Raw genomic sequence first — 143,871 nt, forward strand, 5'->3', positions numbered from 1 at the left:
CCCGACCAACATGGCCGATCGTCGATCACCGAATCAACGGCTCGATCACTGATCGCCGAACCGACGGCCTCGGCCTCTGAAGGCAAAAGGCCTCGACCAACATGGCTCGATTGCCAATCGCCGAATCTACGACTCCGTCATCGGCCTGATCGACGAATCACCGAACCAATGGCTCAATCTACGTCTCGATCGTCGAGGACACATCGGATTCTACAACGGAGATCGAAGGGGCGGAATATCTACGACGGCCCCCACCTCTGAAGGCAAAGGGCTTCGACTAATGCGGCTGGCTAACTTGCCGACTTAGCTTCGACTAAGAAGGGCAAAACGCCAAGACGACCGCAGTCGCATTCGCGACATACCGATCTGGTTACGACCGATCGAAGGATATTCGGCTTGCCACCGTTTATCATACATCCCGATGCATACGTCCGACCAAGGGCCGGACAATGGATATTCGACTTGCCATCGTTATCCTATCCGAATACGTCGGACGCTACTCGACTATCAGATTCTGCGGAATGATCGTATCGACGAGCAACATCGGAGGTTGGCCGACCTCCGACCCGACGTGCATGCTCGACCTACAGTCGGGACGATCGATATTGGATCATTCATTGATGTGATCGCCAGAGTCGGGGGGGCAAGACAAGACGGAAAACCACTCCTTTCGTCCGAAGCCGTCGCCCACATGTTCACGCGAGCCAACACGACATCAGACTCAAGAGTGGGGGGGGCAACTGTTGGGATATACCGACCGACGACCCCGATGGACGATCCCGACCGACGATCGACGGACGACTCCGATGGACGACCCCGACCGACGGCTGCCGACTGACCAATCAACGGCTGCCGACCGACCGACGGCCGTCGTGACCGACCAATCAACGGCTGCCGACCGACCAATCAACGGTTGCCGACCGACCGACGGCCGCCGTGACCGACCAATCAACGGCTGCCGACCGACGGCTGCCGACCGACCAATCAACAGCTGCCGACCGACCGACGGCCGTCGTGACCGACCAATCAACGGCTGTCGACCGACCAATCAACTGCTGCCGACCGACCGATGATACGTCGGTCGGGCGGGCCTTTTCTTCTCTCCCGACCGGCTGCACTATGGAGTCCGATGCCCGACTCCTGCGACGTGCCCGACTGACTATCGGAGGGGCCCCAAATTTTCATCCGACGCCCTTCAACTGGCCGCCGACCTATGGTCGGTCGGCTCCTCCAATCGTCGTACTACTGCAAGAGACTGTCAGTCCTGACAACGGCATGCGACACTGCCGCCTAGGGGCATTATCCCGCCTAAGGCATGGTCAACCCTAGCGATTTGATAGCCCCACGGTGATTTGACACCTTTACGGCGACTCTGACAGTCTACAGTGAGTTGACAATTCTTCAATTGTCCGCGCCATTAATGACGGTGCCATACCATGCTCCACTATATATATCGGGGAAGGCAACAGTGCTAGAGGTCCCTTCGAAACTCTTGGGCTTGCCCCCTCTCTCTCTTTCCCTTTCTCGTTGAGCTCCTTGTTTTCTTTTCACTGTTGCCTAGTCTCCTCTCTGATTTGACCGTCGGAGGGTCCCCGCCGGAGCCACCTCCGGTCAGTAAGGACTTTCTTTTGCAGGCGCTCGTTCCCAGCGACCAGGCGACGAGGGGATTGGCCGCAACACTAGTCATGCATAGAAGTACTTAGTTGGTTGAAATTATAATAATCTATATTGAATCTAATGATCAGAAATATAAAAATATTAAAAAAAATAAAATATTTTTTAGAGCATTGCAGTAAAATCCCTAACTAATAATGATATTGGAGTCTCCCTTGCCAACTATTTTTTTTACCCTGAAGCCAAAAATGATACAAGCAAGCCATTCTTGTACTCCTCTCAATTCAGGCAAAGGTACAAAGATACCGAACAGATGGAAATCACTTGCAGGAATCTATGCAGAGTTACTGTACTCTAATGACAAATCTACGCTCCCACTGGTACCACTGCTCACCCACGTTACCATCGAAGTTAATCTCGAGAAAAGAAAAAGGTGGGAGCTTCTAAGTAAATTGAATCACTCTAAAAGATGCTAAAGTTGCAAGGTAGAGCCCAACTTTTTCCCTTCTATCAAGTATCCTCCGGACATCTGGGCAAAGAGAATCCATCTGCCTGTGTAGTTTCTTTTATGAGGATCACCAATGAGCTAATCACATCATCTGATATTGCTGTTTATATGTAGCAACGGGTCCATGCACTCACAAGCAATCACATGGCTCACTGATAGCAATGAACGCATAATTACCACTCCAAAGTTCTATTTATTTGTGTACACTCTACACTAAACATATAAAAAAGAAAACAAATTTTTGCCAAAAAATAAAACGTATTGAAGAGAAATCGTGGTAAGTAATTTGATATGTTTATCAAAATTAAAAAAATCCTGCAAATATAAATATAAAATCTAACGCAATCGCACTGTCATGTGTCCAAGATATGCGTCGAATACTAATCGTCCCTGAATCACATATCCAAAAGCGTGTTCGGGTGAAGTGCGGTTTGCTGAAGTCTGTTCGTGAAAACTTTGAGTTTCGTGTACGTGATTAAAATGGTAGAACTTTTGCTCTCTGAAGGCGTCGTGACTCGAATTTTTGTGCTCTAAGACGCTTATTTCTGAAGCAAAAAAGGGCATGCACGGGTCAACTGCATTCCTTAACCTTGACATTTGTGAAGAAGTTTCACCGTCACTTTCCAATTCACCTCATGAGTCGCTAGAATTTATTACACAAGTTTGAGGAAAATCTCGTAGTGCACTGGAGCTTATGGTGGTGAATTGGAATTTATTGATGGCTTGGAATACAGTCGCCAAATAAACAGAGCTAGGCATTTCCACCTCCAAGCAAAATTGTCGTCTTTTTGGGTATTATTGACCAATGCAAACTAATATTTAATTTCAACATGTTGGTCAAGATAACGTCGTGATATCAATGAAAATTTTTTAATCAATATCTTATGATCTTAAAGAAAATTCTATCAAGATGAATATTATAAATATAATTAGCTCCAAATTTAGCGTGATAGCAAGCACTCTTCATATCTTAAGTACTCATACCAAGTGAGGTCTCGGAACTCTTTTATTTTTATTTTTTTAACCACATTTCATCATTGTCTAGGTAAATTGAGGTCTCATTTGATTTAAGAAAAAAAAATCAAAAAAAAATTTTTAAATTTTTTTTAAAAAATATAATTTTAATATATTTAATTGATAATGAGAAAGTGACTAATTACAAAATAATTTATGTTTAATTGAATACTTATTTTTCTGAAAAAATTATGTAACATACCTATTATATCCTTAGTAGTATAAGATTATACCTTTTTACTCATAAACTTTATATAAATATAAATATTATATTTATATTAATATAAATATAATATTATAATATAATATTTGATCATAATAATTTATTGTATTAATATAATACTAATATATATTAATATTATATTAATATAATAAATTTAATAATATAGATATAATTATAATATTAAATATAATATTATATAAATATTAAAATAATATAAATATAATATAATATTATTATTTAGTATTTCATCGTGATCATCCATTACTATTTTATAAAATTTTAATCATAAATTTTAAAAAAATATTTTAAAAAAATATTATCATTTTTTATCTCATGAAAAATACTAAAATTCACCGCCCTCAAAAATTTTTACTTCATATGAAATATAAAAAAAAAAAATTTATAAAATTTTTTATTTTATTTTTTTTATTTTTAAAATTTTAATTAAATAAAAAATCTCATACTACTTCTCAAGAGCTACCTCATTTCCTGCTACTCTTCGTCAACCAAATCATACCAAATAGGTATCAAAGAAAAATCAAAAGATGATGCATTTATTCTAGTCTTGGAGTGCCGCACGTGGTGGGTATAATTTCATTAATCATTTTAAGGAACAATATATTCATAGATAACTTATGATATATATTCATTTAAAAATTATTTTAAAATACAATTTAATATTTTTTAATTAATTTATTTTATATAACATATAATTTAAATATTATTCTCTTAGCTGGAGCGCAACTGAAAAGTTTCATCCAACAACAACTTCCAACAAGTTTATCAATTAAATCTTCTAAAACCTCGATACCAAGTTTGGGTGCCACCATCACTCACCCGATTTTCCATCTGATGTTTTTTTATCCAAATTATCAAAAATCAATTGAACCGAGGGTAATTTTATTATTTATTTATTCATCATTTTTTTGAGAGAAAGGAGCGCGAATCCTTTGGTGATAGTTTGGGAGGAATGGCCAAGGTGGGGCAAGAAAGGAAGATAAAGCGAGAAGGAGGGGGTAAAAATGGGATTTTGGTCGTTTGTGGGTTCTGACAATATTCCCTTTGAGACAAGACAGTACATCCCGCGCGGTTTCCCAGGCTTTGGTGTTTTGAACCCCCATTTCATATGACGCATCGATTTTCCGAAGAGAGAAAGAGCAAACAAACAAACAAACAAAAGTAATGAGTTTTTATTAATTTGGGTAACTCGATAATTTGCTCTTTCGATTACTTTGTCCGGCCGTCTAAGATGGAATAATTTCGTAGGCTCATGCCCTCCTCGTTCGTCGCCTCCTCCTCCACCTTCTTGGAGTTGTCGCTCCCTTTTACTCGCCTTCTTCTTCTTTAACCCTAACCCTAATCGTAAAATCTGCCAACCGTTCGACTGGATTTCTAGGGTTTTCGAGTTCCGTACCGGAGAGGCTGGATCAGGTACCAGAACTCTTCAGGCTGGCTTTTTCCGCCTTTTTTTTATGCATTATTTTTGTCTTTTTTTGCTTGAAGTGTCGGTGGAGTCTTGATGGGATCTCGGAGGGATATTATGAGGTTTTCGTGAGCTGCATTTGGGATATTTTTTATTTTTGGTTCGGATTTCTAGGGTTTTGAGGCGATTTATCCTTCCTGAGAAGGTGGCGTTTGTTTGGTTGCATGGGCTTCGTTTGGTTGGGTGTGCGGTGGTAAAGAGGCTCATATTGGGGAATGGGGGATCCTGGTGCCTTTGAGATTTTCCTAGGCTCCTTTGCGTCGATACTGTGATCTAGCTAGCCGCATTGGCGGAGATTTGGATGTTTTCTTTTGTTTCTTTGCGTCAATGCCGTGATTTATCTAATTCGTTTATTTTTCGAGGGATTTTTAATGTTTCTTCATCTTTTTTCCTTCTTGATTCTCTTTTATTGCCCAAGTTTTGATTTTGTTCTTATTTTATCTCTTCTCAAGCAGAAAGGCGCGATTTTACTTGTGTTTTAGCTTTCTAGGGCTTTAGAAGTTGAAGGAATCGAGAGAAATGAGAGGGGCTTTGGTGGATCGGCGTTAACTCTGGGGGTAAATCTTCCCTTTTGGAATCTTTGGAAGGAAAAGGAGGAATTTACTTGTTCTTGCTTCGCCAACAAGCTTGTTTGTGATTTGGGTTTCGGAACAAGGCTCAAATGGAGTTTTTTAAAGGGAAAAAGTTCAGAAGAACTCGCAAACCAAAAGCGGAGGATGATCTGTGCCCTGAAAGCGATCAAGTGGCCTTAGAGGAACCAAAGGTTGACACCATGGATTCGGCACCGAAGGCAGCTGCTGCTGACCCGGCTCTGGAGGAGGAGGATGATGACGATGATTTCATCACTAATGAAGTGAAGAGGCGGCTGAAGGAGCTGAGGAAGAACAGTTTCATGGTTCTGATTCCTGAAGAATCGTGCCCAGAAGAGGAGGAGTCAAGTTCAAGTGAGTGGAGGGAATCGGAGGTGGAAGATGGGTATCCATGGTGTGGATTCGATACCTTATACAATAAATATTGCGAGAGGATGCTTTTCTTCGACAAGATGATCACTCAGCAGTTGCAGGAAGCAGGTATATCACTGTCTGAAGATAAATCTGGTTCAACTTTTTTTTTTTTTTTGTTATTTTCCAGTTTATACGTCAAAATGGTCTTGACTCCCTTATAACAAAGTAGCTGCACTTTGAAGAAAATTTATCTATTAACCAATTAAGGTGATTTTCTATCTGGTTTATGTTTGTGGATTTATTAAAAAAATTCAAATGAATAGGTGATGGTTATATGTGCGCAGTCTCATTCTGGCATGCAACTATTGTTTGAGCTTCCTCTAGTTTATTTGAATATTTAGGATTTTTTTTTTATATTGAGTTCTGAGTTCTTGGCTTAGCTTCTCAGGTTATTTACTGCTTTGTAGACTTTCATTGTGTATTTAGTTTTATGCTAAAAAAATTGTGCTAATGTCTTTAATCTTTTATTTTAATAAACTTTTACTCAAGCTCTGCATCTCAAATGTCTCTGATGGGTCTGCAAGCAAGGTTGAACCTTTTTTAATGCCTTGGCTGAACTATACTAGGTGTTTAATGCATGACCACAATCTGGTGAAGGCCAGTAATGTTGGTGCAATCTTTTTTTGTCTTGAAATGTGTAGTTCCCTTTTTCTTAGTTCCCTTTTTCTTCAAAATGTGATTGCCTAAATCCAGAAGCAAACAAAATTCTTCAAGCTTTATCTAGTTACAGAACATTTGATTCCAGAGCAGATGTTCACTGAATATTCAGGATACTTGCAGGCAGGTGCTCTCTCATTCCACACATTTCATTCATATAATTTGTTTACAATTATTTATTATCTAAATTTCAAGTACAGCTGTTTTTGTTTCATTGATCACTGCATATACATTGACTTGGAGTTTAGGGCTGCTGAATGTATTACAATATACCTGCATCCATGTTGACTATAGCACATGAAGATGATGACTTCTGAAACATTTTCTTATTAGCTTGCATGTGCAAATACTTTGACGTGTATTTGTAATACCATATTGGATATAATCCCAATCCTGATATGCCTCTTTAATGTGGCAAATAAAGGTAGTTCTACTACCATTTTTGATGTCACAGTAAGAGTTTTGTGAAAATTTAGAATTTTTTCTCCTGTATTTTTGTTTATTTGCACCACTACTTTATCTCTGATTGGTCTACTACTGATCCTGTTTGTGACTCTGTTTTGTTTGGCAGTTGTCTAATGCTCCTTGTTTTTATATGATAAAACGCATCATGTCACAGGATCTTGGAATATTTCAAATAATTCACCAAGATCTGTATCGAAGAAGCTGTCCTTGACTCTAAGGAACCTTTCTTTCAAAAAGCGAGATGAACTTCAAGATGACTGTGAGCATCTACGACAATCTCGGGAGGAAGACCCTTACCATAATCTTGAAACTGCTTATGTAGCACAGATTTGCTTAACTTGGGAGGCTCTCCATTGTCAATACACCCAACTGAGTCAGAAAATATCATCCCAACCTGAAAATGCCACCACCTATTGCTTTGCTGCTCAGGCATTTCAGCAATTCCAGGTTCTGTTGCAGAGGTTTATTGAAAATGAGCCCTTTGAACAGGGTTCCAGGGTGGAAATTTTTGCCCGAACTCGAAGTTCTCTCTCCAAGTTGCTTCAAGTTCCTAGTTTTCAAGGTAAGTGCCAAGAGAGAGAGAAGTTCATGTAACTTAACTAATTCGCAAAAAAAAAAAAAGCATTCTAATGTTTGTTGGAGTGGGCAATTTTCTCGAATCACTTTGAAAATTTTAGTTTTAATATCACGGTCATGTTTTCTTGCTTTGCACTAGTGATCTTCATCTTTACAACCTTATATAATTCTTTCATGAAAGCTTGATTGAATGTTAATCTGCTCAATTACAATGAGATTGGTTGTTTGCACAAAATTAGTAGCTTGGTTGCATTGAAGCATTGATCAGCATGCTATTTGTAAAACCTACATCATTTGTCAGGTACGTTTAAAAGTAAAATGGTCATTACTGCCTAAACTTATGATCAAACATTAGTATGCTATTTATCAAACCTGCATCATTTGTCAGGTATGATTAAAAGTAAAATGTCATTAGTGCATGCCCTTATGGTGCCATCTGATTTGACAAATTTTGGAGGGTTTTTAACAGAGGCATTCATGTGATTCTGCGCCCTGTATATGATTAATGAATACATGGACATTAGAACATCATATGAAACTGTTGATATCATGTACAAGGTTGGCATTGTGAGCTGAAGTTGAATTACTTCTGGTTTTTGTTCTGAAAAGAACAGTCCTAAGAGAGTAATAGATGGGGTGGATCAACAACTGGTTAAACACTTTGAGTGCTTGCAAGTGAAATCCAATATGGCTTTTCTGGAAGTATTAAGCATTTGAGTTCAAGGGGGTCCCATTTCCCCCATGTGCAGGGAATTGTAAATTGATTTACAAAAAAAAGGGAACCTGGCTTAAAATTTGGAAACCTGTTCATTTTAATTAGTTGATAGTCAGGTGCATGCTGTTCTTCTCTATGATGTTCTAATGTTGACTCTGTAACTATGAACTAGAATTTAGGACTACTTTGATAAAACTGGTTCTAGATTTCATATAAATTTCATATATACAGTCATGTGACTTGCTTTATGCCTTCTTTCAGGTTTGGACCAGAAAGAAAATGAGGCAGATGAATTAGACCCACCAATCTTTTCCTCTGACCTTTTGAATATTATGGAGGAGTCAATTTTAACCTTCCTCCTTTTTGTAAAGACAGATAAGAAAAAATCAGTCAGTTCTCTGAATTTATTTAGGGGTCACAATCAGGATGAAAGCTCCCTTCAGCAGGTTAAAGCCTCTCTTGAGAAGGTATGCTCCATAAACTGGTCCATTTCTATCCTCCTTGAAAAATTTCCATGATCCATCTTTGAAGTGGCTAATTATGTGGTCCAGTTAAATGTACTCGAAAATACTCTTGAGGAAAACTGGCATTCTTTGTTTTGCAGTAATTGTCCTGCTTTCTTGTTTTATCGATCAATTATTTAGTGAATTCTCTTTAACCATGATTATCCCCTTCATTGGTATCTCATCTGAATTATTTACTTCTTCTATAGTTTTCTGTGGTTGTGTCATGGAAGAATGGCATTCTGTTAGCTATTAATTGTGATTTGTTATCCCCCTTCAGAGGCAAGTAATTGCAATTTGTTATTGCATAAGGTATTTTGCTAGCCTAAGAATCTGAGGTTGCTTTTATCGCAAGTATCAATTTCCCTTAGATATGTAGCATAGATGATTTTATTGTGTATATGTCCCCATGAAGTACATGCTTTAGAGAACTTTTCTTTGGAATTCTCCGACATCTCGTCTCCTGAGATAAGTACTCTCTAAAGATCCACTTATTTAACAACAGAAGGAGAGCAAAGTGAAGGAACTCTCCAAAAGCAAAAGTTGGAAAAAATCCTGGCCAGCCACCCCAGATAAAGTGGAGCTGCTACTTGGCCTTATCGACATCAAAGTCGTATCAAGGGTTTTGAGAATGGCAAGAATCAGCAAGGAGCAGTTGCTATGGTGCGAAGAGAAGATGAGCAAGCTTGATTTGTCTGAGAACAAGTTCCGCCGAGATGGGTCGCCAATCCTTTTCCCTTGTTGATGGTTGTTTTTCTGTAAGGTGGGTGGCATCTTTTAGAAACCTGGACCTATATATTTATCTTATGATTTGTAAGTTGGTCGCTTTGCTGCTAGCTTGTAGTAACCCGGAATGACCCATCATGAAAGTTGGCTCATTAGTGTGATGTCACAATTCATCAGCAGACAATGTCTATTACAGTAGGTTTTAGTTACTGAAAAGTAGATCTAATATTGTTCACTTGCATTATTAGTAAGGCATAAACTTGCACGAAGGTATTTGAAAGCACTGTTGCGAAATTGTACATGTTAGGAATGTATTGGATTCTCATATTGCATTGGCAATCTCAAGATGATTAAAAAGATTAAATTAATTATAGAGCTTGATCATCTTCTAAGTTGCAGGTTGATCTGAAGTGTAAACAAGAGTAGCAGCCATTTTGACTTGACTTGATCTGATAGCTTGGTATCGGCGCATGAAAGGGTGTAAGATGAGGAATGTAAACTGCGTGGGGTGGCCTCGGCTCTTTGTGACAATCTTGGCTGCGTTGAAACTATGGTAGTTCTGTAACCAAGAAAAACAATGGCAGTTCTGACAATTTAGGAGGCCCTACTCTTACGGATGCACAACGGCCCAGTTGGGATGGGCTATAGGTGGTCACGGTTTCAGCTCAGTTTATTGAATGCTTGAGTGAATTCAAACTCGGTTCACCATGTTAAAAATTAAGGTTGGGGGAAAATTGGGCCAACCTAAATCAATAGTTAATCAAAATTCAAAAAATTCTTGAACATTTCTCTTTCTGCAGTCCTATCACATTTATAATGTTAAATCTGTATCGATGATTTATGTACAATTCTTAATTAGAAAAATTCTTTAAATGATTAGTATCCTGATCTGTATGATGAATAACTGAATTTGTCATATTATATAAGTAAATAATTATATTTATAATTATATATATATATATATATATATATATATATATATATATATATATATATATGCGCGCGTGTTTGTGGAAACAGAATGTTAGGTCAGACTGGGTTGGGCTATTGGGTCATAAATCACTAGTTTCAGCTTGGTCTGCAAGTTCAACTCAAGTTGGGGTAGAGTTGGGCATCGGGGGTCGGGCTAACCCATGAGTTGGGCATTGGATGCGGTTGACATAAATTGGATTGACATAAATTGGACTCTGTATGGCATGGCCCGTCAAGTACTAACCCATGAGTTGGGCATTGGATGCGATTGACATAAATTGGACTCTGTATGGCATGGCCTGTATGGCATGGCCCGTCAAGCACTGTAGCAGATCGTGCTATGTCACGATCGAATTTTATGGGTCGAGTTGGGTTGGGGGTTTGGTGGCTTGTGGTTCAGATCCGGCATGGTCTTTCAAGGCCTAAGCTGGCACGGTTCGACGGTCAGGCACAACACAGCTCATTTTGCATGATATGTTTTTAAAATTTTTATTTTAAAAATAATTTTTATAAAATAAAATAAGTTTAGGAATAAAAAAAAAAAGAGATATTGAAATTTTATTTTGTAAAAGTAAAAATCATCTTGTAATGGTGGAGGATTTGGTATCGATCTCTATCAGTTTATTAATATAAATCAAAATTATACAAAAAAAAAAAGGGGAGTTAGGTCTGACCTTTAGAATGTGAGGGAGAAAGAAGAAAGCAGAGGTGATTCATCTCAACAAATAAAAAATAAAAATATATAATTTAAAAAAAAAATAAAAATTAAAAATTAATCTTACTAATTGTCTGTTGTGTTTGTATCATCTTCATCATCAAGTCCAGTATCATATCCTTCTTTGTTCTGAAGTCTTACCTTCGCATTCAGTCAATATTTGAGGCAAGCAGCATCTCAATTGTCTCGCTTGTCATTTTACTTTTTTTTTCATTCAGAACATGTTGACCTACATTAAAAGCTGATTTCGATGCTACTGTAGACAGCACAGCTAAAATATCATGTGCAATTATAGATATAATAGGATATTGATTTTTCGCATTCTTCTATCAAGCCAACATATCAAGATTTGCTTTTTTATTTTCATCTAATGCAGAAAAAAATTTATTTCGTAAATAAAATTTTAATTCATTGCTTAAAGATGAAGAAGATGTATGTAAATGTCTCTTATATGCAAGGAATGAGAAAATAGATAATGAATGAGAGGTACTAAAAGTGGATTGTGAAGATTACGTGGACTGTCTAGATCTACGAATCTTTTCATCATAATATAAAAATATCGTAAAGTAGCTGAGTTACCTCAGTTTTAGATGTTTCAGAATCATGATTCATATATTTATCAATTTCATCAAGTAAAATATGTACGTCATTTAATTTAATCCGTGGATCAAATATAGCAGTTAAGTTATGCATGGGACATACCATGTCTCAATATTGATTTCATTAATTTTTTATTTCATAAATAATAGATATTAAAATATCATCATTTCTATATTATGTAAATTGATCATAAATTATATATGCATGTTATAAAAATATACAAGGGGTTGGAAAATAAACATCAAAAAGAGTATTTGTAGTATTATAAAAATTAACTAAAAAATATTCTATAATTTTTTTTCAATCATTTTTTGTCAAAATAAAGGTTAATCTACGATCATTTATATATGCATTTAATAAATTTTTGTATGGATATGCATCATGAATCATTGTGTATATAGAATTCCAACGAGTAACTATATCAAATTTAAATTTTTTGAAATATTTATCATGGTTCAGATACAATTGTTTAAATACTTATATTCGTGCTCTTAAAGCATGAATAAAAGATATCGCATTCCTAGTTTTTGCAATTATATCTTGAATCATGTCCATTCCAGCTTGAACAGAAAGATTCAAAAAATAACATGTATATCTAATATGAAACAATTTTCTATTAAGAATGGGATGAAAATAGTCCTTCAATAATTAGATAGCTACATTATTATTAGATATATTATCAAATGTAACGGATATAATTTTGTTATTAATACCATATGTAGCTGCAGTTTGATAAATAACATTGAAAATTTGTCGATCAGAATGAGGATAATCAAAAGAATGAAAAGAAAGAATACGCTTATTTAATTATCAATTATTGTCTATATAACGAGCAATGACAGAAATAAAAGACATACTACCTACAGATGTAGTCCATATATCAAAAGTTAACGATACTTTTGCATTTAAGGTAGAAAGAATTCCAATCAAATTGTCCTTTATTGTTAAGTAATTAGTCATTGCTATTCTTCTAAATGTACATCTATTGGTTCTTCTATAAGCAGGTTATAAGGCTAATTGAATATACTTTTCAAAATTAAAAGATTCACATAAGCTAAAAAGTAATTCATCCCTAACTATCTATTTTACAAATATTTTTTTTTTTATTTTCATGATTATAAGCAAAAGTTTCTACAAAGACACTCCCTTGTGTATTAAGGGTGCTTTGAAGATGAGAATCACTTACCTTATGAGACTTTTGATATCTCTTCAAATGGCTAGTTCCTCTATTACTAGCATAATTATATAATTTGATATATTTTTTATATTTTGCCTTATAGACTCCATCAAAATCATTCCATACAGTGTTAGTCCTCTTATGAGAAGAGGATCCAGCTTCAACAGAAGGGGCTCTAGAGGGAGTAGAAAGAGTTTTTTCTTCTTCAAAAATAGAAAAAATACCGACATATATGGCGGCAATATTCTCATCATCATAAGTTGCCATCTAAATTGAGTAAATACAAAAAAATAAAAATTAATCCGTAACTAGCAAAAGAAAATTGAGTAGATCGAAGAGGAAGAAGGTATAGAGCAGAGAGTGGAGAGTTAGAAGAGGAGAGTCGGGCTGTCGGAGAGTCGAATAGTCGGAGAGCCAGATTTATAGAATCGAAGAGGTAGATCGGAATAGAGCCAAAGAAAGCAGAGTGGAGTAACCGAAGAGATACCTCTTGAACTCTGACCTCCAAAACGAAGATATTTTTTCTGTATAACTCTTGAATTGCTAAACTGTAATTGTTACTTGCTAAATATTAAATGGAAGAAAGAAGAATTGTTAGAAGAGAGAATAAATAGGAGTAGAGATATTAGAGAGGGAGAGAATTGGTTTGGTGAATTAGTACGGTGAGAAAATGAAAGAGAAGGATCTTATTTATAAAAGTTCTAAAACTTTCATTTTTCCAAAATATATTTCAATCTAGCCATTTTTTTTTTGTTGTTGGAGGGTCAAAATGATAAAAACAAAAAAATTAGCCATTAGGACCCTTTAAAAAATTAAAAAAAAATAAATTAATAGTTACGGGCCGTGCCTGGCCCGTTTGAACCTGTTACAAGCCATGCTAGGCACGACCGTTTGGGTTGAAAAAAAAAGGCCGGACTGGATGGAGGGTTTAGACCTTTCGTGCCTTGCTGGCATGGTCCACTTATCAGATGGGTTGTGCTTGACATGGTCTACGGTACTTGGCCCAATAGGCCTAGGCCGGGCTGGGCCAGGCACAGTCCGATGTCCAAGTCTAGGTCGAGGTTTGTGATCTGACGAAATTCTTTGCACACCGTCCGTGGTGTAGAAAATTCAATGTGGAGCGCATCGTCTCATCTGATTGGACCACGTAGCCATCATTTTTCAATGCACATTTAATGTCATTTTCTAATGTGTATTTAATATCTCCAGTGCTATTTTTTTCATTTGAAATTTTGAATGATGAAAATGCTTCTCCTTTTCTAAAAAATTATGATATTCTGTATTTATATTGTGACATCCTGCATTGAAATTAGGACTTTATGTATAGGATGTCATAATTTTTTCATAAAATATTATAAAAAAAAAAAATATTTTCATCATTGAAAAATTTATAAAATTTTTAAATATCAAAAATATCTTTATCAAATTATGATATCATGTGCAAAAAGTTATAATTTCAACGTAGGATGTCACAATATCGGCATAAGATATCATAATTATTTTAAAAGAAAAATGATATTTTTATTATTTCAAATTTAAATAAAAAAATAAAATTATAAATATTAAATAAATATTAGAAAATGATGATTACATGGCTCAATTGGGCAAAATGGTGCCCTCTGTGTCGGATATTCTATACGGTGGGCGGGCAATGTACAAAGAATTTCCCTTGTGACCTGAGCTCCTCCTTCCTGTAAAATATTGGCCCTTGTTTTTATAATTTGGGCCGGGTTAAGCAGGCAATGGACTGGCCTAGTCCAGTGTGCATCCATACCCAGTGTGGTGCGTTTGAGTAACTTCCATGATGACGAAGGGGTGTGGGTACCAGTTGATCTTTTAAAAATATTATTTTATTTAATTTTTTGAAAATATTTTGAGCTGGTTGATGTTAACTTAAAAAAGCAAATTTATCATTCGGGAGCAGCAGGTTCTAATAGAGTTAGAAAGCGATCGAGCTGGGCTCTGATCAAGTTCAGTTTAAAATTAGTTTTGATGGTTGAGATCTAATATAACTTTTTCTACCTCTATTTTAAGCTTGATTTGAGCTTAATTTTGATCCAAGCCCATACAAGCCTAATTGAATAGCTTGAAAGTCCTAAATCGGTCTAAAAATTAATTCATGCTTAAACCAAGATTTGATTCTAGCTTAAATTAAAGCTTGATTCAAGCTTGATTGAAATCTAATTAATATCTAAAAAATTTAAAATTAAATAAATATTCAAGCTTAAAATGATTTTAATATTATGGACCATCTGATCTAAAATCCAATAATTTCTACATATATATAGGGAGAGAGAGAGCTAGGCTAGAATCAGATCAATCGGATTTGAATTTAGAACCGATCAGATCAAAACTCTATAATAAGAGTTTCTACGTTAATAATCCAAGCTATTGAATATGGTCTATTGCCTCAAAATCGTTTGTACATGAAAAAATTATATGATTTGAAGATCCTTAATCTATACATCAAGTAATTAAAAATTAGATAATCTAAATAAAATTAAATTAAATATATTTTTTGATCATTTGATGCATAGATCAGGAGTTTTCAAATCATATAATTTTTGGTGTCTAAGCAGTTTTAAAGTAATAGATCATATCCAACAGTTTGGATTATTGATATAGGATTTCGATTATCTAATTTGATCTGATCGGATCTGAGCTCAAATTCAATCGATCTTATCCAAATCTACTCCTTGAAAGAAGAGGGTATCTACTCCTTTAAGGTTCATAATCAATAATTGCATATTCAAAGAATAGATTCATGCCATTGATCATGATTTATGTAATTAAAAATATTAAAAAACTAAAATTATATATTTTGGTGATCTCTAAGCTATGCATCAAATAGACATAAAATTGAACGATGAAAATAATATGAGACTATATTTTTGCTATGGTTTAAATATTAAAATTATTGCGGTCAAGAGCTCATGACTTAGTACATGAGGTATTATCCGTTCTGATCTATGAGCTTCATAGTTTTGTCCTTTAAAAGGTATCTCACGTGAGAAGAATAGTGATCCCTATATAAACCAGAGTCTCCTTTGACTCACAACCAATGTGAGACTAATGAAGCCTCTACTCTACACCGTAACATAGCCCTCCAGTTAAGGGGAGTTTGTATACGAATGGGAGTTGCCCTCCTCCTTATTTTTACCACAGTCTCTAGAGAGTTTGTGTACGGACGGGAGATGTCCTCCTCCTTATTTTTACCACAATCTCTGGAGGAGTCTGTATATGGATAGGAGGTACCCTTCTTTTTTTTTACCACAGACTAATGTGTGGGCAGGAGGAACCCCACCGTCCGAAGGAGGCGCATCGGCCCCATGGTGGGCACCAATGTTGCGGTCAGGGGCTTATGGCTCGGCACGTGAGGTATTGTCTATTTTGGCCTATAGACTTCATGGTTTTGTTCTTAAAAGGTGCCTCACGTGGGAAGGATAGTCTCTCCTATATAAATCAGAGTCCCCCTTGACTCACAATCAATGTGAAACTAATAAAACCCCCACTCTGCACCACAATATAGCCTTTCAGTTAAGGGGGAGTCTATGTACGGACGGGAGTTGCCCTTCTTATTTTTACCACAGCCCCTGGGAGGGTTTGTGTACGGATGGGAGATGTCCTCATTCTTATTTTTATCACAGTCTTTGGGGGGTTTGTGTACGAATGGGAAGTACCTTCCTCATTTTTATCACAAACTGATGTGTGGGCAGGAGGAGCCCCACCATCTGAAGGAGGTGCATTGGCCCCATGGTGGGTGCCAATATTGCGTTCAGGGGCTCATAATTCGGCATGTGAGGTATTATCTATTCTGGTCCATAGACCTCACGGTTTTGTCCTTTAAAAAGCACCTCACATGGGAAGGATGGTCCTCCCTATATAAATCAGAGTCCTTTTTAACTCACAACCAATGTGAGACTAATGAAGCCCCCACTCTACACCACAACATAACCACCCAGTTAAGGGAGAGTTTGTGTACGGACGGGAGTTGTCTTCCTCCTTATTTTTACTATAACCCCTTGGGGGGTCTATATACGGATGAGAGATATTCTCTTCTTTATTTTTACCACAGCCCCTGGGAGAGTCTGTATATGGATGGGAGGTACCCTCCTTATTTTTATCACAGACTGATGTGTGGGTGGAAGGAGCCCCACAGTCCAAGGAGGCACATCGATCCCACGGTGGCAATATTGCGATCAGGAGCTCATGGCTCAGCACGTGAGATATTGTCCGTTTTGGCCCATGGGCCTCACAATTTTATCTTTAAAAAGAGCCCTATGTGGGAAGGATGATTCTCCTATATAAATCAGAGTCTCCTTTGACTTACAACCAATGTGGGACTAATGAAGCCCCCACTCTACACCACAATATAATGTTGTGATCAGGGACTCATGACTCGACATGTGAGGTATTATCTGCTTTGGTCTATGGATCTTAATATTTTATTCTTAAAAGGCACCTCATGTGGGAAGGATGGTCTCACTTATGAACCAGAGTCTCTCTTGACTTACAACCAATGTGGGACTAATGAAGTCCCCAAGACTAATGAAGTCCCCACTCTACACTACAACATAGCCCCCCAGTCAAGGGGGAGTCTGTGTACGGACAAGAGTTGTCCTCCTCCTTATTTTTATTACAGCCCCTGGGGGGGTCTGTTTACTGATGGAAGATGTCCTCCTCCTTATTTTTACCACAGTCTTTGGAGGAGTCTGTGTACGGATGGGAGGTACTCTCTTCTTTATTTTTACCACAGACTGATATGTGGGTGGAAGGAGCCCCATAATCCGAAGGAGATGCATTGGCCCCATAGTGGGCGCCAATATTGCAATCAGGGGCTCATAGCTTGGTAAGTGAGGTATTGTTCGCTCTGACCCATGGACTTCCGCTTCTTAAAATATGTTTCACGCGGGAAGAATGGTCCCTCCTATATAAATCAAAATCCCTCTTAATTCACAATTAATGTGAGACTAATGAATCCCCCGCTCTACACCACATTATAATATATTGATTTTTTAAAAAGTAATTTCAATCTATAGATGCTTTAACATATGTACATCATAATCAATAGTATTAATTCTTAATTCAAAATGCTGTATGACATATTTAGCTTAGCATGGTGGAAACTGTCCCTTTTTTTTATTTATTTAATATTTTAGTTAAGAGATTGCTAAAACAAATAATTTTTTATTTCTATATATTTTTAATTATATAAAATATGATTATTTGATTTGAACAGTTATTTATTGATTTTCAACTTGAGAAGGGTAGATATCTTCTCTCAACAAAATTATAAACACGCACGGTACATGCGTGCAGGTGCATATATATATATATATATATATATATATATATATATATATATATATATGTTATTTATTGATTTTTAACTTGAAAAGGGTAGATATCTTCTATTAACTTTCAACTTGAGAGGAATAGACATCTTCTCTCAACAAAATTATAAACACACACGCACAAACATATACATATATATATATATATATATATATATATATATATATATATATATATATATATATATATATATATATATATATATATATTGATTTGAGTACCGTTATTTTTCTACATTGTTTAATAATGGCCTTGGGGGCAGTCCATTCCATTATTTGACACTCCCTTTGTCCAACTTCTAACAAAATAGAAAAGTGAGCCTCGGACCTGGGAAACGTGTCCATTCATCTAACAGTCAATATCTTTTGCTTGTCTCGATCTTCGGTTCATCAAACCGTCCGGAGTGCCTTATCAGGTGGAAGTACATCAACCTCTAAGGCTACACTAAAAATTATAAAATAATTTGGTTGGAGAGAATGACGGCAGTTTTGGAGAATCGACGTTGTTGCGAAGGCATCAAGAAACGGCTTTATAGCTTTCAGATAGACGCGAATCTTTTTCATCTCTTCACTTTCGGGCCGACAAGAATTTCACCTTTTTCTTAGCTTTTTAATGTTCCCTTGGTGGCAAACGTTACGAGAAGGAAATGATTCATTTGTCCAATGAAATCTTTAAAATTTTAAGGAAATGGTTGTCATCGGCAGTTATAACGTTGAATAATAAATAATATTGCTAAAGTAATGTTATTATATGACAAAAATATGTATAACGTAATATCATTCTCTTGATATATAAATATGTCTATAATCATATGTGTTAGTAATGGAAAAATAAAAATATACTCCTTTGTGAATTGAGAAAAGATTAAAAAAAACAAACTAATGATTTGTTTTCAAACATGTAATTGGTGATCTTATTATTCCTTTCCAACAAATCAACAGCCCTACATGGAATATGGAATACAGGAAAAAGAAAAGACCGAGTTTGTACAAACATTGGCTTTTTATAAGCCTTTATTTGGCGACCTTAGTTATGTAATCTAAATTGAGTACCAAAGCCATTGTTGAAGGCAAGCAGTATTTTGCCTCTTCCATGAACTTCCCCACTCTTCTGCAGAAATTTTCTTTCAATGGATCGTTGTAACCTTCTCTCTCTCTCTCTCTGAAACCCAGGTCTGTCTTGAATCGTCGTTATTTATTATGTTTACAATCTTTCATATTGGACTGTGTCAGTATCAGCCACGAATGACCTCAAGAAAAGCAGTCTCTTGAGACTTCTCTACCAGTGAATACTGTCTTTTTTTTTCCCCTAGTTTCCTTCAGAAATTAGCAGTTTATGTGCTTTAGTTTGTCTTGTGTTGATCATTTTTGTAATCTATGTACTTCAATTTATGAATACATACGCAGTAGACTTCAGTATGCCAACAGAAGTTGAATATGGGATGTATAACTCTCTATTGTGGTAGTTCGATCCTGTTTCCTTTTCCATCTCTGGAATTTCTATCCCCAATAGTAGTCACAAGAAACATAATTAGATTCATTTCTTTTATGTCAAAGCTAATAGATAGTTTCCTTCACAAAATTCATTGCAAGTACGCTCATGAAGCAGTCTCCTTTTGAGTATTTCTTCTCTTCAGATGTACTCCTCATCAATATTTCTTGCTTTCCTTCATCTATCCTCACCGAACTTTTTTTTTTTTTTTAAGAAATATTGATGAGGAGTGCATCCGAAGTGATCTGTGTTATTGCCATATAAATTCTTCTTCACCTTCTTTTTTTTTTTTAAATTTAAATTTGTAGTTCAGCATTCGAATCCCATCTTCTTTTGGTTTATGATAATTTACTACATCATGGGATGTCCATCAGTGCTAGGATGTTTCCTTGCTGCTTCATAGAAATAAACACAGCAGATTTTATGGATGTATATGTTTGATTTATTGTTTATGGTCACAATAATTTTACGAGAAAATTTCCCACTAGATTTGTTTATGAAAACAGAAGAACTTTTTTTTTTTAGCCAGTTAGCCTTTGCTCGGCCAATTGGAATCTCTCTCCTTTGTGCTTATGCTGGGAGATGTCTCGAGTTTGGCTGGGAATGGTGGCAACAGCCATTAATTTTCCTTAAAATAAGACTGCATTTTCCTTGTTTATGTGATCAACAGCTTCTTCAACTTCAGAGATACCGTCTGTAGATTTTCTTTTTCTTTTTTTGGGAATGAAGTAACATGACTCAACTTATCATCTTGCCCTGTTACTTTAATAATGTCATCCTGTAAATTATTAGAGGAAAAATTATGCTTTAACTTGGATTTCTTCGCAAATAGGATAAACTATTAAATTTTGTTTGTATAACAGCCGTAGATTTTCTTTTCTTTTGTCAGACTTGTGAAGTTATTTGTACATTTTCCCCAGTTTTTATCTTCCTGACCGAATTTCTACCCCTCTCTTTCCATCTTTTTCAGTCTCTGGAAGTTTCAGAATCTGGAAGGATTTATTGACCGAGGATTGGGTTGAGGTTTTAAAACATCATTATTTTAAGGAAGCAGTAAGGCTTATACAAAGAGCTCAGCCTATTTCTCTGCACAGTGTGTTTCATCTTTCCCTAAGTTTTGTTTGGAACAACTTGAAAACCAAGTATAGAATAATATGAAGTTTTTAGTCTGGTTTTGCCTGAGATTCTAGAGCTGTTATCTTCTATGGACAACCTTTCTGTTGCTTCTTCTTTCCAATGTGCTTTTCTTGCATCAATGTTCTGGTTCCAAATTTTCCTTCACAGTTCAGATATAAGGAATAGTACTACAAAATCCTATGAGTTTCGTAAAGCATCAAGAGTTTTTTTATACTGATTCTGGTTTCATCTCAAGCCTGAAGAATTCATAGGAAGGTACCAAGAGATGGGATGTTCGGCTTCAAAATTGGATGATGAGGAGGCTGTCCGGCTCTGCCGGGACAGAAAGAATTTTATCAAAGAGGCCTTCGAGCAGAGAAACCGGTTCGCCTCAGGTCACACTGCTTACATCCAGTCTCTGAGGCGTGTCTCCATTGCTCTTTGTAATTATGTTGATGTAGATGAACACCATGGCTTCTTCTTAGATGCCTACACAACATCACCATCGACACATGTCAAAAGGGTAAGCCCTGAAGTCATCTCAATTCCTTTAAAATCCTTCACACCAACACCAACCAAGCCAGGCGAAAGTACCTCTTTTGTTGTGAATTACTTTAGATCAGGTGAAAATCCATCAGTTTCTATTGAGGAAATGCCTGAGTCCCCAGAAGTTGTGAGAATTGAATCTTACCACCCTATGGATGATCATTACGGCATTGATAGTTCTTTCACCACAGATGCTCCACCAATGAACGCATCATTCTTCTCTTCACCTTATGACAGACCAAGCTATCCACCAGCATCACCTCAAACCTCAAAGTGGGACTTATTCTGGAACCCTTTCTTGTTGATGGATACATATGGATACCCTCCTATGTACAGTCTTGATCAGGTAGTAGATGATGATGAGATTACAGGTTTAAGGATGGTTCAGGATGAAGGGATTCCTGAATTGGAAGAAGAGGAAGACAAAAATAACAAAAAGAATGAAGAATCTATGAAGGTGGAAATGGTCAAGAAATTAGCAAAGGTAGTCCCAGAACATACTGGAGAAGCGGTTAGTGAAGATACGGATGAAGATGATAGCATAACTCGGAAGGTGAATGAAGTAAAGGAACTTCAGTCTCAAGGCACTGGGAGTAAGGAAGTATCAAAATCTAGGAATGCGGTAGAACTTGAGGTCAATAATGAAGGGGGAGTCGTGAGCAATAGAGAAAGTACACAAGAAACTCCTTGTTTTACAGTATATGTAGACAGAAGACCCACAAGTATGGCAGAGGTTATGAAGGATGTAGAGGGCCAGTTCTTGAGAATTTGTGATTTTGCTAATGAGGTTTCAGTGATGTTGGAAGCAGGCAGAGTTCAGAAATCGTCAAACTCTATAGCAGGTATTTTCCTCAAGCCACTAGCTACTTAAAGTTCATTGACGACAAGATGTTGAATCTGAGTTGAGCCTCTTGAACCCTTTTCCTTAAAAACAACATAGACAAGAAGATGTTACATGCAATTTTGCTGCAAAATTTTTGATTTTGGTAGAAATAAAGAACAGTGCTCTGCATGACTCAAATATAGCTCGATAGATTTTATTAATTCTTTTGCAGTATAGATAACAAGAAGTTGCTTGCCATGTTTGCATTGATATATTCAGGAAAATCAAATGATCTTTTGGTTTTTTTTATGACAGTTAGGATGTTGAACCCAACTTCTTTGTTCCATTCAACATCATTGCTTTCATCATCTTCTAGATTTTTTAAAGCTTCTTCCACTTCAAGGGATGATGGCAATGAAAATGGTGGTAATCACTTGAAGGAACCTTTTACAATATCTGGAAGCCACAAGTCAACCCTGGACAGATTATATGCATGGGAAAAGAAGCTATATGAAGAAGTCAAGGTATTTCTTTACTGCAATGTCTTGATTAGGTTGGTTGGTTAGAGATATTGTGGTAGGAAATATGAAATTTTCCAGTTTATAACTAAAAGTTCTTGTTAGCAGACTGAAGAACTTATACGTATAGCATATGAGAAGAAATGCATGCAGCTTAGGAGTCATGATCTGAACGGGGCAGAGCCTTCTGTTATTGATAAAACAAGAGCTGCAATAAGAGATCTCCAAACTCAGTTAAAAGTTTCTATAAATTCGATGGAGTATGTTTCAAGAAGGATCGAAACGTTACGTGATGAGGAATTATATCCACAGCTTGTGGAGTTGATACGGGGGTATGTTTGATTAACTGCCACCTAGTTAATTATGTTGGTTAAGTAGGCAACCAGAAGATATTCCTCTACACATGATAGATTTTTAAGATTTACCGCAACATTTAATCATTCTAAATACTCAAAAAGTTCTTTTTTCTTCCTTTTTAATTTTTTAAGTAAACTCAAAAGTGTTTGATCAGTTCAAGAAAATGAGGAGGCAAAAAGAGAACTTATGACAATACTTGCACTTTATCACTCAATTAAAAACTGTTTTTTTTTAAATGTTAGTACCTAGAATATATCCTGTTAACAAATGGTGTGACTACATACACTTCGAAATGTGCATAAGCTGATTGCTTAACTTGATGAACAATGCATAGATAGATTGTAGATTGGCTAAAACCCATGTGGATGTATGTTTAGTCCTACATCGACTATAAACTGACTTGATCTGGGATATTTGTACATAGCCAAGGAACTTGAAATAATATGTTTTAGTTTTTTTTTTTGAACAAAATCCTAAATTATTACAAATAATATTAGATTAGACTCAATTCATAGCCTATATGGACTAGAGGATATCAAAGCATAGGATATTTTGGACTGACCATAAGTTGATCATAGTGTTTATGATTCGATTTGATTAATTTTGGACCCTTAGCCTAGTCAGGATAACTAGATTTAAACAAGGAAAGTGTGTGAAGACCCGTGTAGGTGTGTATGGAGTCCCATATTGGTTATATATTTGGTAGATCTTAGGTACTTACATAAGGCTAAGAAACTCAAATAATACCTTTGAACTAACTTTTTTGAGTGGAGTAATTCTTTGTACACCGTATCCAATGCAGAAAAATTACATCGCCCCATCTGATTGGGCGATGTAGCCATCATTTTTCAATGCATATTTAATGCCCACACGTTCGTTTTTTGTTTAAAATTTTGAATGACGAAAATACTCCTTTTTTTTGAAAAAATTATGATATCTCATGGCTATATTATGACATCCTGTAATTTTCTGTACACATGATGTCATAAGGAAGGGAGGAGCATTTTTGTTACTTAAAAAATTTATAAATTTTCAATGATGAAAATGTTCTTTTATCTTTATAACTTTTAAAAGAAAAATTATGACATCGTACATGCAAAAAGTCATAATTTGACCACAGGATGTCATAATTTTTTCAGAAGAGGAGAGGCATTTTCGTCATTCAAAATTTCAAACGAAAAAGTGCAATTGCAGACATTAAATGCACGTTGAAAAGCGATGGCTACGTGTTCTAATATAGTTGGATGGTGCGTTCTACGTCAATTTTATTGCACCGCATGGGGTGCACAAAGACCTTCTCTTTTTGAGTGATACTACAAGGAAGAAGAGGTTCCCCACCATTACATATATGTTAAGTGCCGTCCAAAATATCCTGGACATACTATTTTATTGAGCAATTAATTTTTTTTGACATTGCGCATGCCTTCTTTCCAACAAAAATATTATGAGGAGTTACCTTTCTTTAGGCATCAAATACCATAATGTATGTATCTAGCCTGATGAAAGCCATAAACACACACAAGAAGGACAGTATCTTTACCTGGATAAGGAAGATTTTCTCAGCTATAGGAGATGGCTTTTTTGGAGTAGCATAGGGAGACTGTGTCGCACTTAAGACACTGCAGGATGCTTGCCTTCCAGGCACCTATCTCAATTAATGCAGTAGATTTTTCACTCTAATTATTCTCTCTTTATGATTTTACATTTTTTTTCATTTTTTAAAGTAGTGTTTTCAGTCAAAGAAATCTAAAGATTACTGGAAAAAGTTCATTTAGATATATCCAAATCATCTTGTGCGAGTCGGATGGTAGACTTTGAGAAAAAAAGTAGCTTGAGACGTCCATATATAAGAAATAATGAGGAAACTTGATGACCACCAATGAAAACAAAAGAAAGAAAGAAAGGAAGAAAGAAAAAAGGACAAATGAAAAAGTCTTTGATTCAAGAATGAAAAAAATGAGTAACATAGATGGCTTGAATATGAATGCAAGGAAGAATGAAAAGTCAACATGGGTGGATTTCGGCATATGATGAATTATACAACAAAATTAGGAGAAGTAAAGAGGTGTATCTGCCAATTTGTTATCATAATGGAAAGGAAAATCCATGTATCCACCAGATTAGCTACTTCAACACTATTTAAAAAAAAAAAAAAAAGAGAAGAGGGGAAAATGGAGTGGGATGTTTCAGAAAGCTGAAGATAAGGACTGTATTAGGAAAACATGAATGGAGAGATGCTAAACAGGAGGGGTTTTCAAAGCATGCAAATGGGTTAAATCGGATCGGATTCTGAGTGATCCCGATCTGATCCGATTTTTTTATCGGATCTTGATATTGGACCCATACCCATCCTGATAAAAAAGTAGATCAGATCGGATCGGATCCATGACCGAATTTATTGATCTATTAGATCATTCGGATTGGATCGGGTTCATATATAACCCGACCCTAATCCATGAAATGCTTGTCCGATTCGGATCCGGTTCGGATCACATCGGGTCATAGATTTAATTTATTTGAAACCTATCATCAATGAATACTAATGCTGGATGATAATTAAGAAAGGTCTCTTTTCTTTTTTTTCCTCCAATCCTCTAACTGTAATTTTTAATAATTAATTGTATTGGATAGCAGAGGGAAACAAGCAGTTTTTGAGAAGAGTCAAGATTCCAGAAGTCCACACAAAAGAAGAAAAGTAAAAAAAAAAAATAATATAAATTTTATATAGTGATATAATTGTCCTAATTCAAAATATCATATAAGAGAAATACTTATACATGATTAAAAATGAGACTGCATATACTGTGAATGACACAACATCTGTACACATTAGAGCATGCTCTGAAATTTTTTAAAGTCAACAAAATGAATTAGAATTCAAAAAGCTCTCTTGCTTTTGTACCTAATGGCACAATAAACATAAATCAGAAGGTTTAGAAAACCAAGCCCAGCACGAAGCCAAAAGAAGTAATCGAGATGCCCTTCATCTAAATTATTAAGAATTCATCCAATCTTTCCTCCTCGGGTTGTTATAGATATTACAACAGTCAGAATAAAAAAATTGAAGGGTTTGAAAAAATTTTAATTTTGAAGATTTTTAGTTTGAGAATCGGATGGGGAAGATTGAAAGGTTTGAAAAATTTTGATCCAAGCCCAAACTCTTATTTGGGTGAGTCACTCTAATTGGGTTCGGATCCTATATTTGGATCAGATCGGATCGAGTCGGATCATGTATCTTAAGATCCAAATTAACCCAAAAATCTTCACAGATCGGATCGGGTCGGGTCCAAATTCAAAAAATTCAGATCCGATCCGGAAAAGAGAACGGATCCCAATTTTGAACCCGACCCGACTTTATGAGTCTTTTAAATGGATCCGGGTCGGATCTAACCAGGTTGGGTCGGGTCGGATCATGGATCAACCCGACCCATTTGCAGCCTTAGGTTTTTCTGCTACTGATCAATTCCATACATGCCTTTAATAGGATTTTGAGCAGTTAAGCATAATGCCTACATATGAAACAATAAAGCTATGGATCGAGGGACTTGGTTAGATAAAGAAATCTCAAATCACATTAGAAGAACTGTCATCACAAATTTTCATTTATCTCCTCATTGTTGTATTAAGTTTATTTGGAACTAGGAAAACAAAAGGTCCTCGTGATTCAACACTCGAGGTTTATGGCTAAAAAAAATGAAGTTTGGAGGAGCATGATGGAATCATAATTATGAAAAACAAATTTCATATCTAAAGACTAATTTGTCAGTGTACCAAGATAACCTATTGGCTATTGGTAAGGCTTTCTTCTTGCCATGACAATGCCACCAAAAGCTTTCCTTTTGCTTTAGACAATAAATCTATTTTTAAAGCTTCCTCTTGCTTTAGGCACATGGACCAATTGCAAGGCTTTCTTGGTACTTGGGCTATACCTTATGCAAGGGGAAGTGATCAATAAACAAGAGAATTGATCTAAGAAAAGATACAATTTTGAAACTATCTATAGAAATATCAGCCATGGATTGTTCTAGAGGTGAGAAATAATATATGTACAAGCATTTTGGACTGGTTTCCTTTAATTTAGATCTTTTGTGGCTGATGGAAGAGAGAGAGATGTTTAGTTGTTGACAAAATGAGATCTGGGATATTTTGCAGATGTTAAGAACTGAAAATGAAAGGACTCTATTGGAAGCTTCAGGATTTTCTTTTTTGACAGAATAAACGTCTATATTGTGGGATTTATGGCGAGTAACAATAAGAGGTTATCCCTGCACAAATTTTATAGCACAAGGCCTTGTGATTAACACTTGACACCATCCATGACTTCTTTTTGGCCCCCACAGGTGGCATCATGCTTATTTGCACATAATATGATGCTAACTGTGTCCTTATGATTGCTGATTTATTAGTTTGCCTTTATTTATCTGAATTAAAGCATTCATACAAGAAGAAATAAAACTATCTCACATCTTTTAATCTTCTTGGGACAAACTTCCTCTCATCTATGATACAGTTTTTTTTCCGTTATATCTCGCGTCTGATGTCAACTGGATGGTCCAGCTCAACAGGATCATTTAGTTAGGTTGTACAGTGGTTTATGTTAGCGCGTATTACGTCACCGCCGTTGCTTTTGGCGCAGGTTGGCGAGGATGTGGAGGGGCATGGCGGAGTGTCACCGGATCCAGAAGCGCATAATAGACGAGGCCAAGCTCCTCCTCTTCTCCTCCTCCACCGCCGCCGTCGCCGCAGGACCTCCACCGCCAAGGCTTTCCCGCTCCGCCGCCCGCCTCGAGGCAGAGCTCCGGAACTGGCGGTCCTGCTTCGCCGCCTGGATCGAGGCCCAGCGGTCCTACGCACGCGCCCTCGCCGGCTGGATCCTCCGTTGCGCGCCACCCCGGAGGGACACCGACGACCAGTCGGCGGAGGCGTCGCCGCTCGCCGGAATCGGCGGAGCGCCCCCGCTCTACAGGGTCTGCGTGGGGTGGTCCCGGATGCTCGACGCGGTCAGCGAGGTGGGGGCGATCGACGGTGTGGATTTCTTCGTGGCGGGGGTAGCGTCGGTGACCGAGCAGCGGAGGGAGGGGCCGGCGGCGGCGGCGGAAGAGAGGCTGGGCATGATGACGGCGGAGGCCGGCGCGAGGGTGCTGTGCGCGGGGATGTCGGTTGCCGCCGGAGCGCTTGCCGAATTTGCCGGTGAGTCGGCGGAGGGGTACGAGGCAGTGGTGAGGACGTGGGTGGAAGGTGGAAGGGAAGGAAGGGTGGATTCGTAATCTGAGAATAATTTGGGTTAATAATTTATACGTGATTAATATATGAAATATTCGTGCCAAGAAACAGGCGTCTAGCCTGCGGGGCCCTCATGCATAGCTATTAATTTATGTGTCAATTTCGAGCTTGGTTCAAATTAAATCTGAATCAAACTAAATTAAATCTAATTGGTATAAATTTGAGCTCTATTATCATATTTGAAATTAATTTTAAATTTTTTTAAGAAAAATAATTTTAACTGCCTCTGGAATCAAGTTTGCTCAATCAAGCCTTGAAAATATTATGCGTGTAGCATATTGGATATATGGTACCATACATTCTATTTATACTTCCATACAAAAGTTTAAATTGATAATTTAGTTAAATTATTTTTATTAATTTTATCCTACTTGTCGCTGCTTGCATCCCATGCTGGTCAATCTCCATAACGAATCAAATAGCGTTAGGTTTTCGTGAAAGTCCCAAATCATTACAAAAAGAAGCAGCTCGTGTCAAAAGAGCTTAATCTTAAGCTCAATCAGACCTTTATTTCTCAACTTGCTCGTCCTAACATCACATCATATTATCATTCCAATTTGTATCCCGTGTCCAAATTTCTTTTGTCAGCGCTTGCTAAAGTCGAAGCGTTGCAAACATGCGATGGACTCAGGGCTAAAGTCCGTCTAAACGGAACAGGTTCAGATCCCTACTTTTAGCCAGGAGGCCTGCTCGAGAATTAGGAAGCCCGCTCGAGCAAAATGTGTTTTGGACGGGCCTAAATCTGGATTTTTCAGCCCAGCGGACTAGATTGAGGCCTCGGATTTGCATCCACCCAACCTGAGCTCATTATATATATATATATATATATATATATATATATATATAATATTTTTAGAGTTTTATAAAATTACATCCCCAGTCTATGACTCTTAAATCCCTAATCCCTCTGGCGGCTGCCGCATCGTCCACTCAATCGCTGCCACCACATCTTCCGTTCTCCCTCATGTCGTTGCCGCGTTGTTCGCTCTCACAGTCGCCCCCACCACATCGTCTGCTTCCCCTCTCGCCGCCGTCGCCATGTTGTCTCCTCCCCTTCTTATTGCTGCCATGTCGTCCTCTCCCTCTCTCACCACCGCTGCCAGTTGAAAAGCCCGCTTGGTGCAACATCAGGAGCTACCAGGCTTGGGTCTGAAAAGTAACCTACAAGCCCGTGTCAGGTCGAGCTCGGATCTAGCTAATTTTGATCTTGTATGGGGCTGAATCTGATCCGAACCGGGTCCGGCCCGTCCATAAACAGGCCCGGTCTGAACGTTGGCGGCAGACCCAGCCTTCGGAGGCAAAGCCCTTTCTATAACAACATTCTAATAAAGAGAGAGCGTTCTCTCCTCGCAACCAGCTTTCCGTTCTCACTCTTTTCCAAGAAACCCCAGACACAAAAGCCATTCAAGAATCCCTCCTTCGGCGCCGGTTCGATAGTCCAGAAGAGGAGGGAGGAGGGAGAGGGACGGCGGTCGAGATGGGCGACGAGAGGAGAGAAGAGAAAGGGAGCCTCGTTCTGGTGGCCAGAAAGAGCTGCTTCGGCCTCCCCACTGCCTGCCCTTCCTGCCTGCCCGTCTACATCTACCTCCGATTCGCCGATGCCTCCTTCGACATCCACTTCGATGTCTCCAATCCCGACTCTGGTCCGTTCTCAATCTCTTCTTTTGCCTTTTTTTTTTTTTTCTTTTTGTCAAGAAAAGCAATATGTTCTTTTATTATACCAAGGCAGAGAAACGCATCGCTCTGGCTACTCCGATCACTCTTCAAGAAGCCAGTGGGGTAAGTTCCAAGGGGAAACCATTAACTTCGATCTTTCCCCCTCCATTTACGTTGTTCCGCTAAAAAAATTCGGAACTTGTTTTCTTAGGGAAAAATGAAAAAAAAAAGAAGAAGAAGAAGAAACCTAGTTTGCCCGAAATGATTGAGAAGACAGGCTATCTGTGGGGAATGTAATATTTGGTCGTAGTAAGATAATATTACGTTTCTTCGCATCCGAAATGCTTATGGTCATTGTGATTCGAATCAAGAGCCTAGATGCACCATTGAATCTGTGGGATGAACTTAATTGGCCATTTTTCAGAGTTATCATCATATTAAAGAATTGGAGCAATTTTATGAATAAAGAAAACCATCGTTTGCTCATGTCTTCCTACTTTTCGTCCCTCTCCATCTGTTAATCTTTTGTTCTAACCAATCAGTTACCTTGTGGTCGTATTTCTATAAGCATTGCAGAATTGCAGCGGTAGAGTTCCAATAAGCCAAAGATGGTCAAGTTGATTAAGCTTTCAAAATATGAGTAGTAGCTACTTATGATCACTTCTGGCATCAGTAATTACTTTTTGCTCTCAAATCCAATAATCTTACTGGAAACGAGTCTAGCAGCAAACACTCATTGGTTGGGGGGATGCGGTGGTTCTTGCATCTATGCCTGATGCTTTATATAGGATGTATGGAGGTCTGTTTTAGGGTTTGTATTTTTATGTGAGATCAATTGGAGAATGTTCCTGTCTATATATGTCTGCCTGTTTATCAATTTTTAATCATATATTACATTGTAGACAAATGCAGATGTACTGCATGTGATATTGAGCGTCAGACCAAGACAACACTATAATATTTAGAGGCTACCGTATGGGAATTATAGGACAAAAAGGCAAAATGTTTTAAACTCACAAATGTTTATTATTCAGTTTCTTTTTTTTAGTCTTATGTTAGTCAGTGAAAAAATTTCAGAAGAGATACTGAGATGCTGAGATACTGAAATACTAGGATGGATTTGCTAACTGTTGTGAAGGAGCAAAGGCATGAAAAGGGTTATGTCAAGATTCTCTAGAATTATGCAAGGCTTCAGTGAGTGTGTGAGTAAGTTGATATAAGCATGTTTTTGTATCTGATCTGTCTATACCAAGGTTGGAGGTAAGCTGTTTTCTCTTTAAAATTGTTTAGGATGCAACTGATGCTTATCTTGATAATGCATTCCCTTATCATATATTATTTAGAAGATTATCGGTGGAAAGCCTGGGAGTTTAAGGGTTCAAACATTTGTTCAAGAAAATGGAGTATTTGGAATGCAGTTATAGAATCATGTTCATAGTAATGGCCATCAGATACTCAACAGCAACGGTTTCCACTATTATGACTTGTTATATGCAATAAACCAAGAGATGCATGAAACTAGGTGATGATGCAAGTTATTGATGATTGGAGGATAGCGTTGATCTGGGACTGACACCAAATCTTGAGAAAAAACAGCTACAATTGTAAGGGTGACTCCTTAAGCTTGGGAAAACAAATATGTTAGTCCATAATCATAGGCTGAAGTATCACCTTTTTTGTCTCATCGTCCATGTGTACAACTTCTATCCATCATATTTTTTACTGCATCATTTTTACTATTAAATGCTGCAAATGTCATATCTTTTGCTGCTATTTTTTACAGATCATGTACCATATGTTGAGTTTGGTGATTATGTTGCATTCAACAATGAGAAAGGAGGAGTTATTGATTGTTTGAAAGAAGATAGTATTGTTGATTTGGACTCAAAACTTCCAAGTCTTTCAGTTCCTGATTGGGTATCTACAAAAGCAATGATCAGCTCTTGGCTTGCAGAAGCGGTGCAATATGAACTTTGGGTGGCTTCTGATGGAAGTATTGCCGATAAGATATACTTCTCTGATCTTCCATGGCCAATTGGAAAGATCCTTCATTGGAAGCAAACTCGAGCTGTGAAGCAACAATGCGGGATAACCAGTCTTAATGCTGTGGAGAAAGAGGCAGAGGTCTCCTCCCCCCCCCCCCACACCACATACACACTTTAATTATATTTGCATTCTTGAATAGGTGGATTTAGTTGAACATTTGAAAAACATATCAAGGACACTTGAAGGAGGGCAGAGGACTCAATGAGTCTTGCTACACAGTTCTTTGTAGAATTGGATGGATCCATTAGTATTCTCTTGTATTTTTTATAGTTAAAATGCAATTTCACTTAGTTTATTGTTGTATGTTATTATTCTTTGCTTTGTTCCTTCAGATGCTGCCACTTGTGCATGCCTTTTCTTTTCTTTTGCCTTTTCTTTTTCCTTTCCTTTTTGTGGCACTTTGTTTGTTCTTATAAAGAGTCTGGAAGAATAAAGAAATATATTTTATCTTGGGTAGTAATTTGACTGAGAATTTTGCATGAACAGATATACAGAAAAGCAAATGTGGCATATGATGCTCTCTCTACAAGGTTAGGAGCACAGGACTTTCTGTTTGACAACAGGTACTAATTAGATCTTTGATCTATAAACTTCTTCATCCTATTTTTTGTTCCTATGACATGTACTGTTGCGTGCTTAGCATCCTTTTTAGAACTATATCTCCAATAATTTACTAGGAACCAGTAATTGATTTGGATGTTTATTTTGCTTGCATGCAGGCCTACAACTGTGGATGCAATTTTCCTTGGACATGCTCTTTTTGTCCTTCATGCATTGCCGGTAACTTGCTTCTGGATTGTTGCATATTTGATGGAACCTGATTGTTGATTGATATTTTAAATTTTTCTTTTATTTTTCAAACAGAACATATTGATGGCTTATTACAAAGAGGGTTTCAAATTTTCTCATTATCAGTTGCTCTGCAGCATTCTTGTAGCTCTTCTGGAAGCCTGTTAAAAGGATTTGGATTTTAAAATATTTTGTCTCACGTCATGAAGCAAAAACAGTCCTCTTTCTTTCTTTTCTCGATTTCAAGACAAACTACTGTTTTTTGGACATTGCTATTGACAGAAGGTAGTGGATGCATACACATGTCATCTGCTATTCACTTTTTGTCATTTCATTGCTGCTGCTCACTTGCGAGTGGTAACCTTGATGACATGAGGAGAAGGACAGGTGGAAGGGGCCTGCCTACTTCTAATAAAACAGAAATTCCTCTTTTTTTGGGACAGTAGCAAGGGGGAAAAAATCTAGGTTACAGTAACCAAGCAATGAAATGAAACACCAATAAAGACAGTGAAGAGTATGAGTTTTGTATCTTGTGTGAATATTTTGTTGTTCAATGAACAAACATAACTCTTGGACATATTTTTTGATGATGCAAACTTAGAGTAGGCTCTGCTTGCAATTTATAGGATATTTAGATGTGGTATATGTGTAGTTTAAAACTTCAAATACCTATTGCTGTGCCTGTCTCACATTTGAGGTTGCTTACTTGTGGTGATTATATTTATTGGGCTATTGTCTGCATAATGCCTTACATGTTACTTTTTTCATTAAGTTTACATTCAATAAATCCTTTTCCAATAGGTTTAATCTATTTATATAGAACAACCACCCGGCCTGCCATTTAAGTTGCTGATCTAGATTTTTGCTTAAGAAGAAGTGGAGACATGGTATCATGTGCGAGTTCTCGTTCATAGAACAACAATTTATTCCATCAGTTGCAAATAGGAGAGAGTTGGCAAGGTGATGGTGGTGGTCTGTTATTTCATCTCAATGAGCTTTATCCACTTCAAGAAAAAAAACCTGAACTCTTACAATCTGGACTAGTTGTGAGAACAGATGAGTTGCATTTGAAAATCTGTTGTCCCTGTGAGAAAGGAGGTGTGTGTGTTACAAAATCTTGAATTGCTCGATCTTGGGTGTTAATTTTGAATATCTTTTTCCTATTGTGTTGGATTTGGAACTTGCAAAAGAACCTGCATAAGCTGTTAGTTGAACATTGGTAAGTTTGGTTGGTCCTCATCACAAAATGACGAAAGTTTGCAAAACAAGAAGATGATGGCACTGGATAGAACAAAAATGCTGCTACAATGGTACCTATGAATACATGGTGAATCATTCAACTCTTGGCTCATAATATCTATAGCATGTATATATCACAGTATGAACTAGAAAGATCAGGCCTTTGGGGATTTGGCTTGCAACGTCAGATGTTAAAGAGCGATGCTTCGTTGGGACTAAGCTCCAGATCTGAGCTCAATGCAAATATATTAGTTCTGCAACTTGCTAGGAGCACCATTGAGAAGATTGAGTATCTAGTTCTGCTGCAACATTTACCATCAAGAAGAGAAGGCAATCGACGAGGTACAATATGCAGTAGGGAGTATTTAGACCCTTCTTGCTACATTTTAGGATTTTGCAAAGCAAGATAAGATATGTTAAAATGTTTTATTATAAACAGTAGGAGATTGTTGCCTTTTCATGCCTCCTCAGACTAAATCTATCCATTTTTCTTCCTCTTTTACGTCTAATATTCTAACTGGGTCAAGATTCAAGGCTTTTATTTACGGAGTACCTGATTATTCATATTCAATTCAAAGAGGATACTTGTATGATTGTCTCAGATGCTAGTTCGGAATACATAGCCATGGGGCTGGAGTGTTGGTATAGAGCAAAGAAGTAATTATGGTTTGTATAATCTGATTTTTTAGGGTGGTAAGGTTTTAGTGAGGCTTCACAATAGCCTTTTGGCATCATTTCACTGATCGAATGAACATCGCTGCTAATGGATCGGGCTCGGGCAGGCCTAGGCTCAGTCTGACATATCAGCTATCAGCTCAAGCCCACCCAATCATAAAAGATCATGCCTAGGCTTATCCTGGCACGTGGTCACTAGGCCTTGGCCCAATACAAAACAAGATCGCTTAGTTCTCATAGTATTTATTTGGGAAAAAAAAATCCCCAATTTTCTCCCAGTGCTGCTTGTTGCCACTGCATGATCCCCTCTATTGCACACCATCTCTGCATCCTCCTCTCAGCCACTGCACACTCCCCTTTGTTGCTTGCCGCCACTATGACATCCCTCCACTGCTTATCAATGCAGCAGCCACCCTTCCATCACTCACAGATGCGATAGCTTTCCATCTGCCACTTGCCACCTGTGATTCCTTCTGTTGCTCACCACTGTCATGGCCTCCTCTCCACCACTTGCTGCTGATGTTGCCTCCTTGCCACTGTGGCCTATCCTCCACGTTGCCTCCCTCTACTATGGTCTCCCTCCTCCCTTGCCACTGCTGTGGCCTCTTCTTCATTGTTTGTTGCCACTACCACCTCCCTTTCCTCTCTTGTCATTGTCGTGCCCTCCTGTTTGCTACTTGCCACCACAACATGCTCCCCCTCCACCTTCTGTTCATGATTGTTGAGCGGGGAAGAGAGGGGAGGGTAATCGAGAGACAGGGCTCATTTAGGGCAAATGGGCCCATGGGCTGGGCTGAGGCCAGGTTGGGCTCAAGCCCGTAATAAACATCGGCCTAAATTTTAAGGTATAGGCTTAGCCCCAAGCGAGACTGATAACAGCCCTAGGATTGAGTAATGAAGTAAGCTTCATTATAAGGGAAGTAATTCTTGAAAAGTAACTCAGTTTAATTTTGTAGCAGGATCATGGAAGGTGTGGAGAAATTAAGGCAATCAGTCATTGGTGTTTAATTCACCCATGGACACATTTTTGGGGTGCTAATAATTGATGGGCATTCAACTCTAGAATTATATATCTTATAATGTTAATATATATATATATATATATATATATATATATATATATATATATATATATTCTTACACCACTATCAAGGAGTTCAAAATTGGAAATGGCACAATGTGCAGTCTGTAGGTTTCGTAAGTCCTGGGTCTTGGCCCATGGCAAAGTGGTTTCCAAGAAAATTAGCCACTTTGGGTTTGAGGTTTAAATCTAGGTTATAGTAAGAAATAAAATCTGTAACTACAACGTTTTGGGCTCAAACACAACAATGTGGTCCCCTTCTCATGTTTTACCAATAGGAAATAAATTATTTCTAGTTCAGCAGACTGAAGCACATTTCTGCTTGATCAGTTGCTTGCGTGGTGATGCTTTTTTGAGATTGAGCTTGTAAGATGATCGTTCTTGGTCAACTGGTTGATACATCAAATAAGGATTTGACAAGAGCAAGTTATTCTTTATCCATATAGTGGCCAAATTGATCACTCACTAACTCTAGCTTATCCAATACTTCAGTTTGATTCATGGATTTTTGGATATGACCTTGGTTGTCTTTAATGTGATTAGCTGGATCTGTGATTGCATCACATATGTTCTTTAGCGGTATTAGTTGTAAATTAGCTTTTATTTTTTCGTACTTGTAGAAATATTTGTTTTATCTCTACAAATGTTCGGTGACTACTGCCTCTTTATGTTGCAGTTAATTCCTCATAATTTATTAGTTGCTAGAGTAATAAGAGGACCCTTGAAAAACGGGAAGAATAAATCTAATTCTCTTTGGCAGACTAACAAGCTAAAAGTCCTTCTTGTTACAAAAAAAAAGGAAGAAGAAAAGCCAGAGGTCCCATGTTTCTCCCAGCAGAAGATTATAAGAAGGTTGTGATTTTTGGTTGGGCTGATGTTGAACATTGATCAAAGCAGTGAAACTTATATATTGATGAACCTTTTTTAGGGCGACGAAGAGAGATTTCGATTGTTTTGAAATATATATTCTAAATAATGAGGACTTCTGCATCTCTTGCAAACATGGTACGTGGATCATGTAACTAATCAAGATTTGGAACTGCCAACAAATGACTGTCAGGATGATCTGTGAGGTTGTTAATTTTGATTGCAGAGGCTATGGAGTCTTTAACCATAAAACTTGGTATTTTCATGGTTTAAATGTAACGTAGTGTCAGTTTGTTTATGTTAGATTGCTATGCAAGATCAAGACACTATCTTTTTTCTTGTATTCTAATCTTATTATTCTTGAACAATCACTTCTCTGCTATAATTTATTTGTGGTGATTGCCATTTGTGTTAGTCTGCAGTTACTATAAAAGTAGTCTAGTTCCAAGCAGTTGAACTGGTCGCATCTTGGATGCATTTGATTCATTTCAACTCTTGATATTATCGTGTTTTTATTTGCTGCTGCACAGGATACTTCAGTGCTGCGGGACAGTCTCTTAAAGCATGCCAATCTAGTAAAATATGCTGAATGTCTTAAGACTGACTATCTGGAAGCCAGCTCATCATCGTCGTCGTCGATACCAAGATCTCCATTTGATGCATCATCATCATCATCATCAATGCCTAGAAAAAGTGCCTCCTCACGATGGAGTAAGATAAATGAGAACCAATGAGCTTGGTTTATTTTTATATTTCTTGTACATGATTTCTAAAAATTGACACTAATTATAGGATGTTTGGCACATTTATTATTATTATTCTTATCATTGTCGTTGTCATTATTATTGTTATTATTATTCTCTGTATGATCCATGTCTTTGCAGAACTAGAGTTTTCTTTTCTTTCTTTTTTTTTAAAAAAAAAAAGCATTTCTATCCCTTGCCATTCAGTTTCCTGATGGTTAGGTGTATTTTAGCCCTTGATTATAATGAAAAATGGAAGAATTCATAAAGCTGTCTCCAAATAGACAGGATAAGACTTGTTGATTAAGATCATAAAAACTTGTGACATCGGAATATTTGGAGCCAGGTTAGAACTTCAGTCGATGATTAAGTTAAGCTTAATTTGTTCCAGACTCTGCTTAATGGGGCATCTCAGATGTTATGAGACCGTGACACCACTACTAAGAATTCTGGGTAACTAAGGAAACTAAAATCTCCAGTCTTTTATTATATTGCTTTATCCTCATCATTATGGATATATTGGTCTACTTCTAGCTTTGGCAGGTTAAGTTGAAACAACAACACTTTTTACACATTCATCTATGGAACAGTTTCCTCCTGAATTGCATGAACCACAATGCAGCCAACAGACTTAAGCATTTGATAAAAATATTTGCAACAATCTGTAGCATCCATTATCTCATGGATAATATGTCAGAAACTTAATTTAGCATGAATTACTTAAGTGAACCATCAAAATACTCTATTAAGCATGCAAAACTTGTTGCCAGATGACCCACACAATCTTTTGATTTTTGCTGATCGTGATGCATACTTGAACATAATCTGAACAAATCATTGCTGTCATCTTAAAGTTGCTCATTAGATTCTAATTATTCTTTTATGTTATACATAATTTATCTTTTCTGCAAGCACCTTCATTGGACATCTTGAATTTTTTATAAATTTAGTTCTTGTCATGTTAGCATAACTGAAGTGTTCAACTATTTGCTGTGGTAAAATAGATCCTGCTTCTTTGACACTATGCCTTTTCAGGATCTGAGCCCAAGCCAAAAGCTAAAAGGGAGAGGACAGTGGAAGAGAAAATTTTCAGAAGAAGAGCCAAGTACTTCCTTGCAACACAGCTTGTTGCGGTTATTGTATTCTTGTCACTTTTTGGAGGGGCTGATGGTTCTGAAGATGGTTCTGAAGATGCCGGAGCATATGAAGAAGACTAAAAGCTTGCCAGTGTTGTACGGATAATTTGTCCATCCATACATCAGAAGTTGTAGCTTTTCAGAGGTTTCTTTACGGGGTTCTGTTTTTGCACATTGATTTTCTAATCAAATTTAATAAATTCCAGTCACTTGTATCATGCACTAGAATTTTGCCAGTCAGTTTTATGTAACAATTGATATTTTACTTTTCTGAACATCAATCTGGGGTTCCAGGTGCGGACATGGAGTAACTGCCATGAGATCTTGATTTGATGTCCATGGTTGGTATATCCATTCTTCAGTTAATCACAACAACACTTCTAGCATGCTGTGTTACTAAATTGTGGATTTTTTTATTCTTTCTTAAGCCTTTGAATATGTTTTTTTTTTTTTTTTTTTGTCTGTCAAGTTGCTCTTTGTTCTCATCCCCCATAGGCTTTTCACTATATCTCTGCATCATGATCTCCTTGCCACGGTATATATTCTTCCTAGTTCAATTAGATAAAGATTCCATAAATTTTACGTTTGAGTTTTCATTTTTCTTTTGGCTGCCTTTTCCTTCTTCACAGGCGTATGTCTTGTACTTGAAGTTTCTTTTTGGACCAACTTAATGTACAGCCAGCTAATTGACTTTTATCTGACTTCTTTTCTATTAGCGTCATTGTGTTCTTGTTGATCTTCAAGTGTTTTGTGATGGTCATTTATATAAATCATTAATTGCAGCAGCTAAGAATTATGATATCCGTTAATGGGTAACATGACTTGCAGTGATTCTTTGTACTTCTAGAGTCAAGTATTTGTTGCAATAGTGATATCATGTCAAATTTATAATAAATCAATCAAAAGTCGGAAATTGATGGGGATAGTGTGGATATCATCATGTAAATTGATGAAATATATGACAATCGATGAAATGCAAACGTTTTCATTGGTTTGTTATAAATTTGATGTGATATCATAAATATTTACGGTTGTTTCAGGTGAGCAGCACTGTTTACAAATGAACATGACTTCTTTTGTGCTAAATATAATCTAGTTGTTTGGATGGCTGTGGTTGGGCTAGATGCTATCTTTAATGTTTGGGGAGAGAGAAATCCAACATATGATGGTGTTAAGTTGATTTCTGGCATTCCAGCTGTTATACAAAATGGAAAGGCAGATCATGCTAGGTTCTGTTTATACATCCCTTTGTTATTGTGTCCCATCTGATAATGCTTTGAGGGCCTTGCTTCCAATTATGGTTCGAAACGTTGGCAAGTGCGATTGCTACATCTTGTACTAATTGGACATTTTTGTTGCGTCAAAGTCTGTTGGTAGATAAAAATTACATGACGGGCTCTGTCAAATGAAGGATGCAATATTTATTAAGTAATTTACTTCTGAGTTGAAATAATCGAGTTTTTTAAAAAAATAAAGGAAATACCACAGTTCGAAGTGCTCGTTTAGGGTTTTTTTCTTTTTGGTGTGAACCGGCTAAGCAATGAATGGTTTGCATAGTTAAATTACTTATCCTATACCAGCACTCAGTGGAGACGTTGAATTCTTCGTACTTTCTCGTTTGAGTTGAATGAAATTAGTACTCTTGAGCGGGAACGCTCAGTCCTTCCAGGCGTGTCAGTTCAATCTGACTTTATTTTATATTTAAAATTTAATTATTTTATTTTTTTTATTTTTTTTTGAAGATCTTCATTTTTATTTTGAACTTCTTGGAATCAAATCATTGAGTTTTAAAATATTATGATTCCTTTCTTGACTACTACTTCCATCTAAAGACAATGAAGAAAATGATCACATAATATTTAGTAAAAATTAATATTTTTAATTAGAGTTTAAATTTTTTTCTTTTTTTTCTCATCTTATAGTCAAGATTTATTCTTTTTTTTTTCTCTTTTCATCATCTTCTAGTTAAGATTTCTATTTTTCATTTTTATCCATCAATATCTTCTTCAAAATTTGTACCATTTATATCTATTCTAGATATTTCGGGAGGAGTTAAGCACATAGGCTTAGCATGATTAAAGGAGTCTCATAATTTCGATAGACTATTGTATAAGAAAAATTTATCTTTTGTAGTAAATATTTCATGAAAATGGTTTGCTTCTCAAAAGTCATAGGATGTGTAGTGATGAATTTGATGGTAGTGGTGGAGGTGGTTTTGATGGTGGTGGTGGTCATGATAGAGACTTTAGAGTTGATGATGGTAGAGGAACCAATGAGGATACAAGAAATGGTGAAATTGTGAAGAAAATAGTGGCAACGAGGAAAAGATAAAGTAAGAAATAGAAATTTTAATTATAAGAAAAGAAAAAAAAATTTATAAAAATTCTACATCAGTCATTTCATGTTATATCAATTTTCACTATACGTTACACGATGATTTCCAACACGATAAAAATAGTAGCTAGGAATAAATTATAATATTTTAAAATTTTGATGATCTAATTATAATAAATCAAAGTTTAAAATAAAAATAAAAATTTTCAAAAAATTTGAGATTTTTAAAATAATAAACCTATATTCAACAATGGAGAAGCATGTGAGAAATATTTAATGCTAGCACTATAATCGAAAACCCCACCTCCAAATTTATTTTTCAGCAGGAAGAGTTTTTCGATTTTATTTTCTCATATTCTTTGTGTAATTATTTATCATTTCCAATTATTCTTTATTTAATTCATTTTTCTTTCTATCAAAAAAAATTAACTCGTTTCTCCTTTGAAAGCCGAACCAATCTTTTCTTATCTCATCTCTCAAACTTCAATATGTTGGATATGGATCCGACACTGATACAGATCTTGTGTTACTTCGATCATGATCAAGCCGAGCAACACCTTGGTACGATACCAACCTTTTTCACCTTGGCTTAAGGCGAGGCAAAACTGCTATCACAGGAGATTGGGAGATGCAAGTAATCCTGCAATCATTGGGTCACAGCTCACTATGACTAGATATAAAAAGGGCGGTGTGATTTTTTCAACCACAGCTACCACCCTCTACAAAAACAATTAGGTGCCTCTCTGTATAAATAGAGGGCAATGGCGCTCTTTCCTTTTCACTGTTCTTTGATGCCTAATTAATTTGAGTATTAGAAGATCTCCACTGAAAACTACTCTGACAAGAGACTTGTGTTGTAGGTCTAGTGTTCCCGTCTACCCAGCTCGGAGACGACCTCATTCCACCTCAGGTCCAATCTCAGTATCATCCCAGGCGCCAGCAACAACAGAAGACATAAACACTAGTATATCCATATCCATAAATATTTTATTTAACAAACACAAATACAAAGACAATGATTAGTCATATGCAAAAAATTATATTCATATTTCATATTTATTTTAAATAGATACAGATATGAATTGAATACTAAAAGTATGAGAAATTATTGCATAGACTAGGGCAAATCTCAGAGCATATGCATAGGGATAACGTGCAATTGAGAATTGATAAAATACATGGGATAGTGTGGCGTGTTATCTATAGTGGGAGTTGGCATGGTCCATTGAACTTAGTCCAAATAATAATTAGATCCAGAAATATAGATATAAATATGGATACAACTCGGATGATTAAATTTTATGGTCGTTGCTGCAAGAATTTGGTCCAAAGTGTAAGGTCGGTGATCAAACTCCTTTTGACTTAGGTGATCAGTCTCAATCCGAGGACTATGACTCATTGAAAACCTACAAAACAAGTTTATTTTTACTGGAGATTCTCCGATAAAGGATCCTTCGATATTTAAGCCAGCCGTAGCTTGAGAATAGTAAAGAAAAAAAAAAGCAAGAGTGGTGGATGATTCTCTCAGGAGTAGAACTTATTTGAGGGTCCCCTCCACCCCCCTTTATATATGGAGAAGCAATTGACCATTACCCTCCAAATTTGATAACTCTAACGGCGAATCAATACCCACATTTATTAGAAATCTTAATGGTGGGTTATGGACATTAGTTGCGTAATATTAACTCATGTACCTATGTTTTATGGAAGCTTCCCAAGACTTTAGGGTGGTGATCTTCCTTTTATAGCCATTTATTGGTCATAGGATCTTGTTTTCTATTATTGATAAGATCCTAACCTTGAGGTTGGTAAGCGTTTCAAGCTGAGGGTCAGATAAAGATCAATGATATAAAATCATTTCACCTCCATTTTCTGATCTTCTCTTTCCGATGTCTAAAGAACTACGGTTAAGTAATCGATGAATACTCGGTCATAATCCAAGGAGAGAAGGTCGGATAGAATGGCGATTAATCTCCACGACAATGATCATAGAATTAAAAATATTAAATGGTTATGTTGCGGGGGGGAAGAATTCCGCATGGGCTTATAATGTGAAAAAGTCCAGAATCCAGAATGTCCAAACTTGATGAACCTATCTGTTGAAGCCTTTACGGACTCACGGCCGATCTAATCAATGCTTCGTACTCTGAGCAAACGAAAGTCTGCCGACAATCACTCAGCAATCTCTATGCACAACCGTCGATATCTCTCCATCGGTTGACTCTTGCAGTTCAGACTGACAAATCGACGATGCATCCGAATGGCCAGTTCAATCCTATCAGAAGATGGATGCTGACCGATTATGTTAGGCTAACTAACCACTCTCTTTCAAGCAAGCCTCTGGCCCTTGACTTCCTTGCCGAAAGGTGGCACAAGATGACCAACTCTTAGGTCATGTTCGAGATTGCTATTGGTGGTAGAACTTTTTAAGTTTTTGAAAATAGAGTTTTTGAGAAGTAAAACTTTCGGAAGTATAGCTTTTACAAAAAAATATTTACTGTTTGCTAACCATATTGATAAAGTGCCATGAGGAAAGTAAAATAGCTTGCTGACATTAGTCAGAAAGTATTTTTAGAAAAAAATTTAAAATATAGCTTTTTTCAAATAGATCTTTTTAGCTTTCTAGCAAAGTCAAAATAGCTTCTCGATAATTTTAGCAAACATTACTGTATCATTTCAAAATACTTTCTGAGAGCCAGAAAGTACTTCCTGACACTCTAAAAATTTAGCCAAATAGGACTTTAGTCGTTGCCGACCAATCCCCATCTCGACGACATCCAGTTGATGACTCAATTCAAAATTCAATATCTGTCAGATGACAACTATCATGAAATTGATAAGGCAACCACAACTACTATATCTCGAAAATCTCGAGCGATAATTCTGCCACATCGCATAAATTGCATCTTGATCAAACGAGATCATGCCTACCAACTTACCAACTGAAGCTCCAGTCCTTCATCTATAAAGGAGACTCGAAGAAGATCCCAAAAAAGATATGTCATTATTCTACCTCTCACGCTCTTCTATTTGTTAAAAAAGAGTTCTAACTGGAGCATTGGAGGATTCTTGCCGGAGCAATCTCTGATCAGAACTTTTGTGCAGATCACGCTCTCGAGAGGTCCACTTTACCGTACACTCCAGCATCCTGGCACCATACAGATTCTTGCACCAATAGTTACTTTATCGTTCATTTTATATTAAATTATATTTTTTTTTATATGTATATATTTACTTTCCAAAACTACTATTTATATATACTCATCTTGTCTATAACTCTACATTAAATTTTTTATTGATAATGTTAAAAATAAATGGCATTTGGCACTATTTTTTTTTATACTAATACTTTGAAAATTTTAATTTTCTATCAAAATATTAATGTAAAAGTGCTATAAAGTTATTTTATATTTAAACGATGGTTTATTGATGGATGATTAGAAAGGTATTTGTGTAATTGTCATTTTGAGTTAAATTTACAATAAATTATATTTGTAAGGATATAAATATAAAAAATATTAAATTATTAAAAGAGGAAATTAGTGACCATCATTCTTAATTTCTTACATGATTAGTCTAAAGAACTCTTTTTAACTATATTTATAGTAAAAAGAGTAATAATTTAATAAGTTAAAAATTCATGCAGGATACGGGCATATCATTTTAGAACTCGTTTGGTTGATAAGAAGTGGAGGAAAAAGAAGCAATTCTTAGAAAGTAGAGAGGGGACTCTTTTTTTGTTAGAATTTTAAGAGGAGAAAAAATTAATTTTTTTTTTTTTATGAGAAGTCACTTCTTATATTTTATGAAAAATAAAAATTCAGGAGAGAAATAGATTTTGACACTTTTCATAAGATGAAAAATGATAGTATTTTTTTTTTCAAAATATTTTTTTAATATCCATAACTAAGATTTTATAAAATATCAATGGATAGTTAGGATGAAATATTAAATAGTGATGTAATATTATATTAATATTATCATAATATTTACATAAATATAATATTAATATTATAATATTTATTATATTTTAATATTATTTTAATATTTACACTAGTATAATATTTTTATTAATATTGATATAATATTTATATTAATATACTAATATTTATATTAATATAGTATAATATTAATATCTATATTAATAAATTTATTATATTAAAATATTAATATATATTCGTATTATATTAATACAATAAATTATAATAGCCTAATATTATATAATAATATAATATTTATATTAATATAAATATAAAATTAATATATATAAAAATTTTAGGATGAGGATATAATAAATATTTTATATAATTTTTTAAAAAATAAATATTTAAGTAGATATAAACTATTCTGTAATAAATTATTTTTTTATAGTCAATTAAATATGTTAAAATTTTATTTAAAAAATATTTTTTTATTTAAAAAAATATATATTTTTTTGATTAACGAAACGGCTCCTCGGTGTACCAAGTACGGCTCCCTTTTTGGTTCGTCAAGCTTAGAATTTTGCCAAGCATCAAGTCTCGGTCTGAAGCCATCACCGCCTTCCATCTAGGGTACCTCCCAATTTTTACGTCAGCCGTCGCCGGCTCGTTCTCGCTGTTCCGCAGGAGCAGTATAACGCGCACGGCGTGGAACGGAGTTTGCTTAAAGGGCAATTCGGTCATTCGGCCGCTCTGCCGCAGAAATTTCCAAAAGCCCGGCAATCGAGGGTTTAGAAGAAGCGACATTTGGGTTTCAGAGCAGAGCGAGTAAGAGAGGGGAGAGACCGAGCGAGAAGACTTCCTTCTCTTTCTTCCCGTTTTGTTTTTCCTCTTTGATCCGCGGGAGGAAACTGAACGAGACCACTGTTCTTGGATTCGTCGACGGTCCCCGAGTGCTAGGGTTTGTCCTCGCCAGAAAAGCAGGTGAGAATCCTCCCTTCCTCTTCCCATTCGATACTTGAATACGGTATTAGGGTTCGGAAACCCGCTCTTGTTCCCGGGCTCTTTGCGGCTTCTTTGTTCTCGTAGCGTTTGTTCGATTCATGAGGGTTTTGATTGGTCTTGAGGCATTCGAGATGGTTCTCTCTTTCTTGGGTTGTTGCTTTGAGCGATTGGGAGTTGGGGAAAAGGTTTACTCTGTGGTTTTGTTTTGTTTGAATTGGGAGTAAGTTTCTGATTTTGGGTGCATGGAAGGTTGGCGAGGGATCAGGATTGGGAGATTTCCTTCAAGTTGCGGAATTGGTGCTGTAAAAGTTTTAGCTCTATATATTTTTTTCTATGTTTTGGTGTATCAAAAGGAATTTTGAATACGAAATTTAGGTATATTGCAAGATCAGTGACTTATTGATTGGTTCCAGGTCTTGGATATGTCATAGATTAGATTTGATGAAAGTATTTCCGGCTTGGTATGCTTGTTTTTTTTTCCTCCTTGGTTCTGTAATTGGATCCTTTGCCACTCTTCTGTTATGTTTCCCTGTAGTAGTTACAAGTTGCATTCTTAAATGGAGAACATCTCGGTAGCCTAATATTATGGATGATTTTCTTTTTGTAGTGGTTCGTGTAGATTCCTTACTTCTCGATATATGAGGGGGCTTTTGCTCTCGATTTCACTATTTCACTAAATATAATGTTGCCTAGCTAAGGTCCCTCACTCACTAGATAACTTAGTGCTTAGTGAGTAAGCTCAAACTGGTAAGTGCCCTGCTAAAAAAATTGCCACGTCTGTGCAGATAAATCATGATCAATTATTATGCTGAGAGGTTGCTTCTCTGTTGGCACTGAACATAAGCACCTAAGTGCACTCTCTGGTTACCAAGATTCCACACTTGTTTCTCCTTTGATGGAACCAGTCAATTTTTCTATTGGTATAATGAGCTGCAGCAAGTTCTTTAACTTTCTCTTCTAAAGTCTAATATGTTAGTGGTTAATGTAATTCTTGACTAGTTTAAGTGGATTACTTTTTTTTCCCAATTCTCCTTGGCCCATAGTTGTCTTGCCTGGAATTTGTTCCCCTATATGTGAATCAAATTCTTGTGGATTTTTAATCGCACATCTGCTGGTCTGATGGTACCCGTGACATTGAAATTGCAGACTGTTACAAAATTTAACCAGACTTGACAGGGATTGTAATAACAGCAGCCACTGATGACATGATTGATCTGCTTTCAAGGAAAATTTGATTTTAAAAAAATTGATGTTACAAAGATTTAGAGGCTGTTTTAACAAAAATAGCTTCTGGATATAAATGGCAACAGAGAATCCTTTGAGATTATTAGGTGGCAGTGGAGCTGGAAACTGGCCCATGAGCAAGGATGCTGCAACATTTTCTTCTTCTACGAGTTGTGTAGCTGAAGAAGATTTTGGGTTACTTTTAAAAGGGAACAGCTATCCTGGAGACAGGAGCACTGCTGGCCCTAGCCGTAGTGGAAGTGCACCTCCCAGCATGGAAGGTTCTCGTGCAGCATGTGATATCCTGAAAGGCCTCCAAGCCTCTGGTTTTGATGCTAGCTTGGAAAATTTAGGCGCATCTGGAAGTTGTGTGTTGGAAGAGAAACTCCGTGCCCATCCAGCTTATGTAGCATATTATTGCTCCAATGTGAATTTAAACCCAAGGCTTCCTCCACCTCTTATCTCAAGGGAGAACCGGCATCTTGTGCACCATATTGGTGGGTTCGGGAATGGTTGGAGAATGCCTTCTTTTGATGACAGCAGCAGTGCATCTTTGTTTATCTCTCGACCTACCCTCTCCACTCATAAGGAGGAACCTGAGGATGATCGGTCACCCAGACTGGAAACTAATGTTTGGCAGGAAAAAAATGCCGATACTATCCCAGGACAATCTACTTCTCCTTTGCAAGGGCGCCACAAAAGCCTTGTAGATTTGATACAGGTAATGCACTTACTATGGTCAGTGAATTCCCTGGTACAATTCTTCCATAAATGTTTAACTTTCTTTTGTTCATGAAGACATAATATTTATGCCTTTGATGAAATATGGTACTTTGTGCTCTTTTCAGCATCAGATATCTGGTTTATGCTTTGGAATTTTGATAGAAAATGGAACACATTTTTGCCCAACAAAGGTTAAAATCAAAGCTTCATTCATTTTAGATGATTGTAGCTGAGATAAGATTAAATGGAACATGTTACACTATATTGAAACAAGAAATAATCAGAATTCTTTTAATGATTTGATAAATCGTTGGACCATTTTTTAAGCAAATAAAAAACATATAGAATTTTTATTATTATCCATAGTAATTGCATATGTGGTGCCTAATTAAGCTTGTCTAAATCGGTTATATGAATTTTTATGGTACAATTATATTTTACTTGATAAATATATTAAAATATTTGTAATAGCATATTAATTAATTCTAATGAAGGTAGATTAGAATGAATTTTGATTTAATATAGAAGTCACTATTGTTATATAGTTATACAACATCTTGATTATTATATCTCTTTGAGGATTCTTGCTGATTCCACTTTATTTTTATTCACAACCATGTATTCTATATGAAACTGCACACTTTATGTTCGGAATGACCTAACTATGGGTTGAAATGTACATAAACCTTCTTGTTTTGGTAGGTATTTTGTGAAAATGTTCCTTTTCTAGCTGGATTTTTTGAAACCATGTTTTAAAATTATGAACCAATCTTTGTCTGCTTACCATATACTCATTCATTGTGGTGATTGCCGTAATTGCCATGTGATGTACAGTATGGTCAGACGCTATATCGAAAAAGGTCATTCTATACTTGAAGATAGAGAATTTTTCATACACTGTTTGTAACTTATTTTTGATGCATTTTGTGTATTTGATGCTTTGTCATTTTATCTTTTAGGAGGATTTCCCCCGGACTCCATCTCCTGTATATAATAATCAGACTCGCTCCTTAAATCAGAGTATGGTGGAACAAGCAGCCGATTCAGATGGCTATGTCAACCTTGTGCATGATTCTTCTAAGTCAGAGTTGAAAACACCCACCATGGGGAGCTTTGCTTGTGCACCTCTTCCAGGTGTACATTCAGTTAACTCAATGTCCAATGGCGATCTTGCTGCAGTCTCAGTTCCATGCTCAACATCCTCTAGCAGAATGGTAACCCCCGCCTCAGGCCTAAGAGGAGACTCAAGCGATGAAGACACCAGTTTGAACACTGGTATTTTACCTAGTGATCTGGCGAGTTCAAATGTTGGCAGTATTGAAAATGACATTAAGAGTTTAAAGATATCCAATGATGGCCACAGAAATCAGCATGCAAGGCAACATCATCAACAAAATGGCTTGCATGCACGAGACTCATCTCAGGCACAGATTTCTTGGTCTCAAATAATGCCTCAAGGAGTGCACCATTCTCCTGTGGATCATTTTTCTCAAGGACAGTCAAAGTCATCCTCGGTTGAAGTACAACCACTACTGCAATCCACGGGCATCACGCCACCTTTATATGCTTCTGCAGCTGCTTATGGAGCTTCATATTACCCTAATTTGCAACCTTCTAGCATATATCCTCCCCAGTTTGGCATTAGTGGATATGCTTTGACTACCTCAGTCATGCCACCATTAATAACTGGCTATCCTCCTCATAGTGCTGTTCATATGCCTTATGACAATCCTGTGAGTCCGAGTTTTAATGCTAGAGCTTCTGGTGTCACCACTGGGGGAAATGCTATTCCTGGAATTGATTTACAGCATATATATAAGATGTATGGACAGTTTGGCATAGCAGTTCAGCCTACTTTTCCTGATCCTTTATATGTGCCATACTTTCAGCAAGCTTCTGTAGACACATATGCTGGTGCAGGTTCATATGATCCAATGGGATCCAGGGGAAATGCCAATGGAAGCACACCAGTTAATTATGATGTGCAGAAAGGGCCATCTCCTTTGTCATATTCACCTGATCAGAGGCTCCAGATTGCTAGTACCAGTGGGTTCAATGCTTTGACTGGTAGAAAAGGGGGAACTGTAAGTCCTAGTTACTATGGTAGCCCTCCAAATCTTGGGGTGCTAATGCAGTATCCTACCTCTCCATTAGCCAGTCCAGCATATCAAGGATCACCTGTGGCTGGGACAAGCTTTTCAGGGAGGAGAAATGATAATATTGGGTTGCCATTTAACTCTGGAAGAGCTGCTGGTGCTAGTTCTGGGTGGCAGGGACAAAGAGGGCGTGAGAAGGTTGATGATGCAAAATCATATTCTTTCCTGGAAGAGTTAAAGTCCAGCAAAACTCGTAGATATGAGTTATCTGATATTGCTGGACGGATCGTTGAATACAGGTAAGTTATAATTTCCAGATTCTTTTGGTTTTAGCCTCATCTTGATTGAATGGTTGGAGATGTTATAAACCAGCAAAATAATTGGTTATCTAATTTTGCATCAGTGCTGATCAGCATGGGAGTCGATTTATTCAGCAAAAGTTAGAAACCTGTAGTATTGAAGAGAAGGCATCAGTCTTTAGAGAGGTTCTTCCACATGCTTCGACATTGATAACTGATGTTTTTGGGAATTATGTTATCCAAAAGGTATAATGTTCTGATGTATATATTTTTTTATTTTAAATGATAATTTTATTGTAAAAAGATATGCAGTTTCATTTTTCTGGAATGCTTAAAGTTTTGTTTCTGAATACGATAAGGTCTGTGGGTCATTCTTTTTGTCTTTACAGTTTTTTGAGCATGGAAGTGCTGAACAGAGGAAAGAACTTGCAAACAACCTTGCTGGCCATGTCTTGCCATTGAGTCTTCAGATGTATGGCTGCCGTGTAATTCAAAAGGTACTGTATGCTTCATTCTGTCTTCTATCTGTTGTGCAAATCTAATCCTTTTATTTGGTTCACTGGAATTTGGATTGATTTTAGATGCCATGACCAAGTAACATTGGGGAAAGCTTGAAACCTTCATTTGAATGTTGACAGATTTGCAATTTGCATTAAGTTAGAGATTTACACTGCTAGAAAATAAGGTTTTCTAGAACTGAAAATGGTTTTACCAATTCATAGTTAAGTAGGTTTTCAAACTAATCAAATCCCCTGTTTTGTATTGCCATAAGAGTAGCTCTGCCTCTGTAATTTAGGAACTTCTGTGTAGATAAAGTGGTGAAAGTTCAAATGTCGGATTATTGAACTAAAAATTACTGAATAGTATGGAACAGGTAGGTTCTGATACAAGTAGCAAATGACTGCCTCTTCTTTGTACCCAAATGTGACTTGGATTCACGCTCTCATTTTTGTAGATGCTTAAATATCAAATTGAAGAGGAGTCACATTTGTAGGGGTGGCGGTGGTCGAGTCAGCTACATCCATACTTAAGCTTCGATAAGATGTTTGAATTGGACCTCATTTAGGTTTATGTGCCTGCATCATACTGTATTGTGGATTTCATGGTCATGCAAATGAGAGCAAAGAAGAAAAAGGTGGTGGAGGGAAAGAGCATGTTGGGCGGGGGCCGGGGGGGAGGGCTTAAAGCAGAATAATGAGTATGGGTGGAGAGGGAATGGTGCAATATCTTCTGTATATAAAGAGACATATGTCATACACATAATGTATTTGTGAACTGATCTATGACATTTTGGCGGTCTCATTCAGGAACACAAATGTGATGCTGTAGCTAATTAGGCTGGCTTTTGAGGCCCAAGATTATGGGTCATTTCAGCGGCTCTTTTGTCCTTATAGCCGTTGGCATTGCATCCAGAATATAATCTGAGATGAAGTTGTATGACATGACCATGGATGAGGCATTTGGAGGTGCCAAAACCGTTTGATGAGAAAAGGTTGTAGGCTTGTAGCCTGATGCTGGTGACTAGATTATCACTTCTGATTTAAAAGTTCCTACCATTTAGCATTTCAAAGGCTTGAGATTTGTAATTTAATGGACTATAGGGGTTACTGGCCGAGGGACATTTGGCTGCAAAGGGAAAATTAGTGCTTTATGTTGAAAAAAAAAAGGGCATTTGGTACTTGTGTTCTTTAAGCATAAAGGAATATTTGCAAACTTTTGTTAGTTTAACCGTTTGAGTTAGGAAGGTTCGATTAAATGCAATAAATTATGACAGTAGAGAAAATCATGGAACTGTAACATTATTCTTAAGTCATCCGTTTAATGCATTCTCTGATTCTAGTTTCTGCCCATTTAGGCCCTTGAGGTTATTGAACTTGATCAGAAAACACAGATTGTCAAAGAACTTGATGGACATGTTATGCGATGTGTACGTGATCAAAATGGTAACCATGTAATACAAAAGTGCATCGAGTGTGTACCAACAGAGAGAATTGGATTTATCATATCTGCTTTTCGTGGTCAAGTTGCAACACTTTCTATGCATCCATATGGTTGCCGAGTAATTCAGGTAAGAAAAATCTAGAGAATTCGGCACTTCCTACCTGCCCTTGTTGTCTTTTGTTCTCTATCTTGTTCTGTCTTTGATTCCCTGAGGCAGATATTTTCATGTTATATGATGTAGAGAGTGTTGGAGCACCGTACAGATGATTTGCAAAATCAGAGCATTGTGGATGAGATTTTGCTGTCAGCCTGCCAACTTGCCCAAGACCAGTACGGCAATTATGTTACCCAGGTGATGTTCATTTCACCATTCCCCACCATATGATCTATTTCTGCTGTTATGTTACATATAATCTTTCTTTGATCTTTCCATTCCTTATTCTTAAAAAAAAAAAAAAGAAGAAGAAATGCTTTTTAAATGTCTCTGAAGTTCAAATTTGAAATGCTTATCCTTTTTTTTTTTCAACTACAATTCTGGCATTACAGAATGGTCCTGCAATGTATGCTAAGTTTGTAAATTTAACAATTCTTGTAAAGAAGCATAACAGAGTGATGTTTAGCCAATTGAAGATTCCACTGAAAGTCCAATTTATCAATTTTACTGTTGTTCTATTACACAACCAAGTAATTTCTGAATATTTCTTATGCTAAAAAACCTAAATTACTTTTCCTCTCTCAATTCTGCCTTTGACATTTCTTTTTGAGGTTTCTAATGCTTTACTTTGACTTTGGGGTTTTGTTTCGAGGAATTGTGGTTGAAGCAAATAGAGTACATCAGTCCTATCTAAACAATACGAGTGCATAGGGTTTTGTTTCGGATACTGATTAGCTATGTTGAAATGTTGAACTATATTTATCTGTACCGTTATTTACAGTATCATAGCGGTTCAATTTGATTTATTACGAGCCATGTCTTGTTTCATAACATTTTGGTTATGGTATGACATGGTAACTGCCAATACTTCAAGCCTTTTGACTTGGTGGCTACCTTCTGAAGGGGGAAAAAGCTTTCTTTTTTCTCATTCATTGCTAAAGGCATGTATTCTTCGAGAGAGTAGAGAATCAAGAATGTAACATATCAGAGCAAAAAAAGAATGATAATGTAAGCTTTATAGCTTAACTGTCTATCAATGTTCACCTTTGTGAAGCCACTAAATATGGAGTTCTTGAAATAAAGATGATGCTCCGGCTTTAGTTTTGTCCTTTTAAGAGGACCTCAAATGCATTCTCTTCACATTAACCTCATAGTTGTGTCAAAATTTACTAATGAGCAGTCCTATTGCAGGAACACTTGGTAGTTTCACATTGCTGCCCAGGCACCTCCCTTAATGCTTTGCCTCATTTTTAGCATGGTTGATGAGATCAATTTATGAATTTAATATGAATATTCCCAAACATGATTTTTTTCATCGATGTACTATATTTTATTTGAGATGTTTAGGACTGCAAAAGGGTTGGGTTTGACTTGGAGCATGCCTGACCCTGACTTGAGCTGGTTTTATATCTAGATTTTGATCTTGTACTTAGATCCAATATATTGGTTGATTTGGTCACGTTGGATGGGTGGGTCCATGGAAAAGATTTGACCCGATGGGCCAATTAGGTCGGGTCAGGGTCAACTATGACTTGGATTCAACTAAAAATGTTCAGGTTCATGTTGGGGCTGAGTTGGTCAAGTCTGCAGTTTAGGTCAAACATTTAGCTATTATTTTGTAACTAAAATATAATAACTGATAATTAAATATAATCATTAAGAATTTTTAATGAAATTATAAAGTCAACTTAAACATGAATTTCTGTTCTTTTTTTAAAAAAATGATCCAAGAAAGTAGTTATTCTCAAGGTGCATGTTTACAAACTATGCTTTTAAAAATAAATATTTATGTACTTGAGAATGTTATAAATAAGAATGTTATGATTAAACTAGAAGTAGGGGAGAGGCGATGGGATAGTTGAGACGAAGAAAGATATGAGTTTAAATAAGGTCCATTTATGAATTGAAAAGTCATTGAGGGCCCGTTTGGTTGGGGTATGTTAGATTATGACCATCTAACAATTTCTGGGAATCATCTATCTGAAAAAATGATTGCAGAGGAAAATAACTTTTTCTATGTTTGGTTGGTGGAAAAATAACTTTGAAAAATGACACTGAAAAAAGATTATTACGTTTGGTTGGAGGTAAATCTATATAGGAATATGACCAAATTTATAAATATATCCTTGAACATAAAATAATTTTTTAATAATAAAATAGCATTGTCATGTCCAATTAATTTTTATATAATGACTCTAATCACAGTCCTTCACATAATGCCATCTCCATCTTTTTTTTTTTTTTTTTTTTGCCAAAGCTCTTTATTAAATGCATTTGGAAAGACATTAGAACAAATTTAATGATTACATATGCACCTTTATTGGAGATATTTTTGTCAAGTATGGATTACCACCACTCAAAAATTTATCAAATACCAACCTTTCCATGGTATTTGTTTTACCTTCTCTCTCCGAAAAATAAACATGGGGTTCATCAAATTTTTTACTACCTCTCTCTTCTACTTTTCAGGTAATCTGACATGGGATTCATTTTCCCATGCCAGATTAGCTCCAACCATACGGACCTTTAGGATAAAGAAAAAGGGTTTTATATAATTCAGTTTTAGGTTGGGTTGGATTTGGTTGGGTCGTGTTGACCCAATCTTGACATAGATATTATATGGTCAGATTGAGTCAAGTCAAAAATTATAATATCTAGATCTAACCCTATTTCTCAGTCCAGTCCAATTTTAGACCTTGACCCATCCGTGTCCAAAAATGGAGGGGATTGAGTCTAATCGGGATGGTATTGGTCAGGTCATGAGTCATTCCTTGTATTTGTTACTTTTTTTTTTAATTCCTTATTTGTAGGTTCTCTCGACTCATGGGTACTTGTCGAGGCTGTCCGCCTAGTGTCATGGCACTCAGCTGGCCCCAACGATTCATTACTATCAATAGTCTTTCAATTCATATATATCCATCTTATAAGCAATCCCTGTGTATCCTTATTTCTCTTTTATATTATTAATATTCATATTTTGTTACTTTCTGTGAATTACTGTGGTCTACTATCATCTAAAATCAAGGTTCATCATCATACTATCAGATCCCATACTGATAGCATTTTATTAGTGTCAGTATGCGATTTAGTACGATACAAGATGATGTACCGAGTATCAATATGGTACGAGACCGCTATGTTACGGTATGGGGTGTACTGGATGGTTCGGTCTAGTATGGCATTCCAAGCCCAAAATCTTGTTTCTCAAAATGCTCTTGATGCCAACCATGACTATTGTGCATAAATGTTGAGGTTGAAATAAGATCATAAAATGATATTTAAGAGGTCAATGTTACCAAAACACAGCAGTTGTTCACAATCACTTTTATTTGGATTTTTTATTTTCAAAATAAAATCATAGAAACCATGTTAAAAAATGTTTGATGCTATTATTTTTTATATTTTATTTTCAAAATTACTGTTATTATTTCTCGAAAAATAAAAGTAGGAAATCCTTATTTTCAAGTTACTTTCATTGTTTCAAGAAAAATGGAAGTAAGAAATCCTTACAATACTTATAAAAACAAGAAACTCATATTTTTACCACCACCACTTTTACAGCCATTGCCATCACATCTACCACCATCATAGTTATCGCCCTTATTGTTATCACCACCATCAACCCGACATTGCCGCTGTCTGCCTGCACCATATTACTGCTGCTGTTATGGTTGCTTCTGGAATATCGCTATGGTACCCCATCCATTATCATTGTTGCTGCCGCAACATTATCATTGCCATCATTTTCAACTCCACTACATAGCTGACACTTTCATCACCATCATCAAAAACCATCTCCATCATATCATGTTGTTATCATCGTCACCCCCACCACATTGCCAATGGCCTTGCCATCAATGTTGCTGCGACTACCATTGTCGTTACTCATGTTGTCTCCATCACATAGCCAGCACTCTTGCCACCACCAACATCATCTTCACCACACCACCACCGCCATCACTATCGGCTTAGCCACATTGCTAGTGCCCTTGTTATCAATGCCGTTGCTACTGCCCTTGCCACTACCTCTGCCATTCCCTAAACATACCCCACAAAAAAACACACACAGGCACCAACCAACAATGCCGGCACTACCTTCATTGCTACTACCATCACATCTGCCATTATTGCCATGTTTATATTATATTTATATTTTTTATAATTTTGAAAATATGGAAATATAATATATATTTTTTGTTTTTGCAAATAGTAAGATGAAAATGATGTCAAATATCATCTTAATTTATTGCATAATATTCTATGTTTTCATACATTCTTGTCTGTGATTTTATGCTTTCACAGATTTTGGAAAAGGTGCGAGTTTATTAGCCAAAAAAACAGCCAGAAAAGCATTCCTAACAAGTTATGCACTTGTTGGATTTCAAAATGGATGTTCAGGTGGAGAGAAATTTCTTGAATTCAATGCATCATACTGCTATTTGATGCCCTTGAAACTCTATGGAGTTGACAAGGATTCATATGGGAAGCTAGACATTTTTTTTGTTGTCTATCTTACAAGTCGTCTCTGCAGCAGCAAAACACCCCCCACCCCCCCTTTCCCTTCCCTTTTTTTCTCTTTGTCCCTTGTATTTCTTTGCTTCTCCAGTTTTCCTTCTCTCAATTCCCCACTTCCTGTGTTTATTTTAGCTTTTAAATGCTAAAGTGCATCATATTGGTGCTATATTAGTCTTAAGTACGTTTGCCTAAAATTGATTATCAGTTTTATATTTCAATAGTAGGTTGGGAGACCTCATGCTTTACGAGCCTATTTGAACAGCCAGCCAGCGTATCCATTTGATATATCCCACGAGCAGGAAGGCGTGGAGAAATGAGGAAGCAGGATGATTTTGAACACAAGTGCAATCCCAAGATTATATGCATACCATGTTTCATCTTTTTAGGTGGCTGCCAGTTTCCTGAAAGACTGAATCTGAGATTCAGGGAGCAACAACTTCCACCAATTTCTGTTACATCTCTTTTCCTTCTGTACGTTGCAACTCCCATTAGTGTTGAAAATAGGGAGATTGGAAATTCAAATATAGCCTCTCATTGTTGCATTTGAGCAGTGTTGGGTTGTCTTATATGAGAATTATGACAAAATTCTTATGCATCTTATTGTTAGGGATAAGTGTTGTTGATATGGCTCAGGATCTGCGTTTGATATTCTTACACCTGCTTAATTTGTTTTTTATTTGTAGTTGAATTATAAAAAATATTATTTATTCAGCACAGCCAAGTCTAACATAAGTACATTATTTACAGCATGTTTTAGAGAGAGGAAAGCCGCATGAAAAGAGCCAAATTATCAGCAAACTGGATGGACAAGTTGTACAGATGAGCCAGCATAAATTCGCGTCCAATGTTATTGAGAAGTGTTTTGTGCATGGTAATACTGCAGAACGGGAGCACTTGCTTGAGGAAATAGTTGGACAGACTGATGAAAATGACAACTTATTGGTATGCTTCTACACTTACTAAATATGCTAGATAAGAAACCTGAGCAACCTATCTTATGCTCTCTCTCCTAGGCTGTCCATAATTTATGATCATCAACGTCTGCAATTTTGCAACTATGCATTTAATGCATATTAGCTGGCCGGCCTTTAAGGTTGCTCTCGTGTGACCTGGGTGTAATGGGTTTGAAACATGGAAACTGTCTCTCTGTTGCGGGGGTAAGGCTGCATGCGTCTGTGACCCTCTCAGGACCTTGCAGTGGTGGGAGCCTTGTGCTTTGGGACACCTCTTACATATTTAATGCTTGCTAGAACAAATCCATCTGGAGAATTTAAAAATATGTTGCTTTTTTAGTCTTGTGGCATGTGTTATTAGATGCTTTGTATTGCATGGACATTAAATACTTTGTATTTCATGGTCAAGGGGACAATGAAGAATGATATGGTTGTCACTTCTTATCCCTCCAAAATTGAGGATAACATTATTTTTGCTCCCAAGAATGTCTCTCATTCTTAATAGTCCAAGCTAGCATATTGAAGAGGCTATATTAAGTTTGTGTCAGAATATGCTCGCATAATTTTTTCACTTAGCAATTATGCTAAGTATTCATACACTATTACACCTGGATGTGGGCTGTAATTACTGTGCACATAATGTATTCTTTGTATTTGTGGTATGTTATCCACCATGGTGACCAAAGATTAAATGATCCAACTTTTTGGCCTACCAGTTATGAGAGGCAGATTGCTGATGTTATTTAATCGTTGCATCATGGGACACACTTATTAGATGCATTCTGTGGCCTAGCGACAGATGCAGCACAATGTATGACCATCAATGCTTCATGCATAGATAATTTCTTCATTGCACAAACATCTTCATTTGATATTTATGAAATGTATGATGCTTCTACCCACTGCATCCTGAATCCAAGGTGTAAATGAAAAGGTTGTGGTTCCTTTACAAAAAAAAAAAAAGGTTATGGTTCAATTAAATAGGAATGTAATAATAATTTACCACGCAATTTAAAGAATCATCAAAATAGCTACAGCTTTCTTTCCTCCATTTGGAGGATGAATTCATTGGACTGCTCATTCTCTCTGTCTCTCTCCTTTTTCAATATTAAGAAAGTTCTTGATCATTTGTTTGCTTCAAGAGATTAGGAAATGAATTGACATTTTCTAGCATCCCACTATAATGCTTCCACAAGTTGTACTCAGTTCGGGTCGCCTTGCTGCACACTTCTCCATTAAAATTTTTTGTAGTTGTACATAGGAAAAACACTGCTGTGCCGTTCAGAAGTTCCAGTTGGCCTAGGATAATAAGTGCATTTATGGAACTGTTCTCATGTTTCATATTACACGGATTCTTCACCTTCCCTAATGGTTTAGAAGTTTTTATATTGTGACATTTATCTTGTAGATAATGATGAAGGATCAATTTGCAAACTATGTGGTTCAGAAGATCCTTGAGACCTGTTCTGACAAACAGCGTGAAGTTTTGCTTAATCGTGTAAAGGTTCATCTGCAAGCCCTGAAGAAATACACTTACGGGAAGCATATTGTTGCTCGTGTCGAACAGCTGTGTGGTGAAGGTGTGTACTGTTTTCTTCATGCTAGATTCAGTTGATATTTTTAGACTGAAATTTACTGTGAAAAAAGAATTGTTTCTCTCATTAGCAAAACTTCAATCTTCCTACCATAATGTTGGTTTGAACGTCAGGGTAAACTTATTGATTGTTAATGTTTCCATTAGTATTTTCTGGCATACTTCTGCAGTTATAACCAGCCATGGCATAAATCAGAGTCCATGCTTTATTTATAGTCACCATCCAAAGGATACAGCAACCAGTATCTTTGTCATGATTAAAGCAAAGCAAGTATAGTCGAGTGATGATATCTTACAAGCTGTAGCTACTTGCCCTGAGAATGAGAGGAAACTTTTCTTTTATAAAAGAGAAGTTTCTTGATTGCCCATAAATCAGTTGCTTTTTGGCTTCATTGACTATGAGAACTGGTGATTGAGAGTCAAGTATATAGCCCAATAGAACACAAAAATAAATATATATTAGATATATGAAAAATCTAAATGTTCGTTTACCGATTAAACTTTTCCATTACAAGTTATTGAATTCTGCAAAAAAAAAAAAAAAAATTTGAGTTAACGGTAGTCATTCAGGACCCAGTGCTGTCATTCAAAATTATAAAATCCCTTATCTTGCATTTAACCGAATTTAGCTGGAGTTATACTTTGATTGACATGTAGGCTTGCGGACCATCATCTCAACTGCTTACGAACCATAGCCAATTATTCAATAATTTCATGATCTGTATTGTAGATATGTGAATGGAATCTGAAAATGTGATATTTAACTATCAACAAACTGGTCTTTTTTTTTTGTAATAGGCATTTTGGTCTTTAATTGTTTTCATTTTTTCATGTAAATGCAGGATTCTGTACTTCCATAAACATGGGTAGTCCCTTATTTTCTCAGCACCTTTTTCTTTAGGGGCAATGACCAAGTTATTTTATTAGATGAGATTTGCTGGTTGTGAGTAGCTTTTTACTAATCTCATGTTCATTCTTGCTCCCATGCAGAAGCAGGCGCGTCTGTATCATGAAATTTCAGTACGGTACACACCAACGTCCGTCAGTACATGGTATTTGGTGGAGCCCCACATAAATGCTCTCAGCTTATTCTCATACAGGAAAAGTAACCAAATCCTGGATATTCTCCCCTTCCAAATTTTCTTGGGAGCAGTTTTCAACCGCCTTCAGATTTTTCAGGTCAGGGCTTGTAGTGTAGGTAGTTTGACACTGTAAAGTTAGTAGATCCTGTTCTACATGTGTTATATGACTTATTTAAGGTGGTATGATATATACATACATACATACATTATATATATATATATATATATATATATGTACACACACACACACATACATATATTTATGCTATCTAGATTAGACCCCTGTGTGGAGAGTGTCGACCATCGGTACTCCCTTGATTATGTAGCAACTGAATATTGATTCTTATCTCTGGATGTGCTTAACCATGGATGTATGTTAGGATATAATTTCCCAATAAATTGCATATTGGGAGTTGTTGGTGTGTTATGTCAGTAGCTGCAGCTGTGTTTGATTCTTGGGGAGAAACCACATATCAGAACAAGATACCGCTCCAAGAAAACTTCCTGTTGATCTCTGGCACTGTAGTCTGTATTTGAATGTTATCATGCAACGACAACAAAATTGTGGATATAATATACAAGAAACATGTCTTGAGGTTTTGTTATGGATTCCGAACCTGGGCATCGGTGCCTTGGAATTGGGTTCTTTAAGAATCCTGGTGATCCAGGAATCATGCGTCTTTGACATCCGTGTTCCGAAGGCCCTGTTTGGATGCTGGGGCTTCTTTTCCGCCCGACAAGAACTTGCTGGATGTGAGAGTTTGAAAAATTGATGGTGCCCAGAAGAACTTTATCAGCTGATAAGCTCTCCCGGCATCCAAACAGGGCGGAACGTCTGTGTGCTAATTTGGTATTTCCAATTATGCTTGACCCCATGGGGGATGTCAAAATGTTGCAGTAGCTACTTGGGGCCTGCCTAGTGGTTTTGGGCTTGAATTTTTGGACTGTATCCAGGGATGAAAATGGATCGATAATTTTCATCTGTTGGAATCCAACTGGATATGGATGTGTTTGTTCGATTAATATTCGTACTTGTACCTAGGTCCGAAAAAAAAAAAAAAGGATATGGATATTATATTATATTTAATTATATTTAGAATTTCATTTAATTTTATATAGCAGTCAAATTTTTTAAGAATTTATAATCATGTTAATATATTATTTGTGGTTATAAAATTTAATTATCAAATTTATATCTATATTTGTATATTTTTTAATATTTAATTAATATTTATATTTATTTAAAATAAATATGAACGTATCTGTATTCGTCAAACAGAATATGGATCTGGATGGATTGATGTCTGATTCATATCCAATGTTGTTGTAGCCCCAACTGTTTCTCATGTTTTAAATTCAATTCTTGGTTGGTGCTCCTGAAAATTTTGACGTGGATGATACCATGTCAAGGTACCATGTAGATCGTGTGGTTGAATCTCTACATGGTCATGATACCATGAGATTTATGTAAGAAAAAAAATATGCACCAGAGGATTTTTATCTGTAAGATTTCTGTCAAAGTGTTTTGTATCCATGTAGCATTTTCTGCTGGTATGCGAAATGACTTGTATCATTAACCGTACCTGAAATTATCGTGATTGAGGTTCGGGGATATAAATTCACAAAGAATAGAAAAATTCTGAGTTCTTTTTTCATTCAATTTGGTGCAATGATTGAGCACATGTTGTGACGGTCACCGAACAGTTACCGCAAACATTGGGGGTAAAGAAATAGTGGGGGTAAATATGTGCGTTGATCTTCCAATCGCTGCGTCGCATGATGTTTCCCATAGATGAGATAATGTTATATGATCTCCGATTGTACTACTTTATTTTACCTTTACATCCGCAATCCCTTGCCGACGAAGCATCTGTAGTATCCTCTCACTAAAAGCCTTTTATGACATTCTTCTATAGTCTACCATTTAATACCTTTTAATCAATGATCTAATAACCGAACGTCCAGTGCTCGTGACAATTGTGAAGAGAATAAAAGGTAGGGCTTACTGTGAGATCTGCTTCACAAACTCAAATAAGATTTATAAGCTTAATGATTTTGTACAAGATTTCAGCGTTCAGCAAACACCTCTTTGATAAAGGTCATGAGATTGTGAACAAAAGAATAATGTGGAGTACGATACACAATGCAGTCATCATTATACGATTTCTAGAACGCATGACTCAATGCATGCTGTCTGTCGACCTCATCCAAATAAAAAGCAACGTCAACCACGAGTCAAGAGAATATAGTAATAATAATAATAATAAACATCATGGCTAGGCACGTCGGACACCATTCACCTGACGAACCACTTGATCTCCCCATAGCGCCATCTTTAGGTCAACATAAACTTTTATTTTTCCCTCTACAGCTATTCTCACCAACCATACATCTCCCCAATACTCCAGTGGACCCAAGAATCTACCCTCCCACCGAATCCTCGCATATTCGACAGTTGACATGCCTTTACCATGAAGCTGGAGCTCAAGTTGCTTTTAAGATCCAGTCGCAGGTTGACAGATGACCCCAGGCTGTTGCACACCAATGTACCAAACTTGGATGGGCTCACAAGCAACCAAAATGGGATTTTATTAGTAGGAAAAATAAATTACCAGCAATAATTATGCGAAAGTTACTAATAATTTTACCACATTATTAACAATAGTTGCATCCTCACTTTACCACATTTATACGAACATTGGCCTCAGCTGTGCGACAACAGTAAGTACGTTACCTGTAATGCAGAGGCATGCAACAGCAATAAAACAACCAACTTCGTATCACCACCAGATTAACTCGCACCACATCATTATCATGGTGCCGCATCAACCACCAGTTAATTTTGATTACAATAAAACCAAAACTCTATCGCTTCCCTGGCAGCTGAGACAAGTCACATGATATAGCACCATAACCCAGTAATATCCAAAATGTCTGGGAGAAAAGGCAAATTCAAAATCATTCTGAGATCAAGATATGATTGAAATCTTGACTATTAATTCATTTGCACGAATCAGGGCATAATAAAGCAAACAAACTTCCAAATCCATCAGCAAAAGTAATGAACAATACCTAAACATTTTTCAAAAATATTTCCAGTAACCATTACAAGCTGAATGATAGAATCTAGAAAATTTAAAGAACATATACTTCTTGTGAACAACACCCCCTACCCCCAATATACACACGTACACGCCCCCCACCCCCCCCCCAAAAAAAAAAAAAAATCCTATAACATCAAATCACGGAATACTAGCAACCGCCGTGACTTGATCAACAGCAAAATAACAATCCAACAACAAATGATAAAATCTAATCTATGCACCACTACAGATCCGTAACAAGAGATAGGCTTATACCCAGCTGCCGAAGCATAACGTTACAACAATATAGACATCGGAATTAAAACAACCTTAGCAACCAAATGAAACATCAAGTTGAACATAATTTACACACAGACCAGATGTTGCAAATTTGTTGGATATAACGATGTAATCCAAACAGAAAGCTTATACCAAGCAAGGGATGACTACCATGATAAAAGCTAAAAGACGATACCAGTATTCTAAAATCTTCACCCATCCAAAAAACCTAAATGGACAACCACAATTTATGCATGATCTATCATAAAACCGACAATCACTCGGACCACTGACATCATAAGAAAAATAAAAATATAATACCACTTGCCCTTGGAAACCACCGAAAAGACACAAGCCACCGAAAAGACAAGTCAGCTAGTCTAAATAGAGAATCAGTGAGGTTCATCTGAAGTAAATAAAATAAAATCCATCTGATTTAGTTCAAAGTTCATAAGAGAAAGATGTACCCTCAAAAGGATATCTGTTAGTCAATCATAACAAACATCCATATCCACCATGCCCAGACCCAGATTAGGTCATAATTTTGCAGCATAACATTTCGGTTGAAAAAGACATCATACACCAAAATTAGCTACACCTGAAAGAACCCATAACCAATGAAACCAAAACTATAAGCCCTAGACTAAAAGCTCAAACTGAACAAGAGGGAATTCAAGTAGAACCCATTCTAAAGGCTCTACCTACCGAATCTTCTCCACTTTCTTCTCTTTTTACATATGGTACACCTGTGCCATCAAATTACCCACCTATCTATCCACTCCTACCTAAATCACACCTGACGAGAGGGAAAAAACCCACAAGCCCTCAAATTTCTGTAACCCTACCCATGCCCTCTCACATACTTCTCGTCTACTATCAACTAAACTTGTTGTTAGTTTCTCGGAGATCCCATGCCTACAGCTGGAGACTGTGCATCATCTTCATCGGAATCACTCCCTGATGAGCTACCTGAATCCGAATCTGAACCAGGATCAAAGCCATAGACAACAACTTAATTAGAAGATCCCTGCAAGGATAGGTGCATGAATAAAAAAAGCATGAGATCATTGTTGTTGTGTACCACTTGATGATGAAGAGTTGCTAGTGGAGCTGCTGGAGCTGCCGGCATAACCAGCATCCTTCTCAATCTCCACAGATGGATAATTGGTGCAGGGCATCTCATCACCAATATCAACATCCTCCTCGACTATGTCTGCCTTCTTGCTCTTCTTTGCTGCTGCCGCCTCTGGCGTCTCTACTGCCATTGGAGACTGCCAACATCCATGCAGAGGGAGGACATGTTAATAATAGTGTCAAGAGCAATGGAAAGAAAGATCCTTGAAATTAATATCCTAACAGAGGAAAGGGTATTCTTCATTACCCTGTCACCGCCTTCAGTGATCACCATGGTTGAAGGTGGAGCAGCAGAGATCGGGTGGCTGGCCATGTCCTGCCGCTTGATCTTGCTCATCATCTTCTTCAAATTGCACAGGAACCGATCAAGTTCCCAAAGGGTCTCCGTGTCCATTGTCTCAATGTCCAACTCTATCTCATCCCCCTGCTGTGCTGGATCTGCATTCCTCTTCCTCACAATCTGCAGGACCTGGGACATCTTCTCCTGAGGCAGGCTCTGGAGCCCCAGGCTCAGCTTCGTCTTCTCCTCAAAGCTCATTGGTCGCTTATTTGGGCATGTTGCCTTTGGCTTTGGTTGCTTCCCCATCATCATTCTACCAACAACTGGATGCTGCTGCGGCTGGGGCTGGGGCTGCGGCTGCTTAGCTTGAGCAGGGGAAGGTGCTAATAGAGGAGTTGGCATTGAAGTTGGAGCCGGTGCTGGGGGCAGGATCATAGGAACGACCGGCTCAGGTCTCATTGCACTCTCGACAATAGGAGCACGAGACCAGGAAACGGCCCTATGACCCTCCTCTTCCTCCCTGGCAATGGCGCTCTGCTGCTTCTCATACTTCTCGTATGCAGGGCAAAACAGCCCTTCAAAAAGCCGGAGGAACTGATCAGCGAGCTGGTGCACTTCATGGCCTTCTGGATTGTAGAGAAGGGCATTGTTAAAGGTCAATCTGATGTCAGCTGCAAACTCCAATGGTGACGGGTAGAGACCTTTGTTGAGCTTAGATTTCACGGTACCAAGGTCCATGGGGTGCTTGATGATCTGGAAGTAGTCATGGAGGCCCATGCCCACCACATCCACAGGGGAATTGAACCAGATGCTCTTCTTGTGCTTCATCAGCTTCGTCAAGATCTGGCCGCACTTCTTCATCATGGCTGAGCGGAGCTTATCTGAACCTGACGCTGCCGCCAGCCGCTTTGGCTCCCTGGGAGAGACCACCGGCAGCAAGGTCTTGTTTCCGGAGATCTTCTTCTCCTTGGTCGGGAAGAGATCGGAGGATCTGGCGGCCAGTGAATCAGGAGGCTGGACGTGGTTCTGATGCAAGGCCGCCGCGGCCAAGGAGGTGACCTCCCGGCCGCCGCAGTAGATCCCAGATGAACTGAAGCCGGCGGATCTGGCGGAGGACTGGAACTCTCTGGATTCGATCCGGCTGCTCAGGCTCCGGACCTGCTCCAGCTCCGAAACCAGCCTCCTCTTGAGCTCCCTCAACTCCCTCTTCGAGTAGGTCGAGATGTTGAACGTGATGTAGCCAGCCGAATCCCGCCGGTGGTTAAGGTTGATGCATTTCCGGTTAAAGGACGACGAGTCATCCGACACCGCGGCCGCGGACGCCGGCACCTCCTCCGGCTCCAGTGGGTGGAACTGGCCCGTATGGTCGGAGACATGGTCTCTGCCGTTAGGATTAGGATTAGGGTTCGGGGCGGGTCTAGGGTTAGGGTTAGAATTCGGGGTTTTCCTCATATAAACCTTTCTGTCTCCCCAGTACGGCTCATTCCGGCTGGCCAGGAGAGCAGACGCCATGCACGGCGGCGATTCCCCTCAAATCGTCCGGGATCCGACGGTCTAGCTCCGATCAGGGGCCGCCAGGGTGCTGGGAACCATAGAAGAGGGCAACTGTTCAACGGAAGAAGGCCGGAATCAAGGGAGAAGGGCCTCCGTAGCGGAGCTGAGAAGGGGATCTGCCCCCTTTGGGCGGGAGGAAGGGGAGGGGAGGGCGTATGGGGGAGAAGATGGCGAGGGAAAGAAGGGCGAGGGTTTCTTGGGAGGACGAAACCCTCAGCTGGACGAGGAGGAGGGGAGGGGGGGCACCGCCTCTTAAAGACAGCGAGATCTGCCCGGCCAAGCCCCGCGCCGGATCGGGGCCGTCGGCTCGTGCTGATAGGGGAATCGGACGGGCGAACGGTTTCTCCCCTGCCCGAGGCGGTGACCGTCCCATCTGTCACGGACGGCGAGGATATCGGGCTGGGGTACATGTGGCGCGCATCCTAGCGTGGACCACGTCCCATCTTGCCCCGGAGGATTTTCATTTGGTTTTGGATTTCGCGTGAATTTGGGCCGCATGACTCGTGCATTTGGGGATAGGGATCCCCTTCCCCTTCCCTCTCTTTCCTTTCCTCTCTCTCCAAAGAAATTGAAATTTTTTTAAACAAGAAATTTATCATTCCATGTAAAGGACCGGCCCAGGAGAGGCGGTAACATGGAACTGATGCAGCTCGCTCCATAGGCGGGAAAATATCTTTCCAGAAATGACTGGTACACCCAGAGTAAGAGAACCAAAGCGTCGACTCAACTCAATCATGCGGGCCCCGATCCATGGAAAAGGTATTGGTGGAAGGTTCGATTTCGACGGGTAGGTTCCCGGGTCTCCAAGTAATGCCTCCAGTAGTATCTAACATATAGTAAATACGGTGACAGGATCTTCAACCGGTAACCAGGTCAGAGAGACGGTTACCTGGAGGTGGGGTTACCGCAAACATGCAGCCGGTGGCCCAGTCAATACCTGGTAATCTGGTGGTTACTTCACCGTGCAGGTGACTATAGCGGAATGAATAAAGTTTCAAAATGAAGCAACAACAAACGACAGCAGACGCGAACGTGGCCACGTCACCCATTGGGTGACGTGATGGGATCCACCTCGGGTATCTGTACACGTGGAATCACGGACGTGTCCTACCACACAGTACTTTTCTACGTCTAACTCTCTGACGAGCATCTGGATTCAGGTGAAGTGCCATTGGAGGAAGGATAGATTGTGAAGGATGGATAAAGAGATTGGATGGGTTACAAAAGAAATGATTTTTTTCTGTTTGATATTTAAGGAATGAAAAAAATATATTTATATAATAATTTTATCAAATAAAAATATTATTATTATCAATTTATAAAAATAATATATCAATTTATAAATTTATAAATTATAATTATATAAACATTTAATTTAATTTAATTTTTTATTTAATAAATAATTTTAAATAAATTAATTGTATATGGATAAATTTATTCATATATATACTAATTATATAAATAACTAATTAATTTATAATCTAAGTTAAATATTTAATTAATTTTATATAAATAGTTAACTTAAAAATCGAGATAATTTTAATTATTTATTTATAATTATAAAAATTATGTATTAAAATTAAAATAACTATTTAATAATATAAGATAAATAATATAGATAAAATTATATATATATATATATATATATAATGAATGAAAAAAATGAATTGACGTTCGAATTTTGTTAAAAATATTAATGATAATAAATTTATCAAAATAAAAAATTATCTCAAATATTAATGAACTGGATGGATAATTTTTTCTTATCATCTATTCATTCTAAAATTTCTTAGATCAAATGATAGATGAAAATTTTCATCTTTCTAATCCCATTCTTTTTTTTTTTTTTTTTTTACGACACCGACAAACCAATAATGTTAAACTTTCATTAACACATGCATACGCAGAAAATTTAAAGGCATAGCCTCCTCACATCCATTGCACGCGTAAGCTGCCCTTCCAAAGCCAAACCATGCCATCATAAATGGCATGGCACCGACCATAGCTACGTGCTTGAGAGAAGATTGCATCGTCCATGTCAGACAAGTCTAATGCTATCACTTCATCAAGCAACAAACACCTGCGTTCCAGCACATAGCTAGAATTACACATAACATTAACTACAGAACTTTGACAATACGCCGTAATTGGTTAATGTAACTTAATTTTATAGTCCTCATTGGCTATAATCGACAGCAATAATTCTACCTAATGTAACAAAATTCATTACTGCAGCCTCGGTTTCCACGACTTGTCCTATAATAACATTGGCTGTAAAACAAGTTGCAACAGTGAAGATTATGGCAGGTTCTGCCATAATTACTAAATTAACTCTATCAAACAAAAAGAGGCACTTAGTGATCCAAACAAGATCATCAAGATGATCTTAGATCATCAAGATGATCTTAGATCATCAATGATCCTTATCCTGAGATAATTTAATTCTAGATAATCTAAGATCACTACGTTTGATATGTGATGTTCCAATGATTTAATATTTTCTAAATATTCATGAGTATCTACTTGATATTCTATAGGAATCTAATATTATTAATCATATGATATCAAAACTATCCATAATATATATTATAAAATATTTTTATTAATCATATAAAATATATTATAATAAAATATTAATATATTGATTAGTAATATGTTCCATCAAAATATTTTTATAAATCCTATAAATCATTAATTCTATAAAGATCTATTAATTGTTATTATAGAGTTAATAATTTTTATTTTATTTTTAAATATTTTATTTTTAATATTAATATTTATTTTGATTAGATAAATAAGATAAATAGATATAAAATATTAAATAATTTTATTATAAAAAGTGCACGATAAATACTGCCAATGCTTAAGACTACAGAGGAATTTAAATTTTCACAGCACTAACAGCCACTTCTTTACCATGACACTTGTCAACTAACAATTGGATCAAGCTCGAAATGCAGCCCATTATCGCTACCATGATATTGGATATCCGACCACAAAAACAAATATCCCATCATAAAATTGAACGGTAGTTTGAAAAAAAAAATAATTTAAAATTACTATCATATAGAATCACTATAATACAATTAAATATAATAATTTCATCATCACCACTCATATTTATCTTGATTTTACTAAATGCCCCTTAATTGGCTCTGTCTGCTGAACTACTGCATCCAGGTACCTATGTCCAAATTAACGCAAAAGGTGCAAAAAGGTTATGGCTGGACTCATATAATGGGCCTAGGTTTGCCAGTGCCTTGCAACAGAAGGTTACACCATATCAAGCAAGGTGTGGTTTGGCATCAGCTGCAGACTAACACACTACGGTTCTCTCATTGAGCTGGATATCAAATCGAAGCGGTTCGGTGCAGGTTAATACCGCAATGTAAGAGGTATCTCGATCTACATTCATAATATGCACAGGATGTTATAATTTTTTTTAAAAAATTGGAGCATTTTTATCATTCAAAATTTTCAAACAAAAAAGACAATATGCAAACATTAAATGTGCATTAAAAAATAATTAGACAAAAATATCTCTTATATTATAATATCTCAGACCATATTATTACATTGTAGATTGTATTATGCCATCGGATATCATAATTTTTTTCAAAAAATAACGATATTTTCGTCATATAAAATTTTTAAATGAAAAAATCGATCTATAAGTATTAAATCCACATCGGATTTTCTACGTTACCTGCAGTGCACAAAAAATTTCTCATACAAATAAATCACCCTTGAGACCATCCATGATGATTTGTCATGAAACTCTACCAGGGATATTAACTTATGTACTCAAATGTAGTACTTATAATAAATCTGAAAGTCCAGCTGATATGTACCTACCAGAACCAATAAGCATCTAGCTGCTGTTGGAGACCTGTAACCAAAATTCGTAGACTCGATACCGATATGAATCTATACTAGATTGGACCGGCACAAACTGACACAGGCAAAACAAACAAACCGAAAGGAGAAAAAAAAAAGAAAGAGAGAAAAATAGAGAGAGAAGGAGAAAGAAAGAGACAGAGGGAGGAAAAGCAATCAGAGAGGCCATCAGACAGTGCACTCCACGCATGCGATGCTACAGACGTGAAACAAAGACAATGCCCCTATTTCACGAGCATTTTTTTTTTAAATCCAAAAAAATATAAAGCTCGCAATTGATTTGCCGACTTCACTATTTTCGATTTTTTTAAAAATAATTCAAAAAATAAAACCAGCAAATCGATTACTAGCTTCACTATTCATCATCATTTTTTAAAAAATATGATTAAAAAACAAGAACTGTCGTCCCTGTTCCGCAGCTGTGGCTCCATTCGCACAAGTTCCGCAGCCCAGTGGCTATGGCGGCCACCCGACAAACTCCAGCGGCCACCCAGGAAACTCCAACAACCCCCCCAGCAAACTCCAACAGCCCCTCCATCGGTTGCACCTTCCTCCGATACATCACTCCCCCTCTTTCTCTTTCTTACTCGTTTAAAAATCTTATCGAGCGATAATCCACAGCGAGCCACCGTTGATCTCCGATTACGTCTCTACCTCTCCTCCTCTCTCTCTCTTCCTTTCTTTCCCTCTCTTTTTCTCTCCCTTCTCCGGTATACCATTTTTTCCATCCGAACAATCTCGATTCCCCACCGGTCCGGCTCGATATAAGATGTACCATCCGGTTCGGATGGATACAGAATTCTTTGCTCATAACAATGTAGCACCAATGCATTTTGACACTACTACTCGTATATGGTCAGTCACCTAGCATTTTGTGACTTGTGAGGCACCAAAACCAGCCACTTCACGAAAAACATAAATGAAGCCTATTTTCAGAATACAGAGTTATAGTGCTCTGTATAAATTCAGTAGAATGCTGGAAGTAACCCGAAACATGTGACTGCATAACACGATTGCATAATTACGATGCTTCTCTGGTATATAACTATAGGACAAACTCAACATAAAAACACAACAAACAAAATAAGATAGCTGTTATTTTAGAATTTTGGAAGGGAGAAAACCATTAGCCGGTGTGTTAACAGAGATTACCAAACTCTAACCACAAAACCAGTCATTTCTCGAAAATCCTTTGAGTTTATTAGGCTTGTGATTACAAAAAATAGTAGTGGTACGCAAAGGGTCCAATGTATAGCTAAACAATTGGTGATGACAAACTTAAAATTAAAAATTTTAAAAACTAATATGTTTGGATAAACATTCATGTATTGAAATCTCCTCTCTTTTAAAAAAAAAAAAACACATACATGCATCAGCATCATAAGAACCATAGAATTTTTTTTTTTCCCTCTTGCAAGGGATGAAAACTATAAACTTGGGATATCGAGAACCGGATATGCCAGTACATAATAGGATCCCATATATCAGAAAACCAAAAGAAAGGTACACAAGCATAGATGTGTATGTTCATGAACAATAGCATGTTTCCACGTACATCGCTAAGTACACAAGAATGTACCAGCACATGTAAATGTGTCTTATTTACTCATGTGGATATGTAAATGCAATTATGCATACACATGCATCTAACAACTTCCTCCTGCCTCTCCCCCAGATAAAAGGAAGATTGGACAGAGGAATATTGATCCAAGAGGTTCAGAAATTGGGATCTTTTCTTTTTTTTTTTCCTGAAAGTAGAGATACAGCACAAATTCAACCAAGAATTTGATATCACTGGTTTAGGAATGTATTACGAGTATATGAAAAGTAACCGTTTTCCAAACATACCAGCACGTTCCAGCACGAGCTCGAGAATTCAGGCACTAGCTCATGCTTGTCAAGAATTCGATCTGTTTCAGCTTTTGCTTTTATGTTGGAACAATATATATATATATATATATATATATATATATATATATATATATATATATATCCCGCAGATCTTCTTCTCTGGAATCAAACCAGACAGCAATGCATTGAAAATAAACGACCTGAGACCAAGTTGCAACAGGTCTGAGCCCAGATTAAGGTATATATGTTAATTTTCTGTACCATGCTAGTCGCATTTTAATACCTTTGAGGTAGCCAAAGTCATATTATATTTATTGCTCAGCAGATCTAGAGTAAATATGCTGGCAACCACAGTCTACATACACAAATATATATATACATGTGTGTGCATGTGCGTGCGTGCATGCGTGCGTGTGCGTGTGTCTGTTACATCTCTAACAACAACAGAAAAGATAAATATAAATCAGTACCTAGCTTGAAGAAAGCTAAAATTGTGTTCATCTTAAGAACTGACCTTGCTAAAAGGCAGCAGATAACAGTAAGCCTTCCCTTTGAATGCTGTGCACCTGGTCCTATGAGGTATGTCATGCCTTTTTCTTCTCGACTATTTATTCTCCAATATCATTCTCTTCCTTTCTGTTTCATGCCAATCTCTCGTATTGAACAATGCATGTCCTTATTGCACTTTGCTATCTACCTCTTTTCCTGTAGTAGAACAAAATTCATCTGTTGCCATTCAAAGTACAACAAAGTAATGTATTTCAACAAATTTGCAGATTTCAACTTAGCCAACATCTTAATCAAAACCTCATTTAAGAGCAGGAGTTGCCAAGGAAAAAAGGCTGACTAGATTGCAGAAGGAAAAATCATAAACTTAGCAGTCATACTGATATGCACATGTATACATACGTACAAGACCAAGGGGAAGAAACAGTAACCAGTCATAATTAACAAAACTATGTGATAGATTAAGACAGGCATGTCGAAAGCAAAATAAGCCAATAATCAACAACTTCTGTTATCATCACAATCATCATAGAAACAGCTATTGCATTATTATATGTAGGATAGCAGAAGAATCAGAAGTAAAACACTGCACAATATAGCTTATGCTATGGATCGCAATTCCATCTTACAATGTTCTTGATACTGGTGAGGACTAAGGATTTGTCTTGAATTGTACAAGAAATTTTTATTATCAAAGCAACTACTAGTGCACTTCCATGTTAAACACACTTGTCTGCATGCATCATACTATACTTTCAGATTGGTCTCTTGTGAATGATGATGCTTTAGTTCCCAAAAAATCACCCAAATGAAAGTAATTAGGTGCAGCTAAATGCAAGATTTTCCATTCAAAATAGTACTGACAAGTACATTTATTAATTCACCATGGACTTGATCTGTAATATGTATAGTAACCAGTAACAAATTTAATCAGGCTACATGATTGAACCCCTAAAATAACATCTTAAAAACAAGAAATAAACTGGATTTGCTGCTGAGAGATGCGAAAGATTTTATACTCACAATATAGTTCAGCAATTTCGACATTTAAGAAATGCAGCATAAACAAAGTAGTTTGAACAATTTGTCATTCATGAAATATCATATACACAGTCATGCTCATATTGTAATGAAGAACAAAATTATGGACGGACGACTCCAACTTATAAAACACTGGGTTTATCAACAGACTGAACTAACAGCCAAATGGAGTTCAGCAGGCATGCATCACACTGTGCATTCACAAGAAAGAAATAAGGAAATGTAACCCAACATTCCTAAGCAAGAAACTAACAAAGCATAGTTTTAAAAAGCCCAATGTTTTCTCAACCATGTTGCATAATGGATGATAGACCTTGTGTCATTGATGTCAATGCAAAGAATATCTAAGACCAAGATTTAAAAAAGTGACACCGATCAGCAAGCCCATGGATCACTAATGGTCACAGGCCCAAACCCTATAATATAACTTGTCATAAGGATCGGTGATGAAATCCACCAGGAACAATAACCTTGTAATTTAAAGTAATCATTTTTAAGTAAAGATAGTAAATTTGAGAGAGATCCTCTTATTGATGGAATTCAACATTGACCTCCATTAGCTACAAGTTAACCAGACTAACAGCAAACAGGATAGCTACTGACTGTACATACATCGAAGGGTCCTTCCTTGCCCTTGTTCTGTCACTAACAGACTAACAATCCTATAGATGTTTTTTTTTGCATAAAGCAATCCCAGTTAAATTATAAATCTCATACATCAGGTCAGCCAAAGAGCATTTGGAATGAAAATTTCCTGTGAGTTCCAATAGAATAGTGATTAGTGTAATTTTGACATCTGATGTCCTCTACCTATCCACTGATGACACTCTAGATATGTTTGTGATGTTTAGTCACTCACTGATGTCAGTGGCATTAGATCATTTCCCCGTGCAACATTTTCTAGTTGGTAATCACTGTCTTCTTGAAGAGTGCCCCCAAATCAGTGACACACCAACTCCATTCTAATATTGATGACCATATGTCCAGAAATTACTCCAAATTTTAACTACCTTCCTACTTGATTAACAATGTGTGCATACAAGTTTGCGAGTTCCTTGTCTTCTCAAAATGACTAACATGCACCTTGGAAGGCAAAGCTCTACAACCTCCTCCACTGTTATCACCAACTGGATTGTAGATCATATAAAAATAGGCATTCCCAACACTTCCAAGCTATGCCACTCAGCCCCTCTGTAGATAGCAAAGTGAATTTGACATCAGATTCAAGGAAATCCTTGCAATCATCATTATTCATACTTGATGCAGACAGTGAATGATATTGAGTCTGGACTTAAATCACCTTATTTAGGAAATTCGGTATGTATTATCCCTTTGTCCTAGAATCATCAGGAGCATGACATGACAATCTCTAATTATAGTCCAAGAAACAAGAGCAGCATCGTACCTCATCAATATCAGCAAGTATAAGATTGCCATCCTTCATGCTCCAATGCGACATCTGTTGCAAAATGTATATTAGAATGAACAACCAATGGAAGAAAAGAAAAAGGAAAAAAAAAACAAGCACAAGCACAAGCACAAGCAACAGAAATATCCTAGGACTAAGCACTGAACCCAATGATGCCCATCCTCGACGGCCTCACCACTAAGTCCCAAACCACAGGCTAACGAAGCAAGGAAGAATCAAAGGAATAAATTAATGAAAACATTCTCAATTGTCACAGAACTGGAATTGTCTGTGAGATAAACGGTAGCCCTTTTTTCTGCCACGATCTTCCATAAGCAAAAGTTTTTGCTGTTTGGCACTTGTTGTGACAAGAGACCAGGTCTTGTTTTTTCTTGATAAGGATGTGGACAGTAAACTCGAAACAAATATACATCTCACCGTGTCAGAATACATGATTTAAAGGTGAAATATTTAGAACCATGTTTCGGATTTTGCGCATTCAAACCAGCTCAAGACTTTGCAATTAATTACCATTTTTTAGAGAACAACCGTTTGGGGAAAAAAAGAAAGAAAGAACACGACGGCAATGGGAAAAAAAAAAAAAAGTAAAATTCATGGATATCGAGCAAAACCCAGAGGATTCCTTCACTCGAGGGAACAAGAAGCTTTAAGGCTTTCGCCAAGATCTTCGCCAAAAGCCATAAACAAAAGGACAAATCAAGTAGAAAATCGAGAAATATCAAGAAAGAAGAAGGATTTCGACCGCAAGAAAGGCAGCCGGGTGCTTGCGAGCATCGGAGTCGCCGTCGGTGATCTCCGACGGAGCCCGGAGCTCCGGCCTCGGCATCTCAGTCCTCCCATGAACAAAAGAAAAAGGATATAACTAGTACGGAAATCCGAAACCCTAGCCCTGGGAAGAGGTCCGGAATCCGGATGGAAGGGCCAGGAAAGATCGAGAGAGATGATGGACGAAGAGAGGGATAAGCAGGTGGCCACCGCTAACTAGGGTTCTCTTCCGTAGCAGGATAGAAGGGACCCGTGGACCAGGACCGGAGACGTTCGGATGTGAACCGATCGGGACCGGACCGACTAACTTCTTGAGTTAGGTTTAGATTTTTTTTTTTAGATAAATTATACTAACGTCCCCTCAAATTTAAGCCAATTGCATTTACCCCTCCTATATTTTAAAAATTATCAAACGGATTCTTAAAATTTTTAAAATATTCTAATGAAACTCCGACAGCCACTTAACCACCAATAACGCAAAAATATTCCTCCATCATGGAGACTGTTTGAAATAAATTTGGACCACGCCGCTCTCAATTTCAAAAATTTTGCAGTTGGATTTTCATCCTCCTGCCATCTTTTCTCCGACAAATTTCAGACGACCCACTCACACAAACCCATCCTTCCGTCGTCCTTCCATCATCCTCTTTTCAACGAGGTTTCCGATCTTTTGGTCTGCGTGGAGCCCCTTTCTTCTTGGCGAGCCGCTTGAGCAAATTATTATTATAATTATAAGTTCTTGCATTCCGAGCGGTAGCTCCTGTTTCATCTTCATCCCCTTTCGCAGCACAACCTGTCTCAGAAACTCGGATTTCCATCTCCTCATACCCAACTTCTTCCAAAGCAGCATATGCTGCATCTACCTGAGCATCAAACATATAGTCATAGTGCAAACCAGCCTTTGCATCATACACTCCACGATTTGGCAGGAAAAGAGCATAATTAATATATGTATTATTGGGGTCACTTTGGTAAGACAAAAATGGATATGTGTTGATAAAGAAGGAGGATTCAGTCTTTGAGAATTATTGGATGGATGTCTGATCAGGACACCATCTCTTGAGATTTTTTCGATACTGTGCGATACAGCAGGAAGAAAGAAGAAATAAAATAAAAAAATAATCAAAATATATAGATCAACCATAAAAAGACTCGTCTCTACGGGACATGCAAACTTCACTATAAAAAAGAAAGTTTACAAGAGGAGATCTTATCCTCAACCCTCGTACACCCAATTTCTTCCTCATAAAAAATTTTCCTCACAAAAACTCTCTCTCTTGAAAGACCCTCCGAACCCCTAAAGTGATCGGCATCTATTGTTCAGGATCCTCCTGCTCCTTCTCTCTGAACGACGTGCGCTCCTTTCTTTCTTTATGGGCTCCATACGGCGCGTCCGCAGCAAAATCAGACCACACTACCTTCTGTTCACGCATGGCCATTTAAAGGCCCTAAACTGAGTTAAACACGTCAAGAATCCCAAACAACCCCAAATAATCTCCTGGATCGTCGGATCAAGATCTAGATCAACCCCGACCATTTGATCGCGCTTCGATCCATGGAATAGTATCGTGGACTGGAAGAAACGTCCGAAAAACACCTAGGTGATCCACGCGGTCCGCCATTGACCGTCCGATCCACGATGGACTGGGATATAGGTGATCGTTATCGTAGGTGGTCAAAAATAAAAATCAACTCAAACTATATAGATAGGGTGAGTCAGGATCATCTCCACAGGGATTTAGGGCGATTATCTTTTTTCTTTTATGAAAAAAAAATAAAAGAGAATTGATTGCAGAAGGATTAACAAGAAATAGAATAGCAAGAAATCAAAAGTATAAATTAAATTATGAAAGCAAATAATTCAGAGAAATAATTCAGAAATTCTGAATCTACCATGCAAAGAGATTTATTTTTTTTTTTATATTATAATATTTAATTCTTATAATTATGATATTCGTATAGTTTATCTCTAAGGGATACGAACTGTATCAGTAGATCACAGCTCGTCCTATTGGAGTATAAATTATCTAAATTCAATTACAAGATCTAAGATTTAATCTCACATTCTACGATCTATCTCTCCAAAGTACGTATCGTATCCAGGAATCATGGCACGTCAATAGAGGGTATAGGTCGTGTAGGCTGGATCAATACCTCAAAAAAAAGTAAAAAGATATGAAATAAAAGCAAAATTTTATTGCATAAAAATTAAATACAAAAATAAGAAAATAAAAACCCATTTACAGGCTTCATCATATTCCTGGATTGAAGGGATTTAACCTCGCATCAAGCTCTCTAGCTCTATAATCTCTCAATAATTGATTCATAAAGCTCTTTAATTTTTTTTTATTTTTTCTTTGCTTTTTCTCTGATTTTTTTTCTTCTCTAAAGCTTATTCCCAGACCCTCTATTTATAGGTGAATTTTTTATATTTTTTTGATAGAAAAAAGGAGTCCTAAAACCCTTAGAAAATGTATTGATCTCCTAGGAATATTCTTGACCGTCAGATCTGGATTGGACCGCTCTGATCAGCCCAAAAATCAACCTTTTACTCCTTATCAAGGTCGGATTCGATTTTGACTGTCCGATCATGCTTCAGATGAGATCTGGGCCGTCGATCAGCATTTCTGATCTCCTATTCAAAGTCGAGAGCATTCTCAACCGTTGGATTGCATGATAGATCACTTCTGGACCATCGGATCATGCAAAATCTCCTTTTATAAATCGACAGCAAACATGGATCGTCGGATCTGAATCGGAATGAATGTCAGCCGTTGGATCGCGTCCAGAATATTTCTCTCATTGTGAGCCGTGCCTGTGAACCACATAACTATTCTCATGGACCGCGCCCTGGCTCTGTGGACTGACCGACCGGTCCATCGTGCACCAGAGACTATTTTTAGATTTTTTTAAGGTATTTTGGCTCTGTTTTTCCTCCGATTTTCATCTGAAAAATTGAAAAAAAAAATGTGCATTAAATTTTTCAAAAATTGCTCTTCATTTTGGTGCTTAAATTGCTCAATTAAATTAACATCTTATTTTTCATAAATATATCTAATTTTATATTTTTTCTAAAATTACTTATTTTTTAAAAAAATTAATAAATTCATGAAATTAGGTTTTTAAGAATATGTTAACACCATAAATTATCAAAAATATTTATAATAAATATAAAAATATACCACTTATCAACGGGCCTGCGAGCCGCTGCCACACGGCAGCCGACGTGCCGTTGACGGCCGCCTGGGCCGGGATGGCAGGCCTGCATGCCGGGGCCTACAGGCCTGCATGTCGGGCACAGTGCCAGCATGCTAGGGACGACCGTCTTGGCCGGGATGGCGGCCCGCGGCCGTGTGGGTCCTGTGGGCCTGCGGGCCGTGGCCACACGATGGCGGCATTCCACGGCCGGCGTGCCGGGGATGGCCGCCTGGGCTGGGACGGCAGGCCTGCGTGCTAGGGCCTGCATGTCGGGACCGACGTGCCGGGCACGGTGCCGGCATGCCGTGGCCGGCGTGCCGCGACCCACGTGCGTGTTGGGGCCTAGGGCTGGGGCGGGGCGGGTCGGGCTGGATCGAGTTGGGTCAGGCTGGGGCTGGTCGGATGGAGTCGGGTCGGGTCGGGTTGGGCCGAGTCGGGCCGGGATGGGGCGGGTCGAGTCGGGTCGAGTTGGGCTGGGGCGAGTTGGGTGGAGTCGAGTCCGATTGGGTCGGGCTGGGGCGAGTCGGATGGAGCCAAGTCGGATGGACTGGGGCAGGTCGGGTGGAGCTAGGGTGGGTGGGGTTAAGTCCGATCCGGTCCGTGCCGGGTCGGGGATGGTAGGGTCTAGGCCGGGTCGGTTTTGGGTCGGGCCGGGATGAGGCGGTTCGGATCAGGTCGAGTCGGGTCGGGTCGGATCGGGCTGGGGCGGGTCGGGTCGGATCGGGCTGGGGCGGGTCGGGTCGGGTTCGATCCATGCTGGGTCGAAGATGGTAGGGTCTGGGCCGGGTTGGTTCCGGGTCGGGTCAGGATGAGGCAGGTCGGGCTGGGTCGAGTCAGGCTGGGGCGAGTCGGGTGGAGCCGGATCGGGTCGGGGCGGGTCGGGTGGAGCCGGGGTGAGTTGGGTCGGGCTGGGGCGGGTCGTGTGGAGCCGGGTCGTGTCGAGCTGGGGCGGGTCAGGTCCGGTTCGGTCTATGCCGGATCGGGGATGGTAGGGTTCGGGCCGGATCGGTTCCGGGTCGGGCTGGGATGAGGCGAGTAGGGCTGGGTCGGGTTGGCTTGGGGCGAGTCGAGTGGAGCCGGGTTGGGTCAGGGCGGATCGGGTGGAATCGGGGTGGGTTGGGTCGGGTCGGGTCCGATCCATGCCAGGTCGGGTCGAGTCCGGGGAGTGTCGGGCTGGGCTAGGGCACCCAAATTATTATAATTGTTGCATATTATTATAATTATTATATATTATTATAATTATTATATATTATTTTTTAGTGTTACTGCTGAAGTTAGTTAATTATTTGACTGATTATTTTTTCACTAATACAATGCACATTGCTGTTACTTGTTACAATTAAATTATTTTATATGCTATTTTGTATGTTGCTAAAATTATAAATAAAAAAGATATTTTTATTTTTAAAAAATTTATTAAAATTTTTGATCAAAAAATTTTAATACAAAATTATTTTTTTTTGATAAATTAGAAATCCATTTTCGAATGCACGTTCAAAGATGATACTTAAATTACATTGAGCCGTAGATTTTCGTTCAAGTTTTGATCTTCATTGAAATCGAAACTTGAATGTCTCATATTAGAGCTTTTTGAAAAAGTAATAATATTATTATTGTTAATAGTTGATATTTTGTTTGATTATGTGGTATTCAGTAGTTATCCGTCCATTGTTCTTCAGATATGTGGTGGATAGGGTGCGTGGGCACCATATCCATATCATATACTTGGAGAACCATAGAAAAATGCTGTCAAAATTTTCACAAAAATGAGACGAAATATCTACTAATAACAATAATGAGATTATTACTTTTCTGAAAGGGATATGGCCACACCTGTTAGTAATGATTTGAAAAGAATAGGATCATGCATTTTTACTTCATAAAGGGATAGGACCATACATTTTCTGTGTTAATATTCAGTCTGCATGTCTTTTTTAATATATGTTATTTTGTATGAAGTGACTGGATCTAGATCCGAGTTGGGATTTTGCCTGAAATTCGGAATGCGATTCAGTTCGAAATTCTGATCGAGATCCTGAATACCATGAAATCTTTTTTGGTTGTTAATGATTTTGTGTTTATTGTTAGATGAATATCAACAAAAGTTGGATGATTGCTAGAGAAATTTTTTTGCCTGAATATCGCAAAGGAGTTTGAGATTTCATTGACTTTGCACGGCATAAGGCTGACAGTGCTAGTCGAAAAAAGTGTCTATGTAAGAGATGTGTCAATATGGTATATTATCACATAACACTTGTTGAGGAGCATTTGCTACAATATAGTATGGATAGAAGTATACTTGTTGGATATGGTATGGGGAGGGTGATCCGAATGAGGAGGTGCACGACGATGACGATACTGAAGATGATAGTGATACTGATGGACCTGTCGAATATGGTGATATAGAAGAATTGTTAGATGATTTACATCAAGATACTTGTTCGAATGTATGGATGAATACTGCTACATCTGAAAGCAATTCAAATTATGAACATAATATCCAGCTTGAGGTAGAAGGGATCTCTGAACAATTTGCAAAGCTTGTAAGGGATGCACGAGAGCCACTTTATCCAAATTGTACAAAATTTTTCAAGTTAGAGTTTTTGATAAAATTGCTTCATATTAAAATCGTGAACAGGTGGAGTCAAAAGTCATTTGATCAAATTTTAACATTGATTAAAGCAGCTCTGTCCGATGGAGAGAGACTACCGAAATCATATTCTGAAGCAAAAATATACATGCAAAAAATTAGACTTGGCTATACTCCTACACATGCCTAAAAAATAACTGCATATTATTTTATAAGGATAACGAACAAGCAACTGAATGTCTGAATTACGGTGAGCCTAGATACAAAATCGATAATAGGGAAGGATAGAAAATACCTCAAAAGATTTTGAGATATTTTTCATTGATTCCAAGACTTCAAAGGTTGTATATGTCCACAAAGACAGCTGAAGAAATGAGATGGCATTATGAGCAGTGAATTTTGGAGGAGAACATACTTAGCCACCCGACCGATTCTTTAGTGTGGAAAGACTTCGATGCAAAGCATCCGCACTTTGCGAGTGACCCGCGCAATATCAGGTTTGATCTAATGACAGATGGATTTAATCCCTTTGGCAATATGAGTACCTCTTATAGCATGTAGCCTGTGATGCTAGTTGTATACAATGTGTCACCTTGACAGTGCATGAAAGAACCATTTATTTTTATGTCAATATTGATTCCGAATTCGAAAGCACCAAGTAATGAAATTGATGTATATCTACAATCTTTGATTGATGATCTGAAGGAGTTATGAGAAAATGGGGTTCAGACATATGATTCTATGAGTCGAAGTAATTTTAAGTTGCATGCTTCGATTTTGTAGACTATAAATGATTTTTCGATATATAAAAATTTATCTGGATGGAGCATCAAAAGATATCTGGCATGTCTAATATGCAATAGGGATGCATCCTCCTTACATTTAAAGCACGGACGAAAAATATATTTCATGGGTCATCGATAGTTTCTTCCTGCTAATCATTCTTAGAAGATCCGTTATAATCAATTCTTTGATGGTAAGTCCGATCGACATCCGCCACCCAAGGAGTTAAGTGGGCCAAAAATTTTAGAACAACTTGAAATCATTGAAAATATTCGATTTGAAAAAATATTGGGTACTCGCAAGCAAAAGCGTACTGAAGCTGAGCTGAATTGGACAAAGCGAAGCATCTTTTTCGAACTACCATATTGGAAGCAGCTACTACTTCATCATAATCTAGATGTAATGCACATTGAAAATAATATTTATAATCATATCATTGATACTGTATTGAATATTTTAAGAAAATAAAAGATGGTATAAAAGCTCATCTTGATCTACAGAAAATGAAAATTTAGTTGGAATTGCATTTAGTTCATCGAGGTGAGAGATTTTTTATACCATCCGCATATTAGTCACTGTTTGGAGAGGAAAAGAAGAATTTTTGTGGATTGTTCAAAATCGTAAAGTTTTCTGAAGCATACGCTTTAAATGTATCGTGGTGTGTTGGAAACAACGACGGCAACATCTCTGACATAAAAAGTCATGACTCTCATATGATGATGCAACGTTTGCTTCCTGTGATCATGCGTGGCTATTTGGGTGGTGATGTTCCAACTGCATTGATTGAGCTGGGAGTGTTCTTTCGAGAACTATATTATCGAAAATTGAAGATTAACTTACTTGAGAAATTAGACAAAGATATCGTACTCATTCTTTGTAAGTTAGAAAAAAAAAATTCACCATCATTTTTTGATGCTATGGTGCATCTAGCTATCCATCTTCCAAAGGAAGCTCTTTTGGCTGGACCGGTATATTATCGATTGATGTATCCTATTGAAAGGTAAAGAAGTTATACGTATTTTGTTATATCAATTATAAGATGTAAATGTATTTATAAAATTTAAATTTATTTTTGTTTGCAGATTCTTGTGCATCTTAAAAAAATATGTACGCAATAAAGCAAAGCCTGAAGGGTCTATAGCGGAAGCATATGTAGCTACCGAGTCTGTCACATTCTGCTCGATGTATCTTGATGATATCGAAATAAGATTTAATCGTGTAGATCGTAATGCAGATCGTGAATGTGGTGACAATGAGCCAACGTTGTCTATATTTAAACAAACAGTTCGACCTATTGATGCAAGAAAATTTAAAGTTATGGATATGAACAAGCTATCCAAGATATATTTTTACGTTCTTAATAATTATGAAGAAATTGAAGATTTTATTGAGTAAGTATGATCTTACGATACTGTTTAATGATCAAGAAAATTTTTTATGTCGGTGTAAAATTAAAAATTATAACTTCTTGCAGTGAGCACAAGAGTATACTTTGTAGAGAGAATAATACGGATGTTGATGATCGACATAGAAGAGAATTTACTAAATAATTTGATGATCTTGTAAGTTGCATTAGTGATACGTTATTTATTTACTTATAAATAATATTATTTCAATCAATATAATTTTTTATCTCATGATGCAGATGAAACATAAGTATTTCAATAAAGAAGTGGGTGCAACTGATGAGTTGCACGATTTAGCATATGGTCTCGATCGAAGGGTTAATCACTACACATCCTGTATCATTGGAGGAATGAGATTTCACACAAGGGAGTTTGAGATGCAACGACGGACTTAGAATAATAGAATTGCTACAACAGGATATAAAGGAGAAGAAGAGATTGATTATTATGGTGTACTGGTAGATATCATAGAACTGAAGTATGGGTCCAGTAATTCTGTATTTTTGTTTCAGTGTGAATGGTGGGATATTAGTAATAAAAAGATTGGAATTCATGTCGATTCATAATTTATCAGTGTAAATCTTGCACGAACATGGTACCAATATGAGCCGTATATATTAGCAACTCAAGCGAAACAAGTAATATATTTGAAGGACCTAAAATATCAAGGTAATTGACATGTCGTACAAAAAATAACACCTAGAAGCGTATATGACATACCAACTCGATTAGAGATGGATGAAATTTTGTATTTACATGAAGAGAAAGCTTTTCAACAAGAAGAACAAATATCAGCCGAATTTTTGGTTGATGAAGAACTTATAATGGCACCTTTGAATAGGGCTGATCTCCTGTTTAACAAAGTTGAAACGGATTTTGTATCTAATCTGGATGAGTTGGAGGGCGACGATCAATTCATAAATGATGATGAGATAGAAGACAATACATATATCGATTACTGTGATTCGGATGAGGATCTACACATCGAGGAAGATACGAATATTGATGAGTAGAACTTTATTCTTCGTTCAATTTTTTATTGCAATAATGGTATGCGATATAATTATATTCATTAGAATGTTATTTGATTTTTATTATTATTATTATATAATATTATATTTATTTACATCTCAATTCTTGCAGATATGGCACCAGGAGATAGACGACGATGGTTGCATTCACAGTTACCTGCAGATAGCTCAGAGGTTGAGGCACCTTCACCGGTCTCCATGGCCTCACCAGCTCCAGTGTTAGAGGGTCCTGCACTGGCAGATCCCAGCGAGCCGACTACGACTGAGTCGGGTCCCAATGAGGTGGGTACCAGTGAGGCTGGTGCCAGTGGTATTAATCATTACACTTTATATATAATCAAATTTAATTTTTTTATTTGGATCATATTAATGATTTATTTATTATTGTTTCAGGTCAGTCTACATCGGTAGTCAGGTGAGGGTGAGGTCCATCGAAGAATCTCACTTTAGAGCATTGGAGATGTGAGCACCTGGGACAGCATCTCTGGACAGAGATATCGACTGGCTACACCAGACCCATTAGGGGATGGTGTGAGCCATGGCAGACCGAGCTAGGCATCATATACCACAGCTATGCCCCGGTGACGTTCTTCGATTGACATAATGTTGTCCCAACTCAAAGACAGATTTTCTACACCCACTTACAGATAAAATAAATTATATTATGAATATTTAATTTGTATAATATTTTTTTAATGTTTGTTATTGGCAGGATGTATTTGACATCGTCGATTTCGAGGATGATCATGTGAGGCGAGCGATCGATATCCATCTATCCTTGCACTTCAAGGATTATCACTGTCACATGCATCAGCATTGGTACCGGGTGGTGCAGGCTGTTGGGCAGGAGGTAGTACGGTTGCAGCCCTACAACAGCATCACCATCGACGATTGGACTATCATATACCGACATTACGAGGATCCGGCGTATCAGGTTACACATCTAAATTTTTTTTAGATTCTAATGACTTAATCATTTATTTTTAAATTATTTTTGTTATCTACTAATTATACTGCTAATTTTACAGAGCCAATGTGCCCAGAATGCGGTGAACCGGGCGAGACAGACCGTGTCGCATTATGGGGGTTCGAGATCATTTGCTCGCCACATGGAGCACATGGTACATATTTTTTAAATTTTTAATTATGATATATTTCTCTAATTATTTATTTTTTTTTAAATAATTCTTAAATTGTAAAAAGATGCTGAGAGTGGCGAGCTTCCTGGTAGGATCAATATCTACCAGCGAATCCACCAGCGACGATCGGAGTGGATGACGGGAAGCCAGGAGCTCTTTGTAAGTTTTTTCAATTAATTTTTTATTTATAATTTGATCTTTATTAAAAAATTAAAATAACTTTAATTTTTATTTTCAGGATCGTATGACCGACATGAGATCACAGTCTACCCCTGAGGACTTGACCGCACCCACAGATGATGAGATCTGTGATCAGGTGCTCGGTACGAGACCCTGTTATGTTAGGGGTCTAGGATATAGGATCACTGCTCCTTCATCTTCACGATCATCTAGGGCTGAGACCTATTCTACGTGTTAAATTCGATTGATGGAGGTGCAGAGGCAGGCTGTCGAGGATCGACAGCAGGTTGAGCAACAAGCTTAGGAGCTAACTGAATGCATCGACCAGTATCAACAATTTCAGATCCAGATGATAGATTGGATGACACAGATGGAGTAGACGATCCAGATGCTGAGGCAGCAGCAGGCCGGTCCAAGTTCCATCATTAGTCCGAGCTCCGTCGAGCATTCTCCATCCCCACCTTGTTCTCCATGTATCGATATGTGACGGCTCTTTGATGTATTTTTTTTTAAAGTCTTGTAATTTTAATTTGATATAATAAAATAATAAAATTTATTTATCATTTTATTATGCAAATTTTTTATTCAAATTTTTTAATTTACAAAAAATATTATACATATAACTTAAAAAAATATATCCAAAATTTAAAAAAAATAATTAGTGATGAAATTATTACCGATGAAATATTCATCATAAAAAATTTATAAAAATGATTTAATTTTTTAAAAAATATATAATTAACCATGATGAAAAATTTTGATTGCAAATACTTATTAGCGATGTAAAGTTTCATCGAAAAAATATTTATTTATGACGTAAATATTAGTCGCTAAAGTTTTTCAATTATTATTTTTTCATTAAATAAAATTTTTTATGATGAAAAATTTTCGTCGCTAAAAGTGAATAATAGTGACGAATATATTTTCATCGCTATTAATTATTATTAGTGACTGTTATTTTCATCGTAAATTATTTTTTTATGAATAAATTTTTTATTTTTTATTTTTTATGATTAAAATTTTTCATCATAAATTAATGTTATTTATGATGAAAATAGTCTTTTCATCGTAAAATATTATCAATGACGGTATTTTTTGTGACGAAATTGTAGCGATAAAATTTTCGTCGCTAATTATTATTAGCGACGAATTTGGCTTATTAGCAACAAAAATTTTTCGTAGCTAATAACTTATTTTCTTATAGTGATTATTTTATGTTAATATTATTTTGCATGCTCAACTACTTATAGTTTATTTTATATTTATTATATAAATTTATTTTATATTTATTGCATGCTCAATTGTTTATAGTTTTTATTATTATTATTTAATATTATATTCATTTATATGTCAAGAATTACAAGTATAGCACTAGGAGATAGACGACGACGTTTGCATTCGCTGTCTACCACGGAGGCTAAGGCCCCTTTACCGATTTCTACTGCCACACCAGCTCCATCATCAGAGGATTCTGCACTGGCAGGTTCCAGTGAGATGGGTTCGAGTGAGACGGATCCGAGTGGTATTATTATTATTTTTATATAATAAAATTTAATTTTTTTTAATTTAGATAGCTATCATATTAATGATTTATTTATTGTTGTTTCAGGTCAGTCTCCACTGGTAGTGAGGTGAGAGCGAGGTCCATCGAAGAACCTCGCTCTAGAGCATTAGAGACGCGAGCATCTGGGACAGCGTCTCCGTATCGAGATACCACCCGATTACCCAGGCCCATTAGGAGATGGTGCGAACTGTGGCAGATCGAGCTGGACATCATATGCCCCTGTGATGCTTTTCGATTGGCGTCACGTTGTACCGACTCAGAAAATTTTTTTTTACATCCAGTTATAGGTAAAATAAATTATACTTTGAATATTTAATTAACATAGTATTCTTTTAATATTTGTTATTGGCAGAATGTATTTGATATTATTGATTTTGAGAAAGATCGTGGGCGGTGAGCTGTGGATACTCATTTATCTTTGCATTTCAAAGAGATCGCCACCACATCCATCAGTATTGGTACCATGTGATGCAGGATCATGGGGTGGAGGTAGTACAGCAGCGGCCCTATGACAGCATCACTATGGATGATTGAATTGTCATATGCCGGCATTACGAGGATCTGGCATATCAGGTTACACATCCAAACTTTTTTTTTTTTAGAGTTTAATGATTGAATCATTTATTCTTAAATTTAGTTTGTTACATACTAATTTGATTGCTAACTGTACAGAGAAGATGTGTCCAGAATGCCGCGAATCAGGCTAGACAGACTGTACCGTATTATGGGAGTTCGAGGTCGTTCGCTCGTCACATGGAGTAGATGGTAAGTAATTTTTAATTAGTATATAATTCTCTAGCTATTTAAAATTTTTTTAATTAATTATTCTCAAATTACAGAGAGATGCTGAGAGTGACAAGCTTCCTGATAGGATCGATATCTACCAGCAGACCCACCAACGATGGTCAGGAGAGTGAACGACGGGGAGTCAGGGGCTCTTTGTAAGTTTTTTCAATTATTTTTTTTCATTCGTAGTTTGATTTTCAGTATGAAATTTTAATAGCTATAACTTTAATTTTTAGGACCTTATAATAGGCATTAGATCCCAGTCTATCTTTGAGGGCTCGACCGCACTCACAGATGATGAGATCTGTGATCAGATGATTGGTACGAGACCCTGTTATGTTAGGGATCTAGGGTATGGGATCACTATTTTCTCATCCTCATGCTCGTCTAGGGCTGACATCTATACTACCTGTGATGCTCGACTGGCTGAGGTACAGAGACAGGCTACTGAGGATCGATAGTTGGCTGAGCATCGAGCTGATGAGTTGGCTGCACACATCGACGAGTATCAGTTGCTTTAAATCCAGATGATGGAGTGAATGGTGCAGATAGAGCAGATGATATAGTTGATGAGGCAGCAGCAAGCTGGTCCGATCTCTTCCAAGCACTTTTCTTCCCCAGCTCGTTCTCTTTCTGCAGATGCCGACACTTGATGGCCTCTTTATGTAGTTTTTTATTTTTATTTCAAATCTCTTATAATTTTAATTTAATATAATAAAATTTATTTATAAATTTATTATGTTAATTTTTTATTTTAATTTTTAATTTTTAATTTATAAAAAATATTATAAATATAAATTAAAAATATATATTTATAAATTATTTTTTTAAAAAAATATATGTAAATTATTAGTGGTAGAATTATTTTTGATGAAATATTGATCATCAAAAAATATATTAGCAATAAAAAATTGATCATAAATAAAATTTTTAATAAATTTAAAAATTAAAATTTTATATTAAATTAATAGTGATAAAAATATTTTTATTATAAATAATTGATATTTTATTAGCGATAAAAATTTACATAAAAAATTGCTATATTTACGACGTAAGCTTTACGTCGCTAATATTATTTAAATTTAATTTTTATAAAAATTTATAATTAAATTAATAGTGATGAAAATATTTTCATCACTAATAATTTTATTTACGATGAAAAATTTATGTCGCTACTATTTTTATAAATTTAATTTTAATAAAAAATTTTAATTAAATTAATAGCGATGAAATATTTTCATCGCAAATAATCGTATTGGTGATGAAAATTTTTCATCGCTAAAAGTTTTTAAAAATTTTATTTCATAAATTTTTTTAATAAAATTAATAGTAATAAAAATATTTTTATCATTATTAATTTATTATTTATTAGTGATATTAAATTTCATCATAAATATTCTATTTTTCATCATAAATAATTTTTAAAAAAATTAATTTTTTTAACGATGAAAATTTTTCATCAATAATATCCATTATTTACTATGAATTTTTTTTTCATCATAAAATATTATCAACGATATGATTATTTATGAATTAGCGACGAAAATAGGTTATTAGCGACGAATTTTTTCCATCGCTAATAATCTGTTTTCTTGTAGTGAGGGTGGAATATAATGAAAAGGAGATTGATGCGAACAATAGATTACTGTGTGAGCTGCTTGTAAAGATAAATTTTTAGGCATCTTCTAGTTTTCAAACATCTCCTTCGCAGCCATCTGCTTTCCAGCCATATCAGACTTATCAGGCACTAGTATCACAGGAGGAGGACAATGACTAGATTTATTTACTTACTTTTCTAGATTTTTGTTTTGTTTATGCTATGCTGAAGATTGTTCTCAAGATGGATATTTTGTGAATATCTGACTATTATTATCTTTTAGCTTTTTGATCTATTTTTAGCTGACAGCTGAGTTTTTTATAATTGATCACAAAAATGATACTCTCTTATTATCTCACTGGCTTTATATATTATATTAGTGTCACTTATTTTTGCTGCAGATAATATTTTGAAAGGTTTGTCGGTTGAGCTGTCTAACAAAAAATTTAGGTAGCCCATGATTATGATATATTTGGCACGAGATATGCTAAACAACCGATACATTTGGCACGAGGTATGTTATGACCTCTTTTTCTTCTTTCCATATGATTTCTTAAAGTTGATGGGTGTCGATAGATTTTGGTTGCTATATTCTTATAGTTGCCTTCTTATTTTTTTTGATGATGATCTATACTAAATAAATATTGAAGGGATTGGCTCCACAGATTACTATGATCACTTTTTCTTCTACCCATATGATGTCTTAAAGCTGATGAGTACCGATGGATTTTACTTGCTATATTTTTATGGTTGCCTTTTTATTTTCTCTAACGATGATTCAAACTTAATTAATGGATATTGAAGAGAATGGCTTCATATATTGCTATGGACTTTTTTTTTTATTCCCATATGATATCTAAAACCTGATGGGTGTCGATGGATTTTGATTGCTATATATGGTTATCTTCTTATTTTTTCTGATGATAATCCAAACTAAATGGATATTGAAGGGATTGGCTCCACTGATTGCTATGGGCTCTTTTTTTTATTCTCTATGATGTCTTAAAGTTGATAGGTGCCGATGAATTTTGCTTGCTACATTCTTATGCTTGTCTTATTTTATCTGATGATGATCCAAACTTAATTAATGGATATTGAAAGGAGTGGCTCCATAGATTACATAGCCTCTTTTTTTATTCTCATATGATGTGTTAAAGCTGATGGATGCCGTTGGATTTTGTTTTTAGCTTATGACAGTGAAGTTCTTTATAATCGAAAGCAAAAATGGCACTCTCTTATTACCTCACTGGCTCTATATATTATGTTCATATCACTTCCTTTGCTGCAAGTAATACTTTGAAAGGTATGTCGGTTGAGTTGCCAGACAAATTTGAAGGCAGCCCATGATTATGATACATTTGGCACGAGGTATGCTAAACAAGTGATACATTTGGCATAAGGTATGTTATAGGTTTTTTTTCTTGTTCGCATATGATGTTTTAAAGCTGATGGGTGCCGATGGATTTTGCTTGCTATATTCTTATGATTGTTTTCTTATTTTTTTTGATGATGATCCAAACTTAATTAATGGATATTGAAGGAAATGATTCCATAGATTGTTATGGGCTCTTTTTCTTATTCCCATTAGATGTTTAAAAGTTGATGAATGTCGATGGATTTTAATTGCTATATTCTTATGATTGTCTTTTTATTTTCTCGGATGATGATCTAAACTAAATGGATATTGAAGGGACTGGCTCCACTGATTACTATGGCCTCTTTTGCTTCTTCCCATATGATGTCTTAAAGCTGATGGTTGCTGATGGATTTTCATTGCTATATTCTTATGGTTGTTTTTTTATTTTTCATGATGATGATCCACACTTTGGCCTATTATGCTTTTATTGCTTTCTGTTTTAAATCTATGTTATTTATCTTTAGTATTTGCAGGCAGCGTGATTGTTACTCTTATATTTTACATTCATCACGATGGGATTTCAATATGTTTTGGCCTTTTTCATATTAAACTCTTTTATTTAGGACATGTTGCTTGATTTTGCATTATGGATGCTTGACGACATTGCTTGGTTCCATTATCTTCAATGAATTTGCAGATATTATAACAAGAAAAAATTAATGTCTTTGGATTTATTTTTTTTTGTTGACTCAACTTTAGCAATTGATTTTGTGATCGATATTTTAATTAAAAAATTTGAAAATAATTGGTGATTGATTTTGTGATTGATTTTGTTAATAAATAATATTTTAATAAAATTAGTGACCAATTTTATGATTGATTTTTAAGTAGATTTTAAATTTTTAATAAATATAGCGATCGAATTTGCAATCAATATTTTAATTAAAAAATTATAAATAATTAGTGATCGATTTTGTTAATAAAAAATATTTTAATAAAATTAGTGATCGATTTTGTGATCGATTATCAAGTCGATTTTAATTCAACAATTTTTAATAAGCTTTAGCGATTGATTTTAAGATCGATATCTTAATTAAAAAATTTGAAAATAGTTAGCGATAGATTTTGTGATTGATTTTGTTAATAAAAAATATTTTAATAAAATTAGCGTAGATTTTTAAGCTAATTTTAATTTAATAATTTTTAATAAATATAGCGATCGATTTTGCAATCGATATTAAAAATAAAAATAGTATAATAAAATTTGCAACCAATTTTGAGATCGATTTTAATTTAATATATTTTAATAAATTTAGTGATTGATTTTACAATCAATTTTGAGAATTAAAATATTATAAAAATTATGTTACATTTACTGTTAATCAAATTTTTAAATAAAAAATATTTTTAAATAGTTAGTGATCGATTTTTTTTTTAATTTTCAGTCGGTAGATCGGTTGCAAGTTTGAAAATAGTATTTTACTTTCGATCGCTAAATCAGTCATAAAATTTTAAATTTTTTTATCGATCGTAAAGTTTTAATTAATTTTTTAAATTTTCGATCGCTAAATCTATCAGAAAATTTTGCGACTGAAAATATCGATCGTAAAATATTTGTAATCAGGGTTTTTGCGACCAACTTTAATTGGTCATAAAATTAGTTGCAAAAAATATTAACGATCGATTTTTACTATTTAGCAACCAATTTTTCTGTCACTAAATCCCTGTTTTCTTGTAGTGAGCATCGATAGGCCTGCATTAAATGGGCTCTTCCTGGTCCATAAAAGAAAAACACTGCTGCTCCTCAGTCGCCATCTATGTGGATGTATCCTGAGGAAAGCCAGAAGTAAGGAATCCTCCAGACACGACTAAAGGAGGGAGAGAGGAGATAGGAGAGGGAGTGAAAGTTAGAGCTGGACAACCGAGGGCTAAACCCAGCCCCCTACTATGATGACCGCCGCCTCTTCGTCTTCTTCGCGATTGCCTTCCTTCCATCCCATCGATAACTGATTTTAAGGGCACTTTTATCATTTGCTAAAAGTAAAGTATCGTGTAATAGTTACGTGATACCCTTTTGTTAATGGAGATGGACGGTATGACCTCGTCAGAATATTTCAAAAACTTCAGGGACTTGTTTGATATTTTTTAAAGTACAGCGGGTGTAAGTGCAACTGATCTAAACTTGAGGAGGTATTAGTGTAATTTATCCTTTTTTTTTTTTAGATAGAAATGAGTACTTTATTAATGTATAATATAACAAAACAATAGCAAACAAAGTTGGCCCAGCTTGGAGAAAAGACAAACATCAGCCAAAGTAACAAATACAGTGAGACCAAATATATAAGAAGAAGTATGAAAAGAGGAACATACATGAGACAATAACGTAGCATAAAAATATACACAAGTGAACCCATGCAGGATTATGAAGACAGTAAAGAGAGCCGCCACAGAAGAACAACATGCTGAATAAGTATAGTTGGTAGCCCAAGAAACGCAGCATTATAATGTAGTATGATATTCAGCTCGACACATGAGGTATTGTCCGTTCTAGCCTCCTTATAAGCGCATAGAGCCCCCACTCCTTCCCGATGCACCATTGTTGTGGACAAGAGCTCGGCCGACACTTGAGGTATTGTTTGCTCTAGCCCATGGACTTCACGGTTTTGCCCTTCAAAAGGCACATTACGTGGGAAGGATGATCCTCTCCTTATAAACGCGAATCTTTCTTGACTTACAACTGATGTGGGACTATTGGTGTCCTCCACATTATTAGAAACACAACAATAACTTTAAGTTGGAGAGAAAAATAAACACAGGCATCACAGGAGAAGTAAAACGACCTGGCACTATATATAAAGATGATGAAGATGAAACCCTACATAAAAAGCAGGTAAAAGTAACCAGATGATGCGCCCAGTAGAATAACTTGCACTGTGCCATTTGAAACAGACAATCACAAAGATGAAGAACCAGCTGATCATAGAATTCCTTCGTCGGTTGAAAGATGATGAGCTGTGCCAAATTAAGCAGAATGCAGCATGGGAACTATAGTTGTATAATGCAGCGATCTAAGCAAAATATAAAAGCCAAAACCAATGGAAACAAGAAGGCTTGACATCAGTTGAAACAAAAATGTGCCATCTGATACACAGCTGTGCCAAGCAAAAGCAACATATGTAACCCCATCAACACAATAGCGACTAATCGCATAAACCAGCATAACTGAACCACAAAGCATATGAACAACCCCCAAACAGATCGCCAGAAGAAACCTGCAGCATCATAACCATTGTCACATATAAACATAACATAAGAAAATTGGATCAGAGATTAGTAGCTTTAGCAGCTCAAGAGTGACGGACAAGGGAGACCCCCATAAGCATCTGCCTGAAGAAGTTGCACCCTAAAGGATCAAAGTCAGCCATAGAACTAAAACTGGAATCCCCCATTAATGCCTTGCTAGCTAATTGATCGGCTATCTGGTTTGCTTCACGATAGATATGTGTCACATTGACAACAGAAAATGTTTGAAACCAACATCTCAAATGTTGATGAATCAATAAATTCTTAAGCCATAAGATAACTATATTAGAATCACCGTCCAAACACAGTTGAAGCACACAGCTGAAGAACAGCAACTTTGACATCTAGCCATGCTGCAGTCAATTCGGCAAAACAAACCGATGAACAATATAACAATTCTTATCAAAAAAAGAAAATAACAATTCACCTCCCGCTAACAGAGGTCTAGCATAATGATCCCATAACAAATGCAGCAGCTATTTTAGAAGGGTACACTGAAGCATCAAAGTTGATTTTATTTGCTCCATGGAGAGGAGGTAGCCATACAACTAAGGGACTAGAAAAATTAGAAATCTGATGAGAAGAAGTACCCTAATGCCTGGACAGAGCGACATGGTGATGGGACAAACCATAAGCTTTTTTAATGAGCTGCACAAAAGAAACAGAAGTGTGATTAAACAACGGATTATTTCAAGCTTGCCACACTAGCCAAGGCAGGCCTATATGTCAGGAGTGATTTTATCCCATACTCTATGCAGGCATTAGACAAAATAGTCTATTAATGCCAGCAAAGAAAGGATAAAAGGCATCCGGAACATGTGACAGAATATGTGCCGACAATCTAGAGCAAAAGGCACATGTCACGATCGAACACATGATTATGATCTTCCAATGCTATAGGGGCGTAAGTCACAAATTAAATCGAATTATCTGAAGAGATAATACCATAACTTCCTAACCTATCTTTGCAAGGTAACCTATTCCATCGAAGCTGCCACCAAAACATTTTAACCCGAGGTTGTACTTCTAACTTCCAGATCCAGTCAAAGGAATGCAAAGATTGAGGATATAGGTTATAGAGGAAAAGATATCCATATCACTAAGCTTAATATATGATAATTTAAGCTGTGTCCAGGATAACTGATTGGGCCAGAGACCAAGGTACAGGGATTGCTGCAGTGCAATCCTTCATCTCATTGGAAAATGGATTGTATAAAATAGAAAGGTCCCAACATCTAAAGTCAGTAATAAGATCCGCCACTTTAAGATCCACATCCACAGCTTCCGCATTGCAATTACGTATAGATAGGTTTGGATTTAAAAGTCTTTTCTTTTTTTTGTTTTTTGTTTTGGTCTTCTTCTTTTTTCTTGTTTTGGGGACTGTATCGGAGGATATAAATCTCGAGTTTGTACGACGGATAGTAGGACTCCAAGGATATTGTTACCTCTAAAGAGCTTTTACTATTTCCATGCAGATCTGTATATATTATAACACTGTTCGACCATGCCGAACCCAATGTGCTAGTTGTATGAGCGGGGAGAGTTTGGACATGGTGCTTGATCATTGCTCAAGGGATGTGGAAGTTAGTGATTAGCTAAGCACAATAAGTGCTGGACCGACACGATGGACCCTATCATGTATGGCACCAATCCTTGGTTGCTACATTTCGAGTGAATCCTTGGTTGATTTTAGGAAGCGAGATCAAGGACAAAGGAGTGCCTCACAAGGGTGCTATTGTGCCGACCTGGGCTTGGGTCCAGGTTTCACAAAATCTACGTGTTCTATAGTGGGTCCATCAAAAGATTTGACCGGGTTAGAGCAATGAAACTATATTGGATCTTCGATTCAGGTTCGACTATGTTCAAACCCACAATCTACCAAATATTCATTAAGTTTTGATCGATTTCAATAGGATCCACGTTTCCATGAGGTATCAAAAATTATGTGTCACACAACTTCTCGAGTTAAAACTATTCATGCTTTAAACAATATTACACCAAACATCTAATCAAATATCAATCATGACTAACAAATACTTGATAGTTAACAAACAATTGACTAGATATTGAAAAAAATACATTATTTTAAAATCAAATACTGATATCCAAACATATTCTAATATGTAATCAAATTGCAACAATTTAAAAATTAAATGGCATATAAATATAATTAATTAGTGAGATTTCAGTTGGTTTGGATCTAAAAATCAAACCCATATCCATCTTGAAATTTTTAATGGATTTGACTTTAGACTGGTATCCAAAACCATTGATTGACACATTGAGGGTATTGTTTAGATCAACAATTTGTTGGGCATGAATTAGGTTCCAAGTTTGTTGGCTAGAGTGATTGCTCCGGTGGTTCATGAATTTTTTGCTTATACATTATACATAAAAAAATAAATTTTTTCAAGAATATGATCATCCATCACGTGAGATTAGGTATATAATCCTCGGACATATACGAAAAAATTTCACCATATGGGCTGGCGAGATATCCAGCACTTTTTATAATTTTTTAATAATATTATATTTTAAAAATCTATTTTGTAGAAAGATATTCAATATTATTATTTACAACTATATTAAATATTATGAACAATTTTTTTTTCCTTCCTGAGAAGTCCCACTAAAAATCTAAATATTTTTTATTTTCTTACAGATTTTTTTTTTCATACATATATTTTTTTATTGAGCAAATTTTTATTTTTTTGAAGAATTTTATTAAAAATATATATATATTTTTTGTGTGTGATTTTTTTTTTAATGCTTTGAATCACAAAAATATGTATTTTTTATACATGGAACTTTAAAATTTATTAAGAAGTAAAAATAATTAAATAGATTTTTTATTTTTTTAAAAATTTTATAGAGAGGTCGAGTTTTTGCTATCCATCTAACGGTTAATTGAGAGAGAGAGAGAGAGAGAGAGAATAAAAGGAGAGAGAGAGAGTATAAGAAAAGAGGAGAAGAGAGACGCTCTGCAGAATTTTGACCTGGCCCTGATCCGACGACCTGGAAACTCCGGCCCGGGCTTCTTCTGGGAAGGAAAAAGGGAGAAAAATCTCTGGGCATTCATTTCCCGACTTCAGGATTCTTCGATAAAGGTTTAACGCGCCGAGTCGGACAGGGGCAGCAGCGGGCGGTGGCGGCCGGTGAATCGAACGCGGCGAGAGAAGTTAGGGTTTGGGCCGCTGCTCTTTTTATCAGACGAGAGATGGAGGATGAGGCGGAGGGGGGACGGGTGGAGGTGGGGCGGCCGGCGGTGGTGCTGGTGTGCGGGAGCCTAATCTACTACCACTGCGCGTACCGGGAGTCAAGCCTCCTCTCCCTCCTCTCTGACGTCCTCATCGTCCTTCTGTGCTCCCTCGCCATCCTCGGCATGCTCTTCCGCCAGATGAACATCTCGTACTCCCCCTTCTACTTTCTTCTTCTTCTTCTTTTTCTTCCTGAATCGCCCGAGATTTCCAATTCTCGAGTTTTAGAAGATTTTTTTTTTTTTTGTGTGTCGATGCTGCATTTTTAGGTTTCTAATGGTGTCTTTCCGTTTTGATGCATCGAACTTTTACCATCTATCAGGGGAAACTTGGCAAAATTATAAGCTGTTTTTCCTGCAATATATGCAATTGTTATTCTTTCGTGTTTTATATGGCATATAAATTTGGGTTTCGTTGTCTTGCATTAAATTTGGAACATACTGATAGAAAAAATGTTTCTTTGTTTACTCTTAGGAACTCAATTAGTTTACCGCAGGCTAATTCTTAACATGTTAAGATATCGAAGATGTGATCTTTAGCATTATTGTGGGAAAATGTTTCTTTTTGGCGGTAAAAAGAAGGATTTTGATTGTAAGCTGGAAAGCCCAAGTCAGAATTCAGTAGTCTAAACACTTCTAATTAAGCTCTGGGTAGGAGAAAGACAAAATTTTGGCTGATGTTGTTGATTTAGGGTGGTCACTAGGTTCATTATGGAGCAATCGACGAATACTGGATTTGTAACTCATAATGCTCAAGGTTGGAAGAAATTTTGTTGTAACTTAAACTGAGTTTGGCTCAGTTATTGAAAATGAGATGTTCAGCTTTGTAGATTTCTCTACTAACTCCTCTTCAGATATTTCAATGAGAACAAAAATAGGAAGAATTGAGCTTTTGATACCAACACATTCGCTTTCCTATGAAAGGAAAAATTAACATTTATATGTAACTACTGTGTGCCAATTGTCTCAATACTACGTTTGTATTATTATTACAAAAATTAAGCAATCCCACTCTCTGTTATGACTAAGCCCGCAGATACTCCACTCCTTCCTAAAATGTTTTCTATACCCTTTTTTCCTCCATCTCGTCCACTGTTGCCTCCTTCTCTTCTACCTCCAGCTGCCACTCATCTCCCTCTCTACTCCTATTTCTCCTTCCTGGCCATCCAAACAGTCCCCACTCTCATCCAACTAAGCATAAGGGGTTTATGCAGCACTGGTTATTGTGGGGCAAAGGTATATTTATGCATGTTTTTGTTGATGTGTAAAGACTGGATACTGTATTCACATTTAAATGAGTAGGGATGAAAACTAATATATTAGGATGTCTGTCTATCGTATATAGCTTGTTCTCTAGAACGTTTACACATCCATGAAACAAAAACTTATTGGATTAAAAGTCAAGAAGATAATTATGGCTTTCGATAGTATGAAAATGCTTTGTTTTCTAGTAATATAGAAGATGATACATGGTCAATGACATGCTTAGTGAATCATTTTACCAGAAAACTAGCAGGTAACGTATTGAAAATATGATGAGGATCCTCAGATGTATGATGATACTGTTTTTGAGCAATGCCAATTTATCAGCAGGATTTAAACCCACCGCAACTTTGTTCTCTCATAGTACTTCCCTTTGTTTCTTTGCATTTGTTCTCTGGTCTAATATATGATCCTGCAAAGTGCTGCTGCTTTTCTGTTTTGTCTTCAATTGATTTGAAATTAGCTTGTCCTTGCATATCAGGATGGTGGAATTTGGGTGTGTATGCACATCTGAATAATCTTTGGATCAGTTTTTATTTATTAAACAAAAATAAAAGAACAAATAAAAGAACGGAGTCTTTGCTCATAAATATAATCTGATATTGATGAGTGATTTTTGAGCAATGCTCAGGATTTGAACCCTGGATCTCTTAGAGAGCAAGATCTTAGGTGTGAGGTGCCAGCCAGCAGTGCTAACAATAACCTGAGAAGCAAATTGCCTATAATGAACATGCTTCATAAAACTTAATGCTATTTATTTTCTCTAGAAAACCTATACCTTGATATTTAAAGAAAATTGTGATTGGTGAACACATACCCTGAGTTGAATCAGCTTGTTTCATGCATACAGTCATCTAACATCTGACATTTCCTTCTTTTATGGTACCCAGCTCTAGATGAATAATTAGAGTTTTTAACCTTTGGAATAGTTATTTCTGGGATATGAAGACATTATCCACGAATCTTCACCAATCAGCTGTGTAGGCAAGATTCTGAGTAACTTATGAAGATACACTTCTGGTTAGATACTTTTTGTAACATCAGTCTTTGATATTCTAATTGTATTGTTTGTGTCTATTCCATTAGGTACCGACAATATCCACCATGTGATATCTGGCAAAGCCTTTACATGCTCTTGATAACCTGACAACCACTTCATATTGGTTATCTGACACCATTATTGTATGAATGCTACTGATTTAAATCGTTTAGAATTTTTGTATTCTAGTTGATTATCCATTAGAACTGAACCTTGCCATCATCATTTTAACTGTTTTCGTATTTGTAACAGTCTTTGTTATTCCAGCTGCTGATGCCACTGTCCTGTCTATATCTTTAGCATTTAATGGGTAAGTTAGGATTTAGAGTCTGGCCTTAGTGTTGCCACCCTCTCCTTGTAAAAGCAGGTTTAAGCTAGAGATTTGTGGTAACCTTAAAGTATTTGATTGTGGCTAATCCATTCATATGTTTTCTGATTTCCATTCAGGGTACCTGTAGATCCTCTTGAATGGCAGATTTCTCAGGACACAGCCAATACAATTGCTGCATGCTTGGCTAATACAATAGGGGCTGCAGAGTCTGTGTTAAGGGTTGCTGCAACAGGACATGACAAGAGGCTATTTTTTAAGGTCTTTTCGTAACAATTGCGCAGCTTAAATTTTCAGCATTATTTAGGATTTTTCATTGAACATTACTGTTCATTTAGATCTAGAAAGTTGTTTGCTCTTCTATTAGCTGTCTTTATAGCTAAAGCTGTCATTATGCTCCCTTTAGAGGACTTGATTTAGATTATCGATTTGGCATAGCAGTTAATTGGTGATAAGTGTCATTCATTATCTATTCATCAGAGTGAATCTGATTTATTATATGAAGCCCAATATGGAAGCGTACTCATCTAATTTGTTGGTCCTGTGCTATTTTTCCCCCTACAATGCCCAATGAATATACCTCATGTTCAAATTAGCAGTTGAGTCCAAGTAACCATCAGCTTTCCAACCTTAATTCCCACAGGATAGACTCTAGTCTTGAGCATCTTGTTATGCACATGATTTCAGATAACTACACAAAATAGAAATGAGAAAATTACACTTTTTTTTTCGAAAAAAATATATGCACAAAAGTCTTAGTTCTCTTCTCTTAAGCTTTCTGTCTTAGAGAACTTAGCCTTGCATGGTAGTCCACCATGAAGTACTTCCATAAAACTGACACTCAACATGATAGGGCTTGCTTGTATGTGTTATATATACTATGTCAAATGATTGTTGTAGCAATCCAGGACCTTAAAAAGGCTAGCTAGAATGTATTATTTGGATTTTTTTGTGCTGTATAAGTATCCAAGATCTCTCTAGTGCAGAACTGATGTGGAAGTTAATACATTCCCCACAGGTTTTAACATACTCTCATTATTTAAGCCTTGATATTCTCGTCAAACTAAGGGTCTAAATTTAATTAAATATATCATAAGTACCTCAATTGGCCTGTGGTCGGCCTTAAATGGGGCTGTTTTTAATGGACTATTGGCTGGATCTGCTCTAGTACCATTTGATTTGTAATAACCTAGGACCTTATCCCAAAAGCTAGCCAGAAGGTATCATTTAGGTTTTTTGGCCTTGTATAAGTATTTAAGATCTCGCCAATGCAACTAATGTGGGATTAAACATATGCCTACATGGGCTTTCATAATAGTGCATTGTTTTGGCATTCCCATTACCTTAGTTAGATTACAATGATCTACTCTGCATAAAAAAAGCTCCAAAATATGCTTCACGTTCTTTCATAATTCATTTGGAATGCATTTTGTTGTGAATTGTTTCGAGATAATCTTATCTATAGGTGTTTGATGGTGCAATGGATGTGCCGGAACTAGTTTGTTAATTTTTCCTCCCATTTGTAAAACAGTCTATATCTTTGTTGTGTTCCTTACAGATTATTGGTAACTTTCCAGGTGGTGGTTATTCTATACCTCCTATCAGCTTTGGGACGAGTCGCTTCGGGTGCTACGGTGGCTTATGCTGGTAATATACTATGTAGCTTATCTACTCTCTCTGTCTCTCATTTGTGTTTGAAATTGCCCAAATATCCAAAGAAACTCACCCATCTCTTACTGTCATTTGGATTCCTTGCATATCCTCCCAATGACAATTCTATTGCCATTCCTGGTACCAGTGATGTTATGAAGACCGTTAATTTTTTATGACTATAATCTGAAAATGCACACTTATATAATGTATAGTGCCTTGAATACCTGTTAGTTATCAAAGCTTGGTTCCAAGTACCTTTGTGATTCAACCAAGCAAATTGTGCAGGATGTTTAATTCAACTGGCTATCTGGTGTTTTGAACAGGATTGTGCTTGCTCTGTCTGTACACTTTTGCCCAAAATTCTGAACTGATCAATAGATTCACTTCTCGGTTTTCCAAAAGAAGAGACTCTGCGGGTGGAGCTCAGGATGCCATATAATGGTTAAATTTACAACATTCTGGCCCCTACCTAGTCTGATTTCTAGAGGCAATATTTCCTTTGGATAGATTGAAGACAGCATCCAAGTTTCATCCGTAATTGGTTTGATTGCATGACATGTAACTTGTCAATGCAAAAGCATCTGGATATCCATTTGTGGGTGTTTGATTTTTTTCTATCTATATTTCTTCTTGTTATTTCCTGAAAACAGTCAAATTTCAGCTTGCAGATCTATATCTTCTTGGTAATAATTATTAGCTTGCAGTCCTCTTATTGGAATTTGTTTCAGTTTATTGACATTGCTTTTTCTGAATATCCATTTGTGGGCATTTTATTGTTTGTCTTTATTTCTTCTTGTTATTTCCTAAAAACAGTCCAATGCCAGCTAGCAGATCTATTATCGCCTCGGGAGTAATAATCAGCTTGCGTTATTCTTATTGAAATTTGTTTCTGTTTGTCAACAATGTTTTTGACATCTAATCTATCACATTGAGCTTGTGATCATCCAAATGAGTAATTCCAATCCTCTTTCTTTGTATAGCAAGTGATGCAATGTGAACATTGAGTATTATAATATGCATCGAACCATATCATTATTTATTGGCTATAAATTAAAAACACGTGAACAGAACAAGACATTGCCTTCTGTTGGCATACAGAATGATGCATTAGTTTCTACTTGGCCAAGGGGGCACGACCAGTTGACACCCCTTTGTAAATGAGAGAGATCCCAGACTCATATTCAGGTGGCGGAGTTTCTAGTCTCCTAAAAACAGTAAAAAAATACATTTGTGTTTTGTGACCTGACTCTGACTTTTGCTTCAATTTGATTTTAGATGTCCATGCACTTGAATAATCGTCAGTAGTCAGACTCCGTCGTTAACCATGACCATGGGTAATTTTTGCAGACATAATGGAAATAACAAATTAATAAAACTTGCAAAGAAACTTTTGGGGTCATCATCACTGGTGAAAAGGTAAAAAGCTCGGTGCATCATGAAAATAAGGTTGAGAAAGTAACATATTTAAAGTGACCACACAGTTTGACAATACTAGTTTTCCGCTGTTTACTGGGTGGAATTTAAAGCTGCTTGGACATTGCATTTGGGGGGGAATCCCATGGCCAAATGTCAGCACCGCAGTTTGTTATTTCACTGGAGGGTCTGTTCTGCAGGTTTTCCAAGCTTGCAATGCTTTCCAGTGGCGAGCTGTGATTCAGTCTAGACCTGATACCCCCATTCTTGTTCTGGCTATTCTCCATTGCAATGCTTTGAACTTGTCCGGCTGCCGACATGCCAGTGTAGCAAGTGTCATCTCCTTGGAAATCCAAGGTTGAAAGGACATCTGATGATGCTCGACATGGCTGTCGAGTATTTAGATACTGGGGTGATCCAATGTGGCTTTGGAGGAGATGGTCTAGGCTACAAGTTAACGCACCCCTGGCAACCATATCTTCTGCCATCTTTACCTGAAGCAAAGAAATAAAGGAAGAATTCAGTCTCTCTTGCACCATCTACTGGCTATTTTACAAGCTTGAGAAGCAGTTTAAGTTTTCGGCTTGCTAAGACAAATAGTTACCTTGACTCTCAAAGTTTCCACATCTGACCTGAGAATCCTGTTATTTGTAACAGCTTGATCGAATTGTTGATTGGCATCTGTTAGTTGCTTGAATAAAGATGAATTTTCTCCTCTAAGTTGGTCAACCTGATGATTCAACAACAAAACCAGAATTTTGAATTATGGTAGTCAATGAAAGGATGCATTTCATGGTTTATCAGAGATATAAATACGGATGTAGGTAATGTTTTAGTGCGTCAAGTCCTGCCTCTACTTCATTCGTGTTGCAACTATGTGAAACAAGTCGATCCGAGACATGGATTTGTCCCATGTTTCCAGTACACCAATGTTCAGCGCTTGGGTCAATAGGCCCAGATCAATATTTCGGCTTTGACATTGAATACTTGGATGAGGGAACCTCTTTGTCGGGCACAGTTATAATTACTCTTTCTTACAGATTAGTCTTCCCTATGCTCTTCCTCATCGGACTACCATTTTAAGTTATAGATGTCATTCATTTTCTTTGCGATGCACGTCTAAAGGACCTAGAAAAAGTAGTTCTGGTGCGAGGATTAGTTGGGTTGATGTGGAGTAATTATAACCATTCATCATGACTTTCAGACAGAAATTGGAAGCGTAGAAATTTATATAATAGTAACATGATTAATTGTTACCTTCAACTCGAGATCAGCTAAATGTGCTTGCTTTCTCTTCCTCGAGCGTCTCGCAGATTCGCGGTTGGATACCATCCTTAAAGAATTGAGAATCCCTGAATTAGAACGATTTGAAGATGGAAAGGAAAAATGGAGCATGCTTTTTTATCTCCTTTTCGGGTTTCTCATGCATGCAGTGGCCTTTGATTTGGTAATAAATACATGATATGAAACTATGCAAGTCAATAGCAATGATTAACACAGCCGTTTCTCATGCTCCATGGAATTAAAATGATGTGAAAGTTGTAATTTATTTATACCTTCTCATGCGCTTCAGATCGATAACATTTGTGCTCTGTTCGCATGGCCCTGCCTCTATTTCTAAGGACTCCTCGTCATCCGACTGCTCGGAACCACTGGATCCTCCTGGAGCTGGATTCTCTATGCCTTTAGGCTTATGAGCCGAAGTCGGGCTCCCAGCTGTCAAAAAGCCATCATTCCATGTATGCAAAACTGTGACAGATGAAGAGGCCGGTGCTTGGAATTCCGGCAAGAAAAGGGCAACTATAGAAAGCAACAAGTAACTCCAACAGTGTTTCATTTCATAGATGTTAGATGATTACAGAAGTAAGCCTTTGTGGAGTTGATTTCCATCCATAGATATTCTTTTCCTCAGACCTCGGTGGTCATACGAAAATTGAAAGGTCTATTCCCATATCCCATGATTACAACCGGTTCCTTTGCATACTATGCACATAGCTGAGTCTGTGATACAAATAACGATCAGCTTATAATTAAATTAATCTATTTGTCTTTGGTGAACTCGTTACATTTATCAAACCATAAGGAGATGGGATTTCTTGTACCAAGATAGATGGTAGACAGTGAAAAACATGGTATATTTGGGGTTTGGGCTCATGGTCAGATTGCAACACTGCTCTGCCTTTGCGAGCTGTGTTTAGTGGTATACACACATCAAGGAACGCAATTAGATTACGACTTGGATAGGAGGAGCGATCTCCCCGAATCTTGCATCCAATGATGTGGTCCCAAGTCAACAAATGAAAGGAGAGGAAGAATAAGAAGAAAAAAAGACCATACCACCACAAATGGAAGATTGGGACTCGATGGTTGCAGAAATGCCGGAGTGCTTGGGGGTGGGATTCTGAGACCACAACTGCTGACTCCCCGCCTGGAGAACACCAGTCGAATGACTGCTTAACGTCTCCTGCTTTCGAGCGCAGAGCCAACCACTCTTCTCATCAGTAGCGCACATGGGTCTCAAATCAAAGATTTAGATAAAAAGGGAAGGGGCATTTTTGTCAAGACGAGAGACCGGAGAGCTCACCCGATCGCCGAAGGCGAAGCCCAAGTCGCCGCAGACGTTGGCGAAGGGGTCTCCGCGGGGCTTCTGCGAGGCCGCCGCGGGGATGAGGAGGTCCTCCATCGTGGGCGGGGGCGGTGGTGGCCGGTCGTCGTCATCATCCGTCTCGCCCCCGACCGGTCGCAGGAACGCCTCCAGTTCCAATTCGGACAAGCTCTTCTTCATCTCGCTGGCGATGCGCAGGTCTGGAGCTGGATTCTGCTTTCTTCTCGCCCAGATGATGATATCGTTGGTTCCATGGAGGCCTCGTCGGATTCAAATATTCAATACAACATCGGAAAGGAAAAAGGGCAAAAGAGAGTGACTGGGGTGCGAAAAGGATGTCTTCAGGTAACTGCCCATTCATTATGTCCTGAATCACCAAAATGCCCCTTTCACAATATCTTACTTTGGGACCGCCTGCCTTTGTTCCTAAGGTAACAAAAAGGCAAAAAAAAAAAAAAAAAAAAAAAAAGGAGAGTTAATGTTTTGATTTGCTAAGTTTTGAAATAACTTTAGTCTGGGAATGTCCTTTTCCATTAGGAAAATAGATAAAAAGTGAGAAAGATTTTATACAAAAAATAATCATGTTGGATTGTATTTTATTTTCAAAATGATTACATTTTGGCATGAGCATGTTTGATTGCAATAATCATTTGTTTCTTCTAATTTTGTTTGGATAATTTGCATGCATGGGTCTTATTTCAAAATTTGTTCTTGTTTTATTGATGGATTAAATATTGTGTTGATCATATTTTGATTAAGAATAAAAAGAAAAGAATGAAAATATTTATTTTTTCATATAAGTATCTCATATGAGGAATTTGGTTCAAATATGCGATAGGATAATTTTTTTTAATTATTATTTTAGAACATGTATTTTATCCAATAAGTAGTCAAATTGAAATAATTAATTATTTTGAGGTGGTTGTTTTTGGAGATGCATTTAATTCATGAGGTAGAAAAAAAATAGAAAAAAAATAATTGATTTATAAATTATTTCACATGATTTGTAAGATTATACATACATAAATCCATGATTTTTTTTTTTGCAGTATGTATATCCATGTTTCTATATCCACGATTTTTTAAGCTCCGGAAATTTTAGGGTGTTGGGGGCTGCTTGTGGACGAAGGGCAGTTTGAGCATTGTGACGACAACCAGGGCTATAACGGGAAAGACGGAGTGGGGTGATGGAGGTTGATTTGGATTCGCACCGGCCTTTCGAAAGGTGGGAGGGGTTCATGAACTCCACATAGACAGCGTCCTACTTTTGCTGGCATCACGCCAGGATCCGCTGTTTCGTCCTGGTCAGCATTTGATGTTGTTTGATGATGCGTCGTCTTGCAATTGGTTCGCAGAATTTGACTAAAGGCAAACTCCGCAGGCTAATCGAACGGCGCCTGACACGTCAACGGATATCATGCAAGTTGCTAGAGAGCAAGCAGCCGGGCCACCAGTGACACACAATCTTTCGGTGAGAACACGACACTTGTCACCTATGTTATAAAAGGAATCTAGAAACTTAGGTCCAGCAAACCCATTTTTTTTTTAATTTTATAAGAAGAAACTTTGCTCTTTAGCATAATATATATGAATAAGAAACTTTGATTTCTGACAATAAAATATAGGAATTGGTCTCATTCCATACGCGTTCTTTGCAACGGAGATTGAGATTCAGAAAAATTTGTTTCTCCTTCGATGGAACAGGAGAAATACGTGACGGATTTTTCTTTCTTTTTTTTTTTTTTGATATATACAAATGGATAGATTTTAGGGAGCTAGCGGTCAAATATCGTCCTATTTTCAGATCTATTTTTTGGAGTGCTCCACCATATAGAAAGAGATCTATTCATCGTCTAATAAACATGTCGGATTGACACTGCAATTGAAAAATGAAGAGCAGTCCAAGAAGCTAATTTTAAATGAAAAGAGAATTCCATATAAAATACTTTGCAACTATCTTCTTTTGATATAAATTTCTCTGCAGCTATCAAAATTTGCTATATCGCCCCAAGGTCAAGGGCTGTAGAGTTTGCAACCAATACAAGTTTCTAATGCACTTGAGTTGGCAAACTTCTCAAGATAAAAAACTTAGATGGGCTGAAAAAGGTCCTAATGAAGTAGCATGGTTCATACTTGGAATAGTCTACATTGGGCAGTAGCTCTTTTGCATTCATTCAATCCAGAAACTTGCATGATATGGACCATTTCCTCTGTAAAGATAAAATTTGCATGGACGAAGAAGATTGACTAAAATTGGTATGTTGTGCACCGCTAGAATAGGAGAATATCATTGCAACTCAGTTGATCTAATTGAGAAAAGGGAGTCATAATTTCGTTAACTTGCTAACTTTGAATTATGAAAAAATTTAGAAAAATTTAAAAAATTGGCAATAAGAGGGTTTAGATTTTTTTTATTGATAAATTATAAATTAAGATATATATCTTCTATTTATGCTAGTAAAGTCTGTTCTTGTACAATTCAGATCTAATTTCTCTTCTAGTTGACAGAGGATGCAGTTTTCGCAAAATAAATATAATTAATAAAAATAATTATAAAGAAATAAAATCTTATCGTAAATAGATCTTAACTATTATATCAGCTATGCAACTAATTACTTTACCTAATTTTTTTTAGATAGAAAATTATATCCTGTCCAAATCTTTTCACAAAAAAAAAATTATTTTGATCGAACTATTTTAGTGTCCAAATGATGAACGTTAGCATTAATCTCTTGGTACGTGATATCTTTTAGTGGTCACGTCAAATCATAGATATTGAAGAGCTATCCATTTATTTTTAAAAATCCCTTAATTAGGTTTCAAAGGCCAAATTATGTCCTTCAAAATTTTAGTGCGTGATTTGACTTTTTTTTAGATGTGTCCTACTTCTGGATTTGTTAAGTCCTCTAGATAGTAGTCAAAGTGGTCCACATAAAATTTGTTGATTCCTATGAATCACTAGTTGATGATGCATTAATTGAAAGATAAATTTTGTATAGTTTATATGTCCATAAGTAGCTCTGATTGAAAAGAAAAAAAATGATCCATTCATTATATGGATACCTCGAATTTGAAAATTAAAGACAAAGGTCAAATCTGAATCCTATTGGATTTCATGCATGCATATAAACTTGTATAGGATCCATCCATTATTGAGCTCTTCTTGTCTACCATGACCCTTTTTGGATGATCACTTCTTTTGGAAAGCCGCCTGATGAATGGTAACTTGCAAGTGATAACTAAATAAATTGAAAGTTCTGCTTAGGCACGTTTCTCAGTGCATAGAAATTGCTTGCGGTGCTAGATTACTAGATTGAAAAAAAAAACAAAATGTAATAATATAATGGCTTCACTGAAATAACAAAATGTTTATATTGCCATATTTATGGGCTTAATCAAAATATCCCGAGTGCTTCAATCCTCTTGGTTTGTTGTGCTGCCTTAAATATGGTTGCTATTCTCGGTCAATGTCATTAGTCAGACTCCGATTGCAGTGTTGTTGGAAAAGATTTTTTTTTATAAATAATATTGTTCTATTCAAAGTCGATCTTTGTCAGATGAAACTGTTATTCGGCTTTTGTTGTTCCTTGAACGAAAAATATGGACCATGACTCCGCCGCCTGCAACCTGGAGTGATGGGTCCATTACAATAGAAGCTGGTTAACAGGATGCGGCAAAAGAGAAGCCGGACTCCAAGAACAAAGTTCTTTTTTTTTTTTTTTTGGTAAAAGCGTTTCTTAGATTTTAAGCAATTCTCCACTAATGTTTCATACGTCTTGTTTATTTAAAAAAAAAAAAAAAAAAGAGTTCATATCTCTTCCTGCATTCCATTTATCGAGCCAGTGATGGATCCCATATGTTAGCAGGCTATTAGCGTGCCAATCCCAAGCACTCAAGTCTTGGGGGCAATTAGCACCCTACCCTCCACTTCCCACCAATATCGTCATGATCATGAGCACCAAGTCGTGGACACGATTATTCTGCATCTATTACAGCTGGGTTCGATTTAATAGCAGAATATCCTTGCATGCTTCATGCCACTGCTGTGGCGAAGTGTTTTTTTTTTTTTGGTAACGCTATGGCCAAGTGGTTGGAAGCAGAGATCCCATCATTGACATCTTTCACGCTGACTCCGGTGGAAAACTAAAAGGAAAATTATTTAGGTGAATTCAAAATTATTTTTAAATTTTCAAACTTTTCAAATTGAATAAAAAAATTTTAAAATATTAAGGAGTTATTTCTGTGTAACCAAGGTACATACCTATATAACCTAAATATGAACGTGCATAACTAGATATTGAAACTAGGTAACTTATGTAACCTAAACATAAATCTATGTAACTTGAACATAAATCCATGTAACCTGAACATAGACCCATGTAACCAATCTGTGTGGACGGCAGGGACTTAAAAATAACTTCTTAGCATTTCAAGGACTTTTTATTCAACTCGAAAAGTCAAAGAATTTAAAAGTAATTTCGGATCCATCCAAGGATCTATAGATAATTTTTTCAAAACTAAAACCTCGTAACAACAACGTTTGAAAAGGTCTATTAAAAAGAAGTAGAAAAAAAAATAAAATTTTATTATCTCTCTTCCAATTTCATTTGATACATTTTATGGGTTATTTATACTAATATACAGCTTCCATACAAAAAAAATAATATAGATCGATATAGGATCACATTATCAAAAAAAAAAATTTATTATGGACTGATATGTGATCTTTAAAATCATATAATTACACTATCAAAAAAAATTATTATGAACTGATATATGATTTCTAAAATCACACTAATAAGATGTCAAACCTTATTCTCTTTTGATCTCTCATTAGTGATGAGGATGCAATGATGCATCCATTTCTGCTCTCACCGATAACAAGTCATCAATAATCATTATATTTGTTAAATATATTTATCATTTTAATATTGTAAAGTTCAAATATAATGGATATTTTTCATTAGTTTTGATGCACTTTACTTAATAACAATATTGCTATACTATATATTGATGATGTACATATTGTTGTAACACGAAGACAAGATACATAGAATAAACACATATCTTTCACATATTCTCTCTTTTCCCATATTTTAACATGGTATTATGACCTTAGAATTGCGTCGTTGCCTGCCGATTGACAACCAAAGCACCGCCCACGGCTAGCCTTGTTCGACCTCATTTAATTGTATGCGAAAAGGATATTGCATATGAAAGTAGGTTGGTGCTCTACTACAATTTTGGCCTAGTGGGTGTCTTTTTAAGGAAAATGGAGGGATTGGCCCATCTAGAATTTCATTCAGGGAAATTAATGAAATTTGAGGAAAGTTATAGGATTGTGTAAGAGAAGGAAGAAGAAGATTAATCTTTACAAGAGAACAATTAATTATTTAAAGCACGCAAGTTGTCAGATCCAGCTTTCCCTGCTTGTCGGCTTAGTGCCCAACTCCAGTTGCGGAATGATGCCATGAAGGCGAAGCCAGGTAGCGCATTGGTTTGGAATTTTTTAGCATTCCTCTGGTTCCAGAATGCTAGAGATCGAAGTCCAATCCCCTGTAGAATTCCGCTTTGTGGTTGCACACCAAGGTGCAAATTGATTCCAAAGAAAAGTGATTCTAGCGCACCCTTAAACTTTTTCGATTGTATATGGTGGAGTGGCATTTGGTGAAGAGATGGTTGTGGTCCTCCTCATCAGCATTGTATGAGACGCAAAGGGCAGGTCTAGGCTACCCTCCTTTAGCTAGCTTGTCCCTGTATGCTTTTTTTTTGGGTGATGATGGTTGTCCCTGTATGTAAGTTTCCTAGAGTTGTCGTTTTGCCGTGTGCCTATCATCTAAGATTGGATTGGCAATTTATTCAATGTCCAAGCAAAGGAAAGGTGCTTTATGTAGATGTGGGTTGATGAGATTTGATAGAGATCCCCCAATTGGGTCGACTCATGTTCACTTTTCCGATAAAAAGGTCTCATTAAAGTTAATTGCTTTGCAGGCGTCGCACTCCGCGGCCTTGAATGGTGAGTTGGAGAGCAGAGGCGGAAGGCAATCCTTTTTATATAATGGTTGAGTCCAGCAGGGTCACCTCAGAATCTGTCTCTGTTTTTTTCGTTCGTTTGTTTGTTAGGCCGGTTAGCTTATAAAGCCAAGAGTAAATATATCGTTTTCGAAAAATGATCGGATAAAATATTTTTTTTTATATAAATAGATGATCACACTAATCTATATAAAAATAGTTTGAAAAATTAAGATACATAAAATCTTGCAGAGCCAAGAGGCAATCCTTACACTGTCTCTAAATCCAATCATCGGAATGCTCTGCAACATATACCGTCACTCAATTTGCTGCAATATTTGCCTCTCGGTAAAGTTGCTGAACTCTAACCGCATCAGCTTGACGGAGGGAGATTCAGACATTTTGAATAAGCAGATGAATCTCGAGATGCCTTGCACTTCCTTGGATCTAAGCAATGACGGTAGCAGAGTCACCCTCAAGGTAGATCCTCTCCGCATAAAATTATTGTCCGACAAAGGTGCCTGTCTAGATGGCATGAAGCTCCGCAATCGGGACAGAAGGCTCAAAAAGGTGGAAACCATCAGCCCCCAAGAGTCTAGCATTAGGGCCATGAATGATGATGCCCGCACCGCCTCTCCCATCCCTGACACTACCATCAAAGTTCATCTTGACAAACCCAAGAGTGGAGGACTCTCAAGAGATGGATAGAACCCTATGGATCACTGTCGAAGCAACCAGAGAGCTCTAAGGGATGGGTTATCAAGGGACGGAATGGCAGTGTCAAACTGGCAATACTTCAGAGCAAGATAGATAGCTCTCTCCAACATCCAACGAGCAGGAATCACCTCACCATCAAAGATTAGGCTGTTCCTCGATAGCAAAATCTGGTAAGCGATATAAGCTATTTGACCACCAACAATGGTCGTCCTATCGGTCACGCTCTGACGGATGAAGCTCAAGAAGGAAACCAGTCACGGGTCAGTGCTTGTCTCCCACGGATAGCTGCCTGTCTGTCTCCAGATGACCCTCACCCTAGGACAGCACAGAACGGTGTGCTTTGCAGACTCCTCCTCCATTCCACGGATCGGACACAAGGCTGAAATCTCCATGCCCCTATCCTTGAGAAGTGTTGGAGTGGGAAGCTGGTTCTAGGCAAGTTTTTAGAGAAAAATCTTCACCCAAAAGTGAGTAGCTACTTTCCAAATCTAAGCAGCCTCGATCCTCCTGGTCGGTGGTCCACACAATTAGGAGAAGTCCCTCAAGAGAACCTTCAGGCAGCAGGAACATCCCCAAACCCTCACATCCTGACTGCGGTGCACCAGAATCGACGTGGTAAGGATCCGCTCCGTCAGTGGGCCCGCAAATGGCCGAATGATCTCCTGTGCTCTCCAGCTCGAGCCATCAGCAGTAATGAGATCAGACACCTTCATGTGGTCCTCCACTTCATTGCTGAAAAAGATCAGCCAGTAAGAGAGAAATGCTCGAAATTCAGGCATCTTAGGTCACCTCTATCGAGCGCCCATCCCCGATCAAGCATTTGATCTGGTCCATAACGTCGGGCCTCTAAGCACAAATCTCCCTCCAAATGAAAGAGCAGCCTCGGACAGCCTAGATGGGGGTCCCATGGCTCCACCCACTATAGCGGGCCCTCATCACCCTACTCCACAAGCAGTCCAGCTAGATCAGAAATCTGATCGTATGTCTGACAATCAGAGCCTCCCTCTTCGTCATTAAGGAATGAATCCCAAGGCCACCATCCCGCATAGGCTGGCACACCACCTCCCAAGATAGCAGATGGACTCGCTGACGATCGCACCCGAATCCCCACAAGAAGTTATGAACTTGCTGCTCTATCCCTCTAATGCAGGCAATCGGCATGATCGTATTGACCAAAAGGTATACCGGATTAGAGCTCAGTACTGATCGTACTAGAGTCGTCCTGCCCATGAAGGATCGGGTATTAGCTTGCCAGCCCTGAAGATGCTTCTGGATCCGCTGCTCTAAAGGTCTGCACTCAGCCCACTGAGGCGACGGTCCGTGATTGAAACTCTGAGGTAGGTCAGCATCCCCGTTTGCTCCCGAATCCCCAGTCTCTCCTTGATCGCCAGTCTCACCTGAGGCTTCATCCTTGGGCTGAAGATGACAGCAGACTTTTGAATGTTGACCAACTGACCTAATATCCAACAGTAGGCTCCGACAATAGAAGCAAAGTGCTCCACATTCTGGATCGAGGCACGCCCAATAAGGAGGTAGTTGTTTGCAAAAAGAAGAAGCGAGAATGGCTGGATACCAGGGGCAGGCCAATACTGCTCCAGGGCCGGACCTTGAACTGTTGCTCTTAATGCTCTAGATAAGGCATCAGCGTATAAAATGAACAGATAGGAGGAAAGGGGACAATCTTGGTGAAGACCAACAGAGGAATGAAAAAACTCCATCGGAGTGCTATTGACAGGGATGGCAAAGCTTGGGGCCTCAACGCAGTCCATGATTCAACTAATCCACCCCTTCGTGAAATCTAGCTCTTGGAGCATCCATCGAAGGAACGACCAGCTCATCCGATCATACGTCTGTTCCATATCCAGCTTGATCGCCATGAGACTGTGGTGACCAGAAGCTCTCTGGAGGTCGTGCATAAACTCTAGAGCCAACATAACATTATCAGTGATAGATCGGCCACGAACAAAAATGCTCTGCTCCGGGCTAATCAGGCGGGGCATCAATGGTTGCAGATGCCCAACCAAAATCCTCGCACACATCTTGTAGAGGGTGGTGCAGAGATAGATAGGTTTGCAAAAGCTCCAGGATCGAAGCATTAGGCCTCTTCAGAATGAGGGTGACTAGGGTCTGCTTCCACTCCACCAGAACACCCTTAAACTCGAAGGTCGTCTGCATTGCCTCCATCACCTCCTCTCGAATGATCGGCTAGAAATGATGGAAGAGCAGTAGAAGAAAGCCATCAGGCTCTAGGGCCTTATCCTCTCTAAGAGATCAAAGGGCCCTACGCACCTTTGCAGAAGACACTAGGCTAGTCAGAGTATCATTCTCTTTGCGGAGATACAAGCCACCGGCTAGACACCGGGATGGGGTAGTCATCTCCCAATGATGCCATCCATCGATCCCTGAAGAACTGAAGAATATCCACTCAGATCCCTCCATTATCATCCACAACACTACCATCGCTCCTCCACAACTGCCTGATACGATTGGCGGACCTCCGGATTATGATGGACTGATGGAAGAATCTGGTATTCCGATCTCCCTTTCGAATCTATTGAACTTTGGATTTCTGCCTCCATAAGGTCTCCTGCTATCTCAATAGAGAGTGATGCTCGGAGAGCTTACCGCACAGCTCCCCCATCTCTAGCTTGTGTAGGCCTCCCTCCTAGTCCTCTCTTAATGCAGCTCCACAATATCCATCTTGATCTACTCGATCTGTCAGAAGATGTCACCTACCTCCAAGCGATTCCATCTGAAGAGTCTACGTCTTTTTAGCTCCAGTCTATGAGTCATCTTGTACCTCACATCTCTGTGGATCGGCATCCTCCACATCTCCCGGATCAAGTCCCACGATCTTGGATAAAAGATCTAGTACTTCTTGAACCGAAAAAGGATCTTAGGCTGGTCCAAACTGTCCGTTGAGATAAGGATCAGACAATGATCCGATGCTATCCTCGACAGGTGCGGAACACAATACTCCGAAAAGTGCTGGATCCATTTAGCAAAAGTAAGTGTCCAATAAATCCTCTTCCAAATCCATGCTGACCCAAGCCGGTTGTTGCACCATGTTAACCTTGGGCCTATAAAATTGAGATCGATCAACCCTGTGCTGCTGATGAAATCTCTAAACTTTTTGGACTCTATGTTGTCCCCTTGTTGCCTACCGCCTCACTTTTGGTGGGGGCCCATGATACAGTGGAAGTCTTCAGCCACCGGTGAAGGCAAATCCTGCATCAAGAGTCTAGAAATCTTCACCCAGAGCATCCTTCAGTCTTTGTGCTCAGTGCGTGCATAGACATCAGAGAGGAGCCAAGGCCCTCCAGACTGGTCCGTTGATGATTAGGACCACCTGCTGCTCATATCTATAGAATACATCCACTCTGATCAAGCCACGATGCCACATCACTAAGATAAGAGCTTCAGGCCATAGGGATCCTCTGTCTAGTCTGATCCAGCCCAGCCCCAAAGAGGCAAGTCTCGCTTAGCACACAAATCTCTGGACTATGCTGCTGGATCAACTGGCCAAAGGTTGATCGAAAGGAGGGCTTTTCCATCTCCCGATAGTTCCAAAGTAGGATCCTCATGGAGAAGACTCACCAGAAAGAGGGCCTGCACTCATACCCTTATCATCCTGAGAATCCACCCTAGCCTTGCCATCCATCGAGTCTGCCATCTCTATGGTTATACTCTCATCGTGGATGGTCTACCTGAGTCTGGCCATCGCATCCTAATGAGCGGGCCCTGGCCTGCATCTGATGCCTCCATGTGCATCAGGTCCTCAACCGCCTCACCTCCAGAGGAGATGCCCTCCATCTCAAGCTCGAGCCTTCGCTCCGACACCCCTACCACCACTGGGGCACCAGGCTCTCGGCTCACACCTCCATGCTCCAGTGGGTCCTCCTCCACCTCCATTGGGACCCTGGCAGCAAAGAAGAAGACTTCGGGGCCCTCAGATCCCCCTGACACCTCCAGATCCGTGGATGAGGAGGCCACGACCTTTTCCTGGGCCTTATTCTTCCTTATTTTAGCTTTTTTGGAACCTACTAGGCCCAAATCTAGGCTGGTAGGCTTCACTGGAGCCCGACCCGCATTAAAATCATGGGGTCGGGCTCGCTTAGACTAGCCCGCCGCCCGCGTCCCACTTCCATCTTCTGCTTGGCCCGTCTTTGGATGGGCTGGGCCGCTCGCTTTACCGTCCAGCACGCTTGTGTGTGCGTTCGTGCCTATAAGCCTAGGGCTAGCCAACGGGTCGAATGGGTTCGGGCCTAGGTTCCGCCCTCTGCCCCTAGTGCAGATCTCCGCGTTCCCCGCCGGCCATCCGCCTGTTGGATCTGGATGCGATCGGCATGTGACCTCCATCATGCATCTTGGATGCTCGAATCCAGCCGTCGGATCCAGGCGCTGAGTTCGCCCGGACCGAATCAGCTGCAGTACTTCTCGATCCTGGTTGACTCGCCAGTGACTCGGGGCGGGTTGACCCCATCACCGGCTTCCTCCCGTCTGCCCCAGCCTCATGCCCCAGCTCCATCAGTCGGACGGCCAGCAGCCATGGCCCAAGGGGGGCCCGTCATCCCCTGGTCCCCTTTTGACTCCTCCGCCCGGAGTACATTATTCGGGCCCAACCCCGCTGTCGTAGTGCCTCTCCCTGTCCGACACCACTCCTTCGATGGATGGAAGAGTCCGCACTGGAGGCAAACTCCTTTGGCACTTTCAATACAAAGCACTGCGAAAAAGGACTGGTCGGCCCCTTCCCTGTCACAAAGGGCGATCGAGATCGATCCGAATGCAAGCACGAGTGAACCCCAACCGATGCATCTCCACCATGCATTCGTTGAAGGAGACCAACTCTCCGGTGAACTGCACCACCTCCTGAAGTGCCTCCTCATCCCAGTGCTCCACTGAGAGCCATGGAAGGCAGATCCAAACGAGTGCCGATGAGATCGCCCCCTCCATTGGAAAGAACCCCGTCCTCCACAGTTCGAGGGCTAAAGCCTACCTGGCCACAGTCCTCAGCCATCGGAGGATCAGATCATGCTCCTCTGTCTCCTTAAACCAAAAAAAGAGCAGTCCCCTCTCCAGCCCGTATGCCGTAATGTCCCCTTTTATCCCTCCCCAGAGCCGGAAGTCCCTGGCCACCAACTTCGGTGACACTCGCCGCCCCAAGCTCTTTCCAACCACCGCAGATGCCGTCTAGCACTCCGATCGCTTCCGGAGGGCCTTCGCTGGGGCCTCGACTACCTTCGAGAACCATCGGGTGAGCTCCGTCACCTCCTTCGATGACGATTCTGACGAAATCCACACCGTTTGCCCTTGCAGCACCTGTTTCCAATTCATCTCCAGCCAGTCACTGCCCTTCGAGACACCAGGACGGTCTCGCATCTCCTTCACCATCCTCTACCACCTCGTTGGCTCTGGCAAGTGACCAGATCGCCGATGATCACACCCAAGAGAATAAGAACCCGATCTCAAAGCATGCAGAAACGGACACAGTAAACGGTCAGAAAAAATGGAATCTGAAAGGTTGATTTTTAGAAAGGATCTTTCACGATACCAAATCAGTGTTATCTTGCTACCCAATCAGCCACCATTGTCCTTCCGGAAAATATGTCAAAGTCTAAACTTTGACGAGAGAAAGTATCCTAACTTCGGAGAAGTGCGGGGATGCAGAAGATTTATGGTACGTGGGTTGGGATTTGATATTTGATAAATCTATTTCTGGATCATGCTAGGTTTGATGGACATTTATGGATTCTTGTTGGGCGGGGCTGATTTGGTTCCGTCCAAATTCGAAGCCCAAACAACAAATGGGCCGGTGCAGGCTCTGATTAACCTGCAACTTTTGCAGGCTAAACGGGTAACCAAACTGAATCTAAACCCTAAGACCTTCACGCGGTAACGAGTCTACATTGAGATTTATCAGAATTTATGTACTATTTTGCACCCTTCATTTCCGGTTCCAGGGATCAGAGCACCGCCAGTAGGTATCACTCCGACGGCATTCCCCTCCGCCTCCCTCCGGAGTCGTGTCGGAAGCGGTCTGGTAAGCTCCTTATTTCGTCTATTACTGAAATTTTAGGTTATTTGGATATTGTACCAAAAAGCCTTTTTTTTTTTTTTTTAAAATATCTTACTCACTGATCATTCCTATAATCGGCAATCATAGTGCAGTATGTATCAACAGTGTTTATCTTCTGTTATGGATTGCATTATTTGTGCCAGGAATTCGTAACTCGTCTTTGTGGTAGCTGGTCTTCTTGGCTACATTACTACATTCCTACCAATAGAGTGGATATATAATATAGGCACTTTCAGTAGGATGCTTGAACTTGGCATGGTTTGCTAGCCAAGTTTCCAGGCTTTTCCTCCTTCCATATTGAAGTTTTTAAGCCTTCCAAACAGCATGACCAAGATGAGGATCAGCTTTCCTTGGTTGCTCCATCTTCCCACAAACCCATACCATGCATCCTTGCAGGATCTATCAGGTTTTAGCAGCCGCTGGCAGCTGTAGCCAATCGAGAACCCAACATTTCCATATGCGCTGCAACATCATGCAGGAACCAAATTAGAAATCAGAGAAGTTCACTTCAATAAGTAATTCTTCTTCTTCTTTGTTGATCTTGTGTTGTTTAATGTGGAGTTGTCAATTAATTTTGATTCCTTGTCAAACTAGAATTTTGGGTTATGTTACATAGACCCAGAGTTTGTGCACGTGGTGCTAAATGCATGGACAAGTGTCAGACTCTTTCAATGTCTAACAATTTCTTCCTAGAAATCCATGTCTGATTCTCAAATCAATGTTATGAATTTCTTCATAACAATTTTTCTTCCTAAAAAAAGAAAAGGTGTTGGGTGCAAAAACTTTTAGTCTAAACCAAACAATCCAGGCAACACAGCTATGGGCTTACTCTTAAGAAAAGAGGACAAATAGAGCAAGCCTTGTGCATTCAGTTTTGAGGTTAGATATATGGATCCTGGTTTTACATTATATATGTAATCAAAGGTCCAGTGGTTCAGGGATTTAGGGATGATAGAAGACATTATCCCCATTATCTACCCCAATGGTGTGTTTACTGTCCATGGGACTGGGTGTATACCTGTACCGCCTGATGTCCCTTATCCCTGGGATAACAATTTAAAAGGACGGTACTGGAACCAAGTGATTCCTGTTTCTTAGCTTCCATTATTCTCGGGACCAGGTGACTATCCTAACAATTCCATTCAATCCTCCTAAAGAAGAGTAGTTATCTTGGTGATAAGAGTTTCAAGAACAGCCTTCCTTATCCCTGGGAAACAATCCTATAACCAAACGAGGTCAAAAGAGGAGTCCTTCATATCAAAGTTATGCAACTGATATATTTAAAACATTATACTTGATATCATGGCAAAGTTGTAGCTTAAAGATGCAACAATGAGGCTTAAGTAGAACAACAAAATGCTATGCATGCGTGACAATGATGACAGACATGATCCTAGCCTTACATGTACAAATGGTAAACTTTAGATGTTTGTCAATGTAAATTGCTGTCTAGTTTAGATATCTTTTTTCATGAAAGTTTGAAGGTCATTCATAATAAATCTCAAGAACATCAGGCAGAAAGAAGTGTAAAAACTTGCCTGATCACTTCAAAGACTATGTTGAAGACATTAAAGTTTAGTGGATCTTCTATCATTGCTTTCCTTTCGGTAATGCAGATGAGAGTGACGAAGATGACAAGATAAGAAAGCTGAGAGAAAATCAGACTCTTCAGAAGGTTTCTTCTTTCATTTCCTTCCTTTTCATCTACTGAAGGCCGCTCATCATCTTTAATAGGAAGAAATGAAGTATATGGAGGAAGGTACCTGAAAATAAGTTAGAGGAAGAACTATCATTGAAGAAATGAATGGCATGATAAATTTGTTAGTTCAGTTGTTGGGTTGTTTTTGTTTGCTTAAGCAACCACACATGCTCAGCATATTTATGACACAATTTTTTTCACTTTGGTTTATACTTCTTACCAAATTGTGCATTGTTTAATCAATGCTCTAATTTAGTTGCAAAATATGGATTTGGATTTATAAGTTGATCTAGTTAAAGATTTTTCTTTTTTAAAAAAAATGTATTCATTTTATTGGAACCCAATTGTGGCAAACCTCTGTTCTTTTCGTGCATGCAACATAAAACCCCCTGATGTCATCTAATTGATTTAACATAACTGCTTTGATCTTATGTTATATTGTCATAATATTGATAAAGTTTCCTCAACAAAGATCACCATCCTAATATTTATTTAGACCCGTTGGAAGGCTAATATTCCTCTAGAAAGCACTTAGATCTTGTTTGATGCTGTTGTATTTAATTTAATGCATGAAATAATGTTGATGATCTTAGAGAGGAAGAAAGAGTATTCTGCATAAACTTATAATTCACAATGTTCAAGGTGACTTGATATATTGACTGAGGCCTAGATATAAAAGGTCCAAGATAAGGTTAAGATGAGTACGCATGAGAAAGCATGGGATAGCAAATGGCATGTTGTGAGAGAGGGTGGGGAAGCATTCGTTTGATGTTTTATGTAGTTGGTAGGCTTGTTGAAGGCCTTTTCAGTTGTGAGTTGCTTTCAGGCATGACATCCTTAATTCAACCACATAAAGATTCTTTAAACAACTATTGTTTGGTAGATTCATTTTTGTGTGTGAGTGAGAGCAAGGTTCTCTATCTCGATATCGGATTGCATGCTGATACCATCATATCATAGTGACAGTACATGGTACAATATGAGATGGCGAAGCATATTGAGTATTGGTATGGTACGAAATTATGTACCGATTCGATACCATTAGGTACAGTATACCTAGTATGGTACAATATTGACCAATATGACAAACCTTGTGGGTGAGAGAGAGAGAGAGAGAGAGAGAGAGAGAGAGAGCTCTAACATCATGACCACATATAGCACCAGGATTGCATGGGATAGTGTGGAGAGATCAATGATGGATTCCCCAGCATGTCTTGAATTTACCGATTGAAACAAAGCACCTACTACTTTCTGAAAAGAGGTTAGCCCCTTCAAGGCTTCGGAATTCCACTCTAAAGAGCAAAACAATACCATCTGAACCAGAATAAACCCAAAAACTGTGAAAGCCAGGTAACCAGAATGCTTTGGAGGCAACAAATGTTTATATCTGGTGGCCCTTGGATGCTGGAGCATATAGTTGAATTCTTCTCTTTTAGTAAGCTTCTTTAAGACCCATATCATGAATCTTAGGAACACAGGAAATAGTGTATTCCCAGCCAGAATCTGAGGAATAATCAGTAGTAAAAGAATGGAATTCTTCTTAAAGATCATCATATTTTCATTTGCTGGAATAAATCCACAGTTCCCAAATGAAGAGACAGCTGTGAAAATGGAGAAAGTTGAAATCTTAATGCCTTTGCCCTCCAAAACATCCCTAGCACCTGAGACAAAGCTTAGATATACCGAGATAAATGAAGAGCCAGACAAAGTCGCAGCTATAAGATAACACAGCACAACATAGCCCAGGTATTTGATCACGTCGTGCTTTAGATGCTCTCCTTCTGTCAAGTGCATTTTGGACGAAGTGTCAACCAATCTAGTGCACTTGAGCTGGCTTGCATCACCAAGGTTGGTGCAAGTAGGGGACTCAAGGTCTGTGCTGAGTGACTCAGCTCTTTTCTGGGTTGGCCCCTCTCTATTGAACCTGGCCTTCATGAATTGAAGACCTAGCATTGATGTGAAAACCTCCCCACCAACAAACATCAAAAGAATTAATACCCAAAGCTGGGGGTCTGAGAAAACCTCCATTTCAACAGTCCCCATGCTTGAAACAGTCGATGCTGAAATGGAGGTAAAAAACAAATCCAAGTTCTTGAACCTGTTCAATTCATTTTTTGGCTCGAGAATCTTCAAAGCTAGAAAACCTGCGGAGGAGATAGAGGTGAAGTAAAATAACTGAATCAGGAATGGATCACTGTGGGAGATGATAAAACGATAGGAGCACTTCACGAAACACCAAACTATAAAGGGCCATAATTTCATATATGTGTGTAGCTGTTGAGCTTTCTTGCTAAGACTGCTATGCATCTCCTTGTTGCTGAGAGATGTATCTTTCAAGATCTGTAGGAAATACTTTAGAAGAGCCGGGAGTTGTTTCTTTGAGATTGTGTTTATACTTATATACCTTAACCACCCCTGTTCTGGCTGTCTTCTATGTCACCGTAGTGGTGATGTGGGATCATGATCTCTTATAGATATGGCTCCACTTGAGAACATGTGCAGGTTCCAGGTGAAACATCGAATAACAAGGATAAAAGAGAAACACTACTGTTTAGTGGTGGGTCGTAATCACTCGGTTATTGCTATTTAGTATGTCTATTAGGAGTCACAAATAATGGTACAATTTGGGACATCAGAATAAGTTCTCATTGGTTCAACTTGAGGAGGTCCGATACGATGTTCCTTTCTGATTCTTGCCTTCTGTTTCCTCATGTGAACCTTTCTCTTACTCTGTTTATTGGCGATACATATTTAATGGGACAATGAGCACCTTCGCTAGCTTATTCTATGAAATCAAATTCGAACATCACAGATTTCTATTGGATTTTGCATGCTCTTCTTGACATTCAGAAGTTATAACATCTTATATGGTTCTTTTTCTACATGATCTTGACTAGCATCTTATCTTATTTTGACTATTCCAAGTAGATTGTGGTGCTGCTCTTGCATGGCTGCTCCAGGTAGGATCCATATGATGACACCATGGTGTTATGGTATGATCTTTTAACCCACTCATTCACATATATTCGTGGTTCCTTGCTGCATGGTGATGTATTATTATGTTCCTTGTGCTGTTCTCGTTTTAGGACATATTTGGGTGGTCCCACGCTGTGTGATCCAGAAAGCAAACCCGATCCTACACGTATTGTGGGACAGTGATGGGATTATTATTCCTTTAGCCCAAAACCACATAAGGATTCTACTTTATTCGTAAAAGGTGATATATGGCATCCCTGTTTTCTTAGGTGATGCTATGCTGGGATTCCTTACACGTGACACTCATCTCTTATCCCCTTCTCATCTTGAATAGTCCAAGGTGTGGTTAATCAAGCGGATATCGTATGCAACCCACAAAGAGAACTTTAGTTCTGGTGTACACATCTGAAATCTTATTGAACATGCAACACTCATATTTTTGTGTCAAATCATCCATCATGTTGATCATGTTGGATGTATGCCTTAGAAATCAATTTTGACTGATGCATATCATACCTCTAGGATATAATTTTGTATTTATCGAACAATTATTTTACCATTCATATTTATGTGTTCATGAATCATCCAAGAGATTAACAAGATAATGACACATATTCTCAAAGAGTTGAGAATTTGAGACATGTGTCATTAATAGTTGATTCCTAAATTACTTATGATCATAGGATCATCATGGAGATGGTGATTAATCCGGACAGACCAGTGCATGGATCGCTTCTTTCGAACAGATGGGTCTCGAGTCTGCAGTATAGAGACACTGGAACGAGAGTACAGATGGTTGTTAGAGAACAACTAGTACTGAGCGTGACCAACACGAGAAGTCATATAGATGTCTGCTCACTCGTTAGAGACTTTCTCGATGCTGCAGTTGTATGACTGGTTCTTTGACCTGGGATGGTACTACTGCTCGCAGTGAGGCTGCTGGAGTTTGACTGACGCATCAATATGGATCTTAATGAGCCATTGTAGTGGATGTTGGCGATAGTTGGTCCACTGTAGGAGTGGGGTGTGCATCAAAATGGAATTTAAGAGGCTGAGTCCTTAAGTCTATGGCCATAGCAGTGTTGTTATGATTTGACATCTCAAGATTCAGTCCATATTGAGCCCACAGCGAGATTCGCGGTGAAAAATGGAGTTCAACGAGACCAAGATCACTCCAAACGAAGCTCGGATGGAGGAGATACGAGCTTTTGAAGTCGGCACGAGACCCGAGGCGGTGGAGGACTGCCGGCGGCCGGCGATGCCCGGCCCAGGCGGGGCCAACATGTGGGATGCACGACCCGGGGGTGCGGCCCAGGCGGGCGTGCGGCCCAGCCGGGCGTGCGGCCCAGCCCGTGCTCTGGCCCGCGTGCGGGCGCGGCCCAGGCCTGCGCGCGTGGGCCAGCCCAGGCCCAGGCACCTTGCTTGGGCCTATACCCCGATCCACGATTGGGCCTGTGGACCGCGTGGGCGTTTCCCACGCATTTCTCGCGGTCCACGACACTATTTCGTGGATCGAAATGCGATCGGATGACGTGGGTGGCTTCCGGTCTTGATCCGACGGTCCAGGAGGTTATTTAGCTTCATTTTGGACTCCTAATCCCTCTCTAATTAGGTTTAAGCCCTTTAAATAGGGCTGAATGGTGAAACAGAGAGAAGGCGGCTTGGTTTTATCTCACGAAAATCCGTGAGGGCTGTGTTCGCACAAAAATCAGAGAAGATCGGAGCCCGTGAAGGAGAGAGAGAAGGCTGTATGCTGTGAGAGAAGGAGCAGGAGGCTCCTGGATAGCGGACGTCGGTCACTTCAGGAGTTCAGGGGGTCTTCCAAGAGAGAGAGAGAGCTTTTGAGAGGAGAATTTCTAGTGAGACAGAATTGGGTGTATAAGGATTGAGGGTGAGGTCTCCTCTTGTAAATTTTTTTTTCATAGTGAAGTTTGTATGCCCCGTGGAGGCGAGCCCTTTTGTCGCTAATCCACGTATTTTGATTGTTTTGTTTCTTCTTTCTTCCTACTGCATCGCGTGGTACTGAAAAGATCTTGGGAGGTGGTGTCCTGACTAGACATCCACCCAATAAATGGTATCAGAGTAAGGCGGTATAAGGATGCAAATTGCAGTGGTGGTGAGCAAAACTGAAGATGGAGAAGACAGGAACAATCAAGATAGAGATCAACAAGTTCGATGGTAAGAGCAATTTCTCCTTGTGGCAGGCAAGGGTGAAGGACGTGCCCATCCAATAGAGGTTGATCGATGCTCTCTTGTGCGATGAGAAGCCGACCACCATGGAGATGCGGGATTAGAAACGGCTATAGATGCAGGCGGTGAGCACCATCTGCATGTACCTGGTGGATGAGGTGGTGATCTATGTACTGAGCGAGACTTCTCCGACAATGCTGTGGTCGAAGCTCGAGGAGTTGTACATGGTAAAGTCTCTCACCAACACTCTTTTTCTCTGAAAGCAGTTTTACCAACTGTGGATGACTGAGGGACAGCATGCAGGAGCATCTAAGCCACTTCCAGAAGATCCTCACTGACCTCCTCAATGTTGGCGAGAATGTTGAGGAGAAGATCAGAGCGCTGGTTTTGCTGGCGTTGCTTCTCCCTTCGTACGAGTCCTTGATGACTGCTCTTCTAGTGGGGAAGAGCACTATCAAGATGGACGAGGTCACCGCAGTGATACTTTAGAACGAGATTCTCAGGAGGGAGAACCCGACTTTGAGCTCAGGTGGCGGTAGCTCAGCTTTGGGGGCTTCTGGAGGAGCAGGAGGCGGTAGACGGAGCGACAGGAGATCGCAACGAAGGTGGTCCAAGTCCAGGAGGGACTTGAGCAAAACCAGGTGTTATCGGTGTGAGGAGTTGAGGCATCTAGTCAGAGATTGCCCTCAACTCAAAAATTGGATGGTGGCTGCTGTAGTGACGGCCGGCAGCGATTCAAATGGAGATGTTCTGGAGATATCTGACGAGGTATCTACTTCTTTCCAGCAGTGGATATTAGATTCTGCATGCCCCTATCATGTATGTTGCAGAAAGGAGCAGTTTGACTCCTTAGAGAACAGTGAGGGCACTGTATATCTGCCGGATGGATCGAGCTGTGCGATCAGAAGCATTGGAACGGTCAGCTGGAGGACACATGACGATGCAGTGAGGAGATTGGGGGAGGTCCGATATATATCCGATTTCAGACGGAATCTTATCTCACTTAGCAGACTGGATTCGAGAGGCTACAGGACGATAGCTGGTGGAAGAATCCTGAGGGTGCTACGCGATGATAGGATTGTGCTGGAGGAGAAGAAGGAGAGCAGAGGATATTATTACCTAGCGGGGGCCCAGTACGAGGTGGAGCTTTGGGAGCCAGGTGGAGTCTAGAGCGAGGTGAAGCTCCAGATAGAGGCGGATCGGGCACGAGACAAGAGACTTGGGAGGACGAAAGGCGACATCGCAAAGTGAGATTCCTATTACCGCAGGACGATGCCCCGAGCAGGTCTCAGGTCAGGAGGAGCACAGCATACGATGGAGATGGGATCGAGCAGCCTGACTCGACTCCCATGTTTGCCCATCCATGATCAGCAGGCGATTGCTCCAGGGCATGGGGGCGAGGAGATCCAAAAGCTCTCAGAGTTTGGAGGAGACCGAAATCGAGTCGAGGTGGAGATTGTTAGGATTTGACACCTCGAGATTCAGTCTATACTGAGCCCACAACAAGGTTCACGGTGAAAAATGGAGTCCAACGAGACCAAAATCATCCCAAACGGAGCTCGGATGGAGGAGATACGAACATTTGAAATCGATACAAGACTCGAGGTGGCGAAGGACCGCCGACGGCGGTGCCCGGCCTAGGCGGGCGCGCGGCCCAGCCCATGCTCGAGCCCGCGTGCGGGCACGGCCTAGGCCCAAGCACCTTGCCTAGGCCTATACCTCGATCCACCGTGGACCGAGCGGTCCACGGTTGGGCCTGTGGATCGCGTGGGCATTTTTCATGCGTTTCTCACGGTCCACGGCACTATTCCATAGATCGGAGCACGATCGGACGGCGTGGGTGGCTCTCAATCTTGATCCGACAGTCCAAGGGGTTATTTGGCTTTGTTTAGGACTCCTAATCCCTCTCTAATCAGGTTTAAGCCCTTTAAATTGGGCTGATCGGTGAAACAGAGAGAAGGTGGCTTGGTTTTATCTCACGAAAATTCGTGAGGACTGTGTTCGCACAGAAATCAGAGAAGATCGGGGCCCGTGAAGGAGAGAGAAGGTCGTATGCTGTGAGAGAAAGAGCAGGAGGCTCCTGGACAGCGGACGCCGATCATTTCAGGGGTTCAGGAGATCTTCCAAGAGAGAGCTTTTGAGAGGAAAACTTCTAGTGAGAGAGAATTGGGTGCACAAGGGTTGAGGGTGAGGTCTCCTCTTGTAAAATTTCTTTTTCATAGTGAAGTTTGCATGCCCCGTGGAGGCGAGCCCTTTTATTGCTGATCCACGTATTTTGATTGTTTTGTTTTGTTTCTTCTTTCTTCCTATTGCATCGCGTGGTACTGAAAAGGTCTTGGGAGGTGGTGTCCTGGCCAGACATCCACCCAACAAGTGTGATTGATGGAAAAAATTTTTCATAGAGTTACATATGGACTCGAGCTGATTGAATCTATCATATGACCGATGTTGAGGTTTGATGATTCATCCATGACCTACTATCTGGTCGGAACTCACAATAAAGGGACTGTATCATGCGTTAACTGCACCTAGAGGTTCATCTTTTATTTTGCTGAATTGTCACTACATACTGCTAGGTATCATTAGTGGATTGTGAGACTCATGAGGATCATCTTGATGATCAATGATCCTTAGTGGGCAGAGTTGGAATTGTTCCAACCCATTGAAAAGAGTTTCAATGATATTGTGATAGAGATCACAATATATCTCACTACCAGACAGAATAGAAACCTATGGAGTCTCACACAAAAAAGATTTTTGACTGATAAGATGGTTGAATTACGATTATGAATCGTAATAGGATTTGATTATCAATTTGATTGATAATTGATCCAATACAAATGTTGCATTATGTAACTTATAGAAAGATTAATTAGCAATAGGATTATTAATTGGCTCAATTTGATTGAGTAATGGGGCTTGCATCAAGTCTAATTTGATTAGATTTAATTTGACTCAATATGGGTTTGATTTGATCAACCCCAATAGGATTATATAGGATAATCTCAAAAGGATTAGATGATTAGTCTCAGTTAAATTAGGATTTGGGTTTAACCTAATTTCTAATTAGACTAGAATATATGAATTCCTAATTGGACTAAAAATCCTCATTTCTATGGGTGTGCCAAATTTTAATTGGATTAGGATTAAAATTGAGTTTGACTCAAGTATCAAGAAAGAGTCCAATAGGACTAAGACCCCTCCTCCAATTAGGAGATATCTAATCTAAATAGATTGGGCTCCAAATTAGATTTGGTTTTTCATCTATTTAGATCTAATCTGGTCCTAATATGATTAGGACTTATTGAAATTTAATTGGATTTAAAACAACTAACTTAAACAAGAGTCCCATGTTCTTAAAACACCTTGATTCCATGCACCAAAAGGACTCCATGTTGAACCAGATTTTGTGCGCCACAAAAATCCCATGCCAACTAGGTTTGCACACCACTTCTCCTCCTCTTTTTACCGTGTTAGAAAGAAAAGCAACTCCCTTTTTAGCGTGAAAAATCTAGGCGAATTCCTTGGTTTGGGCGGCATAAAAACTTAGAGTCCATGGATGTTTGGACTCTTAATTCCTATCCAATCTCTAACTACCTTTCATCTGTTTAAACCCTCCATATGGGACATGTAAGCTAGAGATTAGCATCAGGTTTTTGACGTCAAAAGGGGTGAGGATGTGCATGAAAAACCATGGGAGAGAGAGGGATGGCGTGCATGGGTATGGCATGAGGTAAGTTTGTTTTAATCCCTTCTTTCTTGCAACAACCAAGAATTGATTTTTAAGACATCCTCTTCTCCACTTCTTGTTCATGTTTAGACATAGATGTCTCCTCTTCTCTTTGTCTAAAAAGTTGGATAAAATTCTTACATCTCTATTATAGAGATTTGATGCATGGATTTTAAAAAAAAAAAGAGAAAGAATTCTTCTCATGATCTCTAGCGTAGAGATCAAAATCCTCCTATGTTCTTCTTATTTTTTAAGAGTGTCTTGAGAAAAAAAAAGATTTTCAACCATCAAGATGCGATCTGTGCAAGGGAGTTAGCACCCCGATAAGATCAAAAGGCTTTTGATCAGATCAGAGTTTCGTGTGGATATCCGTAGAAGTCGGATGCTTGTGCGGCTAAAAGAGACCTTCGGAAGACATCCCTGATCATCAGTTCGCATTGAAGATTGATCCATGTCAAGGTATGTTTTTAATTTATTTTTATCTATTTGATTTCTGTATTTGAATCTTATCTCACATATGATGATCCTATTTATAGTTTGAAGATTTGATCTTATGCATGCTTAGATTAAATTAGATTTAATCAAAAAATTTTTAAAATTTTATTGTATACTTATTTTGTAAAATCATACGTGTATGAAACCATACAACTATAACAGTGATATCAGAGCCAGGTTATATGCATGAGATCAAGATTTAGATTTGAAATATGTAGAAAAAAATTTCAGATATGAAAGGTTTTGATGTCGTTCGGATATAAGATTATCCTGGCATAATTTGTTATGCTGAATGGTTGTCCTAGAATGATGTTAAAATTTTTAATTAGATTGAATTTTTAGATCTGATTTTTATAGCATACATATGATATATATTTTGTTATTTAGATCTGAAAAGAGTTTCGAGATCTATTTTGATTCATATATATGATATATGAAAGTATGTTTAGGACTGAAATTTGTTTCTATGATCTGAACTTGTTATGTATATGATACATATTTGTACGTATGATCTGAAATTATTTTGAGATCAAAATTTACTCTTTATGCAAAGAATTTAGATATAAAAATTTTGATTTAAGATCTGAAATTAGTGTTTGTGCATGAGGGATTGGTCATTGGTAGATCAAATTAGGTCATGTAATTGGATTACATCAAAAGATTTCTGATTTGATCATATTGGGTTTGAATCGATTTACTAATTATTTGAATCGAGTCAAATATTGATTAGGATGAGATCAATATAGCTTAAGATCATATAATTATTGTTGATCGAATCGATTAACACCCATTTGAAGAATCATTTAAACCTAAGGATCTAATTCAGCTCTGTGGCTCGAGTCTGATTTACTTAAGCTAATCTGTTTAGATCAATTGTCCAATTAGTGTCTAAGGCAAATAATTGAAAGATGGTTATTTAATTGATTCCATTCACTTATCTAGTCAATTTATTGGTGTCTAAAGAAAGCAACGATGGGACCCCCACCAATCTTCTCTTATCTAGCCAATTTGGAAGATTAAGTCTTAGATATGACTGCTTGGTGGTTTGATTTAGCTCATACCAATGGAATTAGTCATGTGATGATTGATTAGATGAGACTTAAACTCAAATCTCTCCACAAATATTAAGTCCAAGGTCTTCTACCGTTGTAGATGTGCGGGCGTGCTACCGGCGTTGATTATTCTCAATTGATCATAGTGGTTCAGTTGCATCGAAAATACGCAACCATTCTATTAGCAAAGAGTTGCTGCGGGATAAAGATAGGGTTGGGCTCAATAACTATTAAGTGAGGAACCCAATGACGGTTTTGCACATGTTTGTGAACAGTAGGTCTGACTTAACTAAGAAGTGTGTGCAATAACTGTTAGGTGAGCCCATATGATTTAAAAATCAAGTGACTGCAACATGCTTAGAAAAGCATCTGGACAAAGAGTTGTCCACGCATCGGTGTTTATTCATGTTATCTATAATTGTTAGGTGAGGTGCACGGCATCAGTGAGACCGCAGCACCTATTAGAAATTCAATTGTCGTGTTAAGATTTTTATTTCTCTATCCGAAGAGTGTAGGAGATCTGATAAAATAGTGAGTCTCTTTTTGCATCTAAAAGTCTCTAGAGTAAATTATAAATAAGTATAAACATCCAATTAAAATTTTTACTCTCTGTTGTTCATTGTGTCAGCTTCTAACCCTCCTAGCTTGAATCCTAGATATCAACCGATTAATCAAAATCGATTACATAGACTGGCTCATAAATTTAAGAATTGTTCTTAATTTTAGAAAATTAAGCAATGTACTCTATCAGATTATTCTAATGTTAATAACTCATCCAATCCATAGTCAACGAGCTATACTTGATGAGTGGATGGACAATGATGATAAAGATAGGTGCTATGCATGAGCACATGTTCACTGTCAATGACATGTTGATTCATCTACAAGTGTTATGAGGTGATCAAAGTTGTATAGCGTATGTGATGCGTGATGGACAACCAATTTATGATTGTTATTTGATAATGATCAAGGACATTAAGGAGCTTGAAAGGCTCAATATGATCATACATAAGGAATTGCTTATGGATTTGATCCTGCGATCCCTGATTAGTTTATATGGATAGGTTATTGCCAACTACCATATAAAAGATCGTCATGGCACTTTATCTGAATTGGTCAAAGTGTTGATAACATAGGAACCTTGAAAGAGTTCAGAGATAAATACCTGGGGAGCCTAAAAAAATAAAGACATGCCTAGAGTAGGCATGTCAAGATTGCTCAATACTAACCTTATGATTTTCTCTTCTCTCAGTTGAGTTATAGACTCTAAGGTAGAATCGATGGGAAGAAAGAGGGCTGAGAAAGTAACCTTTAAATTGGCTATAGGGCAATAGTTACTGCTGTGGTCATGGGTATCTGTCCTTTACGATCATTGTTTGAATTTAGTTCTTAGAGACAGTCTCTATCATTTGCATGGTGATGTATCTGTGAACTTAATTGAACAAGCAGTGAATGCCATTGAATATGAAAGATCCAGAATTGATATAAAATTTAAAGTATATGTGGAACCTGTGGTTGAATTATATTGGAGAAGAAATGATTAACAAACTGAAGAAATGTGGGCTTGGGCTTATTGACTGTTGAGTCAAATTTAATTTGTGCATCATCTCTTTAAGAAAATATGACCAAACTACTCTTGTGAGACAAGAAAAAAAGGACCACTGAGATACTTATCTTTGTATACATTTGATGTGTTTAGCCCATGTGATGTGCTAATCAAGGAGTTGTCTCTACTTTGTTACCTTTATCCATGATCAGTTATGGTATGGGTAAGTGTGTGAGATACAAATTTAAAATTTTTGAAAGATTCAAATAATTCAAATATAAAGTAGAGAAGCAAATTAAAAAATTTTTAAAGATACTTCGATCGGATCAAGGATGTAATACCAATGAAAAAATTTTTTCGGTTATCTTATAAAATGGTATTGTTTCATGTTGGACACCTCTTAGTAAATCTCAGCTCAACGAGATAAGAAGAGTCATAAGACTATATAAGATATGGTCTAGTCTACAATGAGATTCACTGATTTATTTTATTTCTTTAGGGACATACTTTATTTCTATTAAATTGGATTCTCTCTAAACCTGTTCCTACCTCACCGTATGAGATATGGCATGGTAAGAATTAAATCTTAATTATTTTGAGATTCAAGGATGTCCAGCCTGTGTCTAGAACAGCAGGTGGATATGTTAGAAGATAGGTCTATAAAGCTCATCCTAAAAGAGTTTGAGATACTATTTTCTGAAAGGATTACAATGTGATTGTGATTCGACATGCTATCTTCTTGAAAAATTATTTAACCAAGATGAAACAGTGGGAGGAAAGTTAAGCTTAAAGAGAATGTCTCTGAAGAGCAATGAGCCTTCGGATCTTAAGAACTTATTCATGATGAGCCAGTAGACGTATATTTCTCCTCTACCTCGTACACATAGTAGGATCTCCAATCCTCTCGAAAGGTACTTGGGTATGCTTAACAGAGAATATAGAGAAAGTTATTTCTCATAGGAGATGGGAGCATAGAGATGATCCTAAAGCCTACAACGAGGCGATCTAAGACATCGACTCCAAGAAAGAGATGTGAAATAGCTTTTTTGAGAAGAGATCTTTTGAAGATTTCTATATGGAATAGTCTATGAATTTCATTTATTGTGATAGGAGACCATAAAGTCTATAATAATCTTGGAGTTGGAATTTTCATATGATCAAATTGTTTGATCAGAAAAGAAGAATTATGGGTTTCAAAAGGGTCAGTGGGAGTGTCCAATGCTGACATCATTAAAATATGGTTGAATATAGATTTCTCTATAAAAGACATAAAGTAAGTGTCCTAAAGATCTATAGTGATAAATGCAATTGGATGCTTGTATTTTTACAGATGAAGTATAGAGAGTTGATGCTGAAAGGGTTCGCATAGAAATCTTGGAGAGGGGTCTGCTATCCTCTTGGACATAGTCGTATGCCATAAAGTACTTGAACTGATTATACCATGATTGTTACAAGTAGATATCAGTTGTATCCAGACTGTGAGCACTGGATTGCTGTGAAAACATCCTTAAGCTCTTAAGAAGAACTAAGGATATGTTCTTAATTTGAAAAATGATCAAAACTAGGAGTGGAAGAATATATCAATTCAGATTTCATGTCTGATATTGATGGTAGAATGCCTACATCATGGGGTGTGTTTCTATGTCGATATCTGGGAAGAATTTCAAACAATCGATCAATGGAAGCTGAGTACACTGTAGATATGTAGGATGCATTCTGATTTTAATATTAGTTGCAGAATTGGATGTCATGCCATCGGATACTATGACACTATACTACAAAGATAATGACACCGTAGCCCTTGCTAAGGAGCCTAGATCTCATCAGATCTTCAAGCACATAGAGCAGCAAAACACGCGACTATCTCAAATAGAAAAACATAGAGGTGTAGAGAGCAAACTTCACATGTGATGTGGTTGACTCACTGGTAAGTTACTTAGCTAACCTAAAACTAAAGCCGGTCTTGTGAAGATGGGGCTTGGTACATGATAGATTGGCTTTAGTGCAAGTGGGAGATTGTTAGATGTATGTCCTAGAAGTCAATCTTGGCTGACACATATCATACCTCTAGGACATAATTTTGTACTTACTGGACAGTTATTTTACCATTCATGTTTATGTGTCCATGAATCATCCAAGGGATTAACAAGATAATGATACATATTCTTAAAGATTTGAGAATTTGAGACATGTGTCATTAATGGTTAATTCCTAAATTGCTCCTGATCATAGGATCATCATATGGATGGTGATTGATCCAGATAGATCAGTGTACGGATTATTTTTTTTGGACAGATGGGTCTCGAGTTTGCAGTATAGAGACACTGGAGCGAGAGTGCAGGTGGTTGTTAGAAAATAACTAGTACTAAGCGTGACCAACACGAGAAGTCACATAGATGTCTGCTCACTCGTTAGTGACTTTCTCGATGCTGCAGTTGTATGACTGGTCTTTTGATATGAGATGGCACTACTACTCGCAGTGAGGCTGCTGGAGTTTGACTGACACATCAACATGGATCTCAATGAGCCATTGTAGTGGATATTGACGATAATTGATCCACTATAGGAGTCGGGTGTGCATCAAGATGGGATCTATCGATCCTAGCAGAAGGGAGTAGTCCTATGGGATTTAAGAGGCTGAGTCCTTAAGTCTATGGCCATAGTAGTATGATGGATGGAAAAAAATTTTCATAGAGTCACATATGGACTCGAGCTGATTGAATGTATCATATGACTGATGTTGAGGTTTGACAATTCATTCATGACCTGCCATCTGGTCGGAACTCACGATAGAGGGACTGTATCATGCGTTAATTAAACCTAGAGGTTCATCTTTTATTCTGTTGGGTTGCCACTACATACTGCTAGGTGTCACTGATGGATTGTGAGACTCATGAGAATCATCTTAATGATCAATGATCTTTGGTGGGCAGAGTTGGAATTGTTTCAACCCATTGAAAAGAGTTTCAATGATATTGTGATAGAGATCACAATATATCTCACTACCAGACAGAATAGAACCTATGGAGTCACACATAAAAGAAGTTTTTGACTAATCAGATGATTGAATTATGATTATGAATCGTAATAGGATTTGATTATCAATTTGATTGATAATTGATCCAATACAAATGTTTCATTATGTAACTTACTAAAGAGTTAGTAAGTTATAGAAGGATTAATTAGCAATAGGATTGTTAATTGGCTCAATTTGATTGAACAATGGGACTTGTATCAAGTCTAATTTGATTGGATTTAATTTGACTCAATATAGATTTAATTTGATCAACCCCAATAGGGTTATAGGATAATCCCAAAAGGATCGGATGATTAGTCCTAATTGAATTAGAATTTGGGTTTGACCCAATTTTTAATTAGATTGGGATATATGAATTCCTAATTGGACTAAGAATCCTCATTTCCATGGGTGCGCCAAATTTTAATTGGATTAGGATTAAAATTGAGTTTGACTCAAGCACCAAGAAAGAGTCCAATAAGACTAGGACTCCTCCAATTAGGAGACATCGTATCTAAATAGATTGGGCTCCAAATCAGATTTGGTTTTTCATCTATTTAGATCTAATCTGGTCTTAATATAATTAGGACTTATTGAAATTTAATTGAGTTTAAAACAGCCAACTTAAACAAGAGTCACATGTTCTTAAAACACCTTGATTTCGTGCACCAAAAGGACTCCATGTTGAATCAAATTTTGTGTGCCACAAAAATCCCACGCCAACCAGGTTTGCACGCCACTTCTTCTCCTCTTTTTACCATGTTAGAAAGAAAAGTAACTCCCTTTTTAGCGTGAAAAATCTGGACGAATTCTTTGGTTTGGGCGGCATGAAAAACTTAGAGTCCATGGATGTTTGGACTCTTGATTCCTATCCAATCTCTAACTACCTTTCATCTATTTAAACCTTCCATATGAGACGTGTAAGCTAGAGATTAGCATCTGGTTTTTGATGTCAAAAGGGGTGAGGATGTGCGTGAAAAATCATGGGAGAGAGAGCGATGGCGTGCATGGGTATGGCGTGAGGTAAGTTTGTTTTAATCCCTTCTTTCTTGCAACAATCCAGAGTTGGTTGTTAGGACATCCTCTTCTTTACTTCTTGTCCATGTTTAGACATGAATATCTCCTTTTCTCTTTGTCCAAAAAGTTGGACAAAATTCCTACATCTCTATTGTAGAGGTTTGGTGCATTGATTTTAGAAAGAAAAGAGAAGAAAGGATTCTTCTTATGATCTCTAGCGTAGAAATCAAGATCTTCTTATATTCTTCTTGTCCTCTAAGAGTGTCTTGAGAGAAAAAAAAAATTTCAACCGTCAAGATGCGATATCTGCAAGGAAACTAGCATCCCGGTGAGATCTAAAGGCTTCTGATCAAATTAGAGTCTCATGTAGATATCTATAGAGGTCGGACGCTTGTGCGGCTAAAAGGGATCTTCGGAAGACATCCATGATCATCAGTTCGCGTTGAAGATTGATCCATGTCCAGGTATGTTTTTAATTTATTTTTTTCTATTTGATTTCTGTATCTAAATTTTATCTCACATATGATGATCCTGTTTATGGTTTGAAGATTTGATCTTATGCATGCTTAGATTAAATTAGATTTAATCTAAAAATTTTTAAAATTCGATTGCGTACTTATTTTGTAAAATCATGCGTGCATGAAACCATACAACTACAACAGATCATAAATAGGGACGTTTATTAAATATAATCTAGTTAATATAAAGCACCTTTTGTACCTTTAATGGCTTGAACTTGTATTGTTGAAGGGTATGTGGAATTTATAGCTAATGATATATATCGTCTTTAGATTGCATAATTGAACTATATATATATATATATATATCTTAACCTGCAAGCCTCGTTCTAACTGTACGAGATGTATATAAGAAGCTGTTTAGAGTTTAATGAAATATAGATGTAGGGAAAAAAATATTATATTAGTCCCATATCGAAATATATAGGTGGATGCCATAACGTCATATAATATATCTAAACCTAAAACAATATAAACTTAACAATACCAATTAAAAAGTTATTTCAATATGGTTTGTGAATTATTTCTGATTTTATCATTTGACTAATGCAATCTTCGTACAAACCGAATGATTTACTTTGAGATCATTGGTCAACATAGTTGTTGCTCATCTGGTAAATGGAGTGCCCTGTATGCATGACCAACCTTGACCAAACTTTTTATGATAACGGCCATTAGTAGCTAAAGATGAACCATTAAGACTTGCTTATGATTTCTTTGATTCAGAGGGCTGACCAATGGTAAGATTATTTCGTTTTGATCTTGGTGCCGTAGGCTTGAAACATGAAAATAGCCTCATCACATCGGGATAAGACTGCATATATTTATTCCTCTTCATACTCTGCACTAGTGGGAATCTCGCACACTTAAATGCCCCATCTTATTTATTTTTATTTTTATTTTTATTTTTAAGCTCTTAACAGATCCTGTTACTATCTGAATATTTTTGTTTGAGGTAACATATCTGAATATTTCGTATCAACAAGTTGCTTATCCATTATGAGTAGTAGCAATAGAGATGGAGATAGGAGAGTGGTAATTTGAAGGTGTCCAACTTCCTTATTTTCTTGGTTCTCTGAAGGCCTTAACCTTAAAGCCTCCTTTCAAATGTAAAGTACACTTCAGTCTGCTATATACAGTGGAACACATTGTGCACATTAGACGCACTCTGCTTCTAATTCAGCTTCCAAGCGTTACCTCCTCTCATGTTGTATTTCTTTAGCCTTCCAAAAAACATTACAAAGATGAGAATGAGCTTCCCTTGATCACTCCATGTCCCTGCGAACCCATACCATGCATCTTTGCAGAACCCATCATGCTTCAGTTGCCGACTGCAGCTGTAGCCGGTGGAGAAACCAACGTTTCCATATGCACTGCATGGTTGGAGTTTTTGTAAAACCTAGGACTCATATCGATATGACTGTTTTTTGGATGACTTGTGCAAGTATGAACTCCATTAGCATTTTGGAGATGATAATGTAAGAAAGAAGTACCAACCTTTTTACTCTCTCTCTCTCTCTCTCTCTATCTATCTATCTATCTATGTGTGTGTCTATATAATGTAAGAAAGGGGATATTTGGTTTGACCTACATAAGCTATGGGTGGATTATCTCATAATAAAAATTTTATGAGCAATTCTAAGGACTTATTTGGATAATTGGGTTGAAGATTTTATGGAATTCATGGATTGAACCAATACAACCAGTATGATCATAATATTACAGACTAGGTTAGATTTGTATTCTTAAATACTTAGAAATAGATTTGGAATGGATCAACCCAAATCTCATAGAAAGGAAAAAAGATCTATTGGTTATACTAGCTCAACCCATGAATTCTATATGATTTTAAGTTTAATCATCCAAACATGCTCTAATTGACTTGGTTTTCCCAAAGTTTCCCTTGAGTGTGTATTGCTAGAATTGCAAATGGGTATGGATTGATGCAGGACTTGTATATCTCGTGACGGTTCAATTTTTGGCCTAGTTTTTTTTTTTTTTTTTCCAATAATTTGAATCAGGTTCGGGGGACCCATGCACCTTAGCGTCGAGATTTGATTGGTGGGTTGGGTATCAAGGTGTTCAGGCAGACCTCAGGCAATAGAAGTCAATGACTTGGGCCAAACTCTCTGGCCTCGAATATGAGATAACTACATCCTGGTGTCATGAGGGCTTAAGTATATAGACATGGATACATATATACGTACATACGTGTGTGTGTGTGTGTAAACCAGCTACCATGCATTAAATGTATAGCTTTTGGTGCATTAACATAACTGGAGAGCACTTGCCTGACTACTTCAATGACAATGTTGAAGACGCTGAAGTTTAGGGGATCTTCTGAGATTTTCTTCCTCTCGGATATGCAGACAAGGATAACGAAGATGGCTAGATGTGTCAGCTGCGAGACGGTGAGACTCTTGAGCAGACCCATACTTTTCTTAGCTTTGTCTTGTTTGGTTGGAGTGAATCTCTCATGTCTGAAAGGCATAAATGATGTATGTGATGGAAGATACCTGAAAAAATTATACATTAAGATAGACATTATCTCAATGTAAAATTAAAATAAGAAGAATCACTAACTTAGAAATGATGGTTCAAACTCGGGGGAAAAGAAAAAAAAGCGGGAGGCGGGCTCAATTTTTCTCTAGAGAAGAGGTATCTACTCAACTTAGGTACAAAATTTATAATCAAGCATGCAAATCAGAAATTTATATCGTTGGTCTTAATCTATGCCACTAAAAATCGAAAGCCACATGAGATCATATTTGCAGTGAAATAGCATGACTTTGAGTTGGACCACTAGAAGTTGATGCAAATTAAATTTTGTCTCCCCCTTCTCTTTTTTGAATGAAAAATTTGAAGTGCCTTTGCAATTGCTTATGAAGAACTACTCTCTCATATGGTCTTTCTCTCGTGCACCTGGAGGGCTAGCCGACTCAAAGATGAAAAGGAAAGTTTCGAATGGATCGGTTGCACGGGAACAAGATACATGGCTAGTTTTATATTTTTACTTCTTTTATTTTTCATAAAAAAATAAAATATATTAAAAAAATTATTAGTTAGAACATTTTTATGACGTGAATTTTGGACCATCCAATAACATACTAGCACACTATCTAATAAAATGAACTCAAACAATAAAAATTATTAATTGGCTAATCATAGTTAAGTATGAAATTTTTTTTATTTAAAAATTTTAATGAAGTTTAAATAATAGTGTAGTTTTTTTTCATTAATAAATGATGTACTGACCTATTATTGGATGATCTAAGGTACATATGATAGAACCGACTGAATGATTGAGATCTAAAAGAATGTATCCTAAATGCATTTGGCTCGGCATTGATATGCTGATCGGTCCTGTCCAATCGATCGATCAATCATTAATCAATCGGGCGGCTGCACCTTCCTATAATGATTTTGCATCACGAGAGAAAAACTACAGCCACGTTCCTTTATTTTGGCTCGTTGGCGATGGTGATTGGAACGATGAGCATTGAATCAATTCCGGCTAACTAAGAGGGAGATGGCAAGTAAAAAAAGAAAGGGGAGTCGAGTTCCTAGGTCTTTGTGGTTATTGGTTGAGACACCGAAGACCGCCATTCTTATGGGTCAGCAGAAGGAGCTGACCCACCTGAAGGATGATATATTCTGTCACCATAATTTTTTATTTTATTTTATCTTTTTTGGATGTATCACTGTAGCTTCAAATTATCAGAAAAGAATAAATGTACGCAGTTACGTGGTGTTGGAATCAAACAGCTATCGTAAAAAATGACTGGTTGCAGCCAGTAGGAATATATGATTAGATTTGTATTCTGACATCGATTCCCACCACTAACAAAAAAATATCAACACATAACTGTTGTTTTAACAGTACTAGTGCATGATTGCAGCACTCTCTCCATGTATCGCATCAATACGTCCATGCAGACACGTGCACGCGTACACCTACTAATGTTATTTAAGCCATGGAGTGCCACTGGACAACCAAGAATAAGAGGTCTGGCACTTGTTAATACCCAAAGTGAAATTGCCAATTCATTTTCGTCTTTTTCTTAGTTGTGTTTCTCTAGTTTGTTACAGCTTTGTATGTATGCATGAATTACAAGTGCTTTTCTTGGAAAAAAAGGTATGAATTATGAAGATATGAGTAGGGTTTCCTTGAGAATTATAATATTCTGATGGCATATCAACAAGTTCAAAAAGCATTGTGGAAAGCACTTGAATTGAGAAGATAGAGAAACCGAAGCAATTAACGTTTTCACAATCATGCTTCATAGCCCCATCTTACATCTACTATCCCAACTATTGCCAAGCACAACAGCCATTTAAGCTTAAATTTACAACAACTATATATATATATATATATATATATATATATATATATATATATCATCATACTGAAAATTTCATAATTTTATGTGGCTCATTATCAAGTTTATCTAGGATGATTTCACTCAAGGAGGGACAAAAGTGATTAAATTCTGAAATGGTGGACATAAATATTCGGATTGTCATACTAAATGAGTAAACTTCCTAATCCACTTGGAAGTCATGGTAACTGCAGCTTTATGCATTGCAAATGAAATCTAATTCAAACTAGCAGTAGTCTATGATAAAATAGAATGGAATAGGTAGAGAGATCTAACATCATGATGGCAAACAGAACCAAGATTGCAGGACTAAGTGAGGAGAGATCGGCAATAGATTCACCGGCATGCCTTGAGTTCACAGACAGAAACATTGCAGCAATAACCTTCTGATAAAAGTTCATCCCACTCAAAGCCTCAGAGTGCCACTCCAGAGCGCAAAAAAATATGAGCTGAATCACCACAAATAGAACAACAGTAACAAACAGCAAAAGAGAAGGAAGGTGAGGCAGCAAGTGAGAGTATCCAATCTCTTGTGAATTTTTCAGCATGTACTCAAACTCTGCTCTTCTAGTCATACTCTTCAGGACCCATAATAGAAATCTCAAACATGAGGGGAACATTGTATTCCCAAGGAGCACCTGAGGAATGATCAGCAGCAGAAGACCTGAATTTTTCTTAAAGACCAGCATGTTCTCATTCGTCGGAATAAATCCAACATTTGAGAACGAAGAAATCGTGGTGAAGAGGGAAAACATGAGAATTCCAATCCCCTTATCTTTCAACACGGTTCTTGCACTTCTTACAAGACTAATGTAAACTATGACTGACACAAAACCAGCCACATGCATCAATAGAAGATAACCCATAATAACGTAAGCCAAATATGTTATAGCATTGTACTTCAGATCCTTACTGTCTATCAGATGAGATTGAGATCCCACCATACCTGCTTCGATGTGGTCAGGATCAGAAGCTGCTGATGATTCCATCTCAAACTGATCATCTTCGATGTCTGGTGAACTACTAGCAACTGATTCGACACAGCTTGTGGTCATTGCCTGTTGCTTGAGCTGCTCTTTTCTGAACTGAAGACCAAGCGTAGAACTAAACAATTCCCCACCAATAAGCATTAGAATGGCAAGCACAACAAGCTGGGAATTTGAGAAAACCTCCATCTCTACAGTCGACATGCTAGATACCGTTGCAGCAGATACTGACATAAAGAACATATCGATGTCTCTGGGCGTGTTTGAGGGCTGTTTTAGCTTCAATGATTTCAAAACTAGAAAACCCACAGATGAGATTGAGAACAAGTAAATTATACGGATGCACAGTGGATTGGAATGGGATAGAAGGAATCGATACAGACGTGTCAAGTGCCACCTAAAAGATTTGCTGAAATGAGAGCACTGTCGTTTGGCCCAATGCCCGCTCGCATTTGCCATCCAGAGAGAATTATATAAACACGCCATGAGAGCCCGAAAGGTTTAGCTCAGCGAGCAAAGTTCTATGCCTCGAAGCGTTTGCTAGGCGGGGTTTATATAGGCAGAGACCTGGCAGAACTAGCTGCAGCTTTATATTAATTTTTTTTGCTTTTGAATACAGAACTGATCTCATTTTGTCG

At 37.8% G+C, this 143,871-nt stretch overlaps 9 protein-coding genes and 1 long non-coding RNA gene across 27 annotated transcripts; 5 read left to right on the top strand and 5 right to left on the bottom strand.

Moving 5' to 3' along the window:
• Window positions 1-4,507: 4,507 nt before the first annotated feature.
• LOC140852521 (uncharacterized) lies at window positions 4,508-9,729 on the top strand. 3 transcript variants are annotated; one of them, XM_073245848.1, is made up of 5 exons: window positions 4,508-4,790; window positions 5,298-5,912; window positions 7,123-7,530; window positions 8,521-8,726; window positions 9,268-9,729. In XM_073245848.1, exons 2-5 carry the CDS (start codon window positions 5,504-5,506, stop codon window positions 9,505-9,507), a joined length of 1,263 nt encoding a protein of 420 aa, XP_073101949.1. In that variant the 5' UTR covers window positions 4,508-4,790; window positions 5,298-5,503; the 3' UTR covers window positions 9,508-9,729. The 3 variants fall into 3 exon arrangements, with proteins under 3 accessions (XP_073101949.1, XP_073101958.1, XP_073101953.1); XM_073245857.1 differs by having other exon boundaries at window positions 5,325-5,912; XM_073245852.1 differs by lacking the exon at window positions 4,508-4,790 and having other exon boundaries at window positions 4,927-5,912.
• Window positions 9,730-19,339: 9,610 nt separating this feature from the next.
• On the top strand, window positions 19,340-28,817 carry LOC105039335 (uncharacterized). Of its 2 annotated transcripts, none has more exons than XM_073245860.1 (5): window positions 19,340-19,479; window positions 20,769-22,302; window positions 22,599-22,807; window positions 22,910-23,133; window positions 27,795-28,817. In XM_073245860.1, the coding sequence occupies exons 2-5, from the start codon at window positions 21,201-21,203 to the stop codon at window positions 28,423-28,425; spliced, it is 2,166 nt and encodes a 721-aa protein (XP_073101961.1). In that variant the 5' UTR covers window positions 19,340-19,479; window positions 20,769-21,200; the 3' UTR covers window positions 28,426-28,817. The 2 variants fall into 2 exon arrangements, with proteins under 2 accessions (XP_073101961.1, XP_073101962.1); XM_073245861.1 differs by having other exon boundaries at window positions 19,344-19,479; window positions 21,083-22,302.
• An 873-nt stretch (window positions 28,818-29,690) lies between these two features.
• Window positions 29,691-39,059, top strand: LOC105039337 (mitochondrial outer membrane import complex protein METAXIN). Its single transcript, XM_010915467.4, has 6 exons — window positions 29,691-30,084; window positions 31,881-32,221; window positions 32,630-32,706; window positions 32,863-32,923; window positions 37,325-37,505; window positions 38,573-39,059. The coding sequence occupies exons 1-6, from the start codon at window positions 29,919-29,921 to the stop codon at window positions 38,752-38,754; spliced, it is 1,008 nt and encodes a 335-aa protein (XP_010913769.3). The 5' UTR covers window positions 29,691-29,918; the 3' UTR covers window positions 38,755-39,059.
• A 6,631-nt stretch (window positions 39,060-45,690) lies between these two features.
• On the top strand, window positions 45,691-61,113 carry LOC105039338 (pumilio homolog 5). Of its 7 annotated transcripts, XM_073245867.1 has the most exons (12): window positions 45,691-45,911; window positions 46,718-46,852; window positions 47,079-47,877; window positions 48,839-50,274; window positions 50,379-50,520; window positions 50,664-50,771; window positions 52,130-52,342; window positions 52,457-52,567; window positions 57,632-57,826; window positions 59,246-59,417; window positions 60,274-60,297; window positions 60,422-61,113. In XM_073245867.1, the coding sequence occupies exons 3-12, from the start codon at window positions 47,233-47,235 to the stop codon at window positions 60,442-60,444; spliced, it is 3,069 nt and encodes a 1,022-aa protein (XP_073101968.1). In that variant the 5' UTR covers window positions 45,691-45,911; window positions 46,718-46,852; window positions 47,079-47,232; the 3' UTR covers window positions 60,445-61,113. The 7 variants fall into 7 exon arrangements, 6 of the variants coding, with proteins under 6 accessions (XP_073101968.1, XP_019704082.1, XP_019704083.1 ...); XM_019848523.3 differs by lacking the exon at window positions 46,718-46,852; XM_019848524.3 differs by lacking the exon at window positions 46,718-46,852 and having other exon boundaries at window positions 47,243-47,877.
• A 3,169-nt stretch (window positions 61,114-64,282) lies between these two features.
• LOC105039339 (transcription factor GTE7) lies at window positions 64,283-68,098 on the bottom strand. Its single transcript, XM_010915471.4, has 3 exons — window positions 65,257-68,098; window positions 64,957-65,146; window positions 64,283-64,856 (listed from the first exon to the last, which is right to left on the bottom strand). Exons 1-3 carry the CDS (start codon window positions 66,799-66,801, stop codon window positions 64,768-64,770), a joined length of 1,824 nt encoding a protein of 607 aa, XP_010913773.1. The 5' UTR covers window positions 66,802-68,098; the 3' UTR covers window positions 64,283-64,767.
• A 1,783-nt stretch (window positions 68,099-69,881) lies between these two features.
• On the bottom strand, window positions 69,882-76,543 carry LOC105039340 (uncharacterized). 2 transcript variants are annotated; one of them, XR_003799918.2, is made up of 4 exons: window positions 76,311-76,543; window positions 75,545-75,598; window positions 73,106-73,296; window positions 69,882-72,791 (listed from the first exon to the last, which is right to left on the bottom strand). It is a non-coding gene; the product is annotated as an uncharacterized lncRNA (long non-coding RNA). The 2 variants fall into 2 exon arrangements; XR_012135431.1 differs by having other exon boundaries at window positions 69,882-72,488; window positions 72,589-73,296.
• Window positions 76,544-98,215: 21,672 nt separating this feature from the next.
• On the top strand, window positions 98,216-103,518 carry LOC105039342 (reticulon-like protein B23). The gene is made up of 4 exons (XM_010915472.4): window positions 98,216-98,675; window positions 101,273-101,414; window positions 102,731-102,800; window positions 103,130-103,518. The coding sequence occupies exons 1-4, from the start codon at window positions 98,485-98,487 to the stop codon at window positions 103,243-103,245; spliced, it is 519 nt and encodes a 172-aa protein (XP_010913774.1). The 5' UTR covers window positions 98,216-98,484; the 3' UTR covers window positions 103,246-103,518.
• Window positions 103,519-104,212: 694 nt separating this feature from the next.
• Window positions 104,213-107,123, bottom strand: LOC105039343 (bZIP transcription factor RISBZ4). Of its 6 annotated transcripts, none has more exons than XM_073245895.1 (6): window positions 106,804-107,123; window positions 106,557-106,686; window positions 105,776-105,968; window positions 105,477-105,552; window positions 104,824-104,949; window positions 104,213-104,713 (listed from the first exon to the last, which is right to left on the bottom strand). In XM_073245895.1, the coding sequence occupies exons 1-6, from the start codon at window positions 107,002-107,004 to the stop codon at window positions 104,327-104,329; spliced, it is 1,113 nt and encodes a 370-aa protein (XP_073101996.1). In that variant the 5' UTR covers window positions 107,005-107,123; the 3' UTR covers window positions 104,213-104,326. The 6 variants fall into 6 exon arrangements, with proteins under 6 accessions (XP_073101996.1, XP_073101991.1, XP_029118634.1 ...); XM_073245890.1 differs by having other exon boundaries at window positions 106,557-106,710; XM_029262801.2 differs by having other exon boundaries at window positions 105,776-105,935; window positions 106,804-107,120.
• Window positions 107,124-119,723: 12,600 nt separating this feature from the next.
• Window positions 119,724-123,781, bottom strand: LOC105039413 (cation transporter HKT1;3-like). Of its 3 annotated transcripts, none has more exons than XM_073245916.1 (4): window positions 123,733-123,781; window positions 122,470-123,472; window positions 121,168-121,392; window positions 119,724-120,091 (listed from the first exon to the last, which is right to left on the bottom strand). In XM_073245916.1, the coding sequence occupies exons 2-4, from the start codon at window positions 123,369-123,371 to the stop codon at window positions 119,893-119,895; spliced, it is 1,326 nt and encodes a 441-aa protein (XP_073102017.1). In that variant the 5' UTR covers window positions 123,372-123,472; window positions 123,733-123,781; the 3' UTR covers window positions 119,724-119,892. The 3 variants fall into 3 exon arrangements, with proteins under 3 accessions (XP_073102017.1, XP_073102013.1, XP_010913849.3); XM_073245912.1 differs by lacking the exon at window positions 123,733-123,781 and adding an exon at window positions 123,570-123,725; XM_010915547.3 differs by lacking the exon at window positions 123,733-123,781 and having other exon boundaries at window positions 122,470-123,725.
• Window positions 123,782-137,694: 13,913 nt separating this feature from the next.
• On the bottom strand, window positions 137,695-143,870 carry LOC105039414 (probable cation transporter HKT1;4). Its single transcript, XM_073250875.1, has 3 exons — window positions 142,524-143,870; window positions 140,160-140,384; window positions 137,695-139,241 (listed from the first exon to the last, which is right to left on the bottom strand). Exons 1-3 carry the CDS (start codon window positions 143,717-143,719, stop codon window positions 139,043-139,045), a joined length of 1,620 nt encoding a protein of 539 aa, XP_073106976.1. The 5' UTR covers window positions 143,720-143,870; the 3' UTR covers window positions 137,695-139,042.
• Window position 143,871: the final 1 nt, after the last annotated feature.

The sequence above is a fragment of the Elaeis guineensis genome, chromosome 1 (genome assembly GCF_000442705.2).
Source record: "Elaeis guineensis isolate ETL-2024a chromosome 1, EG11, whole genome shotgun sequence".
NCBI classification, from domain to species: domain Eukaryota; kingdom Viridiplantae; phylum Streptophyta; class Magnoliopsida; order Arecales; family Arecaceae; genus Elaeis; species Elaeis guineensis.

Coding starts and splice junctions, on each gene's coding strand:
- LOC105039414 (XM_073250875.1), bottom strand. CDS start 143,719: ATGGCGTGTTTATATAATTCTCTCTGGATGGCAAATGCGAGCGGGCAT. Junction 140,385..142,523: donor GTTCTGTTTGCCATCATGAT/GTTAGATCTCTC, acceptor TAATTTTTTCAG/GTATCTTCCATCACATACAT. Junction 139,242..140,159: donor ATTGTCATTGAAGTAGTCAG/GCAAGTGCTCTC, acceptor CCAACCATGCAG/TGCATATGGAAACGTTGGTT.
- LOC105039413 (XM_010915547.3), bottom strand. CDS start 123,635: ATGCATAGCAGTCTTAGCAAGAAAGCTCAACAGCTACACACATATATG. Junction 121,393..122,469: donor GTGCTATATGTGGTCATGAT/GTTAGAGCTCTC, acceptor ACTTATTTTCAG/GTACCTTCCTCCATATACTT. Junction 120,092..121,167: donor ATAGTCTTTGAAGTGATCAG/GCAAGTTTTTAC, acceptor ATGATGTTGCAG/CGCATATGGAAATGTTGGGT.
- LOC105039338 (XM_073245867.1), top strand. CDS start 47,233: ATGGCAACAGAGAATCCTTTGAGATTATTAGGTGGCAGTGGAGCTGGA. Junction 47,878..48,838: donor GCCTTGTAGATTTGATACAG/GTAATGCACTTA, acceptor TTTATCTTTTAG/GAGGATTTCCCCCGGACTCC. Junction 50,521..50,663: donor GGAATTATGTTATCCAAAAG/GTATAATGTTCT, acceptor TTGTCTTTACAG/TTTTTTGAGCATGGAAGTGC.
- LOC140852521 (XM_073245848.1), top strand. CDS start 5,504: ATGGAGTTTTTTAAAGGGAAAAAGTTCAGAAGAACTCGCAAACCAAAA. Junction 7,531..8,520: donor TCAAGTTCCTAGTTTTCAAG/GTAAGTGCCAAG, acceptor GCCTTCTTTCAG/GTTTGGACCAGAAAGAAAAT. Junction 8,727..9,267: donor TTAAAGCCTCTCTTGAGAAG/GTATGCTCCATA, acceptor ATTTAACAACAG/AAGGAGAGCAAAGTGAAGGA.
- LOC105039343 (XM_073245890.1), bottom strand. CDS start 107,004: ATGAAGAAGAGCTTGTCCGAATTGGAACTGGAGGCGTTCCTGCGACCG. Junction 106,711..106,803: donor GCTTCGCCTTCGGCGATCGG/GTGAGCTCTCCG, acceptor ACTGATGAGAAG/AGTGGTTGGCTCTGCGCTCG. Junction 104,950..105,476: donor TAGCTGATCTCGAGTTGAAG/GTAACAATTAAT, acceptor TTGAATCATCAG/GTTGACCAACTTAGAGGAGA.
- LOC105039337 (XM_010915467.4), top strand. CDS start 29,919: ATGGGCGACGAGAGGAGAGAAGAGAAAGGGAGCCTCGTTCTGGTGGCC. Junction 30,085..31,880: donor TGTCTCCAATCCCGACTCTG/GTCCGTTCTCAA, acceptor TATTTTTTACAG/ATCATGTACCATATGTTGAG. Junction 37,506..38,572: donor AAGTGCCTCCTCACGATGGA/GTAAGATAAATG, acceptor ATGCCTTTTCAG/GATCTGAGCCCAAGCCAAAA.
- LOC105039339 (XM_010915471.4), bottom strand. CDS start 66,801: ATGGCGTCTGCTCTCCTGGCCAGCCGGAATGAGCCGTACTGGGGAGAC. Junction 65,147..65,256: donor TCACTGAAGGCGGTGACAGG/GTAATGAAGAAT, acceptor GGATGTTGGCAG/TCTCCAATGGCAGTAGAGAC. Junction 64,857..64,956: donor CAACTCTTCATCATCAAGTG/GTACACAACAAC, acceptor ATCCTGGTTCAG/ATTCGGATTCAGGTAGCTCA.
- LOC105039342 (XM_010915472.4), top strand. CDS start 98,485: ATGGAGGATGAGGCGGAGGGGGGACGGGTGGAGGTGGGGCGGCCGGCG. Junction 98,676..101,272: donor TTCCGCCAGATGAACATCTC/GTACTCCCCCTT, acceptor ATTTCCATTCAG/GGTACCTGTAGATCCTCTTG. Junction 102,801..103,129: donor TGCTACGGTGGCTTATGCTG/GTAATATACTAT, acceptor TGTTTTGAACAG/GATTGTGCTTGCTCTGTCTG.
- LOC105039335 (XM_073245860.1), top strand. CDS start 21,201: ATGGGATGTTCGGCTTCAAAATTGGATGATGAGGAGGCTGTCCGGCTC. Junction 22,808..22,909: donor AGCTATATGAAGAAGTCAAG/GTATTTCTTTAC, acceptor TCTTGTTAGCAG/ACTGAAGAACTTATACGTAT. Junction 23,134..27,794: donor CTTGTGGAGTTGATACGGGG/GTATGTTTGATT, acceptor CTTTTGGCGCAG/GTTGGCGAGGATGTGGAGGG.